The sequence below is a fragment of the Salmo trutta genome, chromosome 34, assembly GCF_901001165.1.
Source record: "Salmo trutta chromosome 34, fSalTru1.1, whole genome shotgun sequence".
Taxonomy (NCBI): Eukaryota; Metazoa; Chordata; class Actinopteri; order Salmoniformes; family Salmonidae; genus Salmo; species Salmo trutta.
The window spans coordinates 8,843,602-8,946,921 of record NC_042990.1 but is presented as its reverse complement, the minus strand read 5'-3'; the positions used below and the strand labels follow the sequence as shown (position 1 = coordinate 8,946,921).

At 42.5% G+C, this 103,320-nt stretch overlaps 7 protein-coding genes across 12 annotated transcripts in view; 4 read left to right on the top strand and 3 right to left on the bottom strand.

Moving 5' to 3' along the window:
• Positions 1-13,364: 13,364 nt before the first annotated feature.
• Positions 13,365-17,248, bottom strand: si:ch211-171h4.3 (serine/threonine-protein kinase SBK1). The gene is made up of 4 exons (XM_029731601.1): positions 16,743-17,248; positions 15,419-15,563; positions 15,103-15,305; positions 13,365-14,565 (listed from the first exon to the last, which is right to left on the bottom strand). The coding sequence occupies exons 1-4, from the start codon at positions 16,746-16,748 to the stop codon at positions 13,762-13,764; spliced, it is 1,158 nt and encodes a 385-aa protein (XP_029587461.1). The 5' UTR covers positions 16,749-17,248; the 3' UTR covers positions 13,365-13,761.
• A 2,870-nt stretch (positions 17,249-20,118) lies between these two features.
• On the bottom strand, positions 20,119-36,794 carry LOC115173482 (interleukin-11-like). The gene is made up of 5 exons (XM_029731600.1): positions 36,627-36,794; positions 28,940-29,100; positions 28,735-28,830; positions 21,154-21,324; positions 20,119-20,625 (listed from the first exon to the last, which is right to left on the bottom strand). The coding sequence occupies exons 1-5, from the start codon at positions 36,772-36,774 to the stop codon at positions 20,461-20,463; spliced, it is 741 nt and encodes a 246-aa protein (XP_029587460.1). The 5' UTR covers positions 36,775-36,794; the 3' UTR covers positions 20,119-20,460.
• Positions 36,795-36,871: 77 nt separating this feature from the next.
• On the bottom strand, positions 36,872-53,514 carry LOC115173479 (myelin-associated glycoprotein). Of its 4 annotated transcripts, none has more exons than XM_029731592.1 (9): positions 53,248-53,514; positions 53,065-53,146; positions 42,085-42,453; positions 39,032-39,343; positions 38,522-38,788; positions 38,254-38,350; positions 38,111-38,129; positions 37,711-37,800; positions 36,872-37,539 (listed from the first exon to the last, which is right to left on the bottom strand). In XM_029731592.1, exons 1-9 carry the CDS (start codon positions 53,269-53,271, stop codon positions 37,456-37,458), a joined length of 1,344 nt encoding a protein of 447 aa, XP_029587452.1. In that variant the 5' UTR covers positions 53,272-53,514; the 3' UTR covers positions 36,872-37,455. The 4 variants fall into 4 exon arrangements, with proteins under 4 accessions (XP_029587452.1, XP_029587454.1, XP_029587453.1 ...); XM_029731594.1 differs by having other exon boundaries at positions 53,065-53,175; positions 53,248-53,284; XM_029731593.1 differs by lacking the exons at positions 53,065-53,146; positions 53,248-53,514 and adding exons at positions 43,263-43,344; positions 43,446-43,724.
• Positions 44,342-50,550, top strand: LOC115173481 (formyl peptide receptor 2). Its single transcript, XM_029731599.1, has 2 exons — positions 44,342-44,797; positions 48,081-50,550. Exon 2 carries the CDS (start codon positions 48,082-48,084, stop codon positions 49,123-49,125), a length of 1,044 nt encoding a protein of 347 aa, XP_029587459.1. The 5' UTR covers positions 44,342-44,797; position 48,081; the 3' UTR covers positions 49,126-50,550.
• Positions 51,873-64,577, top strand: LOC115173480 (C3a anaphylatoxin chemotactic receptor-like). Of its 2 annotated transcripts, none has more exons than XM_029731597.1 (2): positions 51,873-52,108; positions 62,076-64,577. In XM_029731597.1, exons 1-2 carry the CDS (start codon positions 52,059-52,061, stop codon positions 63,139-63,141), a joined length of 1,116 nt encoding a protein of 371 aa, XP_029587457.1. In that variant the 5' UTR covers positions 51,873-52,058; the 3' UTR covers positions 63,142-64,577. The 2 variants fall into 2 exon arrangements, with proteins under 2 accessions (XP_029587457.1, XP_029587458.1); XM_029731598.1 differs by lacking the exon at positions 51,873-52,108 and adding an exon at positions 54,535-54,673.
• A 4,613-nt stretch (positions 64,578-69,190) lies between these two features.
• Positions 69,191-81,840, top strand: LOC115173478 (C3a anaphylatoxin chemotactic receptor-like). 2 transcript variants are annotated; one of them, XM_029731590.1, is made up of 2 exons: positions 69,191-69,400; positions 79,339-81,840. In XM_029731590.1, exons 1-2 carry the CDS (start codon positions 69,351-69,353, stop codon positions 80,402-80,404), a joined length of 1,116 nt encoding a protein of 371 aa, XP_029587450.1. In that variant the 5' UTR covers positions 69,191-69,350; the 3' UTR covers positions 80,405-81,840. The 2 variants fall into 2 exon arrangements, with proteins under 2 accessions (XP_029587450.1, XP_029587451.1); XM_029731591.1 differs by lacking the exon at positions 69,191-69,400 and adding an exon at positions 71,827-71,965.
• A 15,585-nt stretch (positions 81,841-97,425) lies between these two features.
• The window catches only part of LOC115173477 (zinc finger protein 706), a 6,266-nt gene continuing 371 nt past the window's right edge, over positions 97,426-103,320 (top strand). The window contains exons 1-4 of the mRNA XM_029731589.1: positions 97,426-97,529; positions 98,426-98,567; positions 102,508-102,638; positions 102,772-103,320. The exon at positions 102,772-103,320 is cut by the window's right edge and continues 371 nt beyond it. Coding sequence (XP_029587449.1) covers positions 98,433-98,567; positions 102,508-102,603 — 231 coding nt within the window. The 5' untranslated portion in view covers positions 97,426-97,529; positions 98,426-98,432 and the 3' untranslated portion in view covers positions 102,604-102,638; positions 102,772-103,320. The remainder of the gene's footprint in view (positions 97,530-98,425; positions 98,568-102,507; positions 102,639-102,771) is intronic.

The following is a 103,320-nucleotide window of genomic DNA, read 5'->3' as shown; positions in this document are numbered from 1 at the left end:
CACAAAGTAGATGTCCTAACCGACTTGCCAAAAATATAGTTTGTTAACAAGAAATTTGTGGAGTGGTTGAAAAACGAGTTTTAATGACTCCAACGTAAGTGTATGTAAACTTCCAACTTCAACTGTAGGTGTAAAACTAATGATATTCGCAAAAGTGCTTTTCAATGTTTAATTTGTATGAGTTTTAAAGAAGTAGCCCGGGATGCCAGATCTGTGCCCGCCTACTCCTCCAGTCTGGCAACCAGCCTGTGAAATGATGATTGTCTAACACAGTGTAATATGAATGTGTAACAACTGCAACTATTGTTGTCGAGGATGTGCTGTTGTATATTGATGAATGCTGTTGGGATTGAATAAGTTGCCTCATGTCAAAAGTGTTGGTTTACCTTCCCCAGAACATGGTTTCAGATGGCTCTGTCATTCCATAGTTACTGTAATTTCACCAGACGCGTACTAATGATTTATTGCCTTGGTCGTCATTACTCATGACATCTGAAAGTGGCAATAAAAACCTTCAACGGGAGTCGTGTGTCTTTGTGCCTTCTTCCTGATGATGCATGGTAGAAAAGGTTAGACTTTGATTAAGAGGGTCAAAAAACAAAAATAATTACTATTATAATTTTTTTTCAATCTCAAAATATGACGTTTGTATTTTGTTATTTCAGCTGTTCATACAGTGTTTTGCCTTTTATGTATGTCAACGGTGTTTGAAAAACATGCCTTTCAAAAAAACAAGACATTCCAAAAATTAGGACATTTATTATTTGGAAGTTGTACATTTACATGAAATGTAAATAGTTAGTGTAACTCTCAACTTCTACCACTAGGGGGACAGCCCAACACTGACCACCACGGAGCCACTTTGAACTGCTTTGTCCATGCTCTGCTTTTTAACCTGCCACTCCAGCCTCAGTACATCTACTCACACCTACATACTGTACCAGGGACTTGAAGGCAAGTACAGGCAGACGCCGATTCACACGTAAAACTACCTGACATTATCTAAAGTACGAGGTTGATAAGTTAACAGACCCGACACATTCGTCACAAATACCAGGTTGACACAACAGGGTCAGGGGGACATGGGCAAAGGGGACATAACGTGAAGAACACCGTGGACAGATAAGACTGACACGAGCCAGGCAGAGGCGGGAAGTAAATGAAGAGAGAGAGAGAGAGAGAAAGGGGGTCAGCGTGACTCCATGACTGGTTGCTGGTGATATATTTTTACATTTTAGTCATTTAGCAGATGCTCTTATCCAGAGACACTTTAAGGAGCAATTAGGGTTAAGTGCCTTGCTCAAGGGCACAACGACAGATTTTTCACCTAGATTGCTCCGGGATTATGCTTATAGTTTGACATTTTTTAAATCTCAAAATGTGATGTTTGAAAGTTAGATTTGTATTTTGTTGTTTCGCCTGTTCATTAAAATTAAGACAACGTTTTACCTTCAAGGTGTGTACTGTATGTCAAAGGTGTTAGTAAACATGGCTTCCAAAAATAAAATACAAAAATGAGGACATTCATATTTAAAGTTGTACATTTACATTCCTATATCCCTTGACAGGGGAAAAAGTATGTCAAACCAGTGACCTTTCGGGTAATGGACCAATGCTCTTAACCGCTAGGCTACCTGCCGCCTTGATATGACCCAGGCAGAGGGGTGGGCATCATCTCTCCATGGCTAGTCGCTTTTAGCATTACTGACAGAGAAAACGATTGACGGATATGGATGGATAACAAGAGTAATGAGAGAGATGGAAAAAGGAGAACAGGTCTTCCACTGAGCATCATCTATCTCTCTCCATTTTCCCCACCCGTCCCTGGATATTGTTCCACTGATCAATTGGCAACACGTGGCTGATACACATGTACTCATAGTTCTGAGGAATGGGGCTTGCTATGCGATTAGTCTGTCAATGCTTTGAAGATGACATAGTCTGAAAATACCAAGTGGGTCTGCACCAAGCTCAGTGTCAAATATCTGTACATTTTTCACATTTGAAGGGCTAATACAGCCAAATTGGAAATGTAGCATATTTGTTTACTTAGTCCACTGTCTGTATGCACAAGAAAAGACTGCAGTCCATACTTTGGTTTTGTTCAACTAGCCACTGCCACCAATGGCTGATATTAGCATTTTCTAACCAAAAGCCACCAATGGCTGATATTAGCATTTTCTAACCAAAAGCCATGTAAGTCAATGTTCCCCAGTTAGCATGCTTAACAGTTCATGCACAAATCATCCAAAAGTAACTTAATTTGAATTAAACAATCCCCTTCAGCGATTATTTGGACATCAAATTTGAAGTATGCTAACTGGGGACTTCCACTGACCGACATTAGAAAGTTGTAGTATTAGTGGTTGGTGGCAGTGGTTAGTTGTGACAGAGGATGTTGCTCTCTTAAAACACAATGCCACTTACCTAGGTTGTAGTCTATTCCGCAAAACAGTTTTGGGATAAATGTGCGGTATTTCTCTTTTAGGTATTTGATTTAGGTGTTTTCAGAGCCCCATTCATTCTGAAAATATCTTTGAAACACCTTTGAAACATGTTATAAAAGTCTCTTTCAGGAGGACGTGACTGCATAGCATTTTTGAAAAGTAGCTTTATTATGTTTCACATTAGATTTGAGAGTTTTTACACTTTTATACAAGTGTAAAGGACGTCACGTTACTTGCTTAGCAAGTACCACTTCCTCCCTATTCGGCCCATACCTGGCACGGACTCGGGACTTCTGCCTTGCTAGCTAACACGTGACCACCCTCTTGAAGCGCATTAACAATCAGCGCCACGCGAAAAGCTAGCTATTCCCTAGTGCAAGTGGGGCCACTTCAGGCTGAAGACTACGTTTCACGCATCCCCATGTGCTTCACAAGCACATGAGATTCTAGTTCTGATTCCAATTCTCTCGTCTCCTCCATCCATCATTTTTTAAGTTGGCTCACAAACACAGGTCTGGTTGAAGGCACTTGGTGGTTCAGGTATCAGGCCACAGAGTGCCAGGCTGCACTAGTCTTGTGCTAGGCCCATTAACAGGCTTGTAGTTACTGGATGCTAATATTAACTTGCCCATGAGAGGCTGATGCCTTATGTGTCTTGTAAAATTGTATGTCATGTCTATTAATGAAACTCTGAGCCAAAAAACGAGACCGATTGGTTTGAATTCAGTTAGCATGATGTTGTGGCCACGTGAAAATACATTTTCAATATACCTAAAATGCATTTCTCTCGATCTTTCTCTTCCCCCCCCCCCCCCCACTCTGACACACACATAATTCAGCATACTTTTACAAGCACACGCCATCAATGACTCATATCAGGTGAAATGTCAGGAGTGAGCCGCGGTTGGAAAAGTGTATTGGCGCTGTGCAGCGATCCTTCTCATTCCCCTCCAACCCAGCCCCTCTCCTTCTCATGTGTAATACCCTAATTAAACTGCCCAGCCGTTAACGAGACATTATTAACGAGTTTAACGAGTTTTGGCCAAGTGGGTTATAACCTGGTGTTGTTAGCCTGCCACATCCAGATGATAACTATTTTATCAGTCCATATATATTTGTTACTGGCTAGGGCCCCTTTTCTGACGCCATTTTCGGCCCCTTGTCTTGCTCCTAAAGCCGGGGTTTTTACTCTTGGATTCACTCGAAGGGCAACTCATGTAGGGTGACCTACATAGCGTTCATTTTACACATAGGTTTACCCATCTGGGCTGCACTGTGGTGATTTGAGGACTATCGTGCATTGGGGGCTTCAGCCTCAGTGTTTTACAAGGGGATCAGGTGTTTTGGCCCAGAACTTAACACTTGCATTTACATTGACCTTTTTAGTCATTTAGCAGACGCTTTTATCCAAAGCAACTTACAGTAAGTGCATTCATCTTAAGATAGCAAGGGGATAAAACCACATATCACAGCTGTGGTAAGTACATTTTCCCTCAATACAGAAGTAATCAGCAAAGTCAGTGCTAGTAGGAAAAGACATAAGACATAAGACAAGTGCATAAAAAAGACTGAGATGTCTTATTTAAGATACTCTTTGAAGAGGTAGGGTTTCAGTTGTATTCAGAAGACGGGCATGGACTCTGCTGTCCTAGCTTCAGGGAGAAGCTCGCTCCACCTTTGAAGAGCTTTGACTGGTCTGAGTGGGAGCTGACCCCCCCGTAGGGGTGGGACGACCAAGAGACTAGAGGTGGCAGAGTTGGAGTGTTCAGGCTGGGGTGTTGGGTTTGAGCATAGCCTGAAGGTAGGGAGGGGCGGTTCTTGCTGCTCCGTAGGCAAGTATCATGGTCTTGTAGTGCAGTGGTTCCCAAACTTTTTATAGTCCCGTACCCCTTTAAACATTCAACCTCCAGCTGCGTACCCCCTCTAGCACCAGGGTCAGCGCACTCTCAAATGTTGTTTTTTGCCATCATTGTAAGTCTGTCACACACACACACTATACGATACATTTATTAAACATAAGAATGAGTGTGAGTTTTTGTCACAATCCGGCTCGTGGGAAGTGACAAAGAGCTCTTATAGGTCCATGGCACAAATAATAATATAAAAATAATCAATAGTTTTGCTCTTTATTTAACCACGTATAAAACCTTATTTGTTCGTAAATTGTGAATAACTACAGGTTAATGAGAAGGGTGTGCTTGAAAGGATGCACATAACTCTGCAATGTTGGGGTTGTATTGGAGAGAGTCTCAGTCTTAAATCATTTTCCACACACAGTCTGTGCCTGTATTTATTTTTAATGCTAGTGAGGGCCGAGAATCCACTCTCACATAGGTACATGGTTGCAAAGGGCACCAGCATGATTTGCCAAGGCAGGATAATCCAGAAATCTGGCAGTGGCTTCTGATTAAATTCAATTTTCACAGAACCGCTTGTTGCAATTTCGATGAGGCTCTCTTGTTCAGATATTGGTAAGTGGACTGGAGGCAGGGCATGAAAGGGATAACGAATCCAGTTGTTTGTGTCATTCGTTTTGGGAAAGTACCTGCGCAATTGCGCACCCAACTCACTCACTCAGGTGCTTCACTATATCACATTTGACATTGTCTGTAATCATACAATGATGGAAAGACCTGTGTGTTGTCCTTGTTAATGCAGAAAGAGAAGAGCTCCAACTTCTTAATCATAGCCTCAACTTTGTCCCGCACATTGAATATAGTTGCGGAGAGTCCCTGTAATCCTAGATTCAGATCATTCAGGCGAGAAAAAACATCACCCAGGTTGGCCAGTGGTGTGAGAAACTCATCATCATGCAAGCGTTCAGACAAGTGAAAATTATGGTCAGTAAAGAAAACTTTAAGCTCTTCTCTCAATTCAAAAAAACGTGTCAATACTTTGCCCCTTGATAACCAGCGCACTGCTGTATGTTGTAAAAGCGTTACATGGTTGCTGCCCATATCATTGCATAGTGCAGAAAATACACGAGCGTTCAGGGGCCTTGCTTTAACAAAGTTAACCATTTTCACTCGTGTCCAAAACATCTTTCAAGCTGTCAGGCGTTCCCTTGGCAGCAAGAGCCTCTCGGTGGATACTACAGTGTACCCAAGTGGCGTTGGGGGCAACTGCTTGCACGCACGTTACCACTCCACTATGTCTCCCTGTCATGGCTTTAGCGCCATCAGTAGATATACCAACATGAGCAGCAGCTACATATGGACCGTTAGTGGAATTCCCGCGACAGAGTAACGGTTAATGTGATTGGATGTTAATTATTTGACTAGGCTATCTGTATTTGACAAAGTGGTTTAATTTGATTTTTGGCAGTGAAATGAGGCTACTCAGGTGAGGAAAAACCCTCCCCCAAATGTATAGCCCCGTTGGAAAATATAAATGGACTGTGAAAATGTGAAGATTTTTTTATATTTTTTAAATAAAAAATAAAAAAAAATTCACTTTGGGAATACCTGTTGTAGTGGATGTGTTCTTCGACTGGAAGCCAGTGGAGTGTGCTGAGGAGCAGGGTGACATGGGAGGACTTGGGAAGGTTGATCATGAAATCAGTTGTTTGTAAGGAACAGCGGGTGGTCTTTGGGATGTACTGTACTACTCTGAGTCAAGATCACTCAAACCCATAGATGTTGAATTTCTGTACTGTTTTCTAATTTGAGAAAGTGGTAAATATTGTACAACAATTTTGCTCCAATCATTTGGAATAATAAAAAGAAGTTCAACCAATCCCAGTGCATAACACACACAGTATCCTACACGGTGATATTATCCTACCAGGAATATGGTCAAGTGCAACAAAGAAAGACCTAGCAAAGCTGCAGCTTGCTCAAAACAGAGCAGCACGCCTTACCCCTAACTGCACATACAGAACTAACATCAACAGGCAGTCTTTCCTGGTTGGGGGATGATGAGAAATGAACTGCTTCTCTTCTAGTTTTTATGAAATGACTGTAATGAAAACTCCAGGTTGTCTGCATAATCAAATTACATTCAGCTCAGACACTGATACATACGCCACCAGGAGTCTCTTCACAGTCCCCAAGTCCAAAACGAATTCCCGGCAATGCACAGTATTATACAGAGCCATGATTGCATGGAAGTCCCTACCATCTCCAATTACTCAAGCAAACAGCTAAAATATGAAACAATATTTGATGGAACGGAAGAGACTGTGAGTGGACACACACTCAGACACACTCACACACAGACACACAGACACACAGGCACACTCTAACACACAGACACACTGACACACTCGCACACACAGACACACTCTAACACACAGACACACAGACACACTCGCACACACAGACACACTCGCACACACAGACACACACTAACACACTCATCATATTTTTGTTGTATTATTTGTACTGTTATTTTAGTTAAACGTTTTGGTATTGTTTGGATATCCTTGTATTTTAAATTTGTGTGACTGTCCTTGTCTATCAATGTATAAATGTTTAGTTACTTCTCATGTGTTGTATTTTTTGGGGACCCCAGGAAGAGTAGCTGCTGCTTCGGCAAAAGGTCAACACAATTTGTTATAATAGTTTATCAAATTGTCATAAATTGTATAAAAATTGTCATACATTAATACTTAACTTGTTTTATAAGCAGCTTACAAGCCCTTTATAAAGCCTTTATTAACTATACCTTAATGTAAAGGATTACCAAATAGATCAAAGAAAATGGCTGAAATCATATAGGTGAGTATGACATAACCACTTGAGAAGTTTTCCAGTTGTCTTGTTTCGCTTGCACAAGGCAATGGTTCTACGTACTGTACATATATATCCTTCCCGTCCTAGATTCTAAGGGGCTGACCTCGTCTTTTCCAAGAAGTTGCGAGTGTCAGAGAGCAAATGTATTCAAGCAAATAAATTGACTAGCCGACCATAGTCTGCAGAACTAACCCCCTTTGGATCGTAATAAACAAAGACATATTGCAATAGTTTTAAAGAATAACTATTTTATTGACAGACTTATTGTACAAGGAGTTAGAGGGATATGTGGACATGGAGTGTTTATTGTTCATGTATGCGCATTGACGGAAGGAGAAAGAGACTTGACACCACTATGTGTACATGTGTGGTCTGTTCAAGGAATTCACCCTGTGTTTGTGATAATGTTGACTGAAAGTGTGTGAGACTTTTGAAGTGAATAAATACTGTGTGTGAACTGTTTGACTTTGTAGGGCCACAAGCGAGAAATTGGCAGAAAACGGGGTTGGGGTTGGGGTAGATAGATAGGGGATGGGTAATAAACTGTGGCCGGTCAATTTGAAATAGGTTTGTGGTGGCACCCTGGGAAGATCTCTGTGTGTGTGTTTGTATCTGCATGCGAGGGCATGTGTTTGTATTTTGGCCTATGCATGCCAGGTCATCATATTATGGTCCTTAAATAATGTTCAGTTGCTCACACAACATAATGCAAATGTATCATAACAAACAGCCATTTTGTTCCAATCTACCCTGAATCTCAGTCACTGTGTCCTCTTGTGGAGTGGAATGGTCCGAATACATAAAATGGCCTCCATATTGCCGTCCATTTGTAATGGAGACGATGACAGATTCTGCTGACATTGTGCATTATTATGGGCTTTTTTTTTGGAGCACCCTGCAGGGCAGACGAGCAGATTTATGTTGTACCAGTTCCTTCTATGGCGAGGAGTATGGCTACTTGTTGAAGGCCCACTGCCAGTTCACATTACGGCGTGATAGTCATGACCCACTGGGCATAAACGTCAGTTCAACGTCTAGTTTTGATTTACATTTGGTTGAGTTAACGTGAATTCAACTTGAAATCAACAAAACATGTCACCATCTCATTGGATTTAGGTTAAAAGTTGGGTGGAAAAATACGAAATTCCCTTACTTTTTACAAAGCCAGTCAGTTTTCCATGTTGATTCAAAGTCATCACATCACATCCAAGATGACGTAGCAGTCGGACATCTGTTTTGTCTTGTCCCGTCCTGTCCTGTGTAAATATCGCTTTCCTCGTTTTGCTTCGTATATATTTCGTATATATTTTAATCTCACTTTCCATCTAGGGACTGAATATACTCTCCTGCAACCCGCCTCACCCAATGTGGTACGGATCTGCTATTTTTATACTTTTTAACCGGAACCCCCATCAGAAGCTAGCCAGCTAACTAGCTACTAGCTAGTAGTCAGTTAGCCACTGCTAGAGGTCTCCACCGTTAACTCGGACACCAGCCAGCCACAGCTCAGTCAATACCTGACAGTCTGCACAGCGCGATATCAACCCAGAGCATATCGGACTGCTTTTTCTCTACCACATCTCCGGATTCCTACCGCAAGTTCTGAACCTTTACACCAGATCATTGCAGCTAGCTTGCTGCAATCCGTGTGCCTACTCCTGCCTATCGTCTCTGTCCCGAAGCAAGCACCAGTTAACCTTAAGCTAGCCTCGAGCTAGGCCCATCTCCTGGCTAGCTGAAGAGGTCCACCAGCTAATTCTTGGCCTACAATACTTATTTTGCCAATTGGCCTGTTTCCTTTACTGCCGACACGGAGCCCCGCTGATCCATCATGACTGGTCTGCCGACGTAATCATCCGAGGTGGTTTCAACAGGCTCTTCCGTAGTGACGTTGCCGAAGGCCCATCTGCTAGCCCCGGCCCGCTAGCTGTTTGAATCGCCGTGTCTCCAGCTTGCCTAGTGTAATAGTGACTACTGAATGGCTCCCTGACTCACCTATTGCTACTCATTGAACCCTATGATCACTCAGCTACACATGCCTCACCCTAATGTCAATATGCCTTGTCTATTGCTGTTTTGGTTAGTTATTATTGTCTTATTACACTGTAGAGCCCCCAGCCCTGCCCAATATGCCTTAGATAGCTCTTTCGTCCCACCCCCCACACATGTGGTGACCTCACCTGGCTTAACTGGTGCCTCTAGAGACAAAACCTCTCTCATCGTCACTCAATGCCTAGGTTTACCTCCACTGTACTCACATCCTACCATACCCTTGTCTGTACATTATGCTTTGAATCTATTCTTCCACGCCCCAAAATCTGCTCCTTTTACTCTCTGTTCCGAATGCACTAGACGACCAGTTCTTATAGCCTTTAGCCGTACCCTCCTCTGTTCCCCTGGTGATGTAGAGGTTAAGCCTGGATTCAGACACGGCTAGGACATCAGGGTTGGTGGTGTGCTAAAGCAGTGAAAAAAACAAACTTCTGATGTTAACATGCATGAAACCAAGGCAGCCCCCAGCACCACTCCTATTCCCCAGGCGCTCTCATTTCTTGACTTCTGTAACCGTAAAAGCCTTGGTTTCATGCATGTTAACATCAGAAGTTTGTTTTTTTCACTGCTTTAGCACACCACCAACCCTGATGTCCTAGCCGTGTCTGAATCCAGGCTTAGGAAGGCCACCAAAAATTCTGAAATTTCCATCCCCAACTACAACATTTTCTGACAAGATAGAACTGCCAAAGGGGCGGAGTTGTAATCTACTGCAGAGATAGCCTGCGGAGTTCTGTAATACTATCCAGGTCTGTGCCCAAACAATTCAAGCTTCTCTTTTTAAAAATCCACCTTTCCAGAAACTAGTCTCTCACCGTTGCCGCTTGTTATAGACCCCTCTCAGCCACCAGCTGTGCTCTGGACACCATATGTGAATTGATTGCCCCATCTATCTTCAGAGTTTGTACTGTTTGGTGACCTAAACTGGGATATGCTTAACACCCTGGCCGTCCTACAATCTAAGCTAGATGCCCTCAATCACAACCAAATTATCAAGGAACCTACCAGGTACAACCCTAAATCCGTAAACATGGGTACCCTTATAGATATCGTCCTGACCAACTTGCCCTCTAAATACACCTCTGCTGTCTTCAACCAGGATCTCAGCGATCACTGCCTCTTTGCCTGCTTCCATAATGGGTCCGCGGTCAAACGACCACCCCTCATCACAGTCAAACGCTCCTTAAAACACTTCAGCAAGCAGGCCTTTCTAATCGACCTGGCCCGGGTATCCTGGAAAGATATTGACTTCATCCCGTCAGTAGAGGATGCCTGGTTGCTCTTTAAAAGTGCTTCCCTCACAATCTTAAATAAGCATGCCCCATTCAAAAAATGTAGAACTAAGAACAGATATAGCCCTTGGTTCACCCCAGACTTGACTGCCCTTGACCAGCACAAAAACATCCTGTGGCGTACTGTACTAGCATCGAACAGCCCCCGCGACATGCAACTTTTCAGGGAAGTTAGGAACCAATATATACAGTCAGTTAGGAAAGCTAAGGCTAGCTTTTTCAAACAGAAATTTGCATCCTGTAGCACTAATTCCAAAAAGATTTGGGACACTGTAAAGTCCATGGAGAATAAGAGCACCTCCTCCCAGCTGCCCACTGCACTGAGGCTAGGAAACACTGTCATCACCGATAAATCCACGATAATCAATCATTTCAATAAGCATTTTTCTACGGCTGGCCATGCTTTCCACCTGGCTGCCCCTACCCCGGCCAACAGCTCTGCACCCCCTGCAGCAACTTGCCCGAGCCCCCCCCCCTTGTCCTTCACCAAAATCCAGACAGCTGATGTTCTGAACGAGCTGCAAAATCTGGATCCATACAAATCCCCTGGGCTAGACAATCTGGACCCTCTCTTTCTAAAATGATCCTCCGCAATTGTTGCAACCCCTATTACTAGCCTGTTCAACCTCTCTTTCGTATCATCTGAGATCCCCAAAGATTGGAAAGCTGTCGCGGTCATCACCCTCTTCAAAGGGGGAGACACTCTTGACCCAAACTGTTACAGACCTATATCCATCCTGCCATGCCTTTCTAAAATCTTCGAAAGTCAAATTAACAAACAGATCACCGACCATTTTGAATCCCACCGTACCTTCTCCACTATGCAATCTGATTTCCGAGCTGATCATGGGTGCACCTCAGCCTCGCTCAAGGTCCTAAATGATATCATAACCACCATCGATAAAAGACAATACTGTGCAGCCGTCTTCATCGACCTGGCCAAGGCTTTCGACTCTGTCAATCACCGCATTCTTATCAGCAGACTCAACAGCCTTGGTTTCTCAAATGACTGCCTCGCCTGGTTCCCCAACTACTTCTCAGATAAAGTTCAGTGTGTCAAATCGGAGGGCCTGTTGTCCGGACCTCTGGCAGCCTCTACGGGGGTGCCACATGGTTCAATTCTCGGGCCGACACTTTTCTCTGTATATATCAAGGATGTCACTCTTGCTGCTGGTGATTCTCTGATCCACCTCTATGCAGACGACACCATTCTGTATACATCTGGCCCTTCTTTGGAGACTATGTTAACAAACCTCCAAATGAGCTTCAATGCCATACAACACTCCTTCCGTGGCATCCAGCTGCTTTTAAGTGCTAGTAAAACTAAATGTATGCTCTTCAACCAATCTCTGCCCGCACCCGCCCACCCGACTAGCATCAGTACTCTGGACGGTTCTGACTTAGAAAATGTGGACAACTACAAATACCTAGGTGTTTGGTTAGACTGTAAACTCTCCTTCCAGATTCACAATAAGCATCTCCAATACAAAATCAAATCTAGAATCGACTTCCTGTTTCGCAACAAAGTCTCCTTCACTCATGCTGCCAAACATACCTTCGTAAAACTGACTATCCTACCGATCCTTGACTTTGGCGATGTTATTTACAAAATAGCCTCCAACACTCTACTCAGCAAATTGGATGCAGTCTATCACAGTGCCATCCGTTTTGTCACCAAAGCCCCATATACTACCCACCACTGCGACCTGCTTGCTCTCGTTGGCTGACCCTCGCTTCATATTCGTCGCCAAACCTACTTGATCCAGGCCATCTATACTGTAAGTATTTGCTAGTTAAAGGCCTGCCTTATCTCAGCTCACTGGTCACCATAGAAACACCTACCCGTAGCACGCGCTCCAGCAGGTATATTTAACTCTTCATCCCCAAAGCCAACACCACCTTTGGCCGCCTTTCCTTCCAGTTCTCTGCTGCCAATGACTGGAATGAATTGCAAAAATCACTGAAGCTGGAGACTTATATCTCCCTCTCTAAGTTTAAGCATCAGCTGTCAGAGCAGCTTACCGATCATTGTACCTGTACACAGCCAATCTGTAAATAGCACACCCAACTACCTCATCCCCATATTGTTATTTATCTTTTTGCTCTTTTGCACCCCAGTATCTCTACTTGCACATCATCATCTGCACATCAATCACTCCAGTGTTAATGCTAAATTGTTAGTATTTCACCTCTATGGCCTATTTTTTGCCTTACCTCCCTAATCTTCGACATTTGCACACGCTGTACATACATTTTTCTATTGTGTTATTGACTGTACGTTTGTTTATGTGTAACTCTGTCGTTGTTTTTTGTTGCACTGCTTTGCTTTATCTTGGCCAGGTCACAGTTGTAAATGAGAACTTGTTCTCAACTGGCCTACCTGGTTAAATAAAGGGGAAAAAGAAAAAAAAAGAAAATAATGTTTTTGTTGAAATTACATGGAAACCACGATGATTCAAACAGTTTTTGCCTAGCGGGTCACTTGCAGTCACAGTTGTTATTCTACCCTCCAAGTCCAATCATTTTCAAAAATCTGAAATCATGTCAATTGTCCCGTGTGGCTCAGTTGGTAGAGCATGGTGTTTGCAACACCGGGGTTGTCGGTTCGATTCCCACGGGGGACCAGTATTGAAAAAATGTATGAAATGTATGCATTCACTACTGTAAGTCGCTCTGGATAAGAGCGTCTGCTAAAACGTAAAAATGTAATTGTCTTGGTTAAAGTAATACAGTAGAGTAGCTAGATAACTTACTATAGAATCAACACAAAGTGCAGAAGACTGTAAATATCATAGCAATCTAGAGAGGACAACTTTGAATTTATGAGTTTAATGTAAATGTTAACTCATAATAAACATTTTATTAGACTCAATTCCAACCACAGGACATTATGACGTACAGATGATATTTACATATTATAAAAAACTTACTGTAGTCACACTTACTGTAGAATTTACTAGATTGAACACATCAACATGCTACTTTATAAAGTGCTTACAAGTCCCTATACTAACCAAATGCAACTGTGTCTATCCCCAAAGGCTATCCAGTATCAACAATGACTTGATGGCTGTTTATCTTACAAAAAGTGCAACTGTAGTGGTATTATATTCTGTACAGGGTCTTTTTTAGCACCAATGTGACACATCAGAGGATATGGATTGTTTTCTGGAGGTCAAAAATATTGTCTCTTTCACCTCTGAGTGTGTAAGTTTATAATCGTGTGTCGCCACTCCCTTATCTCTCCACCCTTCCCTCCCTCTCTTTCACGTTTCTGATTACCTCTCTCCCTCTAATTTTCTTCCTCTCCTCCTCCAACCGTATCTTCTCCTTCTTCCGCAACCAGTCTCCCCCGAGGTAGCCCAGTACATCGTCGGGCCTACTGCGAAGCCTAGGCTGTGGGTGGAGAAGTGCCTGGAAAAGGGAGCAGGCCAGTGGGGTGAAATAGGCAAACTGGGGGGCGACCGGATTGGATTTTTTCTCGTTCAGATTCTGATGGTCTTCATCCAAACTCATCATGATGTCCTCGTCTTTTCCTTCCCCCCATAGGTCTAGTTCGTCGTCCTGACCATCTTGATCTTTCTCCTGGTCAAACCACTCTTTGTACTTGATGTACGAGCGGTCGTCGGATGCGGTCTCCGTCCAGGGTAGACTGCCAGTCAGCATGGCGTAGATGAGGATCCCCAAGGCCCAGCAGTCTGTACTAGCCTCCACCGACACCCACACCCTCTTGATCTTGTTGTGCAACCCATTTCCTCCATCAGGTTTTGAAGCAGTATTATGTCTACTATCCTCCGACTCCTTCGCTATCTCTGCCTCGGGTGTACAGTAAGCAGAACTGTACCACACACCGGGTACCTTGGTTCCCGTGGCCTTGGCCATGCCGAAGTCGCCCAGTTTGACCCAGCGGCAGGCAGCGTCGACCAGGAAGATGTTCTCGGGCTTGACGTCGCGGTGGACGAAACCCAGGGAGTGGAGGTGGGTTAGAGCACTGCTCAGCTGGGACACGACCCTCTGGACACAATCCTCCTCCACACCCACCTGGGAAAAAGACAGAGGCACAGTTGAACTACATTTCCCACTCTTACGGCTCTGTTCAATTAGATCCACTTTAGTTGACTTCCGTAGGGTGGGTGTTTTGACAGTGTCGGGAGGTGGAACTGCATTATAGGTCTCAAATCCACAAGTGGCTCCCGGCATTATACCTGAAGCGGGCATTGCTATTGGCTGCAGGGAGTCACATGAACAGAAATCCCATGCAGCCTTGTTTACAAGTTTGAACACTAGAACGTGAGATGTAATCTACACCTCCAATACGATGATAGAAACCCTTATAATTTTATTTCAGGATTTTTCAATTTGAGCGTCATTATTTCTATATAGCCTACACTTTCTAGTTTTGAATTTGTAATGTGTGGATCGCAAGAGCAGCTGCTCACCGATTTGACATTACACCTCCAAAACAGGCTCTATGCAGATGTCTGCCATTGCCGGTTAACTCTTGATCTGATTGGATCTAGACCTTAGTTAACAAAGATGCATACGAGAATAATGACACATTTCCCACATATACTATACCTCGGGGACAATGACGTCGTACAGATCACCGAAGAGGCTAGCTTGCTGGGCGAAGACGTAATGTGAGGGGGTGGAGAAGGCAATGCCCAGGGCCTTGGTCAGGGACGGGTGGGTGCAGAAGGAGAGGGAGAGGTTATACTCTCGCAAAAAGGAGAAGAGATTTGTGGAATCACGAGGAAAGAACTTCAGGGCCATTGGAGTTCCTTGAGGGAAGGAAGAGAGAGCGAAAAGTGATCAGAACAAAAGAAAGAGAGAAATTCGGTCGATATGAGGCCAGACAAACTGGGTTTAGGGTTAAAACAAACACGTAGTTTACCTCTTTTCCTATGTACAGCCAACATGACCTTCCCGTACGACCCCTCCCCTAACATCTTGACCACCTGGAAGTGGTCCGAGGTCTCCAGTGATGTAAACGACTGGACGGTGAGATGGCACATCTCGTCCAATAACCTTGTGGCAGCCTGCGGAGATGGGAACATATATCTGTTATGATGCTTGTCGTCATGACGATTTTGGCAGCACTAAACCAGGTATAAACACATCCCTTTATAGCCCTATGAACAGCTCAAAGGCTCTTATTGGACAGTTTTTGGACACCCCCCCTTTTCAACAAGCCTTTGATTTATCCGTTCGACTGTTTACTTTTTCATTGACTGGCACTAGGCAGGCGATTGTGTGATTTTTCTATATGAGCCAACCCGGATCGACCCCAAGACATCCCATTAATACATAGAGAGCCATGGATATATATACATCTCTGAGTGGCATAGCTAGCTCCACAGGGGTAAGCCCTCCCCGGACCCCTGCCAGAGCGGCATAACCTGAACAGCCTGTAGGGACATGGGCTCAACACCTTGGTTATGTAACTTTGTGTTGGGGGAAACGGAGGCGTGTGGTTTGGGATTAAAGTTGTACTGCACTGTACCCAACTTCTGACTACTGCTCCATATGTTAATGAATTACAACATGCAATGCTTAGGAACATTTGGTATCAATAGTGTAAGCATCAAAAGTATAGGGATTGATTAGATATGAATATGAATAAATATAGCGGGTAAGCATTTTATAATACCTATCATGAACAAGCATTAGTATACAGTTAATAGGTATTTCATTATACATGTTTATTTATTTATAAGCATTACAAGGATTCCAATTCATAAGCTTCTATAACGTTTCTAATAATTAATACAGCATTTAAAAACATGTATAAGCATTTCAAATGGCTTTTGCGTGAACGTTATTATAAAGTGTTACCAAATAGTACATACTACATAACCAATTTTCCTTATCTAATAACCTCCTGTCTAATATCAATAACACATTTGATCCCATTTTGTCACATAATGGGGACATCTCACATCGGTTTAAGGCACTGCTGTTGCCCCCCCCACACGCAATAATTGAATACATTTCCCTGTTTATATAATGGCGCAATAAAATGTTATTTTGAAATAATACATTTCGAAAAAATAAAGGAAGTAAAACTATATTAAATCAATTTCATAAAAAGTCAGCATCTTAGAAAACTACTACAAATGTCTACCTAAACATTGATGAATGTTGGCTGAATGAAACACATTGTTCATAATTCTTTCTTGGTTGCAGAGGAAAATGGGGTGAACGGATGGCTTACTTACTGTCATTTTGGCTCTGTGGTTCACTTCAGTCTCTTTCACAGTGATACTGTGATGTTCCTCACAGACAAGTTACAGTGAATCTGTATCCCTGCCCACATCGACCAAGTAGTGCACCTTCAATACCGCTTCCACAACACATAGGCTGCACATTAGCTCTTCCAACTAGAAGGTAAAAGAGTTGCTCTAGAGATCTTGTAGAGTCGTTGTCCGTGTCTGTCTTTCTCAGCAGAGGCTCCACTATCTCTCCTGTTTGTGAGTTTTGATATCTCCAACCCCTACTTTGATCCCTGCATTATCTCGCTCCCCTTTTCCTCTTCTCCTGCACTCCTCTCACATTCTCTCCATCCCACCGGATTCTCTGGTGAGCTGTCTGTCCCACCAGTCGACGGCCAGCCCCTCCCAAGGCCAGTCAATATTTTGAGTTTGTTCAGTCAATCAATAAATTAACGCCTGTGTCTATCCAAACACTTGTCTAGACTCTCTCCCTTTTTCCAATGGCACCTCACTCTCTCTCTCTCACTCACTCACAAACACATACAGTGGACACACATTCTCTCTCTCTTTGTCTCTCTCTCGCTTGCTCGCTCTCTCTCTCTCTTGCTCTCTCTCTCTCTCTACACTTGCTGCATTCCACCTTTGAAGAGGAGCGAGAGAGGGCATGCCACTCTGACAAACGTGTGCTTGGATAACCACTTCTGACCTGCGCTTGGATAACCACTTCTGACCTGTGCTTGGATAACCACTTCTGACCTGCGCTTGGATAACCACTTCTGACCTGTGCTTGGATAACCACTTCTGACCTGCGCTTGGATAACCACTTCTGACCTGTGCTTGGATAACCACTTCTGACCTGCGCTTGGATAACCACTTCTGACCTGTGCTTGGATAACCACTTCTGACCTGTGCTTGGATAACCACTTCTGACCTGTGCTTAACAAGCGGCTCACACTCGATCACAGGCTTTCAAATGACTGCCTCTTTTTTCCTGAACTTTTCCACCTGTTTTGTGCCTCTTTCTTTCTCTCTCTCCAACTCCCTCCCTCCCCTCGTTTGACAAACCGAACAGCTGAAGGAGGTCGCGCACCAAAACAGCTTTATAGTGCGATCCTCTCGTACCTTGAGTGCCTGTCAACTCTATTTCCTCCAGCTTGCCAACTATCCAAATATCTCCCCCACCTTCACCCATCCAACCAGCTATCCTGGCCAATATATTTTCGAACTCCTCCAGCCCCAAGGAGGATCCCTTTCTCTGCGACTAGAATTACCACGCAACTTACACCTGTACTGTCACTTTAGCTGTGTTAGCAATATGTCATCTGTGTTACGTGTTCATGTGTAGCAGTGTTCTGGGTGACACTTCCTTCAACGGGTACCTACATAAATACTTATTAACACAATCATAACCTATACGTAATGAATTCATAAGCAGTTCATAAGCATTAATAGAACAGTCTGTGACTCAGGTGGCTGGGGTCCCTGTTGATTGTCTTAGCCTTCCAGCGACACATGCTGCTGTAGGTGTCCTAGAGGGCAGTCAGTGTGCACTCACTGGTGCGTTCGGCTGAGCTTACCACCCTCTGTAGTGCCTTGCGGTGAGCGGTGGAGTTGCCATACCAGGCTGTGATGAAGCTCGACAGTATGCTCTCGATGGTGCTCCTGTAGAACACTGTGAGGGCCATTGGGGACAGGCAAAATTTCTTCAGCCTCCTGAGGTTGAAGAGTCACTGTCGTGCCTTCTTCACCACAGTGTCCTTGTGGTTTGACCATTTCTGCTCCTCTGAGAAGTGTACGCCAAGGAACTTGAAGTTTTTGACCGTATCCACAGCGGCCCCATTGATGAGGATGGGGGCGTGCCCAGCCTGGTTTCTCCTGAAGTCCACAATCAGCTCCTTTGTTTTGCTGACGTTGAGGGAGATGTTGTTTACCTGGCACCAGGCCATCAGAGTGCCTACCTGTAGGCCGTTGTTGGTAATCAGGCATACTATTGTTGTGTCATCAGCGAACTTGATGATGGTGTTCGACCTATGTGAGGCCACGCAGTCGTGGGTATACAGGGCGTACAGGAGGGGACTGAGGACGCACCCTTGTGGGGCCCCCATGTTGAGGAAACGTGTTGAGGAGGTAATGTTCACCACCTGAAGGGCAGCCCATCAGGAATTCCAGGACCCAGTTGCATAGGGAGGACTTCAGTCCCAGGGCCATGAGCTTTGCGGTGAGCTTCGAGGGCACTATGGTATTGAAGGCCGATCTGTAGTCTATGATCAGCAGGTAGCCTGGCGGGTAGGAGCATTGGGCCAGTAACCGCAAGGTTGCTAGATCGAATCCCTGAGCTGACAAGGTAAAAATCTGTCATTACCATCCCTGAGCAAGGCATTTAACCCACTGTTCCCCAGGCGCCGGTGATGTGGATGTCGATTAAGGCAGCTCTGTACACCTCTCTGATTCAGACGGGTTGGGTTAAATGCGGAAGACACATTTCAGTTGAATGCATTCAGTTGTACAACTGACTAGGTTTCCCCCTTTCCTCACATATGCATTCCTTTTGTCCAGGTGGGTGAGGGCAGTGTAATGGTGATTGCGTCGTCCGTGGATCTGTCAGGGCGGTAGGCGAATTGGAGAGGATCGAGTGGGCCAGGGAGGGAGGAGGTGATGTGGTGTTTGACTAGCCTCTCGAAGCACTTCATGGTGACAGAAGTGAGTGCTACGGGTCTGTAGTACTGCTATGAAAGCATGATGAATGTGTTATGAAGTCATATGTACAATTAAATGAAGTTACCCAAACAGTATGTCATTTTACATTGAATGATGTAAAGAAATGCAGGACAACATGGTAATATATCACTGTCTTTAATTTTAGATGGGTAAATCCCATGGATATTATAATGTATTTGTATAAAAATATGTGATGCCAGCATCACAAATATAATAGGCTCATATATGACACACTTGGTTCATAAATAACTATACATTCAGTAAATACAAAACAAAACAGGGTCATAGGCTCAGTCAGATTTAGGGTTAGGATCAGGGTTAACCCTAATTCAAGCACATTCTTCAGTAACAGCACTGTAATAAGGATATAATAAATGACTGTATATTAAAGAAGAGGAATTTGCATTTCAACATGTAAATGATCTAACATGCTGACTAGACCTGACACAGACGTGCGTCCGTATGCGCCATCGCGTGCATGTTGATTTTGTCCATCCACAATAGATGGGATCAGGACGTGCAGGTTTAAATATCAAAACGAACTCTGAACCAACTATATTAATTTGGGGACAGGTCGAAACGCATGAAACTTTCATGGCCATAGCTAAATTGCCATGAATGTTTCATGTGTTTCAACCTGTCCCCAAATTAATATAGTTGGTTCAGAGTTCGTTTTGATATTTAAACCCGCGTGTCCTGATTGCGTCTTTTGTGAGCCCGTGCTCGGTCTAGTCAGCATGTAAAAGTTGAGTACCCCTGATTTAAGACCACAGGGGGAAGTAAAAAGCAATTGACCGTATAGAGTGCATTATGTTTGAAAGAACGACAACATGTTACAGTAAGCTGAATCTTAGATACTCAAGTTGAACACTTCTCATTCACAGTAAGTAAGCGTACCTAGAAAAGTGGCAGAAATCTTTAGTTAAATTCAAAAAGTAAACAGCGCTTTGGAGGAAGGCATTTGTTGTCGCAAAGAGTAGGAACCTAGGTGGCGGGAACCTTGATGTCAAAGGCCCTGAACCTGTGACTTAAGGAGGACCAGCACTCTGGTAGACCATTGACAGTAGAATCCTAACCGTTCAGGAATCTCGTAGGAGAGGAGGACCACATCCCAGGTTGTGAGTCGAGTTGGGAAGGAAGGAATGGAAATCTGGGGTAGTGGGCACGCGATCTATAATGGTGGGAAAAAGGGGGTGGGAAAAGTTAGAATGGTGTCAACTAAGAATGTTATTTTACTGTCAAATATTACATCTTAACATACCACAGTCAATTATCAAAATCCAAACAGCTTTTCCATATTTGTTATATTCTATAGGTAGTTTTTTTCCCACAGAGTGACTAAGCTAAAATGCTTGGGTACATTAAGGTTTCTACCACTGGCATTAGTCAGCTCTTTTTGTGCCACTTCAGCTGTGCGTCATATTGATCTGAGTGGAGTAGGATGACATTGCCCCTATACTCTTCTAAGGTCAGTTATTTTTTCTCTCACTTATGGATAAGGTTAGGAATCTGAGAGCGTAAGTGGATCCTAGATCTGTACTATCACGGTGGCAAGGCATGTGAACTAAAAGGTTATAGAGCAAACAACCTAATTATGACAACACATAGGTTGTAATATGGATTTATTTTTCTGGCCTGGCTTCCCCAGTGATTTTCCACACACACCGCTACTGTACCCAGAGTATATTGAGCTACCTACCTGCTGTAGTGCAGTGGAGCAGAGGCTTAAGATATGCTGTAGGCCTCTAGTGACCTCTACTGTCTTGAGAGAGACCGGCAGGCTCATACTGACTCGGACATCAATCAGCCAATCAAGGTGCAGCTTAAAGGAGCGGAAATCCGTGTAAAGTTGTGAGAGAGAGTCGTTTAGCTGGCAGAGGGGAGAGAGGGTGACAAGGTGTGAGTTCTAAAGACTCGGGACTTGACACTGTGTTATAAACACATTATTTAGTACAACATCAAAAAGCTTCTGAAAAGTGTTCCGGGTGAATTGATAAAGCATCCCTGAAGCATTCCTCACAATATAGTAAATAAACCGAGCAGTGAGGAATTATGGAATACATTTATGTCACTTTAAGTCACCACATTTATGTCACTTTGTCAATTTCACTCAATGTAGCACTGTATTCAGTGCCTTGCAAAAGTATTCAGACCCGTTGGATTTCTTCACATTATATTGTGTTACAAAGTAGGATTACAATTGATTTAATTGTCCGTTTTTGTCAACAATCTACACAAAATACTCTGTAATGTCAAATTGGAAGATTCTTTTTATTTTTATAGATGAATAAAAATGAAATAACTAAAATATAGTAGTTGCATAAGTATTCAGCTCCCTGAGTCAATATATGTCAGAAACTTTATTGGCAACAAGTATAGCTTGTTGGGTAAGTCTCATAAGAGCTTTGCACACCTGAATAATTCAGGTGAAAAGAATAATGGGCAAATATGCCGTCCATGGGAGGGGTGCGTCACTTGAGTAGGTTGAGCCACTGACGTGGTCTTCCTGTCTGGGTTGGCGCCCCCCCCTTGGGTTGTGCCGTGGCGGACATCTTTGTGGGCTATACTCGGCCTTGTCTTCGGACGGTAAGTTGGTGGTTGTAGATATCCCTCTAGTGGTGTGGGGGCTGTGCTTTGGCAAAGTGGGTGGGGTTATATCCTGCCTGTTTGGCCCTGTCCGGGGGTATCATCGGATGGGGCCACAGTGTCTTCTGATCCCTCCTGTCTCAGCCTCCAGTATTTATGCTGCAGTAGTTTATGTGTCGGGGGCTAGGGTCAGTCTGTTACATCTGGAGTATTCTCTTGTCTTATCCGGTGTCCTGTGTGAATGTAAATATGCTCTCTCTAATTCTCTCTTTCTCTCTTTCTTTCTTTCTCTCGGAGGACCTGAGCCCTAGGACCATGCCTCAGGACTACCTGGCATGATGACTCCTTGCTGTCCCCAGTCCACCTGGCCATGCTGCTGCTCCAGTTTCAACTGTTCTGCCTGCGGCTACGGAACCCTGACCTGTTCACCGGACGTGCTTGTTGCACCCTCGACAATTACTATGATTATTATTATTTGACCATGCTGGTCATTTACGAACATTTTAACATCTTGACCATGTTCTGTTATAATATCCACCCGGCACAGCCAGAAGAGGACTGGCCACCCCTCATAGCCTGGTTCCTCTCAAGGTTTCTTCCTAGGTTTTTGGCCTTTCTCAGGAGTTTTTCCTAGGGAGTTTATCCCAGCCACCGTGCTTCTTTCACATGCATTGCTTGCTGTTTGGGGTTTTAGGCTGGGTTTCTGTACAGCACTTTGAGATTTCAGCTGATGTACGAAGGGCTATATAAATAAATTTGATTTGATTTGAAATATAGTGCAATATTTGACCATTATTCTTTTCAAAATTCTTCAAGCTTTATCAAGGTGTTGGGGATCATGACTAGACAGCAATTTTAAAAGTCTTGCCATAGATGTTCAAGCAGATTTAAGTCAAAACTGTAACTTGGCCACTCAAGAACATTCACTGACTTCTTGGTAAGCAACTCGAGTGTAGATTTGGCCTCGTGTTGTAGGTTATTGTCCTGCTGAAAGGTGAAAACCTATCCCAGTGTCTGGTGTGAAGCAGATTGGAGCAGGTTTTCCTCTAGGATTTTGCCTGTGCTTAGCTCCATCCCATTTCTTTTCATCCTGAAAAACTCCCCAGTATTTGTCGATGTCAAACATACCCGTACCATGATGCAGCCAACAGTATGCTTGTAAATAATTAGGCAGTTACTCAGTGATTTGTTGTATTTGTCCCAAACATAAGGCCTTGCTTGCATTTATGCCAAAAAGTGTATTCCCTTGTCGTTTTTCTTTTTGCAGTATTACTTTAGTGCCTTGTTTACTTTAATGTTTTGGAATATTTTTATTCTGTATATTTGTATTCTTCTTTTCACTCTGTCATTTAGGTCATTATTGTGGAGACACAAACTTGTTGTTGATCCATCCTCAGTTTTCTACCATCACAACCATTGAACTCTGTAGCTGTTTAAAAATCACCAATGGCCTCATGGTGACATTCCTAAGCAGTTTCCTTCCTGTCCTGCAGCTCAGTTCAGAAGGACGACTGCATCTTTGATGTTCTGGGTGGTTTAATACATCATCCACAGCATAATTATTAACTTGACCATGCTTAAATATATATTCAATGTCTGATTTGTTATTGTTACCCATCTACCAATCACTGCCCTTCTTTATGAGGCTTTTCCCATGGTCTTTGTAGTTGAATCTGTGCTTAAAATTCAATACTTGACAGATGTTGTATGTATGAGGGACAGTGGAAGGGGTAATCATAAAAAAATTATGTCAACCTCAATTGTTTCACACAAAGTGAGTCCATATAACTTATTATGTGATTTGTTAAGCCAAATTTTACTTCAAAACTAATTTAGTCTTGCCTTAACAAGAAGGGTGAATACTTATGCAACGACTATATTTGGGTTATTTAATTTGTAGAATTGTCTCTTCACTTTGGCATTATGGAGTATTTTGTGTAGATCAATGATAAAGAATTGCAATTAAATCTATTTCAATCCCACTTTGTAACACAACAATACGTGAAAAAAGTTCAAGGGGATGTAGACTTTCTATAGGCACTGTATGTACTGTGTCTTCTGAAAGTGTTCACACCCCTTAACTTTTTCCACATTTTGTTGTGTTACAGCCTGAATTTAAAATGTATTACATTTTGATTTTGTGTCGCTGATCTACACACAATACCCCATCATGTCAAAGTGGAATTATGTTTTTGGACATTTTTTGCTAATTAATAAGAAATTCAAAGCTGAAATGTCAGTAAGTATTCAACCCGCTGTTACGGCAAGCCTAAATAACTTCAGGAGTACAAATGTGCTTAACAAGTCAGATAATAAAGTTGCATGGACTTTTAATGACTACCCTATCGCTTCTCTACATCACACATACAATTATCTGTACGGTCAAAATCAAATCAAATCACATTTTGTTGGTCACGTACACATGGTTAGCAGATGTTGACGCGAGTGTAACTAAATGCTTGTGCTTCTGGTTCTGACAGTGCAGTGATATCTAACAAGTAATCTAACAATTCCCCAACAACTACCTAATATACCCAAATCTAAAGGGGTTAATAAGAATATGTACATATACATTTATGGATAAGCGATGGCCAAGCAGCATAGGTAAGGTGCAATAGATAGTATAACATACAGTATATACATGTGATATGAGTAATGTAAGATGTGTAAACATTATTAAAGTGGTATTATTTAAAGTGGCATTGTTTAAAGTGACTAGTGATCAATTTTTTTTAAAGTGGCCAGTGATTTTTTCTCAATTTAGGCAGCAGCCTCTCTGAGTTAGAGATTGCTGTTTAGCAGTCTGATGGCCTTGAGATAGAAGCTGTTTTTCAGTCTTTCGGTCCCAGCTTTGATGCACCTGTTCTGATCTCGCCTTCTGGATGGTAGCGGTTTGAACAGGCAGTGTCTCGGGTGGTTGTTGACCTTGATTATCTTTTTGGCCTTCCTGTGGCATCGGTTGCTGTAGGTGTCATGGAGGGCAGGTAGTTTGCCCTCGGTGATGCGTTGTGCAGACCGCCCCCCCCCTCTGGAGAGCCTTGCGGTTGAGGGTGGTGCAGTTGCCGTACCAGGCTGTGATACAGCCTGACAGGATGCTCTCGATTGTGCATCTGTAAAAGTTTGTCAGGGTTTTGGGTGACAAGCCAAATTTCTTCAGCCTCCTGAGGTTGAAGAGGCGCTGTTGTGCCTTCTATACCATACTGTCTGTGTGGGTGGACCATTTCAGTTTGTCTATGATGTGTACGCCGAGGAACTTAAAAACCTTTTACCTTCTCCACTGCTGTTCCTTCGATGTGTATAGGGGGGTGCTCCCATTGCTGTTTCCTGAAGTCCACAATCATCTCCTTTGTTTTGTTGACGTTGAGTGAAAGGTTGTTTTCCTGACACCACACTCCGAGAGCCCTCACCTCCTCCCTGTAGGCTGTCTCGTCGTTGTTGGTGATCAAGCCCACTACTGTTGTGTCGTTTGCAAACTTGATGATTGAGTTGGAGGCGTGCATGGCCACGCAGTCATGGGTGAACAGGGAGTACAGGAGGGGGCTGAGCACGCACCCTTGTGGGGCCCCAGTGTTGAGGGTAAGCAAAGTGGAGATGTTATTTCCTACCTTCACCACCTGGGGGCTTCCAGCTTGATGATGAGCTTGGAGGATACTATGGTGTTGAATGCTGAGCTGTAGTCAATGAACAGCATTTTTACATAGGTATTCCTCTTGCTCAGATGGGATAGGGCAGTGTGGAGTGTGATGGCAATTGCGTTGTTTGTGGACCAGTTGGGGCGGTATGCAAACTGAAGTGGGTCTAGGGTGGCTGGTAAGGTGGAGGTGATATGATCCTTGACTAGTCTCCTTAAGCACTTCATGATGACAGACGTGAGTGCTACGAGGCGGTAGTCCTTTAGTTCAGTTATCTTTGCCTTCTTGGGTACAGGAACAATGGTGGCAATCTTGAAGTATGTGGGGACAACAGACTGGGATAGGGAGCGATTGAATATGTCCGTAAACACACTGCGTATGCTCTGAGGACGCGGCTAGGTATGCCGTCTGGGTCAGCAACCTTACGAGGGTTAACACGTTAAAATGTTTTACTCACGTCGGCCATGGAGAAGGAGGGGGGTGCAGTCCATGTTAGTGGGCCACGACGGTGGCACTGTATTATCCTCAAAGCGGGCAAAGAAGGTGTTTAGTTTGTCTGGAAGCGTGACATCAGTGTCCGTGATGTGGTTGGTTTTCTTTTTGTAGTCCGTGATTTCCTGTAGACCCTGCCACATACGTCTCATGTCTGAGCCGTTCAATTGCGACCCCACTTTGTCCCTGTATTGGCATTTCACTTGTTTGATTGCCTTGTGGAGGGTATAACTACACTGTTTATATTCAGCCATATTCCCATACTTCTTTCCAAATTCGATTGTTCGCGCTTTCAGTTTCCAGTCCGCGTGATCAAAACAATCTTGAAGCTTGGATTCCGATTGGTCAGATCAGCGCTGAATAGTTCTAGTCACTGGTACATCCTGTTTGAGTTTCTGCCTATAAGACGGTAGGAGCAAGATGGCGTTGTGGTCGGATTTGCCGAAGGGTGGGCAGGGGAGGGATTTGTATGCATTGCGGAAGTTAGAGTAGCGGTGATCGAGTGTATTACCACTGCGCATAGTGCGATCAATATGCTGATAGAATTTAGGTAGCCTTGTTCTCAAATTTGCTTTGTTAAAATCCCCAGCTACAATAAATGCATCCTCAGGATATATGGTTTCCAGTTTACATAGAGTCCAGTGAAGTTCCTTGAGTGCCATCTTGGTGTCTGCTTGAGGAAGAATGTACAAAACTGTGACTGTAACTGATGAGAATTCTCTCGGGATGTAAAATGGCCGACGTTTGATTGTAAGGAATTCTAGTTCTGGTGAGCAGAAGGACCTGCATGTTGTTATGATTACACCATGAGTCGTTAGTCATGAAGCATACACCCCACCCCCGCCCTTCCTCTTCCCAGAGAGGTGTTTATCTCTGTCGGTGCGATGCATGGAAAAGCCCGGTGGCTGAACAGATTCCGACAACATATCCCGAGAGAGCCATGTTTTCGTGAAACAGAGAATGTTACAATCTCTGAAAGGCAACCCTTGCTCGAGTTTCGTCTACCTTGTTGTTAAGGGACTGGGCATTGGCGAGTAGTATACTCGGGAGCGGTGGGCGAAGTGCACATCTATGGAGCCTGACCAGGAGGCCGCACCGTCTGCCCCTTCTGCGGCTCCGTTGTTTTGTGTCGGCTTCTGGGATTAGATCCATTGTCCTGGGTGGTGGTCCGAACAGAGGGTCCACTTCGGGAAAGTTGTATTCCTGGTCATAATGTTGGTAAGTTGATGTCGCTCTTATATCCAATAGTTCTTCCCGGCTGTATGTAATAAGACTGAAGATTTCCTGGGATAACAATGTAAGAAATAATACACAAAAAAACAAAATACTGCATAGTTTCCTAAGAACTCAAAGCGAGGCGACCATCTCTGTCGGCGCCATCTTGCTCAGTTGAACAGTTTTCCAATGCCTCGCAAAGAAGGGCACATATTTGTAGATGGGTAAAAATGTAAAATTAAAGCAGACATTGAATATTCCTTTGAGCATGGGGAAGTTATTAATTACACTTTAGATGGTGTATCAATACACCCAGTCCCTACAAAGATACAGGCGTCCTTCCTAACTCAGTTGATGGAGAGGAAGGACACTGCTCAGTGATTTCACCATGAGGCCAATGGTGATTTTTAAACCAGTTCCAGAGTTAAATGGTTGTGATAGGAGAAAACTGAGGATGGATTAACAACATTTTAGTTACTCCACAATACTAACCTAAATTATGGAGTGAAAAGAAGGAAGCCTGTACAAAATAAAAAAAATATTTCAAAACATGTATCCTGTTTGCAATAAGGCACTAAAGTAATACTGCAAAACATGTGGCAAAAAACTAACTTTTTGTACTGAATACAAAGCATTATGTTTGGGGCAAATCCAACACAACACATCACTGAGTACCACTCTTCATATTTTCAAGCATGGTGGTGGCGGCATCATGTTATGGGCATGCTTGTCATCGGCAAGGACTAGGGAGTGTTTTAGGATAAAAAGAGAAGGACTGGAGCTAAGCAGAAGAAAACCTGGTTCGGTCTGCTTTCCATCAGACACTGGGAGACAAATCCACCTTTCAGCAGGACAATAACCTAAAACACAAGGCCAAATATACACTGGAGTAGCTTACCAAGACGACATTGAATGTTCCTTAGTGGCCTAGATACAGTTTGGACTTAAATCGGCTTGAAAATCTATGGTAAGACTTGAAAATGGTGTCTAGCAATGATCAACAACCAATTTGACAGAGCTTGAATTTATTTTTAAGAATAATGGGAAAATATTGAACAACACAGCTTTGCAAAGCTCTTTGAGACTTACCCAGAAAGACTCACAGCTGTAATCGCTGCCAAAGGTGATTCTAACATGTATTGACTCAGGGGGTTGAATACTTATCTAATCAAAATATATGAGTGTTTTATTTTCCATGAATTATTATTATTATTTGTATTTTTTAATTTACATTACATAGTATTTTGTGTAGATGTTGTAACACAACACAATGTGGAAAAGGTCAAGGGGTGTGAATACTTTCTGAAGGCTGAAAGCATGCAATAAGGACTGGACTCGAGAAGACGGATACATACCTTCAGTGAACTGAGGTGATTTGCCGTGTGTTCCATCTCTGGAAGAGTGTCAAGGTTGTATTCCAGAAGCTCTATACCGCTGAACTCACTTTCACTCTAAAGGAAGAGGGCATAGGTAAGAGTTATATTGGATGGTCAACTAATGAGAGTATGTTGACTAGCATTGACTGTGCTGTGCCTAACAAAATACGGTCAACTCACTCACCTGAAGATTCCTTGTCAGCATCTGCAGGTTTCTCATTTGCTGGACCATCATTGTCAGACGGGCACAGAGGGGGAACTTGTGGCTGGGGCGTGACCACGAAAGGACAAGCAGCTGGGCTAGTAGCAGCAACAGGAGGAGAGACTGTGTTGAGTTAAGCCACGCTGCAGAGATAAGAAAAAAAATCCTCATTTTAGAGAGGTACATTGTATGAGGCATTGGATCAGGGTTACATTCAAGATCGCAGCATTCATCTACGTTTCAAAATAGGTTTGTTTTGAACAATTGCCACTGTTTACAATGCTATGAAACATTATTCAACAATTACTAAGCAGTGATTTAATAGCCTGGTACCGGACCAAATGGTAGGCCTACATTAGAGTGAGTGGACACGCTGATTGGTTGCCACGTAACAGGGGTTTGTCTTCCCAGAGAGCAAGAAGCCATCGTGGAACCAGATCTTTTTTACCTGGCCACTCCCCCCTTCACTTTGGCACAACATGCCTTTACCATGAGATGCCATATGCTACCATGAGCGGGAAAAACATAGACATGATAGGTTCCATTTCAAAAAGAGGTTCCGTTTGATGAAGGGGTCATCCAATCACCATGGAGTCCAACTGTTTCATCATTGACTCATCAAGCCGACAACTTCAAATAATATTTTCTAGACTATGTGTTTATTGCTAGCTAGCACTATGACTCAGAGTCTAGACAGTAGGCTAGTGATTCATTTGATTCTATCAAATCATGACTATTGATGTCAACTGTTTTCCTAGCCAGCAGACTGCATCAGAAACACTGCAACCAAACCTTCATATAAATCCCCAACCAGAACTAAACAAGATATTACAGTTGAAGCCAAGTCATTGATGAAGAATGCTGAGTATGTTGTAATAGACATCTTAGGTTCCTTGTAAACATAAAGGAGCAACACATTGATGACCAGTACATCACCAGTAGAATAATACAGTAGCATCTATATCCCCTATACACTTCTTATAAACCATTATCAATGCTTGAGAAACAGGATAGGGTTTTAAACAACTTCAAAGAAAGTCACCATTTCCTGTACAGTACTTTCATTTGATTGAAAAATGCATTTGTCATTTCATTACCTGATAAATAGAACGCAGGTAAAAGTCTATGATCCTTTTAACATCTTCTTAAGGTTAGAAACAACGTACTTATGTTGTTAAATGTCATCAATTTAGCGATGGAGTTAAAGAGAGTTACCTTAGAGGTAACCATTTCCTGTTCACTCATTTCATGGAAAAATGATTGTCACTTGCACTGTCAAAAAGTTATTTCTGACCCAGTTTTCATACAGATGTTCAGCTGATTCAGATACCACTGAACTGAAGTTTCATGTAGCCTTGGGCTGACCTAACACACCCCCATGTATTTGAGAATTTCCTTAGAAATTCTCCACACATTGTTGCTTGTAAGTGCATTGCTTTGCCTACGTACAGTGGATCAGTATTCTGGAAATCTATCATTATAGTGTGTTGGATATGCGTTGATGTGTTGAGTGGCCTTCTATGAGTCCTGATCTGAATCCTATCGAACATCTATGGAAAGAGATGAAACTTGCAGTCTGGAGAAGGCACCTATCAAACCTGAGACAGCTGGAGCAGTTTGATCAGGAAGCGTGGGCAAAACTACCTGTTACAGGTGCAGAAGACTCATTGAGAGCTACAGAAAACGTTTGATTGCAGTGATTGCCTCTAAAGGTTGTGCAAAAAAATATTAGGTTAAGGGTCCCATCATTTTTGTCCATGCGATTTTCATTTGTTTTATTATTTACAATAATATGTTGAATAAAAAATCAAAAGCAAAGTCTGATTTCTATTAAATATGGAATAAACCTAGAGATTCAGGGTTCGAGTCCAGACTCTGACGCAGCCGGCCGCGACCTGGAGACCCATGGGACGGCGCACAATTGGCCCAGTGTCGCCTAGGTTAGGGGAGGGTTTGGCAGGCAGGGATGACCTTGTCCCATCGAACACTAGCGACTCCTGTGGCGGGCCGGGCACAGTGCACGCTGGCACGGTCGACCAGTACGGTGTCCCCTGCTCGCCTAGCGTAGTAGTGACTACTGAACAGCACCCTGACTCACCTCTCACCTATTGCTGCTCTTTTGACCTTATGATCACTCGCCTACACAGCTGATGCCACCTGGACTGTTTCAATAACACGGTACCTCATTTTGTTTACCTGTCGGCCCCAGCTTCAAACTCAGGTCCTGTATGTACCTAACTCACCCACTCTGCCCATTCATCACCATTTACCAGGGGTAGTTGTCTTACCTCTCCTGATCAACACCTGTGATTGCTTTATGCCTCTCTAATTTCAATATGCCTTGTCTACTGATGTCTTGGCTAGTTTTTATTGTTTTATTTCACTGTAGAGTCCTGTCACACTCAAAATTCCTTAGACAGCTCTTTCGTCCCACCCCACACACATGCAGAGACCTCCCCTAGGTTAACAGATTCCTCCAGAGACGAAACCTCTCTCATCGTCACTCAATGCATAGGTTTACCTCCAGTGTACTTACATCCTACCATACCCTTGTCTGTACATTATGCCTTGAATCTATTTTACCACGCCCAGAAAATTGCTACTTTTATTCTCTGTCCCCAACGCACTAGACGACCAGTCCTTATAGCCTTTAGCCGTACCCTTACCCTACTCCTCCTCGGTTCCTCTGGTAATGTAGAGGTTAACCCAGGCCCTGTAGCCCCCAGCACCACTCCTATTCCCCAGGCGCTATCATTTGTTGACTTCTGTAACCGTAAAAGCCTTGGTTTCATGCATGTTAACATCAGAAGCCTCCTCCCTTTGTTTTTTTCTCACTACTTTAGCACACTCCGCCAACCCTGATGTCCTAGCCGTGTCTGAATCCTGGCTTAGGAAGGCCACCAAAAATTCTGAAATTTCCGTCCCCAATTACAACATTTTCTGCCAAGATAGAACTGCCAAAGGGGGTGGAGTTGCAGTCTACTGCAGAGACAGCCTGCAGAGTTCTGTCATACTATCCAGGTCTGTGCCCAAACGGAGCTTCTCCTTTCAAAAATCCACCTTTCCAGAAATAAGTCTCTCACTGTTGCCACTTGTTATAGACCCCCCCCAGCCCCCAGCTGTGCTCTGGACACCATATGTGATTTAATTGCCCCCCATTTATCTTCAGAGATTCTACTGTTAGGTGACCTAAACTGGGATATGCTTAACACCCGTACAATCTAAGTTAGATGCCCTCAATCTCATACAAATGATCGTGGAACCTACCAGGTACAACCCTAAATCCGTAAACACGGGCACCCTCATAGATATTATCCTGACCAACCTGCCCTCTAAATACACCTCTACTGTCTTCAACCAGGATCTCAGCGATCACTGCCTCATTGCCTGTGTCGGTAATGGGCCCGCGGTCAAACGGTCACACCTCATCACTGTCAAACGCTCCCTAAAACACTTCAGCGAGCAGGCCTTTCTAATCGACCTGGCCCGGGTATCCTGGAAGGATATTGACCTCATTCCGTCGGTAGAAGATGCCTGGTTGTTCTTTAAAAGTGCATCCCTCACAATCTTAAATAAGCATGCCCCATTCAAAAAATGTAGAACTAAGAACAGATATAGCCCTTGGTTCACTCCAGACTTGACTGCCCTTGACCAGCACAAACACATCCTGTGGCGTTCTGCATTAGCACCGAATAGCCCCCACGATATGCAACTTTTCAGGGAAGTTAGGAACCGATGTACACAGGCAGTTAGGAAAGCTAAGGCTAGCTTTTTCAAACAGATATTTGCATCCTGTAGCACTAATTCCAAAAAGTTCTGGGACACTGTAAAGTCCATGGAGAATAAGAGCACCTCCTCCCAGCTGCCCACTGCACTGAGGCTAGGAAACACTATCACCACCGATAAATCCACGATAATCAAGAATTTCAATAAGCATTTTTCTACGGCTGGCCATGCTTTCCAGCTGGCTACCCCGACCACGGTCAACAGCTCTGCACCCCCCACAGCAACTTGCCCAAGCCTTCACCCAAATCCAGATAGCTGATGTTCTGAAAGAGCTGCAAAATCTGGACCCCTACAAATCAGCTGGGCTTGACAATCTGGACCCTCTCTTTCTAAAATTATCCGCCGCAATTGTTGCAACCACTATTACTAGCCTGTTCAACCTCTCTTTCGTATCATCTGAGATCTCCAAAGATTGGAAAGCTGCCGCAGTCATCCCCCTCTTCAAAGGGGGAGATACTCTAGACCCAAACTGTTTCAGACCTATATCTATCCTACCCTGAATTTCTAAGGTCTTTGAAAGCCAAGTTAACAAACAGATCACCGACCATTTCAAATCCAACCGTACCTTCTCCGCTATGCAATCTGGTTTCCGAGCTGGTCATGGGTGCACCTCAGCCACGCTCAAGGTCCTTAACGACATCATAACCACCATCGATAAAAGACAATACTGTGCAGCCGTATTCATCGACCTGGCCAAAGCTTTTGACTCTGTCAATCACCGCATTCTTATCGGCAGACTCAACAGCCTTGGTTTCTCAAATGACTGCCTCGCCTGGTTCACCAACTACTTCTCAGACAGAGTTCAGTGTGTCAAATCGGAGGGGCTCTTGTCCGGACCTCTGGCGGTCTCTATGGGGGTGACACAGGGTTCAATTCTCGGGCTGACTCTTTTCTCTGTATACATCAAGGATGTCACTCTTGCTGCTGATGTTCCTCTGATCCACCTCTTCGCAGACGACACCATTCTGTATACTTCTCGCCCTTCTTTGGACACTGTGTTAACAAACCTCCAGATGAGCTTCAATGCCATACAACTCTCCTTCCGTGGGCTCCAACTGCTCTTAAATGCAAGTAAAACTAAATGCATGCTCTTCAACCGATCGCTGCCCGCACCTGCCCGCCCGTCTAACATCACTACTCTGGACGGTTCTGACTTAGAATATGTGGACAACTACAAATACCTAGGTGTCTGGTTAGACTGTAAACTCTCCTTCCAGACTCACAATAAGCATCTCCAATCCAAAATTACATCTAGAATCGGCTTCCTATTTCGCAAGAAAGCATCCTTCGCTCATGCTGCCAAACATACCCTCGTAAAACTGACTATACTACCGATCCTAGACTTTCGCGATATCATTTACAAAATAGCCTTCAACACTCTACTCAGCAAATTGGATGCAGTCTATCACAGTGCCATCCATTTTGTCACCAAAGCCCCATATACTACCCACCACTGCGACCTGTATGCTCTCGTTGGCTGGCCCTCGCTTCATATTCGTTGCCAAACCCACTGGCTCCAAGTCATCTATAACTCTTTGCTAGTTAAAGGCCTGCCTTATCTCAGCTCACTGGTCACCATAGCAGCACCAACCTGTAGCACGCGCTCCAGCAGGTATGTTTCACTGGTCACCCCCAAAGCCAATTCCTCCTATGTCCACCTTTCCTTCCATTTCTCTGCTGTCAATGACTGGAACGAATTGCAAAAATCACCGAAGCTGGAGACTCAAATCTCCCTCACTAACTTTTAGCATCAGCTTCAGGGCAGCGTACAGATCATTGCACCTGTACATAGCCCATCTGTAAATAGCCCACCCACCTACCTCATCACAATTTTTTTTGCTCCTTTGCATCCCAGTATCTCCACTTGCACATTTATCTTCTGCACATCTATCACTCCAGTGTTTAATTGCTAAATTGTAATTATTTCACCATTATGGCCTATTTATTGCCTTACCTCCCTAATCTTACTTCATTTGCACACACTGTATATAGACTTTTCTATTGTGTTATTGACTGTACGTTTGTTTATGTGTTACATTTATGTTTAACTCTGTGTTGTTTGTGTCGCATTGCTTTGCTTTATCTTGGCCAGGTCGCAGTTATGAGAACTTGTTCTCAACTGGCCTACCTGGTTAAATAAAGGCAAAATAAAAACATTTTAAAAAAGTCCTCCGACACATTGGTGCGGCTGGCTTCCGGGTTAAGTGGGCATTGTGTCAAGAAGCAGTGCAGCATGGTTGGGTTGTGTTTTGGAGGACGCACTGCTATTGACCTTCGGCTCTCCCGAGTCTGTACGGGAGTTGCAGTGATGAGACAAGACTGTAACTACCAATTGGATACCATGAAATTGGGGAGAAAAAGGGTTAAAAAAATATATATTCTAAATGTAAAAATGTAAAAATAAATAAATATGGAATAAACAATGGTGGATGCCAACTACTTTTGTCAGTTTCAAGTTTTTTCAGGGAAAATAGGGCATTCTTCATTTTTGTGGAGGGGTACCAATAAATTTGAGCACTTCTGTATATAAATATATCATAATCGCGGAACTATACATTCAATTTGCACCCCCCCCCCCCCCCCCCCCCCCACACACACACACAGACATACATCCCCAGTCAATAGTATATCAGAAATACTTACATTTCATTGTCACCCCAAAATCCAAAAGCTGTAAAAAAAAACTGTCAGCAGCCTCAATCGTTCGTCCCTCTAAATGAGTTCACAAATCCAAACGTTCTCTTTTATAGAATCTGTACGATGACACGTCACCTGAGTCACCCTCTCCATTCATAGAAGAATGCCCCCACAATTCTCCTCTCTCCCTCCTCCCTTCTAAAACACGGCTATTCACTTTCTTTCTTTGTTTTCCATCATACCGGTTGGGTTCTTTATACTGGTTGGGTTATTTTTACTGGTTGGGTTCTTTATACCAGTTGGATTCTTTATACTGGTTGTGTTCTTCGTACTGGATGGGTTCTTTATACTGGTTGGGTTCATTAGTTGGGTTCTGGTTGGGTTCTTTAAACCAGTTGGATTCTTTATACTGGTTGGGTTCTTTATACTGGTTGGGTTTTTTATACTGGTTGGGTTCATTAGTTGGGTTCTGGTTAGGGTCTTTATACTGGTTGTGTTCTTTATACTGGTTGGGTTCATTAGTTGGGTTCTGGTTGTGTTCTTTATACTGGTTAGGGTCTTTACACTGGTTGGGTTCTTTATACTGGTTGTGTTCTTTATACTGGTTGGGTTCATTAGTTGGGTTCTGGTTGTTTTTTTATACTGGTTGTGTTCTTTATACTGGTTGGGTTCTTTATACTGGTTGTGTTCTTTATACTAGTTGGGTTCTGGTTGGGTTCTTTATACTGGTTGGGTTTTTTATACTGGTTGGGTTCATTAGTTGAGTTCTGGTTTGGTTCTTTATGCTGGTTAGGGTCTTTATACTGGTTATGGTCTTTATACTGGTTGGGTTCTTAAAACTGGTTGGGTTTTACTGATTGGGTTCTCCTATCAGGCTGTTCTATGGAATAATCTTGGGTTTGAATTAGTGATGCAATCAGACACTGGGGAAAAAATTGTCCCACTCCTTAACGCTGATATCATATGAGTTGCATTGAGGCTCACCTAAAAGAGATTATTCAAAACGAACATTTATCAGACATGTTTGATACTGTATTTGAAACGGTTGCTAAGTGGTGATTCATTTTTATCTGAATTTTAAATCGTTCTCCTCCCTTAGTAAAATAATCCCCAAAAATGTCCCCACACTGCACCCCACACACAACCCACCCAACCGTCTCTGTAGCTATCAAGTACTGTCAGATCTCCCTGTTAGCATTCTGCCTGTTGTTGTTTCATGGATGGACATGAACGCAAAGAGACTCACACAGAGCAGACAAAGGAGATGAGCGCGCCATGATGTCATCAAAGATCCCCCACTTCCCTCCTGGTGGGAAATCAGGGGGCCCCGAGGGGGGCAGGGAGGGGGGAGGGTCAGAAAGTGATGTCAGATCACGCCCTGCTTCTTTTGCCATCCCCCCCCGACCGACCACCCACTCCTCTACTTTCTTTCCTGTTCATTGATGGAGGCAATGGAATGTGTGGAATTTCAAGAGAGAAAACACGGTAGAATGGCATTAACAGATTTATCCGACTGATTACCACACAACCCACAACCCCCTGCATGGTTTAACATCCTCTACAGAGAAGACGACAGCAATACACTGATGATGCTGAACCACAAACCAAAATCCTTCAAGAACAATTTAGTACTATTTTAGGAAATACAACTATCAGTGCATAAAGCATTGCATTAATCCAGATACACAGGCTTACACATTGAGATGTAAATACATAGCTCACAGGGGCAACACAGAGGCATTATGCCCATTGAGTTTATCCATTTGTACACTGAAAATACAGAAGTTATGGTTCATCTTACGCATGAATCCAAAGATATCCAATTTGGCCATCAATGCCCCCTTTTAAAAAAAATCAGGTGCATGACGCCTCTGAATCATTTTGAACTCTTTCAGGCGAAGTACACTAGCAGAGGTGATGACATTCAGAAAACATCAGGTTAAAATATATAATATCATGTCTTTTGTGACTAAAAATTATGCAGTATGATCCGAAGCAAAAGATACAAGATGATCATTTTCCATACGAAAGCTAAAATGAAAAGGTCAAATCTGGAGCTGTTTTGCCATGTGGTTTCAGGGCGCAGCTCTTTCACTTCTTCTGCCAATTCCATTGGGGTTTTCATGAGAGTGAGCTTTACCTGGGGCAGCCCTGGTCATCTGTCAGAGGAAAACATTGTGTATGGACACACACACCAACACATTTATGATTTTTAACTGTACCTTATACAAATGAATCCTCACACATAACAGTTAGCTTAAATACCTAAAAACTCAAACTTGGTATTTTGTTGTTTTGAGTTCATATTTGAGGTTTTTCTTCATAGTCACCTGGAGTTCGTCATAGTCAGAGCTGGTGCTGGCGATCCTTAGGTTGGTGTATGTGTTGTCCGCTTTCCCTGAGAGGGAGAGCTCTATCTGCTAAAATATTGAGGATAAATCATTTCATGTAAACAGAGGAGTCATATTACCCAACAGAGGTAGCAATACTATGTAACATTTAATACGAAATAGGAGTATTAGCGTTACACGTTTTATACAAAACCCCAGTAAATTTTGTCAAAGACGCAACATGTATAATAGTCATAAGTTAAAGTTAAAGTTTTGACGTGGAATTTAACACATCAAACTCTGAGTATCAAACTGCGTCATCTACTGCCAATGTCTTAAAATTGCTCAGTGGTTGAGGTTGGTTAAACAGAATATTATGAAATGAAAATGTTCCTCTTACTTTCAGTCTTCTGGAGAGACTTAATAGGGAAGGAAAAGGGGGAACTTGGGTTAGAACAAAGAGGATTGGAACAGTCCTTCAAGAAATCTATTATATAAATCTATTCCTAAACTCGATGGGCATGACTACGTAAACAATGATACCTTTTATATTTATACACATCCACGGTGACGGTCAGAACATAAAGCAACACCATCACTCCACAGATGATGTAGGGGGCCATCTTGAAAAATTGGTCACCTGAAAACAATCGGAATAGAACATGTGTTTTTAAAGTTAATTTGTTGTCCATTTGTCTTGAGTGTTACCCATAACAGCACTTTTCAACAAATCAAATGGCACTCTATTTCGTATAGTGCACGATTAGGTCAAACGTAGTGCACTATTCATAAAGTGAACAAAATGGCTTACTTTCGAACTCCAGAGGCATGGCCTTTGACCTCTGTGATCCGTTCTGGTTGTGGGCCTCACAGAGGTAGAGCCCGCTGTCCGCCTTGCTGACCAGGAGGACTAGTGTCTGCCCATTGGCCTTCCAGGTCACCTGCCCACTGATGTCTTTGTACCAGGAGTAGCGCTCCACCGGTGGGTTGGCATCACTCTGGCAGATCAGGGTCACTGCCCTACCCTCAGGCACAGGCCCTGTTGGGTTGGACAGGGCTACAGTGTTTTTAGGGGCATCTGGAAGACAAAATCCACACAGTTAATTCAACTTCCTGTGAAGTATACAAGCTCATTTTGATTTAAAATATTAAACACCAATTCCCACGGGGAACGTTCGTCATGTGAGCGTCAACGAGCGTGCGAATGATAGAAATATAACATATTGAAGTGAATGAGAGAAAACAGAAAAAAATACAAATGATTAGAGTTTAAACACAGAATAAGGAGATTACACTACTGTTTAGGGTTGTGGTCTCTCACACAGAACATTGAGGGTCAGGTTCCCCTGAGTCGTCTTGGTGGTGCCCCCTGGCTGCAGTGTGTAGCGGGCAGAGCATTTGACCATCAGCCCGTGATGGGGGAGGGAGGCGGTAAAGGTCAGGGTGGAGGTCATGGTCATGAGCCCATCTATACCCTCCTGTAGCTGGCTCTCAACACTTCCACCCAGCCCAGAGGTCCAGGTCAGGGAGGGTGGCAATGTAGGGCAAGGGGCGGGGGCAGAGCAGCTCAGTGTACCCTGCTCCCCCTCTATGATGTTGCCCATAGGGATCAGTTGGGGTCTGGGTGGGGTGACTGGGTGGATGAAGATATGTGGGAGAAAGGGTGATATTGAATCAATAACATGACAGAAAGTGGCCTGGGTATAGCTCAATGGCATGCCGTGTGGGGCAACCAGGTTGAAACTAACTTTGCTAACAATATCACTTTTCATGTTGAGTATTTGATTCTAGGGGCTCGATTCAATCAGATCCGCTTTAGCCGACACCCGCAAACGGTTGTTTTGGTGATTTCTGAGGTGGAATAGTTCAAATCCACAAATGGATCCTTGCGTTACCTTATCTGGGACACTGAATTGGACCAGCCGATTTCACAATTTGACAAATCCCATGCAGACACATTAGAAGTAGGCAGTTCTGAAAATGTTGCCTCATTGATGACTTTCAACTGCATAAATAAGGAGAACGTAACCAGGTGGCTTTTGTTGGCTATAGCCCATTTAGTTTAATAATATTACTTGAGAGTAATTATTTCTATCATCGATAGAGCCTACACTTTCTATCACTGTTTTGAACTTCTAAAGTGGTAGGGATAATAAGGAAGGAAGTGGTTTGTGACACACAAGAGCAGCCACTCACCAATTTGTCAGCTCTTACCGCAGTCACATGTCCAACACCACCAAAACATCCATTATGCGGATGTCGGCCAAAACGCGTTAACGCTCCATCTGACTGGATCGAGCCCTATGTTTGCTGTTAGTATTCATAAGAGTTCAATCTAGTCATTTTGTTAGAATGTTTAGCCCTAAGGGTATAATTTAATTGGAAATCATATACAGTGCATTCGGAAAGTATTCAGACCCCTTGACTTTTCCTACATTTTGTTATGTTACAGCCTTATTCTAAAATGGATTAAATTGTTTTTTTTCCCTCATCAATCTACACACAATACCCCATAATGACAAAGAAAAAACACGTTTTTAAAAATGTTAGTAAATTTATTACAAATAAAAAACTTAAATATCACATTTACATGAGTATTCAGACCCTTTACTCAGATCTTCGTTGAAGCACCTTTGGCAGAGATTACAGCCTTGAGTCTTCCTGGGTATGACGCTACAAGCTTGGCACACCAGTATTTGGGGAATTTCTCCCATTCTTCTCTGCAGATCCTCTCAAGCTCTGTCAGGTTGGATGGGGAATGTTGCTGCACAGCTATTTTCAGCTTTCTCCAGAGATGTTAGATTGGGTTCAAGTCTGGGCTCTGGCTGGGCTTAACCCGAAACCACTCCTGCGTTGCCTTGGCTGTGTGCTTAGGGTCATTGTCCGGTTGGAAGATGAACCTTCACCACAGGTTGAGGTCCTGAGCGCTCTGGAGCAGGTTTTCATCAAGGATCTCTCTGTACTTTCCCTTGATCCTGACTAGTATCCCAGTCCCTGCCGCTGAAAAACATCCCCACAGCATGATGCTGCCACCACCATGCTTCACAGGAGGGATGGTGCCAGGTTTCCTCCAGACGTGACGCTTGGCATTCAGTCCAAAGAGTTCAATCTTGGTTTCATCAGACCAGAGAATGTTGTTTCTCATGGTCTGAGAGCCTTTAGGTGCCTCTTGGCAAACTCCAAGCGGGCTGTCATGTGCCTTTTACTGAGGAGTGGCTTTCGTCTGGCAACTCTACCACAAAGGCATGATTGGTGGAGCACTGCAGAGATTGTTGTCCTTCTGGAAGGTTCTCCCATCTCCACAGAGAAACTCTGGAGCTCTGTCAGAGTGACCATCGGGTTCTTGGTCACCTCCCTGACCAAGGAAGTATCACGTTTCAGGTATGACCCAGATGCAGACAGTGTCAAAGTAACAAAAGTTTATTTCTAAATACAGGGGCAGGTAAACGACAGGTCAAAGGCAGGCAAGGGTCAGTAATCCAGAGCAGATGCAATGGGTCCAGAACAGCAGGCATTCTCAGGGTCAGGGCAGGCAGGGGTCAATAATCCAGTGAGGTGGGGCAAGGCATAGAACGGCAGGCAGGCTCAGGGTCAGGGCAGGCAGAAGGGTCAAAACCAGGAAGACTAAGAAACAGGAGCAAGAAACAGACAAGAGCAGGGGAACAAACACTGGTAGGTTTCACAAACAAAACGAACCGGCAACAGACAAACAGAGAACACAGGTATAAATACACAGGGGATAATGGAGAAGATGGGCGACACCTGGAGGGGGGTGGAGACAAGCACAAAGACAGGTGAAACAGATCAGGGTGTGACAGGAAGAGTCTTGGTGGTTCCAAACTTCTTCCATTTAAGAATGATGGAGGCCACTGTGTTCTTGGGGACCTTTAATGCTCCAGAAATGTTTTAGTACCCTTCCCCAGTTCTTTGCCTCGACACAATCCTGTCTCTGAGCTCTACGGACAATTAATTCGACCTCAAGGCTTGGTTTTTGCTCTGACATGCACTGTCAACTTGGGACCTTATATAGACAGGTGTGTGCTTTTCAAAATCATTTCCAATCAATAGAGTTTACCACAGGCGGAATCCAATCAAGTTGTAGAAACATCTCAAGGATGATCAATGGAAACAGGATGAACCTGAGCTCAAATTCGAGTCTCATAGCAAACGGTCTGAATACTTGTATAAATACGGAATTTCTAAAATCCTGTTTTTGCTTTGTCATTATGGGGTATTGTATGTAGATTGATGAGGGAAAAATATATATAATCCATTTTAGAATAAGGCTGTAATGGGACAAAATGTGGCAAAAGTGAAGGGAGCTGAATACTTTCCAAAGGCACTGTATTTCTTAGGAAAAGTAAAATGCAGTACCTGTATGATTGATATTTACACCTGGTAGAAAGCTATACTTGAGGGGATTTGTTCCAGCACATTCCAGCCTAAAGATATATGTGTCATCATATCCTGCAGAGAAACTGTTGAAAATAGTGGTGCAGTTCTTGTTCAACAGATTTCCCAACATCACTCCCTTGATGATGTTCTTGGCATCCGTTTGGGCTGAGTGGAAAACGATATTTCCCCATTCTGAATGTTTCTTCCAAAGCCCATGGAGTGTGCAGTTTTTCAAGGGAGCATCAAACTCGGCAGGGATCTGGAATCTACATGGGACCATTAGGCAGGATCCACCAACAGCCACAATGCTTTGGGGCATCCACAGACTCCACTGTTGGCAGAGAGCACCTGGAGAACACCGCACCATCAACAAACACTGAACTGCAAAACCTGGACTCAGGGATAGACGTAACATAGTAAACATAAAATCTGTCTGCCTTCATTTAGTATGATATGTTACGAATTACAATTCGTTCATGATATATCACGCATTTCAATTTGTATAGTATGTTAAGAATTTGCAAAATGTATGATATGCTACGAATTCCACTTTGCTGTGCAAATGTTAGCTACAGTTGGTGGCTATGTGGTGTTAGGGTTAAAATTACGGTTGAAGTTAGGGTTAGGTGTTAGGGTTAGGGGTTAGTTTTAGGGGAAGGTTTAGCTAACTGGCTAAGTACTACTGTAAGTAGTTGCAAAGTTGCTATTTCGTTAAAATGCTAAAGTTGTCCGTGATTTGATTAAAAAATGAGACCTTTGGGTTGCTAGACGTTCACCTCTACCCATCCTCCCCGACCAACCTCCCTCCTTCCTTTCATTTTTTTTTGGCATTAATAACCTTCTGTCTTATGTAACCATACCAAACGTAATATATCATACTAATTTGAGTGTCACAGATTTACGTTTATTATATTACGTCTAGTCTATGAGACCAGGCTGAACAGCAAAACAAATTTCTCTGCACACACACACACACACACACACACACACACACACACACACACACACACAAAGATTTATCAATCTCACGCACATTTGTTCAAACGTACAAGCACACATTGCAGAGTTGTCAGTAAAATGTCAGTAAAATTGTCAGTAAGTCTAAGTGTGTACAGTTAAGAGGGACGTACAGTACGCTCAATTAGGGAGAAACTGACCTTTCAACAGAAAAATAGTGAAAGCAATAAACCACAGACCCATCTGTGATGTTGTTGAGGTGCCTTCCACAGTAACAATACACTTCAAATAAACATAGAGACAGAAAAATACTGTGTTTATTGTGTAATGCTTCTGAGATACTCTAAACGTGTCTTTTAGATTAAATTAGGAAAAAGCCTTACCTGTGACTGAATAATAGAGATCATGGATATTGAGATGACAGATATATCCAAAATGGCACAGGGTGTTCAATCAAAGCAAGAAGCTGTCTTTTCTTTTATATGCATTGGGAAATAAAGGGAAATCCAAACCCTGTTTGCTTAATGCTGAACCAATGACAAACATCAGAATAAAGAGGATGTTTGCTACAGTTGATGGAACATTAGAACATTTGCAATTGGTTGCAACATTCTGTGACAGGACATCTCTGACTTCTCTATTGTAATAAGGCACAACGTGATGACTTGACACAGTCTGCCACCGGAGTGCAACATCCCCATGTAGGAGCCACCAAAACTCTCAGGGGTCAGAGGCATCCTGCAGATAGCTTTTATTAAGCTCTGTATACAGTCGTGCAGTACATGCATCAGTAAGACAGCTATTGGTACATTTGGAAAGTGATATACTCTAACTAATCATAAAGTCATAATTTATTACTATTGATTTTGGGCGCATTCGCCTCATTCTGGGTGTGTCTGTTGGCTGAACATAGAGAATACAGGCAGGAAGTGGACACTAGGTGTCACGGCTGTCGGAAGGATCGGACCAAAGTGCAGCATGGTTGTAGTTCCACATATTTATTTATTCTGTGAAACGTTGCAATACACCAATAACTTGAATAACAAAAACAACAAACCGTGACGCAGAGAGAAATAAACACTACTCAAAAGATAACAACCCACAAACACAAGTGGAAAAAACCCTACTTAAATATGATCTCCAATTAGAGACAACGAGGACCGGCTGCCTCTAATTGGAGATAATCCCAACAAAAAAAACATAGAAATAGAAACCTAGAATAACCACATAGAAATAGATAACATAGAAAACCACCCAAAAACACCCCCTGTCACGCCCTGACCTACTCTACTATAGAAAATGACATCTTACAAGGGTCAGGACGTGACACTAGGACTCCAGTTGAAGAGGGAAGAGCGTCTAACAACCGAGTAAGGCATGGGCAGTAGTACACACCCCCTTCCACACCCCCTATCTGCGTGAGCGGAGAGAGGGGATGGGAAAGCCGATGGGAGCGAGAGAGATGGAACGTGAGAAAGAGAGAGCGAGAGACAGGAAGTTCACACATCTGATGACTTTTCTCTGGCCACTTCACCCAAGTGACACAATGACTTATGGCTGGAGTTCACATCACTTAGACACACAGACACACACACACACAGGAAGGACAGAGAAGATCGTGAGGATTGTCTGTAAACTAAAGACACACAGCTTAGAACTATGAACCTCCACGCTTTGGTCAACCTCTGAAGCTAAACATGCTGGACAGCTACTACTGAAGCATCTCAACTCATAGGTAAGTATTATCAGTATGAATAACAACAACCGTATACAGCGTTTTTTTGGGATTACTTTTCATTTAGTTTCTTAAATCACTTTATTTTGATATTTTCAAATACAGGAGAGAATATTCTCTAGATGTTCTGACTATCTATACTGGCCACCCAAACTGTACACGTACGTAGCTGTAGCATGCTATAGCCTATTCTGGACAAATTATGAGATTCTGTGGATAGTTAGCTGAACAGATCATCTGTCAGGGACTATATAAAGAAATATGTTACCCTTTATCTGTGTCCATTGCAATATCACCACTTGCCAGCTCAAATTGAGTTGCCAACAAAACGGATAATGATTAGCCACTGATATACGTTACTAGATTAAAATATTGAGTAAAATCTAGGCTAGATATGGATGTTTTTTTTTCAGCATTCCTTGAAACTTAATTTAGCCAGCAACAGTAAGTCATTGTGAACAAAGTTTCTTCTACCTTTTACGAGCAGGGGCGAACAGCAGTTAATCACGTAGGCGAGCATAAATATTGTAGTAACACAAACAGTGCCATAAAACAGGAGGTGTAACAGAACAATGCAATCTTCATCATGTATACAATGAAGTCCAGAACAATCAGTCCACTGTGCTAGACACATTGCTCATGAAGTCGCCAGTACATACAGTATGTCAGTCACATCTAACGATAAGACATAATTCTTGACAATAAAGAAATGAAGGAGAAAGGATTTTACTTTGTAAGGTCTATTTACATGAATGAAATACATCCTCAAACTGATAAAGAACAACCAATGAATGTAGCCTGTCAATATTGACTTTGACCTAGTGCAGAGAGACAGCTTTATGACAACGCAAGAATTTAGGGGGATTCAAATCGTATTAGCGTCATATCAAAGAAGCCTCTGCTCATGAAACAACACAAAACCGTACGAGAGGTGGAGTGAGTCCTTGGCTCATGGCACAATAACACATTCCTAATAGTCTTGCTCCTAGGTAAACCCCATCCCTTATATAGACTGGAAGCTTATTGGTTGCCAGACAACAGGACTATGTTTTGTTTTACTGTTTGCTCACTCATGGGAATATATATACAGTGCATTCGGCAAATATTCAGACCCCTTGAGTTTTTCAATATTTTGTTACATTACAGTCTTATTCTAAAATGGATTAAATAGTTTTTATTTCTCATCAATCTACACAAAATATCTGATAATGACAAGGCAAAAAAAAACATTTTTTATATATTTTTGCTAATTTATTCAAAACAAAAAATTAGCTGGTGACCAAGAACCCGATGGTCACTCTGACATAGGTCCAGAGTTCCTCTGTGGAGATGGGAGAACCTTCCAGAAGGACAACCATCTCTGCAGCACTACACCAATCAGGCCTTTATGGTAGGTTTGTCAGACGGAAGCCACTCCTCTGTAAAAGGCACATGACAGCAGCTCGCTTTGTCCTTTTAAAAAGGATGCCTAAAGGACTCTCAGACCATGAGAAACAAGACTCACTGGTCTGATGAAACCAAGAGTGAACTCTTTGGCCTGAATGCCAAGCTTCACATCTGAAGGAAACCAGGCACCGCTCATCACCTGGCCAATACTATCCCTACGGTGAAGCATGGTGGTGGCAGCATCATACTATGGGGATGTTTTCAGAGGTAAACCAAATTAATAAATTTTAGAATAAGGCTGTAACCTCTTCTGCAGATTTACTATCTCACCACCAGGGGGTGTTGCAGCACCCCTACTTCTCGCAGCTATGACGCAGAGAGACTGGTCAAATGAGTCATAAGCCAAAAACATTTTATGATTCCTGTCTATGCATGCCTCTGGGAAGGAAATGGAGATACTGTATGCGAAGAGGATCAGGATGGCAGTCATGTTCAGACAACGTTCCTTGTTGGACTGATATGTTTTAGGGGGATTGCAGACAGTATGTCAATATCCGATGAATTGTATAGTATGGAGGTTGGTGGAACCTTAATTGGGGCTCGTGGTAATGGCTGGAGTGGAATCGGTGGAATGGTGTCAAATACAAAGTGGAATGAGTGGAATGGTGTCAAATACATGAAACAGGTGTTGATATTCCATTTAGTCCATTCCAGCCATTATTATGAGCCGTCCTTCCCTCAGCAACCTCCTGTGGTGTGCACAGGAGGTTGCACACCACAGGAGGTTGCTGAGGGGAGGAACTGTGGGTAGTTCACAGTCCCAGACCCCCGCCACATACTCACAAAAATACACACACACGCCTTCCCAGTCACAGACACAAAATGACTCAGACACAGACATAGGAATGGACTGTCATGAATAGATTACATCATGCCTGGTACACAACATCTCATCTGAAGATTCAGAATACTTCCTAAACAGCAAAATATATTTCATTTTAATCTTAAAGTCAAGATTTTATAGAGTTCTGTTCATTTGTGACTATGAGTCCTCTTCCTGATAATATTAAACCTCTTAAGGATCTGCCCCTTTTTGAAAGTTTTTGCCTAAAATGACATACCCAAATCTAACTGCCTGTTGCTCAGGCCCTGAAGCAAGGATATGCATATTATTGGTACCATTTGAAAGGAAACCCTTTGAAGATTGTGGAAATGTGAATATAACACAATAGAACATGGAATGTAGGAGAATATAACACAATAAATCTGGTAAAAGTCAATACAAAGAAAAAAAACGAACTTTCTTTTGTATTTTTTGTACCATCATCTTTGAAATGCAAGAGAAAGGCCATAATGTATTATTCCAGCCCAGGTGCAATTTAGATTTTGGCAACTATATCGCAGCAGTGTATGTGTAAAGTTTTAGACTGATCCAAGGAACCATTGCATTCCTGTTCAAAATGTTGCATCAAGACTTCCCAAATGTACCTAATTTGTTTATTAATAACTTTTCATGTTCAAAATTGTGCACTCTCCTCAAACAATAGCATGGTATTCTTTCACTGTAATAGCTACTGTAAATTGGACAGTGCAGTTAGATTAACAAGAATTTAAGCTTTCTGCCAATATCAGACATATCTATATCCTGGGAAATGTTCTTGTTACTTACAACCTTATGCTAATCACATTAGCCTACGTTAGCTTAACCGTCTCTTGGACAGGACACCTATCCCGAATAAGTTTTTAACTGACTGGCTGCTGGCTGTGTCAAAGTGTTCTACCATTAGAGGAAACAGTGTTACACAATATGACTAATCTAGAGGAAAGCCATTAAGTATACTGTAGATTAGAAGGAAGTCATTCTGTGTATTCAAACTATTGTCGCCCTTTTTTACAGAATGACACCAAACGCCACACTTCTGTTCGTCCTTGTCACCTCAGCCGCCCGAGATGACGAAGCCAAGGTGGTGGACATCGATGCCGTCATGAAGAAATTAAACATTGTCCTTCTCACGCTGACCATTGTATTGGGCACCACGGGCAACTCTGTAGTCATCTGGGTGGCAGGCTTCAAGCTCAATCCTAGCGTCACCAATGTGTGGCTGGTCAACCTGGCTGTGGCCGACCTCATCTTCTGCCTGAGCCGTGTGCTCTCACTGACCAAGAAGCTCTTCTTCGACTACTGGCCGTTCGGCATCTTCTTATGCAAGTTTAATGGCTTCTTCAGGTATACCAACATGTTCTGCAGTGTGTTCCTGCTCGCCGTCATCAGCATGGACCGGACGCTCTGCATCTGGCACCCTGTCTTTACCAAACGGCGTAGGACGATCTGCGCCGCCCGCCTGGTGAGCGCCGGCGTGTGGGCGGTGGCGGCCATTTTGAGCGCCCCCTACTTCGCCTACCGCAGGGTTTACTTGGACAAGAACAACCTGAGCAAGTGCTCTCTGGAGGACAATGAGCCGAATGGCGATAATAGCACGAAGCTAGCGCTCTACCTAATGCGCTTCCTATGCGGTTTCCTGCTTCCTTTCCTCATCATCCTCTGCTGCTACATCCTAGCAGGGTTAGGCATCCGACGCACCCGCCTGTTAGGCAAGTCACGTCCACTCCGTATCCTGGTATCGCTGGTCTGTGCCTTCTTCCTGTGCTGGGCGCCCTACCACTGCCTCCTACTGGCAAAGATGGTGAACAGCAACAGTACGTTGGTGACGGGGGGGCTGACAGTGGCCACAGCCTTTACCTACTTCAACAGTTGCGTGAACCCGCTGCTGTACTTCTGTATGGGGTTGGACATGAGAGGGTCGAGGTTCAGGCAGACCTTAGTGGGGGTGTACCGGAGAGCACTAGCCGATGACAGAGATGGTCGCTCCACGCAGTCCAACGAGCGCACAGTGGATAATAGCTCTGGCTCTGCGTCACAACCTACACTTAGTCTCAAGTGAATGTGGCCCACGTCTGAGGGAAGTCACATTTGGTATGAGGAGTGGTTTCAGTCCTTATTAGCTCACAGGCTAGTTAACACTGAATAGGCTTTCCCAACTTGTGTAGACAAACATTTTTCATAATTTTTTTATCAGTTGGGATACATATAGACATAGGGTAACTGTGAATTTACATAAATTACTCAATAAATCAGTTTCACATTTTCTAAGTGTTATGTGACGAAAATCCCAGAAGGAAAGTGGAACTGTGCCAAGGAAATATAAAATAACATATCAGGAGGAAGTGGTACAACTTTTGGGGAAAGTCATAGATGACTTCAATCATGCTATGTTTTAATGAGTGTCATGTTTCAACAGTGGAAAAACAAGGACATTTATTCCCATTTTCCATTTCAGCTTTTCCATTTAGAATCATTGTCTACTACAGGGCAGCATCCTTATGTGCCGCTGGTGAATTTTCCATATTGCTGACACCTCATTCACTCTCATTGATGATACAAAGAGGGGAAAATAAAGAGTTGAGAGAAAATAGGTAGAGGGGAGTCAGAAGAAGAGGATGTGATCTGGACAACTTGACTTGAGGAAGCGGGGTGGTCGCTTGTTTCTCTTTTAGTCACCACATTGCTCCTCCTAGTCAGACTGTCTCTATCATGTCTCAGTCATATGACTGGTCTCTCCTTCAGACGAACTGTATCAGAAGTGAACAAAGTGGCTTAGCTTAAGCTCTGTGGTTGCCAGATCAGATAAAACCGGATGGCCATGTTTCCACTTAATATGCAACGTCAGACACCACACTCACAGCGGAAGAGAAATGAAAACCACAATTCACTTTCTGACTCTCTCTCGCTCTCTCCCTCCTTCCCTCTCACTCACTCTCTCTCTTTCTCTCATTCTCCTCTCTCTGATAATATTTTTCAGGACTCTTGTACTAAAATAAAAAGTGTGAAAGAGACAATTCAGCCAAGATCTATTTATCTTTTGATAAATATTCTCAATGAGAATCAAAACTGTTTTCCTGTATTGTCTGAAACTGTGTCGCTGGCGGTGTCGTTCATGAAAGGCCTAAACGCCCAGGATGCAGAGAAACAGAAATCCCCCTCAGGTTCAATGGAGGAAAGGAACATAAATGGATGGGAACAAACAGAACAGACCAGCCAGCCGCACCCTCATCTTTTTGATGCTCTGTCCTTTATCGATGTAAAATTATTTTTTTAATCAATGTGTGTAAAACAAATTGACCAATTGCAATTGTCGAGAAAGTACCATGCCAACGGATATCACATTCTTCAACCAACATGTTGACCTATTGGAAGAGGGAACTCTTACTGTATGTCTGATTCATTTGATTTGTCATGAGTCAAAAGGTCTTGAATTGAGCAACATGTTAAATAATAAAATGGGTTGAAGCCAGTGGGGTGAAGGGTGCTGCTGTGTATGTAAGTACACAAGTTATGTTTTTCTTTGCTTCTGTTTCAGCAACACACATCCTCTATAGTTGTTTTTTTCACTGGTCAACATTCACAAGGGGGCGACAAAGGTTTTCTTGATGTCTTCTCATTTGTTGTGAAAGCAAAAGAAGAGTCCCTCTTGTCTCGTTGTCTTCCCTTGCTAGCAAGTTGGCTGAACACTGCAAGCTAGCTGGCCTTTTGAAATAATTGGATGTCTAATGAAATAATATTAAATGGCAAATTCTTTCCGGTGTAACCTACAACATTATCCCAATTTGATTTGCTGCTTCAATGTATTGGCTCCCATATCAGCTAAACATAGAATGTCCAAATTTTTTGTCGGAGCCCCTCCTGTTTTAAGCCCCACCTGTTTAGCTAAAAAATTTAATGTTGCCTGTTTTGCATGCTATTTTGGCATTAATATTATATATCAAAATTATTATTGAGTTAATAAAGCTGCATACAAACATGTTCTCTTTGTTGCTTTCTTGAGTAAGACATCTCCAAAATGCAGGTGTTTCAGCCTAGCTCAGTTTTTTCTGTGGTGGAGAGGCAGCCAGTGGAAAACACAGAGTGTAGGGATTGGTAATCTTCTCTAGTTGTGCCGTGATTGGCTCAGTGCTCTGTCACTCATGGGGACACTATGTCACCACAAAATCTACAGGGAGAGCTAGAAAGTTCAAGCCCCCTTGGGAGCTGTCATAGATTTACATTAGAAGTGCCCATCCAAGAAGGCTCAAGGTCATTGGCCACAGATAAAATGACATCAAATCACGTTATATCTACCGTAGCTTTGATTGGACATGTCCACATCATAAGTTTAAAATCTTAGCTAGCAAGCTAGACAAGCAGTCATCATCATGAATCACGTCGGCAAATCCTTTTCAATCCTTGTTATATGAATAGAAATGATAGATAAAACGTATCAGTGCTCATCGGCCATTGGATATTAACATTACACAACAAGTTGGAAATGGCAAATTCAGCAATGAGTGGTTTGGAAGGAATCAGTGGCTAACTGCAAGTGTTGCAAAGTAATCACTATTTTTCTTCCACTGCCTGCTATTCGGTGGTGGTGTGTGGTCTAAGTCTGTGTTTAAGGGTCTCTTTTCCAAGCTTAAAAGGATAAACATTCACACGCAACACCATGGACCAGAAAAGGTTGAATACATAGGCCATGTTGTTAATCCAGCATGACTTCTGCCGTCGTCAAAACAGCTGGAAACTCAGAACTGGGAAATCTCAGACTACAGTGAGTTCAAGACAACTGGGAACTTTGAAAAAAACAAGCTCCGACTGAGAAAAAAAGTTTTGAATGGTCATCCAACTCGGAATTCCGAGTCGAGAACTCACGCCTCCTTCTAGAGCTCCGACCTGAAGATCACTGACGTCATCATGATTCAACCTTGTTTCTTTTCCACAGTTCCCAGTTGTCTTGAAAGCACCATAAATCCAGAGGATGCCAGACTTTGATGACAAAGTTTCATGACAAAATTTTCCCACGAGAAGGACTGCCACGCAACCTTCCTGTTCAGGTGAGCACAGCACAACAAGTCCAAAAATGTATTGTATGCTGCTGCATAAATGATGTAATATGCCAGGGAGATGTGTATACTTTTGCTTAGAAAATAATACTAAGTGTATGTTGTGTAGTAAGATGTTAGTAGCCCATGTGCCTCACCCAATAGTTTGGTCCCTTTCCCCTTCATAACTTAGCCTACTGTTCTGACTTGGTGGTGCACATTTAGCCTATAGCCTGTTTTAGAGAAACGTTATCATCGAATATTGTAAGAGCTTTCATTGTCTGCTTATATGCCCCCTTTATTTGTCCTACAGTTCTGACTTGGTGTACAGAGAGTATATTGTAAAAATGGCCCATGTTCTGAACTCTGTCGCTGTACATTTCAAAAGTGCTGAACAAATAGTTATATTGACTACGTCCGTATTAGCTCGCTCGTTAATGTCTTAATCGAAATTACGGATTGCCTCTTATCTGCTCATTGTTCCCTTATGTCATAGTTTGTACAACTCAATTGTCAGTAGAAACCACATTTGTCAGCCATATCAGCTATGTTTTTTAAAAAGGATTCACTCCATGGTGCTGAAAAGAAAGCTCTGCTCTTGGGACAGCTTAAAGTAGGCCCTAACAGTTTGTGGGCACTGTTTGTCACCGTTATAGTGCAATTCATGTATTGTTTAGTGTTGTGTTGTGTAGTGGCGTTGCTGGCATGCCCCATGCTAAAATCGGCACTGATCTTCTTTGATTTATTGTTTGAACAGTCGCTAAGATTATATTTATTTATCAATGCCAAATAGGCTGCTTATTTAGTCCCAAGCTAAACTGAGACCATAATCTTGAAGTTTAAGTGATTTTAAAGATGATTAGCTGTGAAATAATCACATTTATAATTAAACAATATGTTATCAGTAAAATGTCAGTAAAATTGTCAGTAAGTGTATCAGTTAAGAGGACAATCAGGAAGAAACTGACCTTTCAGCAGAAAAATGGTGAAAGCAATAAACCACAGACCCATCTGTGAGGTTGTTGAGGTGCCTTCCACAGTAACAATACACTTCAAATAAACATAGAGACAGAAAAATACTGTGTTTATTGTGTAATGCTTCTGAGATACTCTAAACGTGTCTTTTAGATTAAATTAGGAAAAAGCCTTACCTGTGACTGAATAATAGAGATCATGGATATTGAGATCACAGATATATCCAAAATGGCACAGGGTGTTCAATCAAAGCAAGAAGCTGTCTTTTCTTTTATATGCATTGGGAAATAAAGGGAAATCCAAACCCTGTTTGCTTAATGCTGAACCAATGACAAACATCAGAATAAAGAGGATGTTTGCTACAGTTGATGGAACATTAGAACATTTGCAATTGGTTGCAACATTCTGTGACAGGACATCTCTGACTTCTCTATTGTAATAAGGCACACGTGATGACTTGACACTGTCACGCCCTGACCTGAGAGAGACAGTTTATTTCTCTATTTTGTTAGGTCAGGGTGTGGGGTGGGCATTCTATGTTTTGTATTTCTTTGTTTTGGGCCGAGTGTGGTTCCTAATCAGAGGCAGCTGTCTATCGTTGTCTCTGATTAGGAATCATACTTAGGCAGCCTTTTCCCACCTGTGTTTGTGGGTAGTTGTTTTGTGTTCCTGTACATGACAGAACTGTGTGAGGTCGTTTCACCTGTGTTATTTTTGTTTGATTTAATAAATAATCATGAATACGTTGCATCTTGGTCCCCTCTCTACAACGATCGTTACAGACACAGTCTGCCACCGGAGTGCAACATCCCCATGTAGGAGCCACCAAAACTCTCAGGGGTCAGAGGCATCCTGCAGATAACTTTTATAAAGCTCTGTATACAGTCGTGCAGTACATGCATCAGTACGACAGCTATTGGTACATTTGGAGAGTAATTAACTCTAACTAAAATCTGCAATAAAACAAAATATTGTGATTGAATGATGCATTTAGATCCTTATATAAAGTAGTATCATTTGATACTTTGAGATTGGGATGGCACCATGAAAAAGCCCTTATCTTGACCTAATTAGCGACTAACTACACCATCATTCATCATAAAGTCATAATTTATTGAGGCATTCACCTCATTCTGGGTCTGTTGGCTAAAAATAGAGAATACATGCAGGAAGTGGACACTCTAGGACTCCAGGGAAGAGTGTCCAACGACCGAGTAAGGCATGGTCAGTAGTGCACACCCCCTTCCAACTCTTGCCCCTTGTATCTGTGTGAGCAGAGAGAGGAGGTGGGAGATAGGGAATGGGAGCAAAAGAGATGGAGCGTGAGAAAGAGAGAGCTAGAGGCAGGAAGTTCACTTTTCTGTAGGCTTTTCACCCAAGCGGCACAATGACTTGTGGTTGGGGGCCACATCATTTAGACATGCACACACAGACACACTCACACAGACACAGGAAGGATAGAGAAGATCGTGAGGATTGTAGGGACCCAGACCTATCTGTAAACTAAAGACACACAGCTTAGAACTATGAACCTCCACGCTTTGGTCAACCTCTGAAGCTAAACATGCTGGACAGCTACTATTGAAGCATCTCAACTCATAGGTAAGTATTATCAGTATGAATAACAACAACCGTATACATCGTTTTTTTGGGATTACTTTTCATTTAGTTTCTTAAATCACTTTATTTTGATATTTTCAAATACAGGAGAGAATATTCTCTAGATGTTCTGACTATCAAGAGACGATTGGTTCGATTTAGTAAACTCTTTTGACATGAAGCAACTTCGTCTTCTGACTATCAATATTGGCCACCCAAGCTGTACACGTACGTAGTTGTAGCATGCTATATCCTATTCTGGAGAAATGATGAGATTCTGTGGATAGTTAGCTGAATATATACAGATCGTCCGTCAGGGACTATATAAAGAAGATACTGTACGTTACTCTTTATCTGCGTCCATTGCTTTCCATTGCAATATCATCAAATGCCAGCTCAAATTGAGTTGCCAACAAGACGAATAATGATTAGCCACTGATATATATATAACTACTGTAGATGAAAATATTGAGTAAAGTCTAGGCTAGATATGGACTGTTTGTTTTGCAGAATTTATTGAAACTTAATTTAGCCAGGAACAGTAAGTAATTGAAAACAAAGTTTCTTCTACGTTTACGAGCAGGGGCGAACAGCATCTGTCAGTCACATCTAACAATAAGACATCATTCTTTATCTTGACAATAAAGAAATCAAACAGAAATAGTATCTCATGTTTGTCAAAGACAAATTATCGGATTTTACTTTGCTAGGTGTATTTACATGAATGAAATACATCCTCAAACTGATAAAGAACAAACAATGAATCTACCCTGTCAATATTGACTTTGACCTAGTGCCAAGAGCAAGCATTATGGCAACGCAAGTATTTACATGGGAATGCAAATTGTATTAGCGTCATATCAAAGAAGCCTCTGCTCATAAAACAACACAAAACCGTACGAGAGGTGGATTGAGTCCTTGACTCATTGCACAATAACACTTTCCTAATAGTCTTGCTCCTAGGTAAACCCCATCCCTTATATAGACTGGAAGCTTATTGGTTGCCAGACAACAGGACTATGTTTGTTTTACTGTTGGCTCACTGAAGGGAATATACATATACAGTGCATTCGGAAAGTATATGAGTAAAGAATCTGAATACTTATGTAAATGTGATATTTCAGTTTTTTTGCTTTTATACATCTCAAAATGTTTCTAAAAACCTGTTTTTGCTTTGTCATTATGGAGTATTGTGTTTTGATTGATGAGTATAAAAACAATTGAATCCATTTTAGAATAAGGCTGTAACATAACAAAATGTGGAAAAAGGGAAGGGGTCTGAATACTTTCCAAATGCACTGCTCACTGATTGGAATATTCAGCTCTTCTGCAGTTTTACTATCTCACCACCAGTGGAGCTGCAACACCCTCAGCACCCCTACTTCCCACGGCTATTACCGCCACAGCAGAGGTCACGAGTCATGGAGTTAGTCAAATTCAAATTCCATGTGAAGTCACGGTAATTCGGCTTCTCCAAGCTCTGATGCTGCTGATGGTCATTAGTAGCCTACCAAACTTGCTAACTGCCTGGTACTCACCACTCTATTGTCACTCTGAGATCAATGCAAATGTAATCGAAAATCTAATCAAACACTTCATGAGAGCCCATGAGCTCATGTTGCACAACATTTCTATAGGCTATGCAATTGCGTGAGAAAACAGAGTGATGGCCTCTACTAAAAAGAAGAGGATCCCATCAGCTAGGCCTACTATATTTATTTCTCAACTTTCCTAATATTAAGCACCTTGCTTCTCTTTACAGCATGAAAATGAACCTTGGGAAAAGCGGCCTCCATTCGCTATTTAAGTGCATAGATGAAATATGTATTTTTTTACCCTGCCCCTGTTTCGAGACAGGTGCATGATAACGGTCCATTCCAAATCAAAACAAATTTCACAGATATTATTTAGTATATGTAAAGCCAAGATTAAATTAAAAATAGTGTGATGGGTGACAATATTAGCCTACTTGTGAATGAAATATTATCACTTGTGAATGATGCCCAGCATAAGGCAAGAAACAGAGCAGACCTTTTTTTTGCTACTTTTTCAAATCATTGTCCCACACATCATGTAGCCTAGCCCATCGGCCTATATGTTTTGATAAGGTTTGCATCACAACTAAAGTGGCCATGTAACTGTAGATTCTAACTGGCTTACATACGCAGTGCGTGAGTTTCAAGTTTGGGGAAGATCATTTTCACCTTTAAAATGCACCTTTATAATAGAAGCATTACATGCATAATTCCATTTCTTTCACATTTGATAATGGTGTTTTTCAGCTAATGGAACATTCGGTTTATAGCCTACTGCCGTTTGTGCATTGCTGCACAAATAGTTTGTCAACATTTTAAGCTAAACGTTCTGATCTGTTGCATCAGCCTCATTGCGTTTTTCTTTTCATGCTAGCAGTTGTATAAATTTGGGATCTATCGCATCCCACAACTGTCCCAGACTATGTTTGGAATATTTATTTCTCACACAGAATAGGTCAACTTTTGTACTATGTGTGGTTGTAGATTGATATAGGCTAGAGCTTTTGCTGTTCATTAGGCCTACTCATCTTGTTGGCTGACGAAAAGTAAATTCTTCCAAAATCTTTAATACGTGCCTCGGAATTGGATGAGGACGCATGCAGTTGCCACCCCGAAGGCGTAAGGCCTAAGGGCACAACCGCCACTGGCCGCAAAATGTATGGATTCTCTTAGGGGGCATTATGGTCAAACAAAGGGGATGCCACTGGGAAATTTGAGGCATTATCAAGTGCTTGTCAAATTGTGAATGAGAGACTGATGCAGTATGTACAGCCTGCACAAAAAATAAAGCAGAGCTCATGCCTTTCATGTGACTTCTTTCAAATCATCATTAGAGTCTCATCATGCAGCCTTACAATGTATTAAAATCAAACCATATACCCCAACATTTGTATCGCAACTAAAGTTACATAAATAACTCTAAATTAAGCATATAGGAGTACCTGTTTCTTTGTTAACCACTCAACACAGAATTGCCACATGTGCGCACTCCCTCAAATTGTTTGGAGAAAATAGCATAGCCAGATCAGGATCTAACATAAGGACAACTCAGAGTATGCTATTCTATTCTTCTGAAATAGACTACATTTTCTTCATATCATGTTTCTTTAGACCTGTCTAAAATAAATAATGGATTTATTGTGAAGGTGTAGGCTATATTGTGTGGAAGCCAGGAGATGCAAAATGTGTTTGTTAATTAACTGTCACATACCGTGAGACCGGCAATTATTTGCTAGACAATCACCGGCTGATGAAATTTCATGACCGCCACAGCCCTAGTTATAAGCCAAAACCATTATACGATTCCTGTCTATGCATGCCTCTGGAAAGGAAATAGAGATACTGTATGCAAAGAGGAGCAGGATGGCGATCATGTTCTTACAAGTTCCTTGTTGGACTGATATATTTTAGGTGGAATGCAGAGAGTATGTCAATATCCAATGAATTGTATAGTATGTGAGTGTGCACCACAGGAGGTTGGTCAAATCAAATCAAACTTTATTTGTCACATGCGCCGAACAGGTAGACCTTACCGGGAAATGCTTACTTACAAGCCCTTAACCAACGATGCAGTTCAAGAAAAAGTTAAGAAAATGTTTACCAAATAAACGAAAGTAAAAAATTATCAAAAGTAACACAATTAAATAACAATAACGAGGCTATATACAGGGGGTACCGGTTTCCGAGTCAGTGTGCGGGGGTACAGGTTAGTCAAGGTAATTTGAACATGTAGGTAGGGGTAAAGTGACTATGCATAAATAATAAATAGCGAGTAGCAGCAGTGTAAAAACAAATGGGGGGGGGGGGTTCAATGTAAATAGTTCGGGTGGCCATTTAATTAATTGTTAAGCAGTCTTGTGGCTTGGGAGTAGAAGCTGTTAGGGAGCTGTGGGGACGTTGTATTGATTAATGTGATGACTGCTGTTCCTCGATTGATTAACTGTTTATAATTATGTGATTAAATTAATCAGATACTTATTAACTCAGTAACCTGGGGCACCATGGGAAAGTTTGGTTTTATTGAGTTTCTATTTCCCAAATTAACAAAAAAAAATATCAGAATATCAATTTTACAACAGTTGCTAATTAATTAATTTCCTTTACAGTCTTATCCTGAACATCGCATAATCTGGGAATCTGCACAAACCCGAGTCCCACTAAATAAGTCTGTACCATACCAATTGAGTTGATTATTTATTTACTAACAAGCTAAAAGGATAATATAAGATACACAAACAGAGTCTAGGCTATTGATTAGAACTTAATACAATGAAACAGGTCCCTAGCGGGCCAACACAATATGACACATTTCACAAATGGAGATTTAAAAAGAGAGAGAAAGAGAGAAAAGCACACTTGTGTACATTTGTAAACTATGCTTAGTTTAGCCCTAACCTTGCCCCGAACTGCCGCTCTTATGGGTCAGAATATAATGATGTAATTACGTGTCAAATTTCTCGGATGGGGTATCTCCTCGTGGACCGAGATCCTCCTTCTCCTCTGATGGCGACACCTGTTGTTACCGGGTGTAACTATCTGATTGTCCACACGATGTCAGTGTCACATTGAGGGAGAGGTTGTTGTCCTGGCACCACACTGCTAGATCTCTGACCTCCTCCCTATTAACTGTCTCATCGTTGTCAGTAATCAGGCCTACCACTGTTGTGTCGTCAGTTGTGGTGTTGGAGTCGTGTTTGGCACGCAGTCGTGGGTGAACAGGGAGTACAGGAGGGGACTAAACACGTACCCCTGAAGGGTCCCCCGTGTTGAGGATCAGCATGGCAGACGTGTTGTTGCCTACCCTTACCACCTGGGGGAGGCCCGTCAGGGAGTCCAGGATCCAGTTGCAGAGGGAGTTGTTTAGTCCCAGGGTCCTCAGCTTAGTAAGGAGCTTTCTGGACACTATGTTGTTGAACGCTGAGCTGTAGTCAATGAACAGCATTCTCACATAGGTGTTCCTTTTGTCCAGCTGGGAAAGGGCAGTGTGGAGTGCGATTGAGATTGCGTCATCTGTGGATCTGTTGGGGCGGTATGCGAATTGGAGTCGGTCTAGGGTATCCGGGATGATGCTGTTGATGTGAGCCATGACCAGCCTTTCAAAGCACTTCAAAGCTACCGACGTGAGTGCTATGGGGAGGTAATCATTTAGGCAGGTTACCTTCGCTTCCTTGGGCACAGGGACTACGGTGGTCTGCTTGAAACATGTAGGTAGTACAGACTCGGTCAGGGAGAGGTTGAAAATGTCAGTGAAGACACTTGCTTGAATGTTGACCTGCTTAAAGGTCTTGCTCACATCGGCTACTGAGAGCGTTATCACACAGTCGTCTGGAACAGCTGGTGCTCTCATGCATGCTTCAGTGTTGCTTGCCTCGAAGCGAGCATAAAAGGCATTTAGCTCGTCTGGTAGGCTCGCGTCATTGGGCAGCTCGCAGCTGGGTTTCTCTTTGTAGTCCGTAATAGTTTTCAAGCCCTGCCATATCCGACGAGCATCAGAGCCGGTGTAGTAGGATTCAATCTTAATCCTGTATTGACGCTTTGCCTGTTTGATGGTTCGTCTGAGGGCATAGCGTGATTTCTTATAAGCGTCCGGATTAGTGTCCCGCTCCTTGAAAGCGGCAGCTCTAGTCTTAAGCTCAATGCAGATGTTGCCTGTCACTGTGGGGACGACGTCGTCGATGCACTTATTGATGAAGCCGATGACTGAGGTGGTACACTCCTCAATGCCATTGGATGAATCCCGGAACATATTCCAGTCTGTGCTAGCAAAACAGTCCTGTAGCGTAGCATCCACGTCATCTGACCACTTAGGTATTGAGCGAGTCACTGGTACTTCCTGCTTTAGTATTTGCTTGTAAGCAGGAAGCAGGAGGATAGAATTATGGTCAGGTTTGCCAAATGGACGGCGAGGGAGAGCTTTGCATGTATCTCTGTGTGTGGAGTAAAGGTGGTCGAGAGTTTTTTTTCCTCTGGTTACGCGTGACATGCTGGTAAAAATTTGGTAAAACGAATTTAAGTTTGCCTGCCACTATGAACGCCGCTTCTGGATGAACATTTTCTTGTTTGCTTATGGCCTTATACAGCTGGTTGAGTGCGGTCTTAGTGCCACCATCAGTTTGTGGTGGTAAATAGACGGCTACGAATAATATAGATGAGAACTCTCTTGGTAGATAGTGTGGTCTACAGCTTATCATAAGGTACTCTGTCCTCAGGCGAGCAATACCTCGAGACTTCTTTAATATTAGACATTGCGCACCAGCTGTTATTGACAAAAATACACACACCCCCACCCCTCATCTTACCAGACGTAGCTTCTCTGTCTTGCCGGTGCATGGAAAATCCTGCCAGCTCTATATTATCCATGTCGTTGTTCAGCCACGACTTGGTGAAAAATAAGATATTACAGATTTGAATGTCCCGTTGGTATTATAGTCTTGATCGTATAACATCCATTTTGTTTTCCAATGATTGCACGTTGGCCAATGGTAGTGGAGGTTTACTCACTCACCTACAAATTCGCAGAAGGCAGCCCGATCTCCGCCCCATTTTTCTCCGTCTTTTCTTCATGCAATGACGGTGATTTGGGCTCGTTTCTGAGAAAGAAGTTATTCTTTTGCGTCGGACTCGTTAAAATAAAAATCTTTGTCCAGTTCGAGGTCAGTTATCGCCGTTCTGATGTTCAGAAGTTATTTTCGGTGATAAGAGATGGTAGTAGCAACATTATGTACAAAATAAGTAAAAAAATAAGTTACAAACATCTCAAAAAAACTAACAAAATAGCACAGTTGGTTAGGAGTCCTTAAAATGGCAGCCATCCCGTCCGGCACCTTAATTGGGGAGAACGGGCTCGTGGTAATGGCTAGAGTGGAATGGTGTCAAATACATGAAACAGGTGTTTGATACCATTCCATTTACTCCGTTACAGCCATTATTTTGAGCCATCTTCTCCTCAGCAGCCTCCTGTGGTGTGCACTTTGTCAATTTTTAAAAAAAAGGGTAAAACTGTGGGTAGTTCACAGTCCCAGACCCCCGCCACATACTCAACCAGATACATACACACACAGACAAAGAATGACACAGACATAGAATTAGACTGTCATGAATAGATTACATCATGCCTGGTACACAATATCCCATCTGAAGATTCCATATACTTCCTAACGTCAAGAATTTATAGAGTTCTGTCCATTTGTGACTATGAGTCCTCTTCCTGATAATAATAACTGACTGGCTATTGGCTGTGATAAAGTGTTCTACCATTAGAGGAAACAGTGTTACACAATATGACTAATCTAGAGGGAAGCCATTAAGTATAATGTAGATTAGAAGGAAGTCATTCTGTGTATTCAAACTATTGTCGCCCTTTTTTACAGAATGACACCAAACGCCACCCTTCCGTTCGTCCTCGTCACCTCAGCCGCCCGAGATGACAAAGCCAAGGTGGTGGACATCGAGGCCATCATGAACAACTTAATCATTGTCCTTTACACACTGACCATTGTATTGGGCACCACAGGCAACTCTGTAGTCATCTGGGTGGCAGGCTTCAAGCTCAAGCCCACCGTCACCAATGTGTGGCTGGTCAACCTGGCCGTGGCCGACCTCATCTTCTGCCTGAGCCGTGTGCTCTCACTGACCAAGAAGCTCTTCTTCGACTACTGGCCGTTCGGCATCTTCTTATGCAAGTTCAATGGCTTCTTCAAGTATGCCAACATGTTCTGCAGTGTGTTCCTGCTCGCCGTCATCAGCATGGACCGGACGCTCTGCATCTGGCACCCCGTCTTTACCAAACGGCGTAGGACGATCTGCGCCGCCCGCCTGGTGAGTGCCGGCGTGTGGGCAGTGGCGGCCATTTTGAGCGCCCCCTACTTCGCCTACCGCCAGGTTTACCTCGGCAAGAACAACCTGAGCAGGTGCTCGCTAGATGTCAAGGAGTCAACGAAAGGCGATAACAGGGCTAAGCTAGCGCTCTACCTAATGCGCTTCCTATGCGGTTTCCTGCTTCCTTTCCTCATCATCCTCTGCTGCTACATCCTAGCAGGGTTAGGCATCCGACGCACCCGCCTGTTGGGCAAGTCACGTCCCCTCCGTATCTTGGCATCGCTGGTCTGTGCCTTCTTCCTGTGCTGGGCGCCCTACCACTGCCTCCTACTGGCAAAGATGGTGAACAGCAACAGTACGGTGGTGAAGGTGGGGCTGACAGGGGCCACAGGCTTTGCCTACTTCAACAGTTGTGTGAACCCGCTGCTCTACTTCTGTATGGGGTTGGACATGAGAGGGTCGAGGTTCAGGCAGAGCTTAGCTGGGGTGTACCGGAGAGCACTAGCCGATGACAGAGATGGTCGCTCCACGCAGTCCAACGAGCGCACAGTGGATGATAGCTCTCGCTCTGCATCACGACTTGCAATGGTGAATGTGGCCAACATCAGTCTCAAGTGAATGTGGCCAAAGTCTGAGGGAAGTCACATTTGGTATGAGGAGGAGTTTCTGTCCTTATTAGCTCACAGGCTAGTTATAGCTGAATAGCTTGTGTAGACAAACATTTTTCATATTTATTATCAGTTGGGATACATATAGACATAGAGTAACTGTGAATTTATGTAAATGCCTCAGGAAATAATTGTCACACTTTCGAAGTGTTATGTGATGAAAATCACAGAAAGAAAGTGGAACTGTGCCTAGAATATATAAAATAACATATCAGGAGGAAGTGGTACAACTTTTGGGGAAAGTCATAGATGACTTCAATCATGCTATGTTTTAATGAGTGTCATGTTTGGAAAACATGGAAAAGTGGGAAAACAAGGATATTTATTCCCATTTTTCATCCCATGAGACAAGATTGTAATTGGAAATGACGAAATTGGGGTGAAAAAGGGGAGTAAAATGTAGTTTACCGGTGTAAACTACAACATTATTGACATGTTGCTTAAGGGACAGCTCACAATTTACTGGGGGACTGGGGTGGTCCAAAATAGGGGAGGGTTTGTGTTTTTTTTATTGGGCACTGGTTTTACTAGATAATTTCTTCCATCCTAGCCAAATGTCCTCATCTGCTTGCATGCGCCTCCTCTATATCAAGGTGTTTTGTTACTTCCTTAAATGCACATGCTTTTCCGTGTGCTAACTTTAACTATACCACAAGTCAGTATAGTCTACCAGTCTAACGGTCTATCCAGCATTCATAGTGACAATAGTGGTAGGTGGATCATTTGTCCAGATCTGCAATAGGCTAACTAACAATCACACCACACATAAAACCATTCAAAGCTGCACCTTAATTCACTCTCATTGATGATTCAAAGGGGGGGGGAATAAAGTTGAGAGAAAATAGGAAGAAAGGCAAAAGGGAGTCAGAAGCAGAGAATGTGATCTGAACAACTTGACTTGAGGAAGCGTGGTGGTCGCTTGTTTCTCTTTTAGTCACCACATTGCTCCTCCTAGTCAGACTGTCTCTATCATGTCTCAGTCATATGACTGGTCTCTCCTTCAGACTAACTGTATCAGAAGTGAACAAAGTGGCTTAGCTTAAGCTCTGTGGTTGCCAGATCAGATAAAACCGGATGGCCACGTTTCCACTTAATATGCAATGTCAGACACCACACTCACAGCGGAAGAGAAATGAAAACCACAATTCAACTCGCTTTATGACTCTGTCGCTCCTTCCTTCTCTTTCTCTCTCTCTATGTTCTTCTCCTCTCTCTGATTATATTTTACAGAAAGAAAAAGTGTGAAAGAGAATTCAGCTGACATCTATTTATCTTTTGATAAATATTCTCAATGAGAATCAAAGTCCCACCTGTTTTGAGCCCCACATGTTTAACAAAAAAAAGTTACAATTATTTTTGACTTAATAAAGCCACATACAAACATGGTCTCTTTTTTGCTTTCTTGAATAAGGCAGCTCCAAAATGCAGGTGTTTCAGCCTAGCTCAGTGCTTTCTGTGGTGGAGACCCAGCCAGAGGAAAATACAGAGCGTAGGGGTTGGTAATTTTCTCTAGTTGCACCGTGATTGGCTCAGTGTTCTGTCACTCATGGGAACACGTTGCCAGAAAATCTACAGGAAGAGCTAAAAAGTTCAAGCCTCCTTGGGTGCTGCCATAGATTTACATTAGAAGTGCCCGATGAAGAAGGCTCAAGGTCATTGGCCACAGATAAAGTGACGCAGTGGCGACTCGTCATTCAGGGCAGAGCCTTATATTTTATATATCTTCTTTTTAGGGGGGCCTGTTTTGCATGCTATTTTGGCATTAATACGTGTCACATATCAGTTTGCTAATAATGTAAAAAATATTAGTTAATAAAGCCGCATACAAAATGCAGGTGTTTCAGCATAGCTCAGTGCTTTCTGTGGTGGTGGGGCAGGCCAGCAGAAAATCAAATCAAATCAAATTTTATTGGTCACATGTCACATGGTTAGCAGATGTTATTGCGAGTGTAGCAAAAATGCTTGTGCCTCTAGTTCCAACAGTGCAGTAATATCTAACAAGTAATCTAACAATTCCACAACAACTACCTAATACGCACAAATCTAAGTAAAGGGATGGAATAAGAATATATACTGTACATATAAGTATATGGATGAGCGATGACTGAGCGGCATAGGCAAGATGTAATAGATGGTATAAAAATACAGTATATACATACAGGATGAGTAATGCAAGATATGTAAACATTATTAAAGTGGTATTATTAAAGTGACTGGTGATCTATTTATTAAAGTGGCCAATGATTTCAAGTCTGTATGTAGGCAGCAGCCTCTCTGTGTTAGTGACGGCTGTTAAACAGTCTGATGGCCTTGAGATTGAAAAATAACATCTGTCTCTCGGTCCCAGCTTTGATGCACCTGTACTGACCTCGGCTTCTGAATGGTAGCGGGGTGAACAGGCAGTGGCTCGGGTGGTTGTTGTCCTTGATCTTTTTGGCCCGGTGATGCGTTGTGCAAACCGCACCTCACCTCCTCCCTATAGGCTGTCTCGTCGTTATTGATGATCAAGCCTACTACTGTTGTGTCGTCTACAAACTTGAGGATTAAGTTGGAGGTGTGCATGGCCACGCAGTCATGGGTGAACAGGGAGTACAGAAGGGGACTGAGCACGCACCCTTGTGGGTCCCAGTGTTGAGGATCAGCGAAGTGGAGGTGATGTTTCCTACCTTCACTACTTGGAGGCGGCCCGTCAGGAAGTCCAGGACCTAAATGCACAGGGTGGGGTTGAGACCCAGGGTCTCAAGCTTAATGATGAGCTTGGAGGGTACTATGGTGTAGAATTCTGAGCTGTAGTCAATGAACAGCATTCTTACATAGGTATTCCTCTTGCAGTGTTGTGTTGTGTAATAGCTTTGCTGGCATGCAGTTTGCGCCACCAAGATTTACACAAAAAAATTGCTTCTGATCTTGTTTGATTTATTGTTTGAACAGTCACTGAGATTATTTTTTGGTTATCAACGCAAAATAGGCTGCTTATTTAATGGCAAGCTAAACTGAAGTTTAAGTGATTTTAAAGTTGATTAGCTGTGAAATAATCAGATTTATAATTAAATAACATGCCCTGAGTCTCCTGACTGGTGCAGTGGTCTAAGTATGCCATAGTTCGTACATCTCAATTGTCAGTAGAAACCACATTTGTTTAAGCAAATCAGCCATATCAGCTATGTTTTCTAAAAAGGCACTAAATTAAGATGAATGAACTGTTTCACTGCAAGACAACACTCCAGGGAAAGGGGGGATACCTAGTTAGTAGTACAAGTGAATGTGTCTTCTGCATTTAACCCAACCCTTCTGAATCCTAGAGGTGCGGGGGGCTGCCATAATCGACATCCATGGCACTCACTGCCCTGCTCAGGGGCAGAACAACAGATTTTTACCTTGTCAGCTCAGGGACTTCATCCTGCAACCTTTTGGTTACTGGCCCAACGCTTTAACCACTAGGCTGCCTGCCACCCCTATAGCCAGGTGTAGTGGTGATAAGGATTCACTCCATGGTGTTGAAAAGAAAGCTCTGCTTTTGGGACAGCTTTATGTAGGCCCTAACAGTTTAGCAGTGGGGGGGGGAATAAAGAGTTGAGAGAGAATAGGAAGAAAGGTAAAGGGAGTCAGAAGAAGAGGATGTGATCTGGACAACTTGACTTGAGGAAGCGGGGTGGTCGCTTGTTTCTCTTTTAGTCACCACATTGCTCCTCCTAGTCAGACTGTCTCTATCATGTCTCAGTCATATGACTGGTCTCTCCTTCAGACGAACTGTATCAGAAGTGAACAAAGTGGCTTAGCTTAAGCTCTGTGGTTGCCAGATCAGATAAAACCGGATGGCCACGTTTCCACTTAATATGCAACGTCAGACACCACACTCACAGTGGAAGAGAAATTAAAACCACAATTAAATTCGCTTTATGACTCTATCTCGCTTTCTCCCTCCTTCCTTCCTTCCCTCTCTCTCTCTTTCTCTCTCCCTCTCTCTGCTTATATTTTTCAGGACTCTTGTACTGAAAGAAAAAGTATGAAAGAGACAATTCAGCCAACATCTACTGTTGATAAATATTCTCAATGGGAATCAAAACTGTTTTCCTGTATTGTCTGAAACTGTGTAGCTAGCGGTGTCGTTCATGAAAGGCCTAAATGCCCAGGATGCAGAGAAACAGAAATCCCCCTCAGGTTCAATGGAGGAAAGGAACATAAATGGATGGGAACAAACAGAACAGACCAGCCAGCCGCACCCTCCTTCCTCTCATCTTTTTGATGCTCTGCCGTTTATCATCATTGCTTTGCTTAGAATGAATGTAACATGGGTGAAAAGTCGAAATGTCCCATGCAAAAACACAAATGTTTTGACCGGTTTCAATAGTGTAACTGGTGATACTGTAAATATTGTAATATATTTGGGGTGATTTTATCTCTTCAATGTATTATACAATGTGAAATACTTGTGTGTAAATCAATGTGTGTAAAACAAATTTACCAATTGCCATTGTCGAGAAAGTACCATGCCAACGGATATCACATTCTTCAACCAACATGTTGACCTATTGGAAGAGGGAACTCCTACTGTATGTCTGATTCATTTGATTTGTCATGAGTCAAAAGGTCTTGAATTGAGCAACATGTTAAATAATAAAATGGGTTGAAGCCAGTGGGGTGAAGGGTGCTGCTGTGTATGTAAGTACACAAGTTATGTTTTTCTTTGCTTCTGTTTCAGCAACACACATCCTCTATAGTTGTTTTTTTCACTGGTCAACATTCACAAGGGGGCGACAAAGGTTTTCTTGATGTCTTCTCATTTGTTGTGAAAGCAAAAGAAGAGTCCCTCTTGTCTCGTTGTCTTCCCTTGCTAGCAAGTTGGCTGAACACTGCAAGCTAGCTGGCCTTTTGAAATAATTGGATGTCTAATGAAATAATATTAAATGGCAAATTCTTTCCGGTGTAACCTACAACATTATCCCAATTTGATTTGCTGCTTCAATGTATTGGCTCCCATATCAGCTAAACATAGAATGTCCGAATTTTTTGTCGGAGCCCCTCCTGTTTTAAGCCCCACCTGTTTAGCTAAAAAATTTAATGTTGCCTGTTTTGCATGCTATTTTGGCATTAATATTATATATCAAAATTATTATTGAGTTAATAAAGCTGCATACAAACATGTTCTCTTTGTTGCTTTCTTGAGTAAGACATCTCCAAAATGCAGGTGTTTCAGCCTAGCTCAGTTTTTTCTGTGGTGGAGAGGCAGCCAGTGGAAAACACAGAGTGTAGGGATTGGTAATCTTCTCTAGTTGTGCCGTGATTGGCTCAGTGCTCTGTCACTCATGGGGACACTATGTCACCACAAAATCTACAGGGAGAGCTAGAAAGTTCAAGCCCCCTTGGGAGCTGTCATAGATTTACATTAGAAGTGCCCATCCAAGAAGGCTCAAGGTCATTGGCCACAGATAAAATGACATCAAATCACATTATATCTACCGTAGCTTTGATTGGACATGTCCACATCATACGTTTAAAATCTTAGCTAGCAAGCTAGACAAGCAGTCATCATCATGAATCACGTCGGCAAATCCTTTTCAATCCTTGTTATATGAATAGAAATGATAGATAAAACTTATCAGTGCTCATCGGCCATTGGATATTAACATTACACAACAAGTTGGAAATGGCAAATTCAGCAATGAGTGGTTTGGAAGGAATCAGTGGCTAACTGCAAGTGTTGCAAAGTAATCACTATTTTTCTTCCACTGCCTGCTATTCGGTGGTGGTGTGTGGTCTAAGTCTGTGTTTAAGGGTCTCTTTTCCAAGCTTAAAAGGATAAACATTCACACGCAACACCATGGACCAGAAAAGGTTGAATACATAGGCCATGTTGTTAATCCAGCATGACTTCTGCCGTCGTCAAAACAGCTGGAAACTCAGAACTGGGAAATCTCAGACTACAGTGAGTTCAAGACAACTGGGAACTTTGAAAAAAACAAGCTCCGACTGAGAAAAAAAGTTTTGAATGGTCATCCAACTCGGAATTCCGAGTCGAGAACTCACGCCTCCTTCTAGAGCTCCGACCTGAAGATCACTGACGTCATCATGATTCAACCTTGTTTCTTTTCCACAGTTCCCAGTTGTCTTGAAAGCACCATAAATCCAGAGGATGCCAGACTTTGATGACAAAGTTTCATGACAAAATTTTCCCACGAGAAGGACTGCCACGCAACCTTCCTGTTCAGGTGAGCACAGCACAACAAGTCCAAAAATGTATTGTATGCTGCTGCATAAATGATGTAATATGCCAGGGAGATGTGTATACTTTCGCTTAGAAAATAATACTAAGTGTATGTTGTGTAGTAAGATGTTAGTAGCCCATGTGCCTCACCCAATAGTTTGGTCCCTTTCCCCTTCATAACTTAGCCTACTGTTCTGACTTGGTGGTGCACATTTAGCCTATAGCCTGTTTTAGAGAAACGTTATCATCGAATATTGTAAGAGCTTTCATTGTCTGCTTATATGCCCCCTTTATTTGTCCTACAGTTCTGACTTGGTGTACAGAGAGTATATTGTAAAAATGGCCCATGTTCTGAACTCTGTCGCTGTACATTTCAAAAGTGCTGAACAAATAGTTATATTGACTACGTCCGTATTAGCTCGCTCGTTAATGTCTTAATCGAAATTACGGATTGCCTCTTATCTGCTCATTGTTCCCTTATGTCATAGTTTGTACAACTCAATTGTCAGTAGAAACCACATTTGTCAGCCATATCAGCTATGTTTTTTAAAAAGGATTCACTCCATGGTGCTGAAAAGAAAGCTCTGCTCTTGGGACAGCTTAAAGTAGGCCCTAACAGTTTGTGGGCACTGTTTGTCACCGTTATAGTGCAATTCATGTATTGTTTAGTGTTGTGTTGTGTAGTGGCGTTGCTGGCATGCCCCATGCTAAAATCGGCACTGATCTTCTTTGATTTATTGTTTGAACAGTCGCTAAGATTATATTTATTTATCAATGCCAAATAGGCTGCTTATTTAGTCCCAAGCTAAACTGAGACCATAATCTTGAAGTTTAAGTGATTTTAAAGATGATTAGCTGTGAAATAATCACATTTATAATTAAACAATATGTTATCAGTAAAATGTCAGTAAAATTGTCAGTAAGTGTATCAGTTAAGAGGACAATCAGGAAGAAACTGACCTTTCAGCAGAAAAATGGTGAAAGCAATAAACCACAGACCCATCTGTGAGGTTGTTGAGGTGCCTTCCACAGTAACAATACACTTCAAATAAACATAGAGACAGAAAAATACTGTGTTTATTGTGTAATGCTTCTGAGATACTCTAAACGTGTCTTTTAGATTAAATTAGGAAAAAGCCTTACCTGTGACTGAATAATAGAGATCATGGATATTGAGATCACAGATATATCCAAAATGGCACAGGGTGTTCAATCAAAGCAAGAAGCTGTCTTTTCTTTTATATGCATTGGGAAATAAAGGGAAATCCAAACCCTGTTTGCTTAATGCTGAACCAATGACAAACATCAGAATAAAGAGGATGTTTGCTACAGTTGATGGAACATTAGAACATTTGCAATTGGTTGCAACATTCTGTGACAGGACATCTCTGACTTCTCTATTGTAATAAGGCACACGTGATGACTTGACACTGTCACGCCCTGACCTGAGAGAGACAGTTTATTTCTCTATTTTGTTAGGTCAGGGTGTGGGGTGGGCATTCTATGTTTTGTATTTCTTTGTTTTGGGCCGAGTGTGGTTCCTAATCAGAGGCAGCTGTCTATCGTTGTCTCTGATTAGGAATCATACTTAGGCAGCCTTTTCCCACCTGTGTTTGTGGGTAGTTGTTTTGTGTTCCTGTACATGACAGAACTGTGTGAGGTCGTTTCACCTGTGTTATTTTTGTTTGATTTAATAAATAATCATGAATACGTTGCATCTTGGTCCCCTCTCTACGACGATCGTTACAGACACAGTCTGCCACCGGAGTGCAACATCCCCATGTAGGAGCCACCAAAACTCTCAGGGGTCAGAGGCATCCTGCAGATAACTTTTATAAAGCTATGTATACAGTCGTGCAGTACATGCATCAGTACGACAGCTATTGGTACATTTGGAGAGTAATTAACTCTAACTAAAATCTGCAATAAAACAAAATATTGTGATTGAATGATGCATTTAGATCCTTATATAAAGTAGTATCATTTGATACTTTGAGATTGGGATGGCACCATGAAAAAGCCCTTATCTTGACCTAATTAGCGACTAACTACACCATCATTCATCATAAAGTCATAATTTATTGAGGCATTCACCTCATTCTGGGTCTGTTGGCTAAAAATAGAGAATACATGCAGGAAGTGGACACTCTAGGACTCCAGGGAAGAGTGTCCAACGACCGAGTAAGGCATGGTCAGTAGTGCACACCCCCTTCCAACTCTTGCCCCTTGTATCTGTGTGAGCAGAGAGAGGAGGTGGGAGATAGGGAATGGGAGCAAAAGAGATGGAGCGTGAGAAAGAGAGAGCGAGAGGCAGGAAGTTCACTTTTCTGTAGGCTTTTCACCCAAGCGGCACAATGACTTGTGGTTGGGGGCCACATCATTTAGACATGCACACACAGACACACTCACACAGACACAGGAAGGATAGAGAAGATCGTGAGGATTGTAGGGACCCAGACCTATCTGTAAACTAAAGACACACAGCTTAGAACTATGAACCTCCACGCTTTGGTCAACCTCTGAAGCTAAACATGCTGGACAGCTACTATTGAAGCATCTCAACTCATAGGTAAGTATTATCAGTATGAATAACAACAACCGTATACAGCGTTTTTTTGGGATTACTTTTCATTTAGTTTCTTAAATCACTTTATTTTGATATTTTCAAATACAGGAGAGAATATTCTCTAGATGTTCTGACTATCAAGAGACGATTGGTTCGATTTAGTAAACTCTTTTGACATGAAGCAACTTCGTCTTCTGACTATCAATATTGGCCACCCAAGCTGTACACGTACGTAGTTGTAGCATGCTATATCCTATTCTGGAGAAATGATGAGATTCTGTGGATAGTTAGCTGAATATATACAGATCGTCCGTCAGGGACTATATAAAGAAGATACTGTACGTTACTCTTTATCTGCGTCCATTGCTTTCCATTGCAATATCATCAAATGCCAGCTCAAATTGAGTTGCCAACAAGACGAATAATGATTAGCCACTGATATATATATAACTACTGTAGATGAAAATATTGAGTAAAGTCTAGGCTAGATATGGACTGTTTGTTTTGCAGAATTTATTGAAACTTAATTTAGCCAGGAACAGTAAGTAATTGAAAACAAAGTTTCTTCTACGTTTACGAGCAGGGGCGAACAGCATCTGTCAGTCACATCTAACAATAAGACATCATTCTTTATCTTGACAATAAAGAAATCAAACAGAAATAGTATCTCATGTTTGTCAAAGACAAATTATCGGATTTTACTTTGCTAGGTGTATTTACATGAATGAAATACATCCTCAAACTGATAAAGAACAAACAATGAATGTAGCCTGTCAATATTGACTTTGACCTAGTGCCAAGAGCAAGCATTATGGCAACGCAAGTATTTACATGGGAATGCAAATTGTATTAGCGTCATATCAAAGAAGCCTCTGCTCATAAAACAACACAAAACCGTACGAGAGGTGGATTGAGTCCTTGACTCATTGCACAATAACACTTTCCTAATAGTCTTGCTCCTAGGTAAACCCCATTCCTTATATAGACTGGAAGCTTATTGGTTGCCAGACAACAGGACTATGTTTGTTTTACTGTTGGCTCACTGAAGGGAATATACATATACAGTGCATTCGGAAAGTATATGAGTAAAGAATCTGAATACTTATGTAAATGTGATATTTCAGTTTTTTTGCTTTTATACATCTCAAAATGTTTCTAAAAACCTGTTTTTGCTTTGTCATTATGGAGTATTGTGTTTTGATTGATGAGTATAAAAACAATTGAATCCATTTTAGAATAAGGCTGTAACATAACAAAATGTGGAAAAAGGGAAGGGGTCTGAATACTTTCCAAATGCACTGCTCACTGATTGGAATATTCAGCTCTTCTGCAGTTTTACTATCTCACCACCAGTGGAGCTGCAACACCCTCAGCACCCCTACTTCCCACGGCTATTACCGCCACAGCAGAGGTCACGAGTCATGGAGTTAGTCAAATTCAAATTCCATGTGAAGTCACGGTAATTCGGCTTCTCCAAGCTCTGATGCTGCTGATGGTCATTAGTAGCCTACCAAACTTGCTAACTGCCTGGTACTCACCACTCTATTGTCACTCTGAGATCAATGCAAATGTAATCGAAAATCTAATCAAACACTTCATGAGAGCCCATGAGCTCATGTTGCACAACATTTCTATAGGCTATGCAATTGCGTGAGAAAACAGAGTGATGGCCTCTACTAAAAAGAAGAGGATCCCATCAGCTAGGCCTACTATATTTATTTCTCAACTTTCCTAATATTAAGCACCTTGCTTCTCTTTACAGCATGAAAATGAACCTTGGGAAAAGCGGCCTCCATTCGCTATTTAAGTGCATAGATGAAATATGTATTTTTTTACCCTGCCCCTGTTTCGAGACAGGTGCATGATAACGGTCCATTCCAAATCAAAACAAATTTCACAGATATTATTTAGTATATGTAAAGCCAAGATTAAATTAAAAATAGTGTGATGGGTGACAATATTAGCCTACTTGTGAATGAAATATTATCACTTGTGAATGATGCCCAGCATAAGGCAAGAAACAGAGCAGACCTTTTTTTTGCTACTTTTTCAAATCATTGTCCCACACATCATGTAGCCTAGCCCATCGGCCTATATGTTTTGATAAGGTTTGCATCACAACTAAAGTGGCCATGTAACTGTAGATTCTAACTGGCTTACATACGCAGTGCGTGAGTTTCAAGTTTGGGGAAGATCATTTTCACCTTTAAAATGCACCTTTATAATAGAAGCATTACATGCATAATTCCATTTCTTTCACATTTGATAATGGTGTTTTCCAGCTAATGGAACATTCGGTTTATAGCCTACTGCCGTTTGTGCATTGCTGCACAAATAGTTTGTCAACATTTTAAGCTAAACGTTCTGATCTGTTGCATCAGCCTCATTGCGTTTTTCTTTTCATGCTAGCAGTTGTATAAATTTGGGATCTATCGCATCCCACAACTGTCCCAGACTATGTTTGGAATATTTATTTCTCACACAGAATAGGTCAACTTTTGTACTATGTGTGGTTGTAGATTGATATAGGCTAGAGCTTTTGCTGTTCATTAGGCCTACTCATCTTGTTGGCTGACGAAAAGTAAATTCTTCCAAAATCTTTAATACGTGCCTCGGAATTGGATGAGGACGCATGCAGTTGCCACCCCGAAGGCGTAAGGCCTAAGGGCACAACCGCCACTGGCCGCAAAATGTATGGATTCTCTTAGGGGGCATTATGGTCAAACAAAGGGGATGCCACTGGGAAATTTGAGGCATTATCAAGTGCTTGTCAAATTGTGAATGAGAGACTGATGCAGTATGTACAGCCTGCACAAAAAATAAAGCAGAGCTCATGCCTTTCATGTGACTTCTTTCAAATCATCATTAGAGTCTCATCATGCAGCCTTACAATGTATTAAAATCAAACCATATACCCCAACATTTGTATCGCAACTAAAGTTACATAAATAACTCTAAATTAAGCATATAGGAGTACCTGTTTCTTTGTTAACCACTCAACACAGAATTGCCACATGTGCGCACTCCTTCAAATTGTTTGGAGAAAATAGCATAGCCAGATCAGGATCTAACATAAGGACAACTCAGAGTATGCTATTCTATTCTTCTGAAATAGACTACATTTTCTTCATATCATGTTTCTTTAGACCTGTCTAAAATAAATAATGGATTTATTGTGAAGGTGTAGGCTATATTGTGTGGAAGCCAGGAGATGCAAAATGTGTTTGTTAATTAACTGTCACATACCGTGAGACCGGCAATTATTTGCTAGACAATCACCGGCTGATGAAATTTCATGACCGCCACAGCCCTAGTTATAAGCCAAAACCATTATACGATTCCTGTCTATGCATGCCTCTGGAAAGGAAATAGAGATACTGTATGCAAAGAGGAGCAGGATGGCGATCATGTTCTTACAAGTTCCTTGTTGGACTGATATATTTTAGGTGGAATGCAGAGAGTATGTCAATATCCAATGAATTGTATAGTATGTGAAATCAAACTTTATTTGTCACATGCGCCGAACAGGTAGACCTTACCGTGAAATGCTTACTTACAAGCCCTTAACCAACGATGCAGTTCAAGAAAAAGTTAAGAAAATGTTTACCAAATAAACGAAAGTAAAAAATTATCAAAAGTAACACAATTAAATAACAATAACGAGGCTATATACAGGGGGTACCGGTTTCCGAGTCAGTGTGCGGGGGTACAGGTTAGTCAAGGTAATTTGAACATGTAGGTAGGGGTAAAGTGACTATGCATAAATAATAAATAGCGAGTAGCAGCAGTGTAAAAACAAATGGGGGGGGGGGGGTTCAATGTAAATAGTTCGGGTGGCCATTTAATTAATTGTTAAGCAGTCTTGTGGCTTGGGAGTAGAAGCTGTTAGGGAGCTGTGGGGACGTTGTATTGATTAATGTGATGACTGCTGTTCCTCGATTGATTAACTGTTTATAATTATGTGATTAAATTAATCAGATACTTATTAACTCAGTAACCTGGGGCACCATGGGAAAGTTTGGTTTTATTGAGTTTCTATTTCCCAAATTAACAAAAAAAATATCAGAATATCAATTTTACAACAGTTGCTAATTAATAAATTTCCTTTACAGTCTTATCCTGAACATCGCATAATCTGGGAATCTGCACAAACCCGAGTCCCACTAAATAAGTCTGTACCATACCAATTGAGTTGATTATTTATTTACTAACAAGCTAAAAGGATAATATAAGATACACAAACAGAGTCTAGGCTATTGATTAGAACTTAATACAATGAAACAGGTCCCTAGCGGGCCAACACAATATGACACATTTCACAAATGGAGATTTAAAAAGAGAGAGAAAGAGAGAAAAGCACACTTGTGTACATTTGTAAACTATGCTTAGTTTAGCCCTAACCTTGCCCCGAACTGCCGCTCTTATGGGTCAGAATATAATGATGTAATTACGTGTCAAATTTCTCGGATGGGGTATCTCCTCGTGGACCGAGATCCTCCTTCTCCTCTGATGGCGACACCTGTTGTTACCGGGTGTAACTATCTGATTGTCCACACGATGTCAGTGTCACATTGAGGGAGAGGTTGTTGTCCTGGCACCACACTGCTAGATCTCTGACCTCCTCCCTATTAACTGTCTCATCGTTGTCAGTAATCAGGCCTACCACTGTTGTGTCGTCAGTTGTGGTGTTGGAGTCGTGTTTGGCACGCAGTCGTGGGTGAACAGGGAGTACAGGAGGGGACTAAACACGTACCCCTGAAGGGTCCCCCGTGTTGAGGATCAGCATGGCAGACGTGTTGTTGCCTACCCTTACCACCTGGGGGAGGCCCGTCAGGGAGTCCAGGATCCAGTTGCAGAGGGAGTTGTTTAGTCCCAGGGTCCTCAGCTTAGTAAGGAGCTTTCTGGACACTATGTTGTTGAACGCTGAGCTGTAGTCAATGAACAGCATTCTCACATAGGTGTTCCTTTTGTCCAGCTGGGAAAGGGCAGTGTGGAGTGCGATTGAGATTGCATCATCTGTGGATCTGTTGGGGCGGTATGCGAATTGGAGTCGGTCTAGGGTATCCGGGATGATGCTGTTGATGTGAGCCATGACCAGCCTTTCAAAGCACTTCAAAGCTACCGACGTGAGTGCTATGGGGAGGTAATCATTTAGGCAGGTTACCTTCGCTTCCTTGGGCACAGGGACTACGGTGGTCTGCTTGAAACATGTAGGTAGTACAGACTCGGTCAGGGAGAGGTTGAAAATGTCAGTGAAGACACTTGCTTGAATGTTGACCTGCTTAAAGGTCTTGCTCACATCGGCTACTGAGAGCGTTATCACACAGTCGTCTGGAACAGCTGGTGCTCTCATGCATGCTTCAGTGTTGCTTGCCTCGAAGCGAGCATAAAAGGCATTTAGCTCGTCTGGTAGGCTCGCGTCATTGGGCAGCTCGCAGCTGGGTTTCTCTTTGTAGTCCGTAATAGTTTTCAAGCCCTGCCATATCCGACGAGCATCAGAGCCGGTGTAGTAGGATTCAATCTTAATCCTGTATTGACGCTTTGCCTGTTTGATGGTTCGTCTGAGGGCATAGCGTGATTTCTTATAAGCGTCCGGATTAGTGTCCCGCTCCTTGAAAGCGGCAGCTCTAGTCTTAAGCTCAATGCAGATGTTGCCTGTCACTGTGGGGACGACGTCGTCGATGCACTTATTGATGAAGCCGATGACTGAGGTGGTACACTCCTCAATGCCATTGGATGAATCCCGGAACATATTCCAGTCTGTGCTAGCAAAACAGTCCTGTAGCGTAGCATCCACGTCATCTGACCACTTAGGTATTGAGCGAGTCACTGGTACTTCCTGCTTTAGTATTTGCTTGTAAGCAGGAAGCAGGAGGATAGAATTATGGTCAGGTTTGCCAAATGGACGGCGAGGGAGAGCTTTGCATGCATCTCTGTGTGTGGAGTAAAGGTGGTCGAGAGTTTTTTTTCCTCTGGTTACGCGTGACATGCTGGTAAAAATTTGGTAAAACGAATTTAAGTTTGCCTGCCACTATGAACGCCGCTTCTGGATGAACATTTTCTTGTTTGCTTATGGCCTTATACAGCTGGTTGAGTGCGGTCTTAGTGCCACCATCAGTTTGTGGTGGTAAATAGACGGCTACGAATAATATAGATGAGAACTCTCTTGGTAGATAGTGTGGTCTACAGCTTATCATAAGGTACTCTGTCCTCAGGCGAGCAATACCTCGAGACTTCTTTAATATTAGACATTGCGCACCAGCTGTTATTGACAAAAATACACACACCCCCACCCCTCATCTTACCAGACGTAGCTTCTCTGTCTTGCCGGTGCATGGAAAATCCTGCCAGCTCTATATTATCCATGTCGTTGTTCAGCCACGACTTGGTGAAAAATAAGATATTACAGATTTGAATGTCCCGTTGGTATTATAGTCTTGATCGTATAACATCCATTTTGTTTTCCAATGATTGCACGTTGGCCAATGGTAGTGGAGGTTTACTCACTCACCTACAAATTCGCAGAAGGCAGCCCGATCTCCGCCCCATTTTTCTCCGTCTTTTCTTCATGCAATGACGGGGATTTGGGCTCGTTTCTGAGAAAGAAGTTATTCTTTTGCGTCGGACTCGTTAAAATAAAAATCTTTGTCCAGTTCGAGGTCAGTTATCGCCGTTCTGATGTTCAGAAGTTATTTTCGGTGATAAGAGATGGTAGTAGCAACATTATGTACAAAATAAGTAAAAAAATAAGTTACAAACATCTCAAAAAAACTAACAAAATAGCACAGTTGGTTAGGAGTCCTTAAAATGGCAGCCATCCTGTCCGGCACCTTAATTGGGGAGAACGGGCTCGTGGTAATGGCTAGAGTGGAATGGTGTCAAATACATGAAACAGGTGTTTGATACTATTCCATTTACTCCGTTACAGCCATTATTTTGAGCCATCTTCTCCTCAGCAGCCTCCTGTGGTGTGCACTTTGTCAATTTTTAAAAAAAAGGGTAAAACTGTGGGTAGTTCACAGTCCCAGACCCCCGCCACATACTCAACCAGATACATACACACACAGACAAAGAATGACACAGACATAGAATTAGACTGTCATGAATAGATTACATCATGCCTGGTACACAATATCCCATCTGAAGATTCCATATACTTCCTAACGTCAAGAATTTATAGAGTTCTGTCCATTTGTGACTATGAGTCCTCTTCCTGATAATAATAACTGACTGGCTATTGGCTGTGATAAAGTGTTCTACCATTAGAGGAAACAGTGTTACACAATATGACTAATCTAGAGGGAAGCCATTAAGTATAATGTAGATTAGAAGGAAGTCATTCTGTGTATTCAAACTATTGTCGCCCTTTTTTACAGAATGACACCAAACGCCACCCTTCCGTTCGTCCTCGTCACCTCAGCCGCCCGAGATGACAAAGCCAAGGTGGTGGACATCGAGGCCATCATGAACAACTTAATCATTGTCCTTTACACACTGACCATTGTATTGGGCACCACAGGCAACTCTGTAGTCATCTGGGTGGCAGGCTTCAAGCTCAAGCCCACCGTCACCAATGTGTGGCTGGTCAACCTGGCCGTGGCCGACCTCATCTTCTGCCTGAGCCGTGTGCTCTCACTGACCAAGAAGCTCTTCTTCGACTACTGGCCGTTCGGCATCTTCTTATGCAAGTTCAATGGCTTCTTCAAGTATGCCAACATGTTCTGCAGTGTGTTCCTGCTCGCCGTCATCAGCATGGACCGGACGCTCTGCATCTGGCACCCCGTCTTTACCAAACGGCGTAGGACGATCTGCGCCGCCCGCCTGGTGAGTGCCGGCGTGTGGGCAGTGGCGGCCATTTTGAGCGCCCCCTACTTCGCCTACCGCCAGGTTTACCTCGGCAAGAACAACCTGAGCAGGTGCTCGCTAGATGTCAAGGAGTCAACGAAAGGCGATAACAGGGCTAAGCTAGCGCTCTACCTAATGCGCTTCCTATGCGGTTTCCTGCTTCCTTTCCTCATCATCCTCTGCTGCTACATCCTAGCAGGGTTAGGCATCCGACGCACCCGCCTGTTGGGCAAGTCACGTCCCCTCCGTATCTTGGCATCGCTGGTCTGTGCCTTCTTCCTGTGCTGGGCGCCCTACCACTGCCTCCTACTGGCAAAGATGGTGAACAGCAACAGTACGGTGGTGAAGGTGGGGCTGACAGGGGCCACAGGCTTTGCCTACTTCAACAGTTGTGTGAACCCGCTGCTCTACTTCTGTATGGGGTTGGACATGAGAGGGTCGAGGTTCAGGCAGAGCTTAGCTGGGGTGTACCGGAGAGCACTAGCCGATGACAGAGATGGTCGCTCCACGCAGTCCAACGAGCGCACAGTGGATGATAGCTCTCGCTCTGCATCACGACTTGCAATGGTGAATGTGGCCAACATCAGTCTCAAGTGAATGTGGCCAAAGTCTGAGGGAAGTCACATTTGGTATGAGGAGGAGTTTCTGTCCTTATTAGCTCACAGTCTAGTTATAGCTGAATAGCTTGTGTAGACAAACATTTTTCATATTTATTATCAGTTGGGATACATATAGACATAGAGTAACTGTGAATTTATGTAAATGCCTCAGGAAATAATTGTCACACTTTCGAAGTGTTATGTGATGAAAATCACAGAAAGAAAGTGGAACTGTGCCTAGAATATATAAAATAACATATCAGGAGGAAGTGGTACAACTTTTGGGGAAAGTCATAGATGACTTCAATCATGCTATGTTTTAATGAGTGTCATGTTTGGAAAACATGGAAAAGTGGGAAAACAAGGATATTTATTCCCATTTTTCATCCCATGAGACAAGATTGTAATTGGAAATGACGAAATTGGGGTGAAAAAGGGGAGTAAAATGTAGTTTACCGGTGTAAACTACAACATTATTGACATGTTGCTTAAGGGACAGCTCACAATTTACTGGGGGACTGGGGTGGTCCAAAATAGGGGAGGGTTTGTGTTTTTTTTATTGGGCACTGGTTTTACTAGATAATTTCTTCCATCCTAGCCAAATGTCCTCATCTGCTTGCATGCGCCTCCTCTATATCAAGGTGTTTTGTTACTTCCTTAAATGCACATGCTTTTCCGTGTGCTAACTTTAACTATACCACAAGTCAGTATAGTCTACCAGTCTAACGGTCTATCCAGCATTCATAGTGACAATAGTGGTAGGTGGATCATTTGTCCAGATCTGCAATAGGCTAACTAACAATCACACCACACATAAAACCATTCAAAGCTGCACCTTAATTCACTCTCATTGATGATTCAAAGGGGGGGGGAATAAAGTTGAGAGAAAATAGGAAGAAAGGCAAAAGGGAGTCAGAAGCAGAGAATGTGATCTGAACAACTTGACTTGAGGAAGCGTGGTGGTCGCTTGTTTCTCTTTTAGTCACCACATTGCTCCTCCTAGTCAGACTGTCTCTATCATGTCTCAGTCATATGACTGGTCTCTCCTTCAGACTAACTGTATCAGAAGTGAACAAAGTGGCTTAGCTTAAGCTCTGTGGTTGCCAGATCAGATAAAACCGGATGGCCACGTTTCCACTTAATATGCAATGTCAGACACCACACTCACAGCGGAAGAGAAATGAAAACCACAATTCAACTCGCTTTATGACTCTGTCGCTCCTTCCTTCTCTTTCTCTCTCTCTATGTTCTTCTCCTCTCTCTGATTATATTTTACAGAAAGAAAAAGTGTGAAAGAGAATTCAGCTGACATCTATTTATCTTTTGATAAATATTCTCAATGAGAATCAAAGTCCCACCTGTTTTGAGCCCCACATGTTTAACAAAAAAAAGTTACAATTATTTTTGACTTAATAAAGCCACATACAAACATGGTCTCTTTTTTGCTTTCTTGAATAAGGCAGCTCCAAAATGCAGGTGTTTCAGCCTAGCTCAGTGCTTTCTGTGGTGGAGACCCAGCCAGAGGAAAATACAGAGCGTAGGGGTTGGTAATTTTCTCTAGTTGCACCGTGATTGGCTCAGTGTTCTGTCACTCATGGGAACACGTTGCCAGAAAATCTACAGGAAGAGCTAAAAAGTTCAAGCCTCCTTGGGTGCTGCCATAGATTTACATTAGAAGTGCCCGATGAAGAAGGCTCAAGGTCATTGGCCACAGATAAAGTGACGCAGTGGCGACTCGTCATTCAGGGCAGAGCCTTATATTTTATATATCTTCTTTTTAGGGGGGCCTGTTTTGCATGCTATTTTGGCATTAATACGTGTCACATATCAGTTTGCTAATAATGTAAAAAATATTAGTTAATAAAGCCGCATACAAAATGCAGGTGTTTCAGCATAGCTCAGTGCTTTCTGTGGTGGTGGGGCAGGCCAGCAGAAAATCAAATCAAATCAAATTTTATTGGTCACATGTCACATGGTTAGCAGATGTTATTGCGAGTGTAGCAAAAATGCTTGTGCCTCTAGTTCCAACAGTGCAGTAATATCTAACAAGTAATCTAACAATTCCACAACAACTACCTAATACGCACAAATCTAAGTAAAGGGATGGAATAAGAATATATACTGTACAAATAAGTATATGGATGAGCGATGACTGAGCGGCATAGGCAAGATGTAATAGATGGTATAAAAATACAGTATATACACACAGGATGAGTAATGCAAGATATGTAAACATTATTAAAGTGGTATTATTAAAGTGACTGGTGATCTATTTATTAAAGTGGCCAATGATTTCAAGTCTGTATGTAGGCAGCAGCCTCTCTGTGTTAGTGACGGCTGTTAAACAGTCTGATGGCCTTGAGATTGAAAAATAACATCTGTCTCTCGGTCCCAGCTTTGATGCACCTGTACTGACCTCGGCTTCTGAATGGTAGCGGGGTGAACAGGCAGTGGCTCGGGTGGTTGTTGTCCTTGATCTTTTTGGCCCGGTGATGCGTTGTGCAAACCGCACCTCACCTCCTCCCTATAGGCTGTCTCGTCGTTATTGATGATCAAGCCTACTACTGTTGTGTCGTCTACAAACTTGAGGATTAAGTTGGAGGTGTGCATGGCCACGCAGTCATGGGTGAACAGGGAGTACAGAAGGGGACTGAGCACGCACCCTTGTGGGTCCCAGTGTTGAGGATCAGCGAAGTGGAGGTGATGTTTCCTACCTTCACTACTTGGAGGCGGCCCGTCAGGAAGTCCAGGACCTAAATGCACAGGGTGGGGTTGAGACCCAGGGTCTCAAGCTTAATGATGAGCTTGGAGGGTACTATGGTGTAGAATTCTGAGCTGTAGTCAATGAACAGCATTCTTACATAGGTATTCCTCTTGCAGTGTTGTGTTGTGTAATAGCTTTGCTGGCATGCAGTTTGCGCCACCAAGATTTACACAAAAAAATTGCTTCTGATCTTGTTTGATTTATTGTTTGAACAGTCACTGAGATTATTTTTTGGTTATCAACGCAAAATAGGCTGCTTATTTAATGGCAAGCTAAACAGAAGTTTAAGTGATTTTAAAGTTGATTAGCTGTGAAATAATCAGATTTATAATTAAATAACATGCCCTGAGTCTCCTGACTGGTGCAGTGGTCTAAGTATGCCATAGTTCGTACATCTCAATTGTCAGTAGAAACCACATTTGTTTAAGCAAATCAGCCATATCAGCTATGTTTTCTAAAAAGGCACTAAATTAAGATGAATGAACTGTTTCACTGCAAGACAACACTCCAGGGAAAGGGGGGATACCTAGTTAGTAGTACAAGTGAATGTGTCTTCTGCATTTAACCCAACCCTTCTGAATCCTAGAGGTGCGGGGGGCTGCCATAATCGACATCCATGGCACTCACTGCCCTGCTCAGGGGCAGAACAACAGATTTTTACCTTGTCAGCTCAGGGACTTCATCCTGCAACCTTTTGGTTACTGGCCCAACGCTTTAACCACTAGGCTGCCTGCCACCCCTATAGCCAGGTGTAGTGGTGATAAGGATTCACTCCATGGTGTTGAAAAGAAAGCTCTGCTTTTGGGACAGCTTTATGTAGGCCCTAACAGTTTAGCAGTGGGGGGGGGAATAAAGAGTTGAGAGAGAATAGGAAGAAAGGTAAAGGGAGTCAGAAGAAGAGGATGTGATCTGGACAACTTGACTTGAGGAAGCGGGGTGGTCGCTTGTTTCTCTTTTAGTCACCACATTGCTCCTCCTAGTCAGACTGTCTCTATCATGTCTCAGTCATATGACTGGTCTCTCCTTCAGACGAACTGTATCAGAAGTGAACAAAGTGGCTTAGCTTAAGCTCTGTGGTTGCCAGATCAGATAAAACCGGATGGCCACGTTTCCACTTAATATGCAACGTCAGACACCACACTCACAGTGGAAGAGAAATTAAAACCACAATTAAATTCGCTTTATGACTCTATCTCGCTTTCTCCCTCCTTCCTTCCTTCCCTCTCTCTCTCTTTCTCTCTCCCTCTCTCTGCTTATATTTTTCAGGACTCTTGTACTGAAAGAAAAAGTATGAAAGAGACAATTCAGCCAACATCTACTGTTGATAAATATTCTCAATGGGAATCAAAACTGTTTTCCTGTATTGTCTGAAACTGTGTAGCTAGCGGTGTCGTTCATGAAAGGCCTAAATGCCCAGGATGCAGAGAAACAGAAATCCCCCTCAGGTTCAATGGAGGAAAGGAACATAAATGGATGGGAACAAACAGAACAGACCAGCCAGCCGCACCCTCATCTTTTTGATGCTCTGCCGTTTATCATCATTGCTTTGCTTAGAATGAATGTAACATGGGTGAAAAGTCGAAATGTCCCATGCAAAAACACAAATGTTTTGACCGGTTTCAATAGTGTAACTGGTGATACTGTAAATATTGTAATATATTTGGGGTGATTTTATCTCTTCAATGTATTATACAATGTGAAATACTTGTGTGTAAATCAATGTGTGTAAAACAAATTGACCAATTGCCATTGTCGAGAAAGTACCATGCCAATGGATATCACATTCTTCAACCAACATGTTGACCTATTGGAAGAGGGAACTCCTACTGTATGTTTGATTCATTTGATTTGTCACGAGTCAAAAGGTCTTGAATTGAGCAACATGTTAAATAATAAAATGGGTTGAAGCCAGTGGGGTGAAGGGTGCTGCTGTGTATGTAAGTACACAAGTTATGTTTTTCTTTGCTTCTGTTTCAGCAACACACATCCTCTATAGTTGTTTTTTTCACTGATCATCATTCACAAGGGGGCGACAAAGCTTTTCTTGATGTCTTCTCATTTGTTGTGAAAGCAAAAGAAGAGTCCCTCTTGTCTCGTTGTCTTCCCTTGCTAGCAAGTTGGCTGAACACTGCAAGCTAGCTGGCCTTTTGAAATAATTGGATGTCTAATGAAATAATATTAAATGGCAAATACTTATACTTCCCGGTGTAACCTACAACATTATCCCAATTTGATATGCTGCTTCAATGTATTGGCTCCCATATCAGCTAAAAATATGTCATCGTTTTTTGTCATGGAGAAAAAAAAGCACATGGCTATCTGTTTTTACATTTCCGAATAGCCTTTTGTTTAGAAGTTATCAATTCTAAACAAAATATATTTTGGGGGGATTCTAATAAGGCTACAATCTTGTTCAGTGGCGACCTGTCAATCAGGTCACCACAGTTTAGCAAATAAGAGAGTCCCACCTGTTTAGCAAAAAATAATAATATTAAATGTTGCTTGTTTTGCATGTTATTACAAGTCAGTTTGCAAACACTGTAAAAAGTATTCTTGAGTTAATAAAGCTGCATACAAGCATGGTCTCTTTTTTGCATCTGTCACGGATACTTAGGGCAGGAGGAAGGAGCAGAGTCAAATGCAGGAGACTATTGTCCAATAGTGCCGAAGTTTATTCACACCCAAAACACTCGGTGGTCAAAAGGCACAGGGAGCGCACAATACCCCAAAGGTGGAAACTGGTAATTCCACCAATGAAGAAAATTACGCACTGGGCGCAGCCCGGCAAGAAATAATAATCGCTGACAAACAATTAATCCCGCACAAAAAACAAACCCAAAGGAACAAACTAAATACCCCCCCACTAATGACAGAAAAGGAAACAGGTGCGGACCTAGACAGACAAAACTCAACGAACACAGAAACATAGATCGGTGGCAGCTAGACGACCGCCGAGCGCCGCCCGGCCGAGGAGGGGCACCATTTTCTGTGGATACTGTGACAGCATCCTTGAGTAAGGCAGCAAGTTGGAAATTGCAAATTCAACAATGAGTGGTTTGGAAGGAATCAATGACTAACTTCCTTCCTTCCAAACCACTCATTGTTGAATTTGTAATTTCCAACTTGCTGCCTTACTCAAGGATGCAAAAAAGAGACCATGCTTGTATGCAGCTTTATTAACTCAAGAATACTTTTTACAGTGTGCTGCAAAGCAATCACTATTTTGCTTTCCCCGCCTGCTATTCGGTGGAGAGGGTGTGTGGTCCAAGTCTTGGTTTAAGGGTCTCTTTACCAAGCATAAAAGTATAAACATTCACACAAAATAACATGGTCCAGAAAAGGTTGAATACATTGGCCATGAGGTCAATCCAGCATGACTTCTGCTGCCTTAAAAACAGCTGTAAACTCGGAACTGGGAAATCTGAGACTTCAGTGAGATCAAGACAACTGGGAACTCGGAAGAAAACGAGCTCAGACTGGGGGAAAAAAAAAACATTTTAAACGGTCATCCAACTCGGATTCCAAGTTGGGCCCCTTTCTAGAGCTCCGACCTGAAGATCACTGAAGTCATGAATCAACCTTGTTTTTTTCAGAGTTCCCAGTTGTATATTGTAGCTTAGAAAGTAATACTAAATGTATGTTGTGTAGTAAGCTGTTAGTAGCCCATGAGCCTCACCCTCATAATTTGGTCCCTTTCCCCTTCATAACGTAGCCTATTGTTCTGACTTGGTGGTGCACGTGTAGCCTATAGCATGTTTTAGAGAAACGTTATCATCAAATATTGTAAGAGCTTTCATTGTCTGCTTATATGCCCCCTTTATTTATCCTACGGTTCTGACTTTTTTTTAGAGAGTAGATCAGCTATAATATTACAGATAGATTGTAGCTTCCATCAATGTCATTGACTGCATCACTTCCAATCCCCCATATATTTTTTGAAAATATACATATACAATCATACATACAGTTGAAGTCGGAAGTTTACATACACTTTAGCCAAATACATTTAAACTCAGTTTTCACAATTCCTGACATTTAATCCTAGTCAAAATGTACTGTTTTAGGTCAGTTAGGATCACCACTTTATTTTAAGAATGTGAAATGTCAGAATAATAGTGGAGAGAATGATTTATTTCATCTTTTATTTCCTTCATCACATTCCCAGTGGGTCAGAAGTTTACATACACTCAATTAGTATTTGGTAGCATTGCCTTTAAATTGTTTAACTTGGGTCAAACATTTCGGGTAGCCTTCCACAAGCTTCCCACAATAAGTTGGGTGAATTTTGGCCCATTCCTCCTGACAGAGCTGGTGTAACTGAGTCAGGTTTGTAGGCCTCCTTGCTCGCAAACGCTTTTTCAGTTCTGCCCAGAAATGTTCTATGGGATTGAGGTCAGGGCTTTGTGATGGCCACTCCAATACCTTGACTTTGTTGTCCTTAAGCCATTTTGCCACAACTTTGGAAGTATGCTTGGGGTCATTGTCCATTTCTAAGAGCCATTTGCGACCAAGCTTCAACTTCCTGACTGATGTCTTGAGATGTTGCTTCAATATATGCACATAATTTCCCACCTCATGATGCCATCTATTTTGTGAAGTGCAACAGTCCCTCCTACATCAATGCACCCCCACAACAAGATGCTGCCATCCCCGTGCTTCACGGTTGGGATGGTGTTCTTCGGCTTGCAAGCCGAAGATACTTTTGTACCTGTTTCCTCCAGCATCTTCACAAGGTCCTTTGCTGTTGTTCTTGGATTGATTTGCACTTTTTGCACCAAAATAAGTTCATCTCGAGGAGACAGAACGCATCTCCTTCCTGAGCGGTATGCCGGCCGGGTGGTCCCATGGTGTTTATACTTGAGTACTATTGTTTGTACAGATGAGCGTGGTACCTTCAGGCGTTTGGAAATTGCTCCCAAGGATGAAGCAGACTTGTGGAGGTCTACCATTTTTTTCTGAGGTCTTGGCTGATTTCTTTTGATTTTCCATTGATGTCAAGCAAAGAGGCACTTGAAATGTAAAGGTAGGCCTTGAAATATATCCACAGGTACTCCTCCAATTGACTCAAATGATGTCAATTAGCCTATCAGAAGCTTCTAAAGCCATGACAGCCTTTTCTGGAATTATCCAAGCTGTTTAAAGGCACAGTCAATTTAGTGTATGTAAACTTCTGACCCACTGGAAGTGAAATAATCTGTCTGTAAACAATTGTTGGAAAAATGACTTGTGTCATGCACAAAGTTGATGTCCTAAGCGACTTGCTAAAACTATAGTTTGTTAACAAGAAATTTGTGGAGTGGTTGAAAAATGAGTTTTAATGACTCCAACCTAAGTGTATGTAAACTTCCGACTTCAACTGTATTTGCATATTTCTGTTAGGGAACGCCTCATCTGTGAATTGCAGATGTGCACAACTCAATCTGACCTTGCACTCCTACTAAACAGTGGCGACCCATAATTCAGAGCAGATGGGGCAGAGCCTGTTTTGAGCCCTACATTTTTAGAAACAAAATTATAAAAATGAAAAATATGTTTTTTGGGGGGCTTGCCTGCTTTACATGTTATTTGGGCATTCATACGTGTCACATATCAGTTTGCAAACAATGTAAAATATATATATAATTGAGTTAATTAAGCTGGATACAAACATGGTCTCTTTTTTGTTTTCTTGAGTAAGGCAGCTCCAGAATGCAGGTGTTTCAGCCTAGCTCAGTGCTTTCTGTGGTGGTGGGGCAAGCCAGTTGAAAATACGGAGCGTTGCACCGTGACTGGCTCAATGTTCTGTCACTCATGGGGACCCTACATCACCGCCAAGTCTCAGGGTAGAGCTACAAAATTCTAGCCCCTTGAGTGATGCTATAGAGTTACATTAGAAGTGCCCATCCAAGAAGGCTCAAGGTCATTGGCCACAGATAAAATGACGTCAAATCACGTTATATATGCAGTAACTGGTCTGTAAAAAGAGAATTTAGTTGTTCCATGGAATTGCTCGGCTTTGTTACTTTTTGTAATAAAGTCTATTTGAATTCACATGCTCCGGTATCTGAGAAATATTTGATTCAATATTTCCATGACAGCAGTCATCATCATGAAACAAGTCGACAATCTACTGGCAAATCCTTTTTAATCCTTGTCATATGGAGAAATAATGAAGTGAAGTTGGAAATCGCAATTTCAACAATGAGTGGTTTGGAAGAAGTCAGTGACAGTGGCTGCAAGCATTGCAAAGCAATCACTAGCCAAATCTGGGATTAAGAGGCTCTTTTCCAAGTTTAAAATGATAAACATTCAACAGTTTCCATGCTGTCAATAAAGCATGATTTGTGCTGCGCTCGAAACAACTGTTAACTCTGAACTGCGAAAACTTGACTTCAGTGAGTTCAAGACAACTGGGAAGTCGTGAATAAACAAGCTCCGACTGGGAAAACAAGTTTTGAAAGGTCATCCAACTCGGAATTGTAAATCCGGCCTCTTTCTAGAGCTACGACCTGAAGATCAATGACGTCATCATGATAAGACCTTGTTTTTTCAGAGTTCCCAGTGGTTTTGAAAGCACCATAAATCCAGAGAATGCCATACTTTGATGACAAAATTTGCCCACGAAGGACCGCAGCACCACCTTCTTGTTCAAGTGAGCACAGCACAACAAGGTGAGTCCCAAAATGTATTGTATGCTGCTGCATAAATTATGTAATATACCAGGGAGATATGTATACTGTAGCTAAGAAAGTAATACTAAGTGTATGTTGTGTAGTAAGATGTTAGCATCCCATGTGCCTCACACTAATAATATGGTCTATTTATCCCTCTTAATTTTGCCTACTGTTCTGACTTGGTGGTGCATATGTAGTCCATAACCTGTTTTAGAGAAATGTAATCATTGAATATTGTAAGGGCTTTCATTGTCTGCTTACATGCCCCTTTATTTATCCTATGGTTCTGACTTGGTGTACGGGGAGAACACCGTAAGAACGGTCCATGTTCTGAATTCTGTCGCTGTGTCACGTCCTGACCAGTAAAGGGGTCATTTGTAATTGTAGTATGGTCAGGGCGTGGCAGGGGGTGTTTGTTTTGTGTGTTTTGGGGTTTTTTGGTTCTACGGGATTTTGGTTCTAGTTTTTCTATGTTTCTTTTTCTATGTGTGGCCAAGTATGGCTTCCAATCAGAGGCAGGTGTCTTTCGTTGTCTCTGATTGGAAGCCATACTTAGGCAGCCTGTTTTTCCTGTGTTTTTGTGGGTGGTTGTTTTCTGTATGTGCCTTGCAGAACTGTTGATTGTCGGTTTATTGTTTTCGTTTAAGTGTTCTCTTTATTAATAATAAAAGAAGATGAGCACTATACCCGCTGCGTTTTGGTCACCTTTCATCGACGCATGTGACAGAACCACCCACCAGAAGAAGACCAAGCAGCGGGGTAAGGAGCTGGAGAGGAGGTATTTTGAGTCATGGACGTGGGAAGAGATCCTCGATGGCAAGGGTCCATGGAGCCAGGCTGGGGAGTACCAGCAATTGAAGGAGGAGCTGGAGGAAACAAAGAGGGAACGACGGAGGTACGAGGCGTTGTATCCTCTTATTCAGGAGGTGAACCCTGACCTAACTTCCCGGGCTATACGGAGGGAGCCATGAAGGAAACCAGAGCCGGTCGAGGAGTTAAGAGCGGATGACGACGCTGGATTCCGGAGAAAGGGACTGGTGGAGAGCGACGGAGCAAACGCACAGAGGGAGGAGCTAGGCAGTATGGAGGTATGCGCACTATGTCGCCCATATGCACTCAGAGCCCGGTGCGGTCGATACAGGCTCCGCAACGTTGTCGTTCGACAGCTAGCCGGCAGCCAGGAAAAAGTGCGCCGGCGCAGCATATCTGGCCTCCAGTGCGGCTCCTCGGCCCAGGATATCCCACTCCTGCTCCGCGCACGATACCCTGCATTCCCCAACACAGCCCAGTTCGTCCTGTGCCAGCGCTTTGCCCTTGCCGAGCTAGAGGGAGCCTTGAGCCAGGACGGGTTATGCTGGCTGTAAGTGTCAGACCTCCAGGGAGAATCCTGGGCCCTCGATATCCTACGCCTGCTCCAGGTACGGTGCCCCGCATTCCCCAGCACAGCCCAGTTCGTCCTGTGCCTGCGCTCTGCCCTTGCCGGGCTATAGTCAGCATCGGGCCAGGACGGGTTGTGCCAGCCCTGAGTGCCAGACCTCCAGTGCGCCTCCAAGGCCCAGTACGTCCTGTGCCTGCTCCGCGCACTCTCCGTCCAGCGACGCTCCCCAGTCAGGAGCCTCCAGCGACGCTCCCCAGTCAAGAGCCTCCAGCGACGCTCCTCAGCCCGGGGCCTCCAGCGACGCCTCTCAGCCCAGAGTCTTCTGAACGGGAGCTATGCCCAGAGCCAGAGCCACCTCCGTAGTGGGAGGATTGGCAAAGGGGGGGTGTAGCACAGGAACCGTTGTTGACGGTGGCCACCCTCCCTTCCCTCCCTTTAGGTTTGGGGTTGGTTTTGTGGGGTTTTTTGTTTTGGAGGTGCAGTCGGGGTCTGCACCTTCGGGGGGGTACTGTCACATCCTGACCAGTAAAGGGGTCATTTGTAATTGTAGTATGGTCAGGGCGTGGCAGGGGGTGTTTGTTTTGTGTATTTATTTATTTTTTGTAGGGGATTTTGGTTTTAGTTTTCTATTTCTATATTTATTTTTCTATGTGTGGCCAAGTATGGCTTCCAATCAGAGGCAGGTGTCTTTCGTTGTCTCTGATTGGAAGCCATACTTAGGCAGCCTGTTTTTCCTGTGTTTTTGTGGGTGGTTGTTTTCTGTATAGCCGTGTGCCTTGCAGAACTGTTGATTGTTGGTTTATTGATTTCGTTTAAGTGTTCTCTTTATTAATAATAAAAGAAGATGAGCACTATACCCGCTGCGTTTTGGTCACCTTTCATCGACGCATGTGACACGCTGTACATTTCAAAAGTGCTAAACAAATAGTTATATTGACTATGTCCATCCTAGCTCGCTCATTAATGTCTAAATCGAAATTACGGATTGCCTCTTATCCACTTGTTGTCCCCTTATGCCATAGTTTGTACATCTCAATTGTCAGTAGAAACCACATTTGTTTAAGCAAGTCAGCCATATCAGTTATGTTTTTTTTTAAGGCTGTAAATGAGGCTGAATGAACTGTTTCGCTGCCAGACAAGATACCGCTGATAGCCAGGTGTGGTGTAGCCAGGTGTGGTAAGGTGTTGGGACTGCTGTTGGGACAGCTTTATGTAGGTCCTAACAGTTTGGGGGAACCGTTTGTCACCGTTATAGTTCAATTAATGTATTGTTTGGTGTTGTGCTGTGGCTTTCTGGCATGCATCCCACTAATTTTCTAAAACTTTGGTAAAGCGTCAAGTCTATAAAACTTAGTGCACTGTGTTCATAACATATTGCAGTTTTGGGAACAGAAAAATTTATTGAGATCAGATTTTTCCTCGATTAGAAAATCAGCAGAATGTCGGCCCAGTTTCACCTAGTTCCTGCCTCTCCCACTACCTGTGACTGAATTCCTCTCAGTACCATAGTTGGTGGTGAGAACATTTTTTAAACGGATGCTTCAGCTTTATAGCCCCTGTGACGTGTCTGGGTTACCCCTTCTGTCTGCGCTGTTACATGCTGTGGTCCTGTGACAAACTGACACAATTTTGGTATAATGTCTGTGCTATCATATCATTGTGTCTAGGAATTTATATCAATTCAAATAAAATTGTATTTGTCACATGCTTACTTACAAAGCCCTTAACCAACAATGCAGTTTTAAGAACAATACCTAAAAATGTATAAAAGTAACAAATAATTAAAGAGCAGCAGTAAAATAACAATAGCGAGGCTATATACGGGGGTACCGGTACAGAGTTAATGTCACAGGCGTTGAAATGAGTTGACCAAGGCGCAGCGTGTGAAGTGCTCATACTTCCTTTAATGAATACATGTAAAACAGAAAACAACAAAACGGCCAAACAGTTCCGTCAGGTACTACAGACAAAACGGAAAACAACTACCCACAAGAAACAAAGGAAAAACAGGCTGCCTAAGTATGGCTTCCAATCAGAGACAACGATAGACACCTGCCTCTGATTGGAAACCATACCCGGCCAAAACATAGAACACAAAACATAGAATGCCCACCCACCTATCACACCCTGGCCTAGCTAAACAGAGAAAACACAGCTCTCCTAGGTCAGAGCGTGACAGTTAATGTGCAGGGGCATCGGTTAGTCGAGGTAATTGAGGTAATATGTACATGTAGGTAGAGTTATTAAAGTGACTATGCATAGATAATAAACAGAGAGTAGCAGCAGCGTATAAGAGACAGGAGCAGCAACATTATGTACAAAATCAGTTACAAAATATGCGAAAAAACTAACAAAATAGCACGGTTGGTGAAGAGCCCATAAAACAGCGGCCATCCTCTTCGGCGCCATCAAGGCCCATCCATCTCCACGATTATGTCTGTTGGGAAATGTATATATTGGTGACCAATATCAAAGAAAGTTTTGTAACTTTGGTCAAATTGCAGATTTTCTTTGTTATAGCTATCAATTGGAAGGCATCATACTCACCGTCAATAACGAACCGGAGGACTGAACTATGTAGTTACATTCCATTAGATTCTGTGTTTTACAAAATTAACCAAAACAAAAGACACGTTTGATCAAATCTGGAAACCGTTTATTGATCGTTTTGAGGAGTGTGACATTTCCCAACGGACATAATTGTGTGTGAATTTGAAATGTATATTTGATACGTTCAAGTACAGGTGTGGGCATGTTGAGGTGTGTATTATATGTGGTGGTTATGTTTTTTGTTGTTGTGTTGTTTCTGTTTGTGTTTAGAATAAATAAAAGGTGAAAAAAAATTAAGAATGTGAGATGGAAAGTAGCCGATCAATTTTTCTGAGAAATTAAGCTTTGCTGCTTTTGTGTAACTTTGGGTTTCACCAACATTGTAAATAAACATTAAGGGTGTTTATGAAACATAATTGAAATTGCCCATTTAGTTACTAAACTCACAGAAAAATGCATATAAGTGGAAGCCTATCTGGAATTGGGGTGTGAGTGGGTAGGCGATACCAAGACAGGCCTCGTTCTCATCCGGAGAAACAGTGTGTCGTGTTTCTCATGAAGCATAGTGACTAGATGGTTCGTTTGTGTATTTTCCACAAAACCATTGTGTGCTGGGTTTTCTTTTATGGGAAATCCACACGTTACCATGTGAATTCATGAATAGATTTCATGTTGTTTCATGAAACTAAGCCTAAAGCAGCAATCAGCTGCCCTGATGCAGAAGCATTCACGCCATACATACCCATAGGAATACTGTGGAATTTTGTCACCTAGAGGTCCCTTTTGGTGTTTCCAATGAGATCACCCCCGCACCAGTGGGTCGCCAGTGCTTAATGTTAGTGTGTGCTCTAGTGTTATTGTGCTTCCATCAGGTGTGTGACACAAAAGGCTTGTGGAGAGCAGAATCAACAACCTCTGCATAATTCAAGCAGTTGCTTTTTGAGAAGGTGTTAAAGTTCACAGTTAGCCATAGTTTCGCAAATGTCACTGAAAAGTAAGAGTGGCTTGGCTTTGGGCCCCAATTAGAGAAGGTCCGCAGGAGTCATAGCCCAGTGAGACACAGGTGCCAGGCTGCGTAGATTGAAACAGAAAAGTGAGCCTTTTGGGTAAAACACTGAGGTAAACCTTCACTGGAAATGCGCCAAAAGAGTATATTATAGTCAAATAGATAGTCTTTTTTTTTTTTTTACCTCACTCAGTTTAATCCTTTCATTACCATTGTGTTGATGCGAAGGCACAATGGATTACCGCCAACTAGAGGTATGGGCACGATAAGAACAAATTTAGAACACCCACGCTGCCAGGTGGCGCTGCAAAGAAAGGTCAAGGGGGAGGGATCCTGAGAGGAGTGGTGTGAGAAATATATCTGTACCAGTACAGAGGGATAGGCCAACAGGTGATATATGTTTCAGTAAGATTGGATTTTTAGCATTTATAGCAATGGTTATCAACTTTACTGCAGGGATGGAACGTAAGTCACAGAATATTGAGGTTGTGGTGGCAGCTGCAGAGAGGTATTTGGGTGTGTGAGTCTTGACATGAGAAGAGTTACAGGGTGTGTTAAATGGTGGTGTCCCATTCTTTCAGGTTGTTGGCCTGAGGTAGGACCAGTGGCGATTTTAGCATGTAAATCTTGGTCGGGCAAAAAAAGTACATATGGGATGCATGCCAGCAAAGCCACTACACAACACAACACTGAACAATACATTAATTGGACTATAATGGTGACAAACGGTGCCCACAAACTATTATGGCCTACACAAAGCTGTCCCAACAGCAGAGTCCCAACACCTTACCACTGCTACACCTGGCTATCAGCGGAGCCTTGTCTTGTAGCGAAACAGTTCATTCAGCCTCATTTACCGCCTTTAAAAAAAACATAGCTAAACAAATGTGGTTTCTACTGACAATTGAGATGTACAAACTATGGCATAAGGGGACGATAAGAGGCAATCCGTAATTTCGATTAAGACGTTAATGAGTGAGTGACGACGGACGTAGTCAACATAACTATTTGTTCAGCACTTTTGAAATGTACAGCGACAGAATTCAGAACATGGGCGATTCTTACAGTGTACTCCCTATACAACAAGTCAGAACCGTAGGATAAATAAAGTGGGCATATAAAGAGACAATGCTCTTACAATATTAAATAATTACATTTCTCTAAACCTTCACACCCTGATCTGTTTCACCTGTTCTTGTGATTGTCTCTACCCCCCTCCACGTGTCACCCATCTACCCCATTATCCCCTGTGCATTTATACCTGTGTTCTCTGTTTGTCCATTGCCAGTTTGTCTTGTTTGTCAGGTTAACCAGCATTTTTGTTCTCAGCGCCTGGGTTTCCCTGTCTCTCTTTTTCGCACCCTCCTGGTTTTGACCCTTGCCTGTCCTGACTCTGAGCCCGCCTGCCTGACCACTCTGCCTGCCGACCTGTACCTTTGCCCCACCTCTGGATTGTTGACCTCTGCCTACACTGAGCCTGCCTGTCGTCCGGTACCATTGCCCCACCTCTGGTTTACTGACCCCTGCCTTGACCTGTCTATTGCCTGCCCCTGTTGGAATATTAAATAATTATCAATTCGACGTGTCTGTATCTAGGTCTTACCTTAATTCCTGCCAAAAACAGGTTATAAGCTACATGTGCACCACCAAGTTAGAACAGTAGGTAAAATTGTAAGAGGTGAAAATAGACCAAATTATTAGGGTGAGGCACATTGAATGCCGTTTGGGTCTTTGCGTGTGAAAAAAGATACATGTCATATAATACTATTTGACGCGTTAAATAAGCTTTTGTGGGCAAATTTTGTCATCAAAGTCTGGCATTCTGTGGATTTATGGTGGGAACACGGGGGAAAAACACAGACAATCCATTGAATAGTAGGCTAACGTTAGTGGTTGCTTTGCAATGGTTGCATATAGCCATTGATTCCTTCCAAACGACTCAATGTTGAATGATACGTTTTATCTATAATTTCTCTTCATTATATGACATGGATTAAAAAGGATTTGCCAGTAGATTGTCGACTTGATTCATAATGACTGCTAGCTAAGACTTTGAAAGTAAGATGTTGACATGATCAGTCCAATCAAAGCTACTGTACATATAACGTGATTTGCCGTAATTTTATCTGTGGCCAATGACCTTGAGCCTTCTTGGAAGGGCACTTGTACTATAACTCTATGGCAGGACCCAAAGGGCTGAAATGTTGGATGTCTACTCTTACTAAGGACATAAACTCGGCGATGACATACTGTCCCCAGGAGTGACAGAACACAGCCAATCATGGTGCAATGCTCCTATCTTCTGCTGGCTCGCGTCACCACCACAGAAAGCACTGAGCTAGGCTGAAACACCTGCATTTTGGAGCTGCCATACTCAAGAAAACAAAAACTATATGTGACACATATTAATGCCAAAATAACATACAAAACAGGCAAGCCCCCCAAATATATATATATATATATATATGTGTGTGTGTATATAATTTTTATTGCTAAAAATGTGTGGCTCAAAACGGGTTGGGCTTAAAAAAAAAAGAAGAAAAGTGGTGAATGTTGTTTGATGGTATGGTATTTTTTTTCTATTTTTTTTTACCAAAGTATAAGGGAGTTGTACTCCAGGCGGTAATGCAACATTTATTGTATGCCAACCGCCGGTAAACCTCATCGAAGAAGAAAAAGAAGGCGGCGCTCCGTAGTTTTGATACCTCCTGGCCAACTTCCGATTCTGGTACAGCACCCAAGGAGAACGAAGACGGGCGAAACAACGCGAAGGTATTTTATAAAAATAAGCGTTTTATTTATCAGATTGAACAGCACACATGTTGGTGTGTTCAACTTGTAGCCAAATAAAAATCTTTGGTAACATTAATTTTGGTTTAGCTATCCAGTTCTGCGACGGTAGTTAAATAGCTAACTAAGCCACACTTGAAATGGCTGTCTAACTTGGCTAGCTAGCTAAGAACTGTTAGAACTGGCTAACCATGCTGTATTTTGTTTCAGTTCGCGCCGCAGACGTGTTTGTCTTAGTTATTACGCAACTGTTACTAATCAATTGGCTAGTTTACTAGTTAGATGTGCTAGCTATTTTTGCCAGCCGAACTAACGTTAGCTAGCGCTAGTTAGCTACAATGCGAGGTATACGGGGTATAATCATGAGTGCGCACCGTAGCAAACAGTTGCAAAACATTTCGCAACGAAAACGAGATTCTATTGGACAAATTCACATAGGTCAGTTTCGTCCCGTTTTCTTCTTTGTGTATACACCGCAGTTAGCCACTACAGTGGAATGTTTTGGCTCTTTATGCTTATCACATTCTTCTCAGAACAGAAGATAATTAGCTCAGCCACACGCTTCTCTAGTGACTAGTCACAGCTGACTATCCAGCTGATTCCTTCACAAAATGTTAGCCATTAGATTGTATAGCACGCCTAAATCGTATAGTTTAAAGCTGTTAAATAACAAACCTATTGTTTACTAAATACAACCTAGCTAGGTATAGAATCTTACATCTCTTGTCTAGTTGTCAGCTGGGTAGTCACTTGTTTAGCTAAATTCACTTGTACATTTTCTTCATAGATGGCTAGATTGCTGACAAGACTGCGATACTAGTATCAACGGATAAATATCAATGCTATGAGTTGCATTTTTAGAAGTCTGTTTCTTTCAGGTAGGCTATGGCTCGCGGGCAGCAGAAGATTCAATCCCAGCAAAAGAACGCCAAGGCGGCGGCTGCTAAGAAGAAGGGAGCGGCAGCAGACCAGAAGACTGCAGCCAAGGCAGCACTTGTCCACACCTGTCCCGTCTGCCGGGTGAGTGTTAGTGGTTGGTACTTTATTTGCCTTTAGTAGGCAGGGTTAGGGCCGTTACGGTGACTGTATTACCGCCACACCAGCGGTCACGAGTCATGACGGCAGGCAAATTGCACGTGACCGTTTAGTCACTAATTAGGCTTCTCCAAGCTCTGATGCTACTGCTAGTTATTAGTAGCCTACCACACTTGCTAACTGCCTGGTACTCAGCACTCTGTTGTCCCTCTAATCACTCTGACATCAATGCAAATGTAATCAAATCTAATCAAACACTTCATGAGAGCTCATGTTGCGCAACATTTCTATAGGCTATGCAATTACGTATGAAAACATAGTGATGTCCTTTATTAAAAAGAGGAGGTTCCATCAGCTTTCTATAGGCTAGGCCTACTATATTTATTTATCAACATTCCGAATATTAAGCACAATACTTCTCTTTACAACAGGAGTATAGCCTACATGGCTGGCATGAAAATGAACCACGGGAAAAGCGTCCTCCATTCGCTATTTAAGTGCATAGATTACATATTTTTTCCGCTGCCCATGTTTCGAGACCGGGGTCCATTCTAAATCAAAACAAATTTCACACATTATTTAGTGTGTGTATATATAAAGACAAGATTAAATCACAAATAGGGAATGATATATTATCACTTGATGGAATGATGCCCAGCTTTTTCAAATCATCGTTGCACACCTCATGTAGCCTAGCCCATAGGCCTATATGTTTTGATCAGGTTCGTATCACAACTGAAGTGGCCAAATAACTTCTTAAAATGAAGGACATTAATCCGCTTTACAACGGGTGTAGAGCCTAACTGGCGTACATACGCAACTCTTTCAAGTTTGGGGAAGATAATTTTCACCATAACACACCTGTGGTCACTTGAGTTGTGTTTTCCTGCTAATGAAACATTTGCACTTATAGCCTACAGGCATTGCAGTGCTTATAATGTGAAGAAATAGCCTAATAGTTTCAACATTTTAAGCTAAAAGTTCTCATCTGTTGTGTCAGGCTCATTGCTTAAAACAGTTTTTTTAATACTAGTGGTTGCATTAATTTGGGATCTATCGCATCCCACAACTGTCCCAGACTTTGTTTGAATGTTTATTTCTTGCATAGAATAGGTCAACTTTTGTACTATGGGTGATAGTAGGTTGACAGGCTAGTGCTTTTGCTGTTCGTTAGGCCTACTCATCTTGTTGGCTGGCGAAAAGTAAATGTGGACAGTTTTTTCCCCAAATCTTCAATATCCTCAGAAATGGATAAGGATGTGCACAGTTGTGTCCCCGATGTGTCTGTCTTCACTTTTAGCCTGTAAGAAAGACCCGATCCTCTGACGGAGCCATGTGAGTGAGAGGTGCTTCGGCACCCAGCCGGGAGAAGGGAATTGTAATTATTATATTCAGCCCAAGACCACGCGGCCACTGGCCGCAGAAGGCATGGAATTTTTTCGGGGGCATTATGGCCACATGGGTTTCCACTGGGAAATTCGAGGCATTATCAAGTGCTTGCCAAATTGTGAATGAGAGACTGATGAAGTGTGTACAACCTGCACAAAAAACAAAGCAGAGCTCATGCCTTTTATGCAACTTTTTTCAAATCATCCTTAGTCGCATCATACAGCCTTAGATTGTATTAAAAATCAAAATATATAGCCCAACATGGGTATCACAACAAATATTACACAAATAACTCTAAATTAAGCATATAGGAGTACCTGTTTATTTTTTTAACCACTCAACACAGAATATGCGCACTCCCTCAAAATGTTTGGGAACATAGTCTTTCTATTTTATTCAGCTATGTTTAATTGTTGTTCATACTGTAAAATAATTCCATGCAATTCTAAGCAAATCTTGTCTGCTAAATTACTACTAGTGTAGCCCACAGCCATATGGCATAGCCAGATCAGGGCCTAACATAAGGACAACTCAGAGTATGCTATTCTGTTCTTCTGAAATAGACTACATTTTCTTCATGTCGTGTTTCTTTAGACCTGTCTAAAATGTATTTATTGTGAAGGTGTAGGCTATATTACATGGATTTATTAGACTTTTTAAAGTGTAGATGTTCCAAAGGTCTGCATCAGTGGCTTGTATGCTATGCGTGGAAGCCACTGATGCTAAATGTGTTTATGTTAACAGTCAATTACTGTGAGACCGCCAGTTATTTGCTTGACAATCGCCAACTGACAATTTCATGACAGCCACAGCCCTATGCAGAGCACACCTGTTTTGGTGATTTCAGGTATATCATCAAATAAATAAATTGCAGCATGTTTTTGGGTTCATTTAGTAGTTTTTACCAGATTTTTAAGTACATAACCATGAATGTTGAAAGTTACATTTGTCCAAAACTTAAGTTGCTGCTTCTGTTTTTTTTCAACATGCACCGTATAAACTGTACATTCACCAATAACCCTGTTGTTTTGATAAATAACTGATCGATTAGGGTGGAAATCAGGTTGTACGTGCTGTTGAAGTTAACACAACTAAAAAAAACACATGGAAACTGGAGATGTTTTTTACATCACTGGTTAGAGAACAACCCGCAGAAGACAGTCGGCTACATTTGTAAGGGATGCAATTTCATTTGGGGGGCGCCAAAATGAAAAGAGATACGCTAGACTTATTTGTCAATCACTCGTCGATATCACGTTGAAATCAATTGCGCGAGAGGGGGCGATGAGGTGGCACGTCCTGTTAAAACTAGCCTGGCTCAACCATCACAGTATCTGGAAATAATGTGTACGTCACTGGTTAGAGGACAATTTTGTAGAAGACGCCTAACTACATTTTTAAGCGTTGAATTTTTAGTCAAGTGTGTCGCCAACGTGGTAAGTAACGCAACACTAACAAAAATCGCTTCCATCGATATCCCGCTGAAATCAATAGAACAGGGGGTATACGTTTTGGGGGTAGTGTTTGAACTAACACTATTCAAAGGCCACACGTAGACTTGGAATAACCTATATATGGTCGGTTAGATGAGCACTTGAAGGCTTATATCTATATTTTGGAATGTTGGATGTTGATTTCGGGAGGCTTCCATCATGGAAAAGGGACCAGACCACTTTTGTTAGTTAACCTAAACGAATCACGACCCTCTATAGAATAACAACAGTGACAACAGTTGACTGCTATTTAAGTAATAGTTTGACTGTCAAATCCATGTATTGGTGTGTGGCCACTGACTTTTTTATGGAGAGACCACCTCAAATGTTCTGTGGCATTTCCTGGGAATTTCATTAACTCCGCGTTCTAAGTTCTGCGCATCCCAGCACTTGGAAAAATCAATGGTACCAAACCTAAGATATTGATCTGTTTAAAACAATCAATCTTATGTCATCGTGATGTCTATAAACTTTTAGACTAACATCACCAATCTGAGGTAAAAATCTAGTGTAATTCCACTAAGTGAAAATGCAAGCTTGTGTAAGGTAGTAACACAAACTGTCCACATTAGGGAAATTTGCGCAATATACAATTTACTATGGCAAAATAATTTAACATGTCAATTTAAGATGATTGTATTTGTTGCCTACTCACAAAGTATTATCAAAAGTACATATATTTCAAGGGACATAACACTGAGACCCCTGGACATGGGTGGGGGAATATTTGTGTGACGACCTAAAATAGGGGCAGAAGCTCACCAGCACCAGCAGTCTCTCCAACCAGCCCTGAACGTCAGAGTAATTTAACCATTTAGAGAGTTGAACAAATGCCTGGCACTCTAGACTAGAGCCTCCATAGTCTGTGCAGCAACCTGAACATTTCACCTGCCTACCTTTAGGTTTCTCTCAGTGCAGTCCAGTGTACTGGCCTGTGTGATGTGTAGTAGTTTGATGCATCTTATTACTTTTGTTTGTCACCTGAAAATTCAGTCTCAGCCAATGATTGTTAATATCCTCCATTCCTTACCTGACCCTCACAGACGCAGATGCCGGATCCGAAGACATTCAAACAGCACTTTGAGAGCAAGCATCCCAAGTCCCCAATGCCACCAGAGCTGGTTGATGTTGAGGCTTAAAACGATCACACACACACAATGGACCTACAGCTGGGGTAAGATGCTCTCATCATTCAGACTTGCAGTATACATGTCAGCAGCAAACTCTTGCCCTACTGTATGCTTCAGTTGTATGGCTCAATATGTGGAAATGTTGTCACTCATTGTCTTTCATGTTGTGATTCACAGATACACGATTTGAACACTGCGACTGGTATAAGGGCGTCAAGGGACATAACTCTGAGACCCCTGGACATGGGTGGGGGAATATTTGTGTGAAGACCTAAAATGGGGGCAGAAGCTCACCAGCACCCCATCTTATATGTCCAACCACCCCTGAACGTCAGACTCTATTGAAACACCCATCAGCCCATTTCCCTATGCTGCTTCCTTCACTTAATTCCTGTTTCAATAACATCTAGACTAATTTACAAGTCTACAAGTTTCATTACTTTTTTTGCTACTTTTTCTCACCTGTGTACTGCTGTCCTACGTTTGCCCCCAACTCTTTTCTATACCTCCTCCCATACATTCTTGTTCAGATGTTCTTGATCATTTCTGCTTTCTTTGAGAATGGTGTCATGGTGGAATGCATTTGATGTAAGGTCAAGACCGAGCCTGGTTCTGCCTATATAAAGGCCCGGTTGAAACAAGGCCAAATCCTGTAAGTAGTTTTGGTCTGTGTATGCAAAGATCACTTTTGATAATCCATGTTGTAACATTATTTTTTTTGTTGCT

Excerpts from the sequence above, each read along its gene's own strand:
- LOC115173480 (XM_029731597.1), top strand. The coding sequence starts at position 52,059 with ATGACAAAATTTTCCCACGAGAAGGACTGCCACGCAACCTTCCTGTTC. Across the intron at positions 52,109-62,075 it reads CACGCAACCTTCCTGTTCAG|AATGACACCAAACGCCACCC; the intron begins GTGAGCACAGCA and ends CCTTTTTTACAG.
- LOC115173479 (XM_029731592.1), bottom strand. The coding sequence starts at position 53,271 with ATGATCTCTATTATTCAGTCACAG. Across the intron at positions 38,351-38,521 it reads CATGCCTCTGGAGTTCGAAA|GTGACCAATTTTTCAAGATG; the intron begins GTAAGCCATTTT and ends GATTGTTTTCAG. Across the intron at positions 37,540-37,710 it reads CTGACTATGACGAACTCCAG|ATGACCAGGGCTGCCCCAGG; the intron begins GTGACTATGAAG and ends TTCCTCTGACAG.
- si:ch211-171h4.3 (XM_029731601.1), bottom strand. Across the intron at positions 15,306-15,418 it reads GGCTGTACATAGGAAAAGAG|GAACTCCAATGGCCCTGAAG; the intron begins GTAAACTACGTG and ends CCTTCCCTCAAG. Across the intron at positions 14,566-15,102 it reads ACGACGTCATTGTCCCCGAG|GTGGGTGTGGAGGAGGATTG; the intron begins GTATAGTATATG and ends TCTTTTTCCCAG.
- LOC115173481 (XM_029731599.1), top strand. The coding sequence starts at position 48,082 with ATGACACCAAACGCCACACTTCTGTTCGTCCTTGTCACCTCAGCCGCC.
- LOC115173478 (XM_029731590.1), top strand. The coding sequence starts at position 69,351 with ATGACAAAATTTTCCCACGAGAAGGACTGCCACGCAACCTTCCTGTTC. Across the intron at positions 69,401-79,338 it reads CACGCAACCTTCCTGTTCAG|AATGACACCAAACGCCACCC; the intron begins GTGAGCACAGCA and ends CCTTTTTTACAG.
- LOC115173482 (XM_029731600.1), bottom strand. The coding sequence starts at position 36,774 with ATGGCAAAAGAAGCAGGGCGTGATCTGACATCACTTTCTGACCCTCCC. Across the intron at positions 29,101-36,626 it reads ATCTCCTTTGTCTGCTCTGT|CGTGGCTTAACTCAACACAG; the intron begins GTGAGTCTCTTT and ends TTATCTCTGCAG. Across the intron at positions 20,626-21,153 it reads GCTCCACTGCACTACAGCAG|ATCGCGTGCCCACTACCCCA; the intron begins GTAGGTAGCTCA and ends CCACCATTATAG.